Source organism: Myotis myotis, unplaced genomic scaffold (assembly GCF_014108235.1).
Source record: "Myotis myotis isolate mMyoMyo1 unplaced genomic scaffold, mMyoMyo1.p scaffold_m19_p_45, whole genome shotgun sequence".
Taxonomy (NCBI): Eukaryota; Metazoa; Chordata; class Mammalia; order Chiroptera; family Vespertilionidae; genus Myotis; species Myotis myotis.
In genome coordinates, this window is record NW_023416352.1 from 713,723 (window position 1) to 845,694 (window position 131,972).

General features: G+C 54.6%; 11 protein-coding genes, 1 long non-coding RNA gene, 5 other non-coding genes and 1 pseudogene across 21 annotated transcripts in view; 5 read left to right on the forward strand and 13 right to left on the reverse strand.

Moving 5' to 3' along the window:
* Positions 1-2,317: 2,317 nt before the first annotated feature.
* RPS11 (ribosomal protein S11) lies at positions 2,318-4,622 on the reverse strand. Its single transcript, XM_036307110.1, has 5 exons — positions 4,465-4,622; positions 3,827-3,958; positions 3,271-3,346; positions 2,869-2,998; positions 2,318-2,492 (listed from the first exon to the last, which is right to left on the reverse strand). The coding sequence occupies exons 1-5, from the start codon at positions 4,477-4,479 to the stop codon at positions 2,369-2,371; spliced, it is 477 nt and encodes a 158-aa protein (XP_036163003.1). The 5' UTR covers positions 4,480-4,622; the 3' UTR covers positions 2,318-2,368.
* Positions 3,097-3,184, reverse strand: LOC118655452. The gene has a single exon (XR_004967269.1). It is a non-coding gene; the product is annotated as a small nucleolar RNA SNORD35 (small nucleolar RNA).
* Positions 4,623-8,163: 3,541 nt separating the features above from the next.
* Positions 8,164-11,536, reverse strand: RPL13A (ribosomal protein L13a). The gene is made up of 8 exons (XM_036307085.1): positions 11,406-11,536; positions 10,053-10,125; positions 9,605-9,670; positions 9,299-9,400; positions 9,016-9,101; positions 8,778-8,837; positions 8,379-8,501; positions 8,164-8,278 (listed from the first exon to the last, which is right to left on the reverse strand). Exons 1-8 carry the CDS (start codon positions 11,418-11,420, stop codon positions 8,192-8,194), a joined length of 612 nt encoding a protein of 203 aa, XP_036162978.1. The 5' UTR covers positions 11,421-11,536; the 3' UTR covers positions 8,164-8,191.
* Positions 8,630-8,715, reverse strand: LOC118655456. Its single transcript, XR_004967273.1, has one exon. It is a non-coding gene; the product is annotated as a small nucleolar RNA SNORD35 (small nucleolar RNA).
* LOC118655455 lies at positions 8,908-8,975 on the reverse strand. The gene has a single exon (XR_004967272.1). It is a non-coding gene; the product is annotated as a small nucleolar RNA SNORD34 (small nucleolar RNA).
* Positions 9,171-9,255, reverse strand: LOC118655453. The gene has a single exon (XR_004967270.1). It is a non-coding gene; the product is annotated as a small nucleolar RNA Z195/SNORD33/SNORD32 family (small nucleolar RNA).
* On the reverse strand, positions 9,923-10,006 carry LOC118655454. The gene has a single exon (XR_004967271.1). It is a non-coding gene; the product is annotated as a small nucleolar RNA Z195/SNORD33/SNORD32 family (small nucleolar RNA).
* On the reverse strand, positions 10,382-21,182 carry FLT3LG (fms related receptor tyrosine kinase 3 ligand). Of its 2 annotated transcripts, XM_036307083.1 has the most exons (9): positions 20,503-21,182; positions 20,133-20,199; positions 18,494-18,607; positions 18,298-18,351; positions 17,983-18,126; positions 17,355-17,493; positions 14,157-14,335; positions 11,406-12,268; positions 10,382-10,529 (listed from the first exon to the last, which is right to left on the reverse strand). In XM_036307083.1, exons 2-8 carry the CDS (start codon positions 20,163-20,165, stop codon positions 12,059-12,061), a joined length of 873 nt encoding a protein of 290 aa, XP_036162976.1. In that variant the 5' UTR covers positions 20,166-20,199; positions 20,503-21,182; the 3' UTR covers positions 10,382-10,529; positions 11,406-12,058. The 2 variants fall into 2 exon arrangements, with proteins under 2 accessions (XP_036162976.1, XP_036162975.1); XM_036307082.1 differs by lacking the exons at positions 10,382-10,529; positions 20,503-21,182 and having other exon boundaries at positions 12,042-12,268; positions 20,133-20,426.
* Positions 12,265-12,891, forward strand: LOC118655370. Its single transcript, XR_004967259.1, has 2 exons — positions 12,265-12,505; positions 12,644-12,891. It is a non-coding gene; the product is annotated as an uncharacterized LOC118655370 (long non-coding RNA).
* Positions 21,183-26,534: 5,352 nt separating the features above from the next.
* Positions 26,535-49,209, reverse strand: ALDH16A1 (aldehyde dehydrogenase 16 family member A1). 3 transcript variants are annotated; one of them, XM_036307080.1, is made up of 17 exons: positions 49,077-49,209; positions 43,669-43,771; positions 43,051-43,177; positions 42,354-42,532; positions 42,190-42,267; positions 41,840-42,021; positions 41,597-41,749; positions 40,971-41,156; positions 40,729-40,824; positions 40,401-40,537; positions 40,164-40,269; positions 39,945-40,075; positions 39,439-39,606; positions 38,994-39,195; positions 28,301-28,486; positions 27,856-27,978; positions 26,535-26,805 (listed from the first exon to the last, which is right to left on the reverse strand). In XM_036307080.1, the coding sequence occupies exons 1-17, from the start codon at positions 49,164-49,166 to the stop codon at positions 26,755-26,757; spliced, it is 2,298 nt and encodes a 765-aa protein (XP_036162973.1). In that variant the 5' UTR covers positions 49,167-49,209; the 3' UTR covers positions 26,535-26,754. The 3 variants fall into 3 exon arrangements, with proteins under 3 accessions (XP_036162973.1, XP_036162972.1, XP_036162974.1); XM_036307079.1 differs by lacking the exon at positions 26,535-26,805 and adding an exon at positions 27,075-27,354; XM_036307081.1 differs by lacking the exons at positions 26,535-26,805; positions 28,301-28,486 and adding an exon at positions 27,075-27,354.
* On the reverse strand, positions 43,309-43,460 carry LOC118655451 (annotated as a pseudogene).
* Positions 49,085-54,041, forward strand: PIH1D1 (PIH1 domain containing 1). The gene is made up of 10 exons (XM_036307084.1): positions 49,085-49,224; positions 49,805-50,148; positions 50,488-50,554; positions 50,933-51,112; positions 52,277-52,338; positions 52,430-52,511; positions 52,945-53,074; positions 53,284-53,359; positions 53,688-53,831; positions 53,920-54,041. Exons 2-10 carry the CDS (start codon positions 50,059-50,061, stop codon positions 53,959-53,961), a joined length of 873 nt encoding a protein of 290 aa, XP_036162977.1. The 5' UTR covers positions 49,085-49,224; positions 49,805-50,058; the 3' UTR covers positions 53,962-54,041.
* A 3,274-nt stretch (positions 54,042-57,315) lies between these two features.
* Positions 57,316-68,448, forward strand: SLC17A7 (solute carrier family 17 member 7). Its single transcript, XM_036307263.1, has 12 exons — positions 57,316-57,514; positions 61,170-61,422; positions 62,727-62,845; positions 63,064-63,178; positions 63,684-63,771; positions 63,985-64,071; positions 64,164-64,306; positions 65,140-65,289; positions 65,485-65,617; positions 66,194-66,304; positions 66,495-66,622; positions 67,053-68,448. Exons 1-12 carry the CDS (start codon positions 57,453-57,455, stop codon positions 67,344-67,346), a joined length of 1,683 nt encoding a protein of 560 aa, XP_036163156.1. The 5' UTR covers positions 57,316-57,452; the 3' UTR covers positions 67,347-68,448.
* Positions 68,449-68,564: 116 nt separating this feature from the next.
* On the reverse strand, positions 68,565-71,673 carry GFY (golgi associated olfactory signaling regulator). The gene is made up of 3 exons (XM_036307262.1): positions 70,344-71,673; positions 69,385-69,558; positions 68,565-68,909 (listed from the first exon to the last, which is right to left on the reverse strand). The coding sequence occupies exons 1-3, from the start codon at positions 71,653-71,655 to the stop codon at positions 68,710-68,712; spliced, it is 1,686 nt and encodes a 561-aa protein (XP_036163155.1). The 5' UTR covers positions 71,656-71,673; the 3' UTR covers positions 68,565-68,709.
* Positions 71,674-73,430: 1,757 nt separating this feature from the next.
* PTH2 (parathyroid hormone 2) lies at positions 73,431-74,995 on the forward strand. The gene is made up of 2 exons (XM_036307274.1): positions 73,431-74,293; positions 74,791-74,995. Exons 1-2 carry the CDS (start codon positions 74,172-74,174, stop codon positions 74,963-74,965), a joined length of 297 nt encoding a protein of 98 aa, XP_036163167.1. The 5' UTR covers positions 73,431-74,171; the 3' UTR covers positions 74,966-74,995.
* A 2,668-nt stretch (positions 74,996-77,663) lies between these two features.
* On the reverse strand, positions 77,664-99,999 carry KASH5 (KASH domain containing 5). The gene is made up of 19 exons (XM_036307179.1): positions 99,876-99,999; positions 96,727-96,831; positions 96,063-96,249; positions 95,542-95,606; positions 94,443-94,509; positions 94,026-94,187; positions 93,419-93,536; positions 93,078-93,128; positions 87,534-87,611; positions 87,230-87,286; positions 86,668-86,727; positions 85,933-85,997; positions 85,687-85,774; positions 85,269-85,391; positions 82,311-82,369; positions 80,664-80,709; positions 79,374-79,438; positions 79,170-79,292; positions 77,664-79,069 (listed from the first exon to the last, which is right to left on the reverse strand). Exons 1-19 carry the CDS (start codon positions 99,916-99,918, stop codon positions 78,928-78,930), a joined length of 1,704 nt encoding a protein of 567 aa, XP_036163072.1. The 5' UTR covers positions 99,919-99,999; the 3' UTR covers positions 77,664-78,927.
* An 8,170-nt stretch (positions 100,000-108,169) lies between these two features.
* DKKL1 (dickkopf like acrosomal protein 1) lies at positions 108,170-114,077 on the reverse strand. Its single transcript, XM_036307181.1, has 5 exons — positions 113,903-114,077; positions 113,463-113,620; positions 112,881-113,021; positions 112,646-112,738; positions 108,170-108,629 (listed from the first exon to the last, which is right to left on the reverse strand). Exons 2-5 carry the CDS (start codon positions 113,616-113,618, stop codon positions 108,318-108,320), a joined length of 702 nt encoding a protein of 233 aa, XP_036163074.1. The 5' UTR covers positions 113,619-113,620; positions 113,903-114,077; the 3' UTR covers positions 108,170-108,317.
* A 1,456-nt stretch (positions 114,078-115,533) lies between these two features.
* The window catches only part of TEAD2 (TEA domain transcription factor 2), an 18,979-nt gene continuing 2,540 nt past the window's right edge, over positions 115,534-131,972 (forward strand). The window contains exons 1-11 of one of the 2 annotated variants that reach the window (XM_036307186.1): positions 115,534-115,599; positions 117,182-117,419; positions 117,943-118,007; positions 118,455-118,517; positions 119,970-119,981; positions 120,213-120,320; positions 120,421-120,479; positions 124,914-124,978; positions 126,268-126,416; positions 129,485-129,658; position 131,972. The exon at position 131,972 is cut by the window's right edge and continues 161 nt beyond it. In XM_036307186.1, the coding sequence (XP_036163079.1) occupies positions 117,188-117,419; positions 117,943-118,007; positions 118,455-118,517; positions 119,970-119,981; positions 120,213-120,320; positions 120,421-120,479; positions 124,914-124,978; positions 126,268-126,416; positions 129,485-129,658; position 131,972 (928 nt within the window). In that variant the 5' untranslated portion in view covers positions 115,534-115,599; positions 117,182-117,187. Of the gene's footprint in view, positions 115,640-117,181; positions 117,420-117,942; positions 118,008-118,454; positions 118,518-119,969; positions 119,982-120,212; positions 120,321-120,420; positions 120,480-124,913; positions 124,979-126,267; positions 126,417-129,484; positions 129,659-131,971 lie in introns of both variants that reach the window. The other variant, XM_036307187.1, reaches the window with a different exon arrangement.

The window sequence follows — 131,972 nt, forward strand, 5'->3', positions numbered from 1 at the left end:
AACACACGTGACCACAGTTCGTCCTCCCCGTGGGGGCAGGGTGGATGAACCCATTTTACAGGTTAGGCAACTGAGGCTCTGTGGTTGGGGGGGGGTCACCTGCGCAAGGTCACGCAGCCGATGAGCAGCAGGGCCAGACTTGAGAGCAGGGCCTGTGGTCTTAATGTTTGTTTGGAGGTTTCTGCCCCAGTTCACTGCTTCCTGTTATTCTCTGTCTTGTTCAAACCCACCCTATGAGAAGGTGGGGACTTAAGTTCAAAATTCACTCATTCACGCACCTAAACGTGTATGGAGCCATCGCAACTTACTCCACGCCCTGGGGATGCAGGCATTCCTGCCCTCTCGGAGCTTGGATTCCGGTGCTCAACAGATAAACAGGCAACACAGTATAGAACTCGTACAATACACCCACGAATAGATCAGAAATAGGACTCACCTGTCCACGTAGACAAAGCAGGGAAGGGTGATTGGAGGGTCGGAGGTTTGGCCAAGTGGAAAGAGGTTAGTGAGCTTTAGAGACTACGGAGTCGGAGTCGGGGCGGAGTGGGGGCAGGAGGCAGGGGGAACCTGGGGTAGTGCTCCAGGTGCAGGACACAGCCAGGGCACAGGCTCAGAGGAGGGGCCGGGCTGGTGGGCACAGGCAGGCAGAGGGAGGGAGGGGAGGGCGGTGGGCAGAGGGCAGAAGCACCCAAGTTGTGATCCAAGGTAGGAATTGCATCTCCAGCTGCCCCAGGGCGGTCCCACTCCTCACGCAAGAGAACTGTCGCGCCCAGAGTTCTCTTCTGGGTCTTTGTGACCCACAGGCCCACCAGAGGCGTCCCCCAGTGCACACCAGGCGCCCGCCCCACCCGTGACTAGGCAGCCTGACATGGTGGGGTGCCAGGAGACGCCCCAACGACCGCTGGGAGGAAACAGGGGAGCCGGGCTGTTGTTGTTGTAAACATGGAAGCCCCACCCTGAACGGAAGCACCTGCAGGGGGAGGGGGCTCCCCGGCAGCCTCAGCCCCTCAGGGTCCCCAGCCCTCCAGCAGGGGCGGGGCGGGCTTGCAGGCTGAAATGCGGGCGGTGCCCCTTGTGACCTGTCCCTGCCCCTTCCTGCCCTCTTTGATGTGGCCCCACTTCCTCTGGCAGGAATCCACGCCCTCGCCGGGTAAAAGCCAGAGCCGGGCTGATCCCAGGCGGCTTCCCTGGACGAGTGGGCTCCTCTCCTCAGGGCCCCGTCTCCCAACCCTGTACCATGGTGTGCCAGTCCCTGGTACAGGCATGGGGGGCAGGGACCTGGGGACCCCAGCAGCGCCGGCCCCGAGGGGCGAAGCCAGTCTCCAGCCGTGCCTTCTACTCCAGGCCTCCACGTCTGCTTGGGTGAGGGTCCCCCCCCCCCCCCCCCCCCCGCTGGTCCTCTCTCCTCTGAACTCAGCCCCCACCCCCCGCCCCCCTGGTCTGGCCTGTTGTGTCCAGCTGAACCCTCTGTGGTGTCTCCTTGTTTCTGTGTGACACTCAAGGTCCCTTTTCCCGTTTTGTTTTTGCTTCTAACAGATCTCGTTCTGCTGTTACCAACAGCCAACCCCTCCCACCTCCCGTTCTCTGGCCATCAGCAATCTCTCCCCGAGTTTGCATGACTGCCCGTCTCTCCCCAGTTTCTCCCCAGCTCCCGGTTCTCCTCTCCCAGCCCCACCTCCAGGGGCTCTCTAACCAGCCTGAGGCCCAGCCCAGCCTTGCTATGCAACTTGCCCTCAAGACCAACGTCCTTAATTGGATTTTCAGGCAAAGAAGTTTCCAGAATCTGAGACCTGGGGCTCAGGCACTGGGATGCCAAAGAACCTGCCCCTCAGAGGAGCTTGCTCATCTGCAAAGGGGCATGGTGCCCACTTGGGGAAGGGGACTCCCAGCCTCGCTCCCCCACTCAGGAGTCAGAAGAGAAAGGCCAGGTTGAGGTCAAGGCCCAGATTGCGGCTGCTTCTTCATCCCTCTCCCCAAGGAGGCCAGAAAGGGCCCAGGAGCCCCTGCCCTCCCTCACTTCCTCCCCAGGGACACGGGGTGGGGGTGGGGGTGGGGAGGCGTAGGGGAAAGACAGGGGTGCGGGGTGAGACAGCAGCTCAACAACAGGTAGAAGGTGACAAGGACCAAAGGAGACGGAGAAGTGCAGCATCTTTAATACAGGCCGTCTTCACCCAGAGACAGGACAGGAGGCGGGATCTGGTCCCCATTCCCACCCTCACGCCCCAGAGGGTAAATAAGAACCCATCCGTCTCGTCAACCTGCTCCATCCCCAGGGACATACCTCCCTCTGGAGAGGCCACAGACACCAGAGCCTGGCTGTGACTGAGAAAATAACTTTATTTGGTTGGGGTGGGGGCAGGTAGCCAGCTCAGAACTTCTGGAACTGCTTCTTGGTGCCGGCGGCCTTGGTGACCTTGAGCACGTTGAAGCGCACAGTCTTGCTCAGGGGCCGGCACTCACCCACGGTGACGATGTCGCCGATCTGCACATCTCTACGGGGGGGGGGGGGGGGGGGGGGGCAGCGTGTATGTTACGTGGGGACAGGGGGCGTGAGGCTGCCCCTCGAGAGCCTCCTTTGTGGTCACCAGGCTGAGGCCACAGCTGAGCTTCAGTTTCCAGTTGCAGCCGCCCCTTTGTCATTACTGACTGAGCACAAGCTCTGAGCGAGGCACCAGGCCCGATACTGTACAGATGCTCCAAACACACCTCCACTTTTATGGAAACCTGGAGGCTCACTTGCAGCAGCCTCCCCACTCCCCCGGCCTGTTTACTGCCTCCACAGGCACCTAGGGTGACCCATGTCATTCAGACCTGAGTGCAGCCCACCCCTCCTCTCCGCCAGGCAGGGTGGCTGCCCAGAGTGCTCACCTGAAGCAAGGGGACAGGTGCACTGACATGTTCTTGTGGCGCTTCTCGAAGCGGTTGTACTTCCGGATGTAGTGGAGGTAGTCTCGGCGGATGACAATGGTCCTCTGCATCTTCATCTTGGTCACCACGCCTGGGGGAGGGGAGGCTGTGGGTCAGGCTCCTTGGGAAAGGGAGCCTCAGGCAGCCCAGGGCATGCTGGGAGCTGCCAAGCAGCATTAAGAAACCTTGGTTCTGGCATCAGTTCTGCCAACTGGCTTTCTCAGCAGCGCCTGTCACAGGCATCTGAAGACCATCGTGAAAACAGACATCACCTGCCAGGGCCCAGGAACCAGGAGTGTCCCCAGCCCCTCCTCCCTCAGACCCAGAAATCTGAACCCAAGCCCCCCCAACTGCCCCACTCACCGGACAAGATGCGCCCTCGGATGGAGACATTACCGGTAAAGGGGCATTTCTTGTCAATGTAGGTGCCCTCAATGGCCTGGAGGGATAAGGAAAAGAAGTAAGGCTTGGGGGTAAAAAAATGGAAGGGGAGGGTATGTGTCTATAATACTCTCAACAATAAAGATTAAAAATAAAAATAAAGGCCCTAGCGGGCTTGGCTCAGTGGATAGAGCACCGGCCTGCAGACTAAAGGGTCCCAGGTTCGATTCCAGCACATGCCCGGGTTGCGGGCTCGATCCCCGCCCCCCCCCCCCAGTAGGGGGCGTGCAGGAGGCAGCCGATCAATGATTCTCATCAGTGATGTTTCTCTCTCCCTTCATCTCTGAAATCGATAAAAATATATATTAAAAAAAAAAGTAAGGCTTGAGTAGCTAGTTCCTGGAAAGAACAGCGGGGTGCGGCCTCAGAGACAAACTACAATTCCCAGCAGCCCTCGGGGGACACGCGGATGTGGGCGGGGCAGCCGGGCCGGCACATGTGCGGAGCCGGGTCCCCTTCTTCCTCCCCGGGGTCCTACCTCCTTGGGCGTCTTGAACCCCAGGCCGATGTTCTTGTAGTATCGCGGGAGCTTCTCTTTGCCGGTCTCTCCCAACAGGACCCTCTTCTTGTTTTGGAAGATGGTGGGCTGCTTCTGGTAGGCTCGCTCCGTCTGCGGGGACGAGGGGGCGGGTGAGGCCGGGGCGGGTGAGGCCGGAGCGGGCCGCAGACCTTCCCGGAACCCCCAGGACCCCCCCGCCCCCCAAGGTCTCCTGCCCCAGAATCGCCTCCGAGAACTCTGACCCCAGGTGTCCCTCTAAACCGAAATCTAACCCGGGGTCACTTCAGCGTTTACGCTCCCAGACACTTCCCGCCGCCTGCAGAATTCACTGCTTAGAACCCGGAGGCAGAATGGCACCTCGGGCACCTTTCAGGAAGGATTACTGTCCAAGACACAAAGACATCCACCCGGACCCACTGCTCATCTAACGTACACGACTTCCCAGAGCGGAGCCCCCGGGACTGAGGAGGCGCTAACGCAGATAACGCAGACACGCGCCCTCTGCCCGAATTAGCCCCCGGGAGATCGGGGGCGCCCGGAATTAACTCCCCAACTGGGGCGCGGGGTCCCGCTCTCCCGGACACGCCCCTGAGGCCCGGGAGGGCCCGAGCTCGCACCTGAATGTCCGCCATCTTCCCGGCCGCTTGAAAAAAAGAAAGCCACAGCGGCGTCCGGGTTTCCTTATCGACTGCGCAGGGACTGGAGAGGAAGTGACGAATAGGGGACCGAGTAGCACGATTTGGGGCGGTGCCTTGGGCGCGTCTCTGATTGAGCGACGTCTCTCAGCAAGCAGGTGATTGGGAGACTGCACCGACGCCGCCATGATGGAGCAGGGCGGAGAGGCGGGGCGGGTACAATCTCGCGATAGTTCAGCCATCCATTGTCTGGACGCGCTAGTTCGCATTGGGAAGGCGCGGCCAGCTTTGAGCCCGCCTACGTTATCGCGAGAGTTACAGGGAGGCGGTCGGGTGTCTGCGCGCCGTGGGATCACGTGGGCTTTGGGGGCCGCGTGGCGGTGTCCGTACAGGGCTCGAGCGGGAGGAGGTGGCTGCCATCTTTCTGCGGGGAGGGAGGCCGTGAAGTGTTGGGCCCTGCGCGGCGGCGCCGCCAACTTTGTGCGGGGCGGTGCTGCTCCTGCGCTTTTTCAGTGAAAGTCGTCCTCTTGTGTCCCGTTTCACCCCCAGACCCTTCTGCTGATTTTCTGTCCGTAACGGCGCGGTTTCTGCGACAATGGAAATGTCTGCGCTTTCCAACACCATAGCCACCGAGGACCTGAACTTTTACCTTTAATTTCATTAGATTTAAAATTACACGGTGCCAGCCTCCACCACGTTGGGCAGTACACAGTACAGGATATATGAAATAGTAATGCTATAAACTTACGATGTCATTTGAAAGCTTATTTAAGTTTGTTTTACACTTGATAGCTTTGTGAATTTTCAATGGTACATTTTTGATGGGTGGTGGTTGTCCTTTTGGGGGTAGCATTAACGGGGGCTTTCTGTTTTAGAGCTCCTGTGTTATCTTTATAATTTTTCTTTGTAAAAAAAAAAAACCACGTAGTTCCTGGAACTTTTGAACGACTTGGAAAGTATTTATGATATTAGTTTTGTTTTTTTTTAAAAGGCAGGGCCCACCGTTGTTATCAACAATGCGCGTTAACCTGATTAAACGTTACTTAGAAAAAAGCTAACAACGCGTGCCCAGCGGTTTACATCGCCAGGCGGTGCGATTAGGTGCGATTTCCTCTCTGGTGTGTAAAATGCTCAATATTTTGCAAGGTGTTCAGGGTGGCTGGGGAGATCTTGGTGATAAGGGAAAAGCAGAAGAAATACCGCTTCACTCTGCAAGGGCGCTGGGTCCTTAGCTTTTCAGCGTTTTGAGCACAACCCACAATAGGAAACAGCATGTACAGTCTCATCAAACAGCTTCTCTCCTTGCCCGTCTAACTTTTAACTCTTTCCTTTCCTTCCTGCAGTACATTGATCCCCACACCCCCCCACCCCGTTTTCATTTGTATTTCACTTATCTATTTTATGGCTGGGTTGATTTTTCACCTGCATTGTAAACAGCTTTGGTGTCCAATAATAAACTTCAGCCAACGCTGTCAGACTTCACAGACGCTGTTTCCCAGCATTTCCTAACAAAAATGCAAATACTATTTGATCTGGAGCCGTCCCCACTGAGCACAGAAATGCCTATTAAAACAAGACCCTCCTGCCCTAGTGGGTTTGGCTCCGTGGATAGTGCATCAGCCTGTGGACTGAAGGGTCTGGGTTCGATTCTGGTCGTGGGCGTATGCCCGGGTTGCGGGCTCAATCCCTGGTGGTGGTGGTGGTGGTGGGGGGGGGTGTGCAGGAGACATTGATGTTTCTCTCTCCCCCTTTCTGAAATCATTATTTAAAAAAAACAAAAAACCCCAAGACCCTCCCTATGGCACCCCGGTGGACTGGAGAGGTGTGCCCACATGCTTTGGTGGTGGGTAGTTGGGCAAGATGGAACTGGAGCTTTGATTCCTCAAATTTGTGCTACATGATTGTCCACCCAGAGATTTTATTTTCATTCTCTAATGTTGAATGTTAAGTCTATTCTCAGGTGCTTATTGGCCATTTGTATATATATATCTTCTTTGGTGAAATGTCCATTCAAAGCTTTGCCTAATTCTCATTTGGTTTGTCTCATTATAAGAGGTTTTTAATATATATACTTGGAATGTAAGTCCTTCAAAGAGATTTGCAAGTATTTTCTGTTGTTTGTCATCTTATCTGTGTCTTCTGAAGTGGAAAGTGGTTTTTTTTTAAAATATATTTTATTGATTTTTCACAGAGAGGAAGGGAGAGAGATAGTTAGAAACACCGATGAGAAACATCGACCAGCTGCCTCCTGCACATCTCCCACTGGGGATGTGCCGGCAACCCAGGTACATGCCCTTGACCGGAATCAAACCTGGGACCTTGCAGTCCACAGGCCGACGCTCTATCCACTGAGCCAGACTGGTTTTGGCGAAAGTGGTGTTTTTAATGGATAGTGATTTCAGTGGGATTGTGTTGTTGTAACAGTTTTGTCAGATTTTAGAATTAAGCTTGTCTTCAGTTGCTTTTGGAGGCAGATCCCAGGAACCAAGGAGGGGAGGTGTCACCACCCATGGTAGATCTTGGCTGCTTTGGAGATGGTGCAGGATAGAACGGCAGGTGTGCCAGCTGTGATTTGCCTGGGAACTCTCCTCCACTAGCTCCCTTTGTGCCGAGGTTGGGCATTTGAATGCTGAATTGAATTAGGAAATTATTTCTAAATATTGCACACCAATCCCAGGGGCTGCATGAATTCAGCTTCTTTTCCAGGACAGATTTTTCCTTCATCAAACCCGAGGGCTTGTGTGGAATTCTGGGTTTGGCTCTGGATCAGGTGACTCCTCCTAAACCTCATCAGTGAAAGGGAGACAGGCCTGATGGAGGTGATCAAAGGTGACCCAAGGGCTTCCACCTGTGTATCTACCCTTTCAGGTATGCACCCAGGCAGATCTAACATGCCCACTTCCATCGTAAACATCCCACACAAGCAAATGTTTCTCGCCCATTTCTTCCCCCAAAGCAAGTGTGGCCGATGACCCGAGTGAAGTGAAGTAGCCCTCGTCCCACAAAGGGGGTGGCTCTAAAACGGGGCAGTTCCACACCCTGCAGCTGGAGTGTAGACGGCTGTCAATTGGGGCACCAGACAATGGTTTGAGTAAATTGTTGGCAGGTCGATCTCTAAAGGTGAATTCTCCCACGCATTAACAGGTTAGGAATTTAGCCATTTATCTGTGGACAGCCCCCAAGGGCCTGCCTCCGTTGCAGACACACACGGCAAAGACGCCAAATTTCTTTAAAAATAATTTATTCATTTTCTGGTCACAAGGTACAGGAACGTGCAAGTGCGATGCCTGAGACTGGCTGCCGTCCTGTCTGTGCATCTGTAAATCCCTCTGTACAATACCAGGTCCATCCTGCCCCCAAGCATTTGCTACATCCTAACAGCTGCGGTCTAGTATCATGTGGGAAGTTTAGAGAGTTTTCCAGCTTATAAATCCTGAAAGGGAACTAGCTGTTCCAGCTGCTCATTTCCTAAAACTCTGAGTAGGTCACAGGCAAGTTATGCCCAACTGACAGGGCCAGGTAAAGCTTCTAAAAGGCCTTTCTTAAATAGCAGTGACTAAGGTCCCTTCTGTGTCCCCAGCCTTCTAAGGCCCAAGGTAAGGTGCCTGTGGCCCCGGAACAGCCCCTGGGGTTCCCCACATCCTAGGGCGGCGATGGAGGAAGGGCAGGCCAGGCCAAGCATGAGGAATAACAGTCAATTTTATTGGGCTCAGACCAGGAGTCCATGGGTCTTGAGGACCTCTGTGAATTTGTTAATTTTCTTCTCCACGTTCTTTTCGGCCTGTTTCCGTAGCCTCTGTGGGGTTAGAACAGGCTGTGGTCAGTGGCTGCTGCCTGTGACCCCTTCCCAGGGGCCCAGGTCCCACTGCCCAGGCGTGTGGTGCCCCTGCACTCACCATGAGCTGCTTTTTCTTGCGGTAATGCATCTTGGCCTTCTCCTTCCTCTTCTCCTCCAGGGTGGCTGTGACGGCCTGGTACTTCCAGCCAACCTCATGAGCCAGGCGCCCAAGGTAAGCAAACTGGGGTGGGGGGAAATGAAATTGTAAATAAATGGGAGCCTAGATTGGGGAGGGGCTGAAGACTTCTCAAAGGATCCAAGTTTAAATCAGAAGACACACCCACCCCCTGTGTAAGGGGCTCCCTGCTCCTCCTGGCATCAGCTAAGCCATTGGCATTTTCGGCAGTGCCCAGGTGGCATCCGCAGACCATCGTGAGAAAAAACCATCATCTGCCAGTCTCGGGGACCCCGCCTTCAGCCCCCCACGTCCGTCTGCTCCATGAAGCCCGGAACTCACCTTCCGGGTGGGCTTCAGGCGCACAACCTTGAGGGCGGCGGGAACCACCATCCGCTTTTTCTGTTGGAGAAGGAGAGGGGCTTAGGGACCTGGAGTGGGGGGCAGACAGGGAAGAAGGCTGGCTGGGGCAGGTGTCTCAGCCAGTGCTGTTCTCATGAGGCTCAAACAATGTAGGTAATCGTGGGTCATCACGGACACGCCAGACACCGGGGTGCTGGGCCGGGCCGGTCTCGCTTACCTTGTCGTAGGGCGGTGGGATCCCGTCAAACACCTTGAGGCGGTCCAAGGCGGCCTGGCCTCGCTTGGTCTTGTGGGGCAGCATGCCTGTGGGCAGAGGACAGCAACCCTGCTCAGAGGGGCTCGCCGAGACCCCATCACCAGGCAGGCGGAGCGGTGGCCTCAGATGGTAGTGCATGTGGAGTCATCTCATGGTTGGGAAACTCGAACTTGAGTGGGAGAAGTCCTCATCACGGGCCACCCGCCCGCCCCATCCCCACCCGCGGGCCTCAGGCCCCGCTCACCTCGCACCGTCCGCCAAAAGATGCGGCTGGGGGCTCGGAAGTGGTAAGGGCCGCGGGACGGGTTGGTGTTCATCCGTTTGCGCAGGAAGGCCAGGTACTTCACTGACGAGAGGGGAGAGCGTGAGGCTGTATACTCCCCAGGGAAACACCAGCTTCTCTTCTTCCCACACCCACTTCCAAGGGCCTATTCTGAATCTCCAACTAGCCCCCCGCCCCAACCACTGGGGGGATGGCTTTCAGGGTCTATGGAGCCTGAGCACCTCACCCATCAACCCTCCCTAGTCCTTCTCCCATGCCATAACTTACACTTGTTTCTGTAGAAATTGCCAGAAATGTTGATGCCCTCACAGCGCACAACCACCACCTTGCGGCCTAGAGAGGAGGACAGTGAGGCACTCGAGGGGGGCTCAGGCCAAGCAGCACCCCCGCCCAGTTACTGCTGAGGCACCAAAGGGCGATCCTCCCAGGTCAGGACCCGACCACAAGGGCAAGACAGCAAAGGGCCCAGCAGGGGAACCCCTGGCCCCCGTCACAGAGCTACATTCACGCTTAAGTGAATTCGCCCAACAGAACATGTGAACCCCACAGCTCCCACCTCCGGGGCGGGGGGTGGGGAGTGGCTGGCAGGTCTCAGAGCGGTGCATGGGGTTGATCTCACGGTCGTGAGACTCAAACGAAAGATGGTGATTGCTGCTCATCACGGACCGCAGGTCGGACCTCACGCTGGAGGGCTGTAGGCGCGGGGCAGACTTACCCAGCAGTACCTGCTTGGCCACGATGGCCGCCAGGCGGCCCAGGAGATGGCCTCGGCCATCAAGCACCAGGACCTGTGAAGACAGACGAGGGCTCGGTCACCCAGAACTTCCATCTCCCCACCCCAAGCAACCAGTTAATTGTTTGTTACACCTTATCCCCCAGGTGCCGCCTATCCAGGCACCAGACCTAGGAACTGGGACCCAAGGCTCACTTCACAGACGAGGCCAAAATAGCAAATGGTGATTTCAATGAGCGGGATAAGAACTCCTCTCACATCTCGGCCGCTTGAAGGGCAGGGGTTTTTATGCCCAGGTTATAGCTTCTTCATCAAGGGTCAAAGTCCCCACTCTATGGGGTGCTGGTTATATGCGTGGTGACTGTTGGAAGGCGGAGAGGCACAGAACCTAAAGCCAGACTTCCTGACACTGTGACTCGGGGCAAAGATCTGCAGCTCGCCACGCCTCCACCTCCTCACCTGGAAGATGAGGACAACACCTGCCTCAGAAACATTGTTACGGAAAGCACAAGGCAAACCGGGCCGGCACACAGCACACGCGGGGGCACGCTCAGGGGACCCCGTCTTGTCTGGCTCCCAGCGTGGTTCTCCGTAACCACAGGCCCGTGGCATGAAGCCCACCAGGGCCCCCTAATCCCCGAGCCCCCCCTTTCATGTTACACAGGGGCCAGGGCGTTCGGGGCGAAGCTTCCGCTGCCTTCCCTGGAGGCCAAGTGCTTAAGGACAAAGGAGCATTTAATCACAGTCTTCTGCTTTAACAGCATTTCAAAGCACCCATCAAACCCAAACGCAAAAGGGGAAAAAACCACAATTTGTTCTTGAAAGCCCCGCAGGCAAGAGCTCTTGGACCCACTGTTAAAGGTTTCGGGCCAAAACACCCCGAGATGCGGGGGAAGCCCGACTGGCACTCCCACGGGAGAGCGGACAGGGCCGTCTGGGAGGAATGAAAGGCGCCTCCATTTTGGCCGGTCCTTGGTTTCTCAGCCGCCTCCCACGTGCTTCCCGGGTCGCTAGAAAAACACGGGTCCAACTCCCCCAAGGACCGGCCCAGAGCAAGGTAAAAACAGCTTTAAAAATAGCTCTTCCTGCGCTGAACGTCTCCGCCGCCGCCCCTCGGGGAGAAACGATGCCGCATTTACCCAGCTTGGGCACAAAGACAGTCCCAGTATCTCCGTTTCCCCGTTACGGAACCTCCTCACCCCTTTTGCCCTTCGTTTTGCTCACTTATCGAGCTAAAGCGTCACTACACACGTACGAAGGGGCAGAGGATGCGACCCCGTTCCCGCCTGGACCCCACCCGGCCCCGAGCCGCCCCGGCCCGCGCGGAGCCCGCACCTGCCCCTCCGCCATCTTCGGCAGCCGCCTGGGAAAGAAGGAAGCCTTGGCGCAGGGTTTCTTATCCCTTGCAACAGGGGCGGAGGAAATGACGCCACAGGCCTACGCGAGCAGTTTTCTGGCGTCTCATTGGCCACGGTCGTGCGCATGCGTGTTGAGGTCCCATTAGAAGGCGGGCCGTCTTCGGATCGTCCAATCCGGGAATGGTTCCCAAAGGACCTCGGCGGCCATGATTGTGCGGGGCGGGAGGTCACGTGGGGCGGGCCCGGGGCGGGCCGTCCCGCCTCGGCCGCCATGTTTTTGAGGGACTGTGCCTCTCCCTCGCGCAAACTGCCCGGCGCGGTAGGGAAGCGCGGTCAATCCCTCAAGCGACAGTAGGCTGCAGGGCATGTGGTGGCTCGCCGGCTGCGCCAGGTGCCTCCTCGGGTTCCCACTGCTGCCCCATCAGAGCGCATAGCACCCTGTACCGAGGCGGCCCGTGCCCCACGTCTCCCCCCCATGGACCGGGAGCCCCGAGAGGGCTGGGCTGGCACCCAGGAAGCCTCAGAAAACAGGCCCTGGATGCACAATCGCATCATCTGGAAGCCCAAGGCTCCAACCCAAGTCGACCCACCAACAGACAGGCCTGAGCAGAGCTGGTAGAAAAGGATGATTTATGTACAAGTTCCTGGGGACGAGGGCTTTGTACAGAGCGGGGCAGGCGGGGCGGGGGCCGGCGCCGGCAGCTGGCGTGGCCTCCGTCCCGGGGACACAGTGGCGGGGGCCGTGCCGCCGAGGCAGGGCCGGCTCTCTGGCTGACGTCCTCCGGGTCCCGGCTCTGTGTCCTCGGGCGGCTGGCTCCTCGCGCTGGGCCTCGGGGTCCCCTGTAAAAGGGGAGGGTAGACGCGTCTGCCTCCCGGGGCCGCGGGAGGGGGGGGGGGGGGCGGCGGCGCGCACGGCGCAGGCGCAGACCTCAGCGCCGACGGCTCCGGCCCGGCCCGCGCCCACGTGCTGGGGCCTCGCGCCGCGGGGTGCTCCGCGCCTGCGCCCTCGGGACCGCCGGTCCCCCACGCGGTCCGCGCACCTGAGTTCCACTTGTTACCTCGTTTGATCTCAACAGTGTGGGTAACGGGAGCGTGAGAACGGGTGGACAGGGGCAAACCAGGCGGGAGACTTCTCCAAGCGCGTGACTTTTCACGGAAAACGGTAACGAGGAACCGTTCCGAAGCCAGCGCTGACACGAAAATCATTACATTTAGGAACTGACCCTCGAATCCAGTTGTTGGGAAACTGGACGTTGCAAACAGCGCGAGCGAGCGGATCTGCTTTTGCTGCTGCACCTTTCATGAGACCTGAGGCCGGATCAAGGATTTCCCCGCGCACACACCGGAAGACTCGGTATGAAAAAAGGGTGTAAAACATACCATCAGTCGTTTTTTTAAAAATGTTGATGCCGTCTTGAAAGCACATTTTGGATACACAGGGTGGAATGAAATTTTAAAAGTAACCCGCGTCTTCTTTTCTTTAATGCCTTTTGGAAAACGCTAAACCCTGTGTGTGGCTTGTGTTCTGTTTCCGTTGGGCTCTGCGTGTGTCACCCTTTACCTCTGGACGACTCTGGGGGGGGACTATTCTTGGTGTTTTGTACAGATAAGGAAACTGAGGCCAAAGAGTGAAAGGCACAAGGGCCGGAGTCACATCTCGACTCTGCCACGCACGAGCTGTGTGACTTCTGGCAGACGCTGTACCTCTCTGTGCCTGCGCTCAGCCTCTGCGAAACGGGGATGACGCACCAGCGTCTCCATTACGGGAGTGAGTTTGTGGAAAACCCCGGCACGAGGCCCACGTCACCGAGGCACTGTGTGTGCCCGTGATGACAGACACGTGTTTCTAGTCCGATCCCTCTGGGCCTGTCCGGAACCCGCGGGAGCCTCCCTCTTTCCTCTGTCCTGACCCGCCGACCTCTTGCCCCACACCCGTTCGCAGCCCCACACCCGTTCGCAGGTTCTTGGCTCTGTCACACCCTCGCAGAGCTCGCTGCTGCCCTGGGCAGGAAGCCTCAGCTTCCTTGCCAGGCACCGGGGGCCTGGATTTTCCTGTGGCATTTTTCAAACCCCACCCACACCTGCCCAGGCTAGCCAAAGTCACCGGGACACCCCGAGCTTTTTCAGCTTTTTCACAGCGGCAGGGATTTGCAAAGGGGGCCCCCTCCCTACGCTCCAGGCAGCCGCTCTCCATGTAGATTCCTGCGTCCAAATTTCTGCCACAGATTCCCGCTGAGCTCACTGTCTCCCGGAGCTCCCACTTTCCCCAGGCTCCCACTGTCCACCAGTCGCTGGGCCAGACCCACCAGGTGCCTGTGCCACCCCCAAGCCTGTCTGTGTGCAGCCTGATCCCTGACTCTGCCCCTGCCTTTTCTCCATCCCCCTGGTCCCAGCCTGGCTCGGCCCTTGTCCTCTCTCGCTGGACCCTCCCCAGCCTCCTTGGCCTCCAGGCTCTCTCTTCCAGTCTGTCCCCTTATGGCCCCAGCAGGGGCTTCCTGCATCCAACCTGACCCACGCTCCACTGCTCCCAGCCCTCCACGCACACAAAGTCCAGGGTCCTCGGTTTGGTGAAGACTCACCCAGAGGAGCAGTGCTCCTGGGGACTGGAGGCGGGGCCACCTTGGCCCCCACAGGGTCAACCACAGCAGGGCAACTGGGCCTCCAGACACTCCCCCCCCACCCCCCCACCCCCGCCCTCCCAGCCCCCCTGCCCACCCTGCTGGCTCACCTGCTCCCCAGGGCAGGGCCTCCGCCTCCTCCTTCGCCAGCCCAGGCACCAGGCAGCGACCAGCAGCGCAAGGGCCGCTGGCGGCAGCAGCAGCAGGAGCAGCAAAGAAGCCTGTGGGGCTGGCAGGGCTGTGGCCGCCAAGGCCAGGGGGCTCTCTGAGGGCAGCAGAGTGGAGGAGTCTGAGGGGAGAGAGGAGCCGCAGTGACCAAGGAGAAGGGTCAGGCCAGGCACAGGCCTTCCTGGTGCTGCTGTGTGACCTCGGGTGGGCTGCTGGCCTCTCTGTGCCTGCCTCCTGATCTGTAAACCGGGATAATCATTACACCTACGTCCTAAGGTTGCCACAAAAACTAAGCGAGTGCAGGAGAAAGAGCTTGGCTCAGTGTCGGGCACACAGGAAGGTCGCATGTTTTAGAACAAATGCTTCCGGTGCTTCTGTGTGGATTTGTTTCTTCCTCTTTCCCCGACAGTCTGTGAGCTGCATGTGGTGCGAGGACTCTTATCTGTGTTATTTATTCCTAGAACCTCCTACTTAGTGCTCACTAAATATTATCCAATATAATAAACAGCTAATATGCTAATTAGACTGGATGGCAGAAAGACCTTCCAGAACGACCAGTGGGCGGGGCCACAGAGCCAAGGGGCTTCCAGGGACCAGCCCCTTGCATGAATTTTGTGCATCGGGCCTCTAGTAAAAATATAATTTATAGCCCTAGCCAGTTTGGCTCAGTGGGTAGAGCATCAACCTGTGGACTGAAGGGTCCCGGGTTCAATTCCGGTCAAGGGCACGTACCTTGGTTGTAGGCTCCTCCCCAGCCCGGGCCCCAGTTGGGGCTTGTGCAGGAGGCAACCAGTCAATGTGTCTCTCTCACATGGATTTTTTTTCTGTCTTTCCCTCTCTCTTCCACTCTTTCTAAAAAATCAATGAAAAATATCTTCAGGTGAGGATTAAAAATACACATATATGTATAATTTGCAGCCCGGCTGGGATGGCTCAGTGGTTGAGCATCGACCCATGCACCAACAGGTCACCAGTTCGATTCCAGTCAGGGTGCATGCCTGGAGTTGCAGGCTGATCCCCAGTAGGGGGCGTGCAGGAGGCAGCCCATCGATGTTGATGTTTCTCTCTATTGATGTTTCTATCTCTCTCTTTCTTCCTCTCTAAAATCAATAAAAACGTATTTTAAAAATGTTGTAAGCCATAGGTTGCATTCTATTAAGTAACAGTTTTTCCTTATAAAAACAATGAATTTGCACCCTAGCAGGTTTGACTCAGTGGAGAGAGCATTGGCCTGTGGACTGAAGGGTCAGGTCACAGGTTGGATTCCAGTCAAGGGCATGTACCTCGGTTGCAGGCTCAATCCCTGGCCCTGGGGGGGGGGTGGGGGGGGGGCAACTGATTGATGTGTCTCTCTCCCCCTCCCTTCCACTCTCTAAAAATCAATGGAAAAGTATCCCGGGTGAACATGAACAACAAAAACGATAACAAAAAGAATTTCCCTGGTCAGGGCACATGCCTGGACTGCGGGCTTGATTCCCAGTACAGTAGAGGGCGTGCGGGAGGCAGCCGATCTGTTTCTATCCGTCCCCCTCCCTTCCACTCGCTCTAAAATCAATGGAAAAATACCCTCGGGTGAGGATTACCAAAAGCAAAAGGGGAAAAAAAAAAAAAAAAAAAAAGAAGAAGAAAAAAAAAACCTGGTTGAGCAATTGAATACAGTAGTCATAAATGTAAATACAAATGACAAACAAAGCTCAATAGGTGTGAGAAAGATTGGCAATCTGGGGAAGAATTGAGAAAAATCAACCTAGAGTGAGAATTTTAAAAAATATCCCTCTCAAAAAGAAAACAAACAGCCGAACTGGTTTGGCTCAGTGGATAGAGCGTCGGCCTGCGGACTCAAGGGTCCTGGGTTCGATTCCGGTCAAGGGCATGTACCGTGGTTGCGGGCACGTCCCCACTGGGGGGCGTGCAGGAGGCAGCTGATCGATCTCTCTCATCGATGTTTCTGACTTTCTATCCCTCTCCCTTCTTCTCTGTAAAAAATCAATAAAATATATTTAAAAAAAACAAACAAACAAACAAACAAAATATCCCTCTCAGAACTTGACAGATTTAGTAGACAAACTTTACAAGGACGGAAAGACTGAATAAAACCATGATAAGGTGGCAGAATATAAATATCCTGAACAAGAATGAATTTACCTTTTTTTAACTTAAAAATATTTTAAAAAGTCGATTTTAGAGGAAGGGAGAGAGAGGGAGAAACATCAATGTGAGAGAGAAACATTGATTGGCTGCTCTGCACACCCATTATGGGGGATCCAGCACCCCAACCCGGGCATGTGCCCTGACCCCTGACCGGGAATCAAATCTGTGACCTCTCAGTGCATGAGGCGACGCCCAACCTACTGAGTCACAGGGGCCAGGGCTGTTGTTGTTAATCCTCACCCAAGGATATTTTCCACTGATTTTTAGAGAGAGTGGAAGGGAGGGGGAGAGACGGGAGGGAGAAACATCAATGTAAGAGAGACACATTGATTGGTTGCCTCCTGAAACCAAGGTACAGTGGGGCCTTGACTTCAGAGTTTAATTCGTTCTGTGACGGAGCTCGTAACTCAAATTACTCGTATGTCAAATCATAAAGTGAACGAGTGAGACAGGTGATGCTGGGCTGATGTGGCGTTCGCTGCGCCAGCTAGCGGTGGGGTATCTGAAGCTGGCTCGTAACCCAAATTTTAGCTCGCAACTCAAAGCCAAAAATCGGCCAAGAGACGGCTCGTATCTTGAAAAACTCGTTAGTCGGGACACTCGTACGTCAAGGCCCCACTCTACATGCCCATGTCTGGAGTTGAACCCGGGACCCTCCGGTCTGTGGGCAGACACTCCATAGCTCCACCCACTGAGCCAAACCGGCCAGGGCTTTAATTTTTTTCAACTTTTAAAAAATGGTTACTAGAAAGTATACACTTCAACAAGCGGCTCTCCCCACACTCTTTCCATGGCATGGGGCTGCCTTGGAGAAACAGGCAGGGATTGCCTTCCCTTCTCTGGGATGGGTAAACTGAGGCCCAGAGAGGGGAATGAACTTGGGGGAACATGCCCCAAGTCACGCAGCCCATGGGAGCAGCTGGGGTCTGAGGGGCTCTGAGGGTGGGGGCGCGGGGGCTGGGGGGGCTGGGAGGGCTGGGAGCCTTTACCCGGCTGACACTGCAGCTCCAGGCACCCAGAGAAATTCCAGCGGGTGATCCAGGGCTTCAAGGCCACCAGCTGCTCGGAGGTGTCCTGCAGGAGGTGGGAGATGTTGGTCTGGACGAAGCGAAGACAGCTAGGGAGGGGCTGGGGGCAGGGGAGGGAGACGTCACCACCGAATCAGCCCCTGCAACTCCTCAGGCCCGGCGCCTTCCCTGCCCAGCAACACCCGGCAGCCCCAGCAACCTGGCCCAGGGAGGCCTGGGTCTCGGAGGGAGCTTTTGGGCCCCTGCTCTCTCTGGTTGCTAGGGGGAAGCATCCTTAGCAACGCCCAGCGACAGGGCCCAGGGAGGTCTAGTCCAGGGGCATTTAGGTCCCCTCCTTCTCCTGGTTGCTAGGGGCGAGAACCCCTTAGCACCGCCCTGCAGCGGGGCCTGAGAAGGAAGCAGCATGTGCCCTGGCCCAGCTCCCTCGCCATCCTGGGGGCTCAGAGGAATGCAATTCCCCGGCAACGGGCTCCACGGCCTTGAGTTGCTCCGGACCAAAGAAATCTCCGTCAGGCCGGGCTGAGCTGCGTTCCCCATTCCCTAGGAAGGCGTCCCGCCCCCTCACCCGCACCCCAAGTTCAGGGCTGACCTGGAGGGCGCATAAGGTGACAAAGTGTATCTCGGTGTTGACGGCCTCCAGCAGCTTTTCCATCTGGGACCCCGCCACGGTCTTGAGCTGTCCCATCCAGCGCTGGGCCAGCACGAGGCGCCAGAAGGCCCCGCAGAGCTTGTCCTGGGGAGACAGCCAAGCTCTGGGGCCCGTGGGCAGAGGGGGAGGTGTCTGAGCGGGGAGGGGCTGGGCGCCGGGACTCCGGGTCTGCGGGATGGCAAACCAGCCCCGTCCCCCGGGTGCATCCAGAGCCGCTTTCCCACCTCCATCCGGCCCCTCCCCTCGGTGACTCACGTCCTGCAGGTTGGAGGCGACCGTGACCGGGTAATCCTGGAGCAGGTAGTCTGACTGCGGGAGAAAACGGGTTCAGCTGGGCTGCACGATGGAGGGGGTCTGGGAGAGGGGCACAGGGCGCCGCCAAGGCCAAGACCGAGGCCGGGACAGGGGGACTCCGCTCAGCGACAGCAGCAGGGGCGGCGCGGGCGCTCACCAGCTTGCGGATGGTGTCCGCGAAGGTGGAGGAGATGGGGCTGTGGCGGAAGGAGCAGTCGGGGGTCCCGCCGAGGCCGGGGCGCAGCAGCAGCAGCAGCAGCAGCAGGGAGGTCTGCGGGGAGGGGGCCCCGTTGGCTCCGCACCCCTCCCCCCTCCCCAGCCTCTTCCCCTTCCTCGGCTCCCCGCTCAGGCCATTCGGTTCCGGCCCCTCCTCCACCTGCCTCAGGTCTGCCCACCTCTGACCCTCTGCTTCTGCCCGATACCGTCCAGCGTTTAGTCTCCTTGGCCCCCACCTTGGCCCAGCGACAGGTCTCTCTCGCTCTGCCCACCCCGCTGCCCTTATCTGCTCATCTCTCCCACTTCTCCTTTCTTCTGGGCCCCCTCTGCCCATTTTACCCACCTCCCGCCGTGTCTTCCCCCACGCCTGCCCCTCTCCCCAACGGCTCATTTCCCCACTTCTGTCCATTTCCCCCACCCCTGCCCATCTCCTCCACCCCTGCCCATTTCCCTCCACCCCTACCCATGCCTCCACCCCTGCCCATCACCTCCACCCCTGCCCATCTCCTCCACCCCTGCCCATTTCCCTCCACCCCTACCCATCCCTCCACCCCTGCCCATCACCTCCACCCCTGCCCATCTCCTCCACCCCTGCCCATTTCCCTCCACCCCTACCCATCCCTCCACCCCTACCCATCACCTCCACCCCTGCCCATCTCCTCCACCCCTGCCCATCTCCCTCCACCCCTGCCCATCTCCTCCACCCCTACCCATCTCCTCCACCCCTACCCATCACCTCCACCCCCTACCCATCACCTCCACCCCTACCCATCACCTCCACCCCTGCCCATCTCCTCCACCCCTGCCCATCTCCCTCCACCCCTGCCCATCTCCCTCCACCCCTGTCCATCTCCTCCACCCCTGCCCATCTCCCTCCACCCCTGCCCATCTCCCTCCACCCCTGTCCATCTCCTCCACCCCTGCCCATCTCCCTCCACCCCTGCCCATCTCCCTCCACCCCTGCCCATCTCCTCCGCCCCTACCCATCTCTCCACCCCTGCCCATCACCTCCACCCCTACCCATCTCTCCACCCCTGCCCATCACCTCCACCCCTACCCATCTCCTCCACCCCGTCCATCTCCTCCACCCCTGCCCATCTCCTCCACCCCTGCCCATCTCCCTCACCCCTACCCATCTCCTCCACCCCTGCCCATCTCCCTCTATCCCTGCCCATCTCCTCCACCCCTACCCATCTCCCTCCACCCCTGCCCATCACCTCCACCTGTCCATCTCCTCCACCCCTGCCCATCACCTCCACCCCTGCCCATCTCCCTCCATCCCTGCCCATCTCCTCCACCCCTGCCCATCTCCCTCCACCCCTGCCCATCTCCCTCCACCCCTGTCCATCTCCTCCACCCCTACCCTCTCCTCCACCCCTGCCCATCTCCCTCACCCCTACCCATCTCCTCCACCCCTGCCCATCTCCTCCACCCCTGCCCATCACCTCCACCCCTGCCCATCTCCCTCACCCCTACCCATCTCCTCCACCCCTGCCCATCTCCCTCCACCTCTCTGCATCTCCTCACCTATCTGCCCATCATGACACTGCCTGTCCCCCACCTTGCCCAGGTATACGCACAGTTTGGCTCCAGGCTGGTGCCAACACTATCATCTCCGCCGGAGGCCCCTCATGCCTGTGGCCAGATCTTGGAAAGGACAGAAGAGCAGGTTTGGGGCTGACACACCCCAGCCCTTTCCTCACCCGCCCCTTCACCTCCCTGCCCCTCCCCTGCCCCTTGATGTGGCCAAGTTTCCGCCTCCTTCTCCCACGGGTTTCCTGCATGCGCCCTAGTTACGGTGAAAACTCCGCGTCTCCCCTTTCTAAGAACCCCGACAGACGATCCGGAACCCTCCCCAGGAACCCGACCCCCCACTCCTCCTCCCTCAGCCCCAGCAGAGGCGCCCCGCCCCGCCCCTCGGGGACCCAGAGCCCCTTTCTCCTCCGGCACCAAGTCATTCCCAGCTGCATGTGGAAGGGGCCAGGCCGGTGACAGCCTGAGATCGAAAGTGAAAGAAAATTTTGGAGGGGGACAGTGCGCTGGGGTGGATCTGGCTGAGGCCAGCGGCGCCACCTGGCGGCAGCCCCGGAGGGCGCCTGGCCGGGGAAGGCTGCGGTGGGTCAGTTCTCACAGGTAGGGAAGCCGGACTGAGGAGCTGGGGCTGGAACGCGGTCCAAGCAGAACCAATGCACGCAGGCCGAGGAGGTCACTCCGAGCTCTTCATTTTCTCCTTGGACGCCCCCGCCCCGAGTCATGTGACCTTGGCCTTTCACTGCCCACAGGCCAGTCCCAGCAAATGTGTGGCTGTCAAAATGTCTGCGGAGTCCCTGCAAGCACTTCTCAGCACCCCAGCTGCCATCACCCAGGGTCTGCTACCATCTCCCCCCTGAACACCAGTGCGGCCTTCCCTCCTGGCCTTGACCCTCACTGCACCTGCCCCAGCCTCGCCCCGCTCCCCGCCTCTGTTCCCCATATGTACCAGAGCTGCTTCCTGCCCCTCAGATGGAAAGACCAGGCCCTCACTGTGGCCCACACAGGCCTGCAAGACCCAGCCCGATTCCCCCTCTGCCTTGGCCTCCTCCCTATGCCCGGGACAAGCACACTCCTGCCCCAGGGCCTTTGCACTGGCAGATCCCTCAGCCTGAATACCTGAATACCCCCCCCCCCCATACCCACATGGCTCATGCCCCACCTCACTCAGGCCTTTGCTCACACTCCCAGGCAAAGCCTTCCCCACCGCGTCCCACGTTGTAAGCCTGCTTTGCCCTTTCCCTTGTCACATGTCACCGGACACACCCTGCACTCATCTTCTTTGCCCCCATTGGGACGTCAGCCCCAGGACCGTGGTGGGTAGGTCTGTTTGAATCAGAGCAGGTGCTCAATCAGTATTTGTTAAATAAATGCACAAGAACCAAGGGATCTGTTAGGGGCAGAAATAGAATAGTGGGGACTAGCTACAGTTATAAGAAAAATCATGCTATGTTAACTGTGATTGTTCTGTTCTGATTAAAGAAAGCATATTGTGACCTGGCTGGGAGTTGTAACACCACCAGCCTCCCCCCGCCCCCCCCCACACACACACTCCCCCACATACACCTGGTAGTTAACTTCAGAATGCGGTCCATTTCCTTATTCAAGAACTGCCGATCATCATGGAAAGATTATAACAACTGTGTTGCCGAAACAATGGAATCCTGGATGGTAACCACCTGGAGGTACCCACCCTGTCCAACCCCCGGCCCACGTCACCTGTAACCTGTAGCCATTATACCTTGCCTACCTCCCCAGACCTGTAATTCCTACTTCCCCGTGCAATCTTCGTCCTTCTACCCAATATAAGCAGCTGGCTTACGGGGCGGTGGGGGTGTGTAGAGCAGATTTTCATGAATGACCTGCTAATCTCCACATGATTCAACCCTGTCTCTGCTTAACTGGCTCAAGTAGTGACAGGCAGCCCAGGCCCATTCATTGTCCAGTTTCAGATCCTGGCCCTGGCCTGGTAGCTGGAGAGCATCGTCCCAATGTAACAAGGTGGCAGGTTCGATCCCCGGTCAGGGCATATACAAGAATCAACCAATGAGTGCATCGGTAAGTGGAACAACAAATTGATGTTTCTCTCGTTCCCTCCCTTTCTCTCTAAAATAAATAAATAAGCCCTAACCGGTTTGGCTCAGTGGATAGAGTGTCGACCTGCGGACTGAAGGGTCCTGAGTTCTATTCCGGTCAAGGGCATGTACCTTGGTTGCGGGCACATCCCCAGTAGGAGGTGTGCAGGAGGCAGCTGATTGATGTTTCTCTCTCATGGATGTTTCTAACTCTCTATCCCTCTCCCTTCCTCTCTGTAAAAAATCAAAATATATTTAAAAAATAAGTAAAATAAAATAAAAAGAGAAGGCATCTGGTCTGTTCCCCGGGAGCCAACATATAAACCCTCAGGAATTTCCCTGATAAGTGATAGGGGTCTTTGTTATTCATGAGCCCCAGCCTCCAGCCCCCACCCAAGACTTCACACCAATGAGATGACTTGAGATGGGAGGCTGGTCAGTCCCCAGAGACCAATCACATGATGAGAAGGTTGGGGCTCTGAGACCGAATATCAGCCTAACTTGCCAACCTCCCACCTCCAACCTGGGAAGGGATGCGGATGTGGGGGAGAGGAGGGTGCTAGACACCGAGTTCCACCTCTGCCCCCATCTTGACGGGGCTTTGTCCTCTTCTGTCTCCTGTATGGACACTTGTCATTAGATTTAGGGTCCACCTGATAGCCCAGAATGATCTTATCTGCAAAGACTGTTTTTTCCAAATAAGATCACACGCATAGGTTCCAGGGGTGAGGATGTGGACGTATCTTTTTGGGGATCACTATTCAGCCCACGACAGTTCCCCCAAAGCTATTGTCCACCTGTGGGCCTTTGCACCTGCTGTCCCATTGGCCTAGGATGCTCTCTGCCACATTCCCTTTTGAATTAAAAAAAAAAAATGTTTTGCCCTAGCCACTCACTGGATAGAGCATTGGTCTGCGGACTGAAGGGTCCCAGGTTCAATTCTGGTCAAGGGCACATGCCCGGGTTGCGGGCTCGGTCCCCAGTAGGGGGCATGCAGGAGGCAGCTGATCAATGATTCTCTCTCATCATTGATGTTTCTATCTCTCTCCCTCTCTGAAATCAATAAAAAGATATATATTTAAATTTCTTTAAAATTTATTTATTTAAAAATATTTTTATTGAGTTCAGAAAGGGAGAGATAGAAACATCAATGATAAAGGAGAATCATTGATCGGCTGCTTCCTGCTTGCCCCACACTGGGGATCAAGTCCACAACCTGGGCATGTGCCCTGACTGGGAATGACACCTTGACCTCCCGGTTCATAAGTGGACGCTCGACCACTGAGCCATGCCAGCCGGGCTTAAGTGATTGATTTGAGAGAGGAGAGATTTATACATTCGTTGGTTGATTCTTATATGTGCCCTGACCAGGAATCAAAGCCAGAATCTTAGCATATGGGACAATGCTATAACCAACTGAGCTGCCCAGCCAGGGCAAGGGTTTTTTTTAAAAATTGTGGTTTCCTTTATTTTTAAAAAAGTTTTTTATTAATTTGAGAGAGAGAGAGCAAGGAAGGAGAGAAACATTGATGTGAGAAACATAGATCGGTTGCCTTGCATGCACCCCAACCAGGGATCAAACCCAAAACCTGGGTATATGCCTTGATTGGGAATTGAACTGGCAACCCTTTGGTGCACGCGACAATGCTCAATCAACTGAACCAGTCAGGGCATTTTGTGAAATTTTATAAGAACTTATTTGAGCCTAAACGGATGACAATTGCTAAGAGGCAAGATCTCAAATGCTCCTCGGCCACTTTTCTGGCCTAATTAGATCTTCATCATACTTCCAGGCTCAAGGCAATCACTAGACATCAGGGAAACGCAGGTCCAACCATGAGTCACCTCGCACCTGTCAGAATGGCCACTATCCAAAGAACTAAAGCCCTAACCAGTTTGGCTCAGTGGATAGAGTGTCAGCCTGCGGACTCAAGGGTCCCAGGATCAATTCCGGTCAAGGGCATGTACCTTGGTTGCGGGCACATCCCCAGTGGGAGGTGTGCAGGAGGCAGCTGATGGATGTTTCTAACTCTCTATCCCTCTCCCTTCCTCTCTGTAAAAAATCAATAAAATATATTTTTTTAAAAAAGAACGAGAGGTATGTGTTGGTGAGGATGGGGAGAAAAGGAACCTCGTGCATGATGGTGGGAATGCAAGCTGGTGCAGCCACTATGGAAAACAATATGGCGGTTCCTCAAGAAATTAAAAATAGAACTGACACATGATCCATTGATTCCACTCTGGGGTACATATCCAAAGGAAAGGAAATTAGTTTCTTAGGGATACCTGTGCTCCCATGTTCACTGGCAGCATTATTCACAAGAGACGTGGAGACAGCCTAAGTGTCCATGGGGAATGAATGGGTAAAGACGGGAAATATAAGCCTCCCACAGTGGCAGTATCGCAGCCAGAGGTTTATCTGAGGTGTGATGATTGCTAATGGAACAAAAGAAGATGTGAAATATATGTATAAAAATAAATAATGGAATACTAGCCCGGTTGGCGTGGCTCAGTGGTTGAGTGTTGACCTATGAACCAGGAGGTCAAGGCTCAATTCCTGGTCAGGGCACATGCTCAGATTGTGGTCTCGATCCCCAGTGGGGGGCGTGCCGGAGGCAGCCAATCAATTCTTCTCTCTCATCATTGATGTTTCTCTCTCTCTCCCTTCCTCTCTGAAATCAATAAAAAATATGTATTTAAAAAAACGGAATACTATTCAGCCATGAAAAGAAAACACTGCCATTTGCAAGGACATGGATGAACCTGGAGGGCACTCTGCTAGGTGAATGAACCAGAGAAAGACAATATTGTTTGATCTCATACACAGAATCTAAAGAAGCCAAACTCATAAAACCAGAGTAGGAAGGTGATTGCCAGGGGGTGCAGGGGTGGGGGCAATGGGGAGACGTTGGTCAAAGGATACATACTTCCGTTTCGAAGACCAGTGAGCTCTGGGATGCAATGTACAGCGTGGTGGCTACAGTTAATGATATTCTGTATTGTTGAAACACACTTGAACAGCTCACACACAAAGGCAGGTGTGTTAGTAACCTGACTGTGGCAACCACTTCATAATATATGTATAATAAATCATTTTGCATACCTTAAAAAATCATGTTGTACAACTGAAATATATGCTATTTTATCTGCCCATCATACCTCAATTAAGCTGGAAAAAAACACCTCAATGAATATGGCACCTCCTTGGGAAGTTCCTGACACCTTCCGCCTCCCCCCCTTCTCTCTCTCTCACACACACACACTTAGGCTGGGTAGGGTGCCTTCTCTGGGCCCCCAGAGTGCCCTGAGCTTCGTCTGTTTTTATTAATTTTTAAAAAATATTTTTATTGATTTCAGAGAGGAAGGGAGACACACCAATGATGAGAGAGAATCATTGATCAGCTGCCTCCTGCACGCCCCCCACTGGGGACCAGACTGGCAACACGAGCATGTGCCCTGACGAGGAATCAAACTGTGACCTCCTGGTTCATAGGTCAACGCTCAACCACTGAGCCACACAGGCCGGGCTTCATCTGTTATTATAGTACATGACACCTTAGCTTATATCTGTGTCTTTCAACCAGAGCTGAGCCTACCTGTCCTCTGCTTACGGACCCTCTATGGTTCAGCCCCTGGGCTGGATATGATTGGCCCAGAAGTGGACATCTGACCCAGGCTGGCCAATCAGATTTCCTTTTCCCCCTGGGGCTGTGGTGCTGAGTATCGCTGGTGGTCTGGTGGTATATATCGACCTGCTGCACTTGGCTTTGGCTGATTAAAGCATCAGAGTTGACAGGAAGGACACTGAGGCAGCCCATGGAATCTGGGAGGGAGCTGTCACGCCACAGATGGGAACTGGAGCCTTCCGGGGACTTTCCTCCAGCGCTCGCACTCCTGGGTCTCTCCTGTCATCTCCTTGGCGCGGCCCTCGTGACAGACTGACAGGTGTCCTTTCTCATTTGCTCCAAGGCCAAGATCAACCCCTAACTAAGAGCTAGCACTCATTACACACATCCTGTGTACTCATCACAGAGTCAACCCAACAGACTGTAACTATTAGCCCTTTTTACAGATAAGGAACCAGGCTCAGAGCGGCCACAAAGCTTTCCTAAAGTCACATGGCTACAAAGATCTGAACAAGCCCTAGCCGGTTTGGCTCAGTGGATAGAGCGTCGGCCTGCGGACTGAAGGGGCCCAGGTTCGATTCCAGTCAAGGGCGTGTACCTTGGCTGCGGGCACGTCCCCAGTAGGGAGTGTGCAGGAGGCAGCTGATTGATGTTTCTCTCTCATCGATGTTTCTAACTATCTCTCCCTTCCTCTCTGTAAAAAATCAATAAAATATATTTAAAAAATATATATATATATATTTTTAAAAAATTTGAACAAAGCAGATAGGCAGATACAAGTCCTGAGAGATCAGGTGGCTCACAAAAGCACCTGCATTCAGGTTCCCAGGACCTGGGGCCTCGGGTGTGTGTCGTCCTGTCTTCCCTAAGATGCCTCTGTGGCCTTCCAGAAAATTCCCTCTCATCCTGAGCTAGTGTGAGTGGGTCCTTTGCATCAAAAAGAATTCCACACAGCGGTAGGCTCGAGCTGCTCATGGGCGCTGGTAAAATTCAGGAATCCTGTCAGCCGGCTGTTCCATCACCTGGAGGTGGGTGGGAGCATTTACACCAAGGAAATTGGCACAAGCGCTCACCTGGGCGCTCTATTCCCCAGAGCTACTCTGCTTGATGGACAAGACCAGGAGGAACAAGAGCCCCCGCGGTCCTGTCCCGGGCTTCTCAGAGGCCCCTTTATCTGTTTCACAAACACTATGCTGTACCGGAGCCAGATCGCTAGGCTGCTGAGTCACAGAACGAAAGTAACCCCAACAGACCCAGAGCTACTGCCCGCTCTCTCCCTCAGAAGCACAGCCAGGGTTGGTCAGAATTTATTTGAGGGCACGGACATCAAAGGAAGTGGAAAGGTCCAGGCATCTGGAGCCTGTTGGTGGTCCAACTCTTCTTCGTCCAAGATGGAGTGGACTCAGGTGTCAGTCGCCCATGGGCAGCCACAGGGCCTTGGTCCGTGCTGCCCGAAGCTCTAGCTCTGGGCCTGCTCCTTCGGCCTCCTGATCCCAGGCCCGGGGGCAGCCCCTGTCCACCCACACGGGCTTCAGGTTTCCTGCCGAGGCCCATTCCACAAACTGGGAGCCCTGGCATGGAGACAGGGGGATCAGCGTGTCCTCCGGCTTGTTTGATAAGCAGCTGCTTCCTTGGCAGCACGGATACTACTGAGGGGGGGCGTGGAGGCTTGACCTACGCCCTGTTGCTATAAGCTCAGCTTCTGGCAAGCAAGCCTTGCGGATGCTGGGGAAACGGGGCTGACCTTTGTGGCTGGGGAACTTCCTCCCCGTCAGCAGCCCACGTTCAAATGGGGCCTGAGGTTTCTGTTGACAAGGTTTAAAGAGGGTGGGCTATGGCTTATCACTCTGTTGCTAGGGTATGGTCTTTAGAAAGGGGCTGTCCAGTAAGATTAGGTCTTTGGGCCGGGCAAGATCTCAGGCCCTTGTTGCTAAGCAATCCTCTTCCTTAGCAACCAGGGCTCTGAAGGGGAAAGCCTGCAGAACATGGTTGCCAAGGTGTTTCTTCCCCTTAGCAACAGGAGTTTTAAGGGGGCAGAGCCAGGCTCCCAGGAGATGTAAAACAAAGGGTACCTGGGCAGATCCGAAGTACCACAGGGCCTGGACGTCCTGGTGCAAAGCCAGGCAGCGGGTGAGGTGGTCCCGATCTCCTGTCACCACGTTCACCAGGCCGGCTGGCAACAAGGTGGCCATATCCTAGGGGAGGGAGAGAGTGGCCACCCGGGGTTGGGAGGGAAGGATGTGAGACCCCGGAGGCCGTGGGGGCAGGGAGTGAGCATCTGGGGGAATGGCATGGGGCTCCCAGAAGGACTGGGCCAGGGCACGACTGGTGAAGGCTTGTGGTCTGAAGAACATGGTCCCTGGATCTAGAGGAGTGAAGGCTTGGATTCCTGGACAGGGGTTACCATGGTTACCAAGGGGTGAGGGTGGGAACGGAACTCCTGTAGGCCTTGGGGTGCCTTTCATCTGTCTGGAGCCCCAGGGGCTGCTGGGAACAGCAGCAGGCAGGCGACTGTACCTGGCAGACCTCCAAGGCGGGGATGGGACAGGTCTCGCTGGGCACCAAAACCACGGTGTTGCCATGGGCCAAGGCAGGGGCCAGCAGGGACACAAAGGCAAGCAGGGGCCACTTGTCCGGACACACAATAGCCAGGACCCCCAGTGGCTCCCGGAGTCGGAGCACAGGGCCTCTCAGCTCAGCTACCTGCAGGGACAGGTGGGAGGTCAAAGGCGGGGCGGGGGTACCTGACTACCTCCCAGGCCATCTCCATCACCTGCCCCTTTCTTCCCTCCTCACATCCCCATCTCTGCTGCTTCATAACAACTCCAACAATAATAGAACCAAGTGATGGTTCAGAGCCAGATGGCCTGGGTTCAAGTCCCAGCTCCACCACTCATCAGCTGTGTGACCTCAAGTGAGTTGCTTCACCTCTCTGGGCCTTAGTTTCCCAGCTTTCAAATGAGGATGGTAATAGAACCGACCTCAGAGACTTGTTGTTAAAATGAAATGAGCTGCCGAAACCGGTTTGGCTCAGTGGATAGAGCGTCGGTCTGCGGACTGAAGGGTCCCAGGTTCGATTCCGGTCAAGGGCGTGTACCTGGGTTGCGGGCATATCCCCAGTAGGAGATGTGCAGGAGGCAGCTGATCGATGTTTCTCTCTCATCGATGTTTCTAACTCTCTATCTCTCTCCCTTTCTCTCTGTAAAAAATCAATAAAATATATTTAAAAAAAAAAAAAATGAAATGAGCTTCTGTGTAGATGAGGACCACCAAGGGTTGTTGAAACCTAATTGTATTAAATATCTTTTGATAAGCCTTCTGCTCACATTTTTCTGAATGTCTGAAGTATACAGTTTGTGTACATTGACAGAGCTCTTTTATCACTAAAGCAAATTTAATTTTTTTGTACTAGAAAAATGTGAACATTTTAGTTCTTGGTTATTCAAATATGTTAATTCAAAATTAGTTTAATGTGTCAATTAAACTAATTAATAGCTTTGGACACTTAAAAGAGCTCTAAATTTGCTTGTACTTAAAGGCTTAATTTGAGTTTTCCCAGTTAGGGTCACGGGTGTCCTTCCACCCACCCTTTAACAGCTGCCTGGCAAAGACTAACAAGCAGCTGTTAGTTATTGGAAAAAAAAAAAATTAAAAAAAAAAAAGAAATGAGCTAATGTGTGTAGAGGGATCAGAACTTGGCCCATGGGTTTGTCTGTGTGTGTGTTTGTACATTAAAAAAAACCCTTCATAATTGATATTCATTACCCTGCACACATTTTAAAGGATACAATTTGATTTTGTTTTTAATCCACACCTGAAGATATATTTTTATTGGTTTTTAGAGAGAAGAAGGGAGAGAGAGAGAAACATTGATCAGTTACTTCCCATAAGTGCCCTAACCGGGGATTGAACCCACAACCTTTTTGGTATAGGGGACAATGCTCAAATCAACGGAGTCACATGGCCAGGGTTTTGATAAGTTTCAACATAAAAATACACCCATGAAACCATCACCACAATCATGATCATGGACTTCGCCCTGGCTGGGTGGCTAAGTTGGTTCACCCCTACACCAAAAGATTTCTGGATTAATCCCCGCTTTGGGGCACATACCTAGGTTGCTGGTTCAATCCCCGGTCACCTTGTGTGAGACTGATGTTTCTCTCTCCCTGTCTCTAAAGTCAATAACCATATCCTCAGGCCCTAACTGGTGTGGCTCAGTGGATAGAGCGTCAGCCTGCAGACTGAAGGGTCCCAGGTTCGATTCCGGTCAAGGGCATGTACCTTGGTTTCTGGCACATCCCCAGTAGGGGGTGTGCAGGAGGCAGCTGATCGATGCTTCTCTAATTGATGTTTCTAACTCTCTATCCCTCTCCCTTCCTCGCTGTAAAAAATCAATAAAATATATTTTTAAATAAAAAACAAAACAAAACATATCCTTAGGTGAAGATTAAAAGAAAAGATCATGAACTTCACCCCCCAAATTTCCTTGTGTTTCTTCTCTCCAATCCCTACTCTCTGTCCTCAGACAACCACTGACCTGCTTTCTCTCACTATAGATGAACTGGTATTTTCTAGATACGGAATTACAGTCTACTCTCTTTTTTTGTTTTGTTAATCCTCACCCAAGGATATTTTGTCCACTGATTTTTACAGAGTGTGGAAGGGGGGTGAGGTAGAGAGAGAAACACCGATGTGAGAGACACATCAATTGGTTGCCTCCTACACAGACCTTGACTGGACTGGGGGTCAAACCTGCAACTCAGGCACATGCCCTTGACTAAGAATCGATCCCTCAACCCTTTGGTGTGTGGGTGATGCTCTAACCATTTAGAAACACGGGCCAGGGCTCTATACTTTTTTTTTTTCTTTCACTATATTTTATTGATTTCAGAGAGGAAGAGGGAGAGAGAGAGAGAAACATCAATGATGAGAGAGAATCGCTGATCGGCTGCCTCCTGCACGCCCTCTACTGGGGATGGAGCCCGCAACCCAGGCATGTGCCCTTTTACTGGAATCGGATCTGGGGCCATTCAGTCCGCAGGCCGACGCTCTATCCACCGAGCCAAACTGGCTAGGGCTATAGTATCTTTTTTTTTAAAATATACTTTTATTGATTTCAGAGAGAAAAGGAGAGGGGAAGAGAGATAGAAAGATCAATGATGACAGAATCATTGATCGGCTGAGTCCTGCACGCCCCACACGGGGATCAAGCCCGCAACCTGGCATGTGCCCTGACCGGAATGTAACCTTAACCTCCTGGTTCATAGGTCAATGCTCAACCACTGAGGCATACCGGCCAGCTACACTTTTTAAAAAATATATATTTTTATTGATTTCAGAGAGGAAGGGAGAGGGAGAGAGAGATGGAAACATCAATGATGAGAGAAACTCATTGACTGGCTGCCTCCTGCATGCCCTAATGGGGATTGAGCCCACAACCCAGGCATGTGCCCTTGACCAGAATCGAACCCAGGACTTTCAGTCCACGGGCCGACGCTCTTTCTACTGAGCCAAACCGGCTAGGGCTCTTTTTTAATCTGACTTCCTCACTCAGCAGTCAGTTGGAGGTTCATTCATGCTGTGGCATGTTCATTTCCTCTGATTACCAAGTAGGAGTCCGTTGAAAGGATGTATCATATTTTGTTTATCTACCAACCTACTGAGGGATATCTGGGTTGTTTGGAGTTTTTGGCTACTACGAATGCTGCTGCTATGAACATTTGTGTGTAAGTCATGGTGTGGATATACGCTTTCACTTTCTCTAAAAATCTAGAAATTAGCCCTTGCTGGGTTGCTCAGTGGTTAGAGCATCATCCTGATAGGTCAAGGTTTCGGGTTCAATCCCCAGTCAGGGCACATACAAGTAATCACCCAATGAATGCATCAATAAGTGCAACAAGGAGAAGCCAAGATGGTGGCATAGGTGTAAACACCTAAAATTGCTGCCTCGCACAACCACTTCAAAGTACAACTAAAAGACAAAGCGGACACCATCCAGAACCACAGGAAGGCTGGCTGAGTGGAAATTCTACAACTAGAAGGAAAGAGAAAAGCACACTGAGACTCAGGAGGTGCGGAAGTACAGTGCAGAGGTACGGAGGTGCACACACGTGGAAAGGGCTGGCAACAGAGGACGCCAGTGTCTTTTTCAATCGGGAGGGAGTCTCAAGCTCCTGATGGCTCTGAACTCCAGTTCCAGGCGAGTCTCTGGGGACCCAGACTCATACGGGGAGAAACTGGACTGTCTGGCATCGGTTGGAACTCGAGGGCGGCTTTCTCTCAGAGGTGCTTGCAGCGATTACCCGGACACCGAGACGCGGGGCCTCTTAGGGCAGAGCTAAGGACCAGCCATAGCTGTTGCTCAGCCCTGTTGATTCCCTGAGACCCCGCCCCACCCCAGCTTGCACAGAGGCTTTTGTGTGTGAATGACTTGGCCATGTACAATATAAAATTACCTAATTGCAGCTGGGTCAGAGAGACCCAGAACATTCAAAAGAAGGCCCAAGGCCCCACAGCAGCTTGCATTGCTTCACAGCTGGCCTCATCTGGTCACCTCCAAACCCCCAAAAAAGAAGAGGAATCTCTCCATAGCTCCTGCTGGGTAGCCTCAGGCAGAGGCTAAATTAGCACCTCCTTAGAGATCCAAGAGCCAGTGTACCCAGTGGTCAGAGTGGGACCATCCAGATTACAACTCCTCAGATCCATAAGGGACACACTCAGGGGGCAGACTCAGAGAGCACCAAAGCCCCACTGAAGCAAGTCTTGCCCCATAAGGGTGTCTCCAGCACAGAAGTTCTCCCACCATAGACACAGCTGATTAGCCAATTGGCCTGGAGGTCAATTCCTCCCAGTGATACCAACAACAATCAAGGCTTAACTACAACAAGACTGTGCACAAAGCCCACAAAGGGGTGCACCAAGAGTGTCCACCTCAGGTAATTGGGGAGGCTGAGCCACTGGGCCCTATAGGACACCTAGCACACAAAGCCACTCTATCAACACAGGGAAGCAGCCAAAATGCGGAGACAAAGAAACAGATCACAAATGACAGAAATGGAGGAAAGCAAACTACTGGATATAGAGTTCAAAACCATGGTTATAAGGTTTTTCAAGCCAAAACCGGTTTGGCTCAGTGGATAGAGCGTCGGCCTGTGGACTGAAGGGTCCCAGGTTTGATTCCGGTCAAGGGCATGTACCTGGGTTGCGGGCGCGTCCCCAGTGGGGGATGTGCAGGAGGCAGCTGATCAGTGTTTCTAACTCTCTATCTCTCTCCCTTCCTCTCTGTAAAAAATCAATAAAATATATTTTTAAAAAAATAAATAAGGTTTTTCAAGAATTTTCTAGAAACCGCCGATAAATTTAGTGAGACCCTCCATAAATCTAGTGAGACCCTCAAGGATATGAAAAAGGACCAACTAGAAATTAAACATACACTGACTGAAATAAAGAATATTATACAGAGATCCAACAGCAGACTAGAGGATCGCAAGAATCAAGTCTAAGATCTGAAATACGAAGAAGCAAAAAACACCCAACCGGAAAAACAAAAAGAAAAAAGAATCCAAAAATATGAAGATAGTGTAAGGAGCCTCTGGGACAACTTCAAGCGTACCAACATCCAAATTATGGGGTGCCAGAAGAAGAGAGAGAGCAAGATATTGAAAACCTATTTGAAGAAATAATGACAGAAAACTTCCCCTACCTGGTGAAAGAAATAGACTTACAAATCCAGGAAGCGCAGAGAACCCCAAACAAAAGGAATCCAAAGAGGACCACACCAAGACACATCATAATTAAAATGCCAAGAGCAAAAGACAAAGAGAGAATCTTAAAAGCAGCAAGAGAAAAAAAGTCAGTTACCTAAAAGGGAGTACCCATACAGTCAGCTGATTTCTCAACAGAAACTTTGCAGGCCAGAAGAGACTGGCAAGAAATATTCAAAGTGATGAATAGCAAGAACCTACAACCAAGATTACTTTATCCAGCAAAGCTATCATTCAAAATTGAAGGTCAGATAAAGAGCTTCACAGATAAGGAAAAGCTGAAGGAGTTCATCACCACCAAACCAGTATTATATGAAATGCTGAAAGGTGTCCTTTAAGAAGAAGAAAAAGGTGACGATAAAAATTATGAACAACAACAACAAAAATTATGAACAACAAATACATATCTATCAACAAGTGAATCTAAAAATCAAGTGAATAAATAATCTGATAAACAGAATAAACTGGTGAATATAATAGAATCAGGGGCATAGAAAGGGAGTGGACTGACTATTCTTCGGGGGGGAAAGGGGTGTGGGGGATGCGGGAAGAGACTGGACAAAAATCATACACCTATGGATGAGGACAGTGGAGGGGGGGGAGTGAGGGCAGAGGGGGGGGTAGGAACCGGGTGGAGGGGAGCTATGGGGGGAAAAAAGAGAAACAATTGTAATAATCTGAACAATAAAGATTTAATAATAAAAAAAAAGAAATACAAATTTCCAGTTATAAATTAAGTCACAGGGATGTGATGTACAGTATAGGGAACAGAAGTTTTTAGAAATTTAGAATATCCTGGCCCGCCTAGCCACGAGGTCATAATATTATTGTAATACCTATGTATGGTGACAGATGGTTACTAGATTTATTGCAGTGATCACTTTGTAAGGTATATAAATGCTGAATCACTATGTTGTAGAGCTGAAACTAATATAGAGCTGTGTGTAAACTACTAGTATAATTAAGAATAAATGTTTAATTGGAAAAAAGTGTACTCAACCTTAAAGCGTAGTGTTATAATTCTAAATTATTATCACAATGGAAATAAAATTTAATAGCCTCACCGCCCCCCCGCCCCCCAAAAATAAGTGCAACAACAAAGTGATATTTCTCTAAAAAAAACCCCAAAACCAAAAATCTGCCCAGGCCCATGTGTCTTAGTTGGTTGGGCGTCACCCGTCTGTGCACTGAAAGGTTGCTGGTTCAATTCCCGGTCGGGATACATGCCTGGGTTGTTGGCTTCATTCCTGTTAGGGGGCGTGCAGGAGGCAGCCAATCGATGTTTCAAACTCACATCAATGTTTCACCTCTCCCCTCCCTTCCTCTAAAATATTTTTTAAAAAAACTAGAAATTAAATTTATTGAGGTAAATACCTAGGAATCATGGCTGGGTTATATGTAAGAGAAAGAGATAGAGAAACACGGATTGGCTGCCTCCCAGACGTGGCCCAGCCGGGGATTGAACCTGCACCCTGACTGGAAACCAAGCTGCCACCGTCTGGTTTATGGGTGGACTCTCCAACCCACCGAGCCACACTGGCCAGGGCTGAAATTTTAGCCAGTTTCCTAGGTATGTGGTTACGCCTCATTGTGGCTCCATTTTGCATTTTTTAACTGATTTGAGAGAGAGAGAGAAAAAGGGAGAGAAACATCAATTCGTTGTTCTACTTATGCATTCACTGTTGCTTCTTTTTTTTTAATATATATATATTTTATTGATTTTTTACAGAGAGGAAGGGAGAGAGATAGAGAGTCAGAAACATTGATGAGAGAGAAACATCGATCAGCTGCCTCCTGCACATCTCCCACTGGGGATGTGCCCGCAACCCAGGTACATGCCCTTGACCGGAATCGAACCCGGGACCTCTCAGTCCGCAGGCCGACGCTCTATCCACTGAGCCAAACAGGTTTCGGCCACTGTTGCTTCTTATATGTGCCCTGATCAAGATCGAACCCGAAACCCTGGGGCACTGGATGGTGCTCTAACTAACCGGGCGACCCGGCCAGGGTGCAGTTTGCATTTCACTTATGATTACTCTTTAGTGACGCTGAACAGCTTTTCATGGCTCGTCTGCCATTCATAGCTCTTTGAAGGAACTGGTAACATCCTCAGCTTTTAGAATTAGTTTTATTGTTTTTTTGTTTGTTTTAAAGAATTTGTTTTGTCGGGGTCAGGGTGCATGTGGGAGGCGACGGATCTGTTTCTCTCTCACATTGATGTTTCTCTCCCTCTCCCTCTTCTTTCCTCTCTCTCTCAAAATTATGTTTTTACGGATTTTTTACAGAGAGAGGAAAGGAGAGGGATAGAGAGATAGAAATATCGATGAGAGAGAAGCATCACTGATTGGCTGCCACCTGCATGCCACCTATTGGGGACTGAGCCTGCAACCTGGGCATGTGCCCTGGCTGGGAATCACACCAGTCACCTCCTGGTTCATGAGTCGATGCTCAACCACTGAGCCACACCGGCTGGGCTCAACAAAAGCATATATTTTTTTAAATGGCTAAATCTTTTTAAAAATATATATTTTTTTATTTCAGAGGAAGGGAGATGGAGAGAGAGATAGAAACATCAATGATGAGAGAGCATCATCGATCGGCTGCCTACTGCACATCCCCCACTGGGGATGGAGCCCACAACCTGGGCATGTGCCCAGACTAGGAATCAAACCGTGACCTCCTGGTTCATAGGTCGACATTCAACCACTGAGCCATGCTGGCCAGGTAAAATGGCTAAATTTTTAAGTAAAGATTGATATCTAAAATGTTGGCGAGGAGGTAGAGAAACTGAAACACATACTGCCGGTGGGATAGCGAAATGGTACTTTGAAAACCTGTTTGGCAGTTTCTTGTGAAATTGAGTATGCACTTATCGCACCATCTGGCAATCTGATTTCTAGGTATTTACCCAAGAGCCATAAAAACATGTTCACACAAAGGCATGTATGCAAACTACTTACTCAACAGCTAAAGCCTAGAAAAGCCCAGCTTCCTAGCCACTGGTAAATGCAGGAACAGATAGGGCATGCACGTAAGATACCGCTACTCAGCAATAAAAAGGAATGTATTGATAGATGCAATAAGGATACATCTTAAAAGCAATGAAAGAAGCCAGACATCAAACACTACACCAAGCATGTCAAACTCGAGGCCCGTGGGCCGCATGTAAGAAACGTTTTAATAAAAATTTCATAACTTAGTTTTTACAATATCCTGTTGTACATAATCTACATATATAAGAGGCTGATATGCAAAGCGTCCCCTCAGGAGTTCGACTGGGAGACGGGGAGTTTGATCGCTCACTACGATGTGCGCTGACCACCAAGGAGGGGCTGGCACGGAATGAAGGAAGGCCCTGGCTGGCAGCCAGCAAGGCCTAGGAACCCTACCCATGCACACATCCCGTGCACCGGGCCTCTAGTTACGAATAACGCCCTACAATGGTCGCTAATGACTGATGACTATGATCGTGTTGCATTCGTTTCCCTTACGCGCCTTAGATGCAGGTGCACCATTTCTCTCCACTAGTACTACCAGGGAATATCTTAGCAGCCAATTGCCGTCATTACTCTTGGACTGACTTGTTTGGTTTGCGCAACAGGAAATATTTCGCTTTTGGAGAACAAGAAAAATAGGTTTATTTGCGTCACGCTTATTAATTCATGCAGTTCTGCAATGTCTGGTGAGTTAATGTTCAAGAAAAACTATTAATTTTTAATAAAATGTTATTTTATGTTAACGATGACTCATTTATTTCAGCCCTTTCTATTCAGCATGTCTACCGAAATAAACCTACGTTTCTGTGAAAAGTGAAGCTTTTGGCCCTGACCGGTTTGGCTCAGTGGCTAGAAAGAGTGTCGGCCTGGGGACTGAAGGGTCCCAGGTTCGATTCCGGTCAAGGGCATGTACCTTGGTTGAGGCACGTCCCTAGTGGGGGGCGTGCAGGAGGCAGCTGATCAATGTTTCTCTCTCATCGATGTTTCTAACTCTCTATCCCTCTCCCTTCCTCTTTGTAAAAAAATCAATAAAATATATATTTTTTTAAAAAGTGAAGCTTTTGTTTTTTTGCGGCCCACAGACACTTACACCTTGCTTATTTGGCCCGTGTTAGCTCTGAGTTTGACACACCTGCAATACACAGTATGACTGCATTTGCGCTCTTGAAGAAAACGGAAAGGACAGAAAGTGTAGTGGTTGCCAAGCACTTGCAGTGGGGGAAGGGGACGAGGAGGGAGAAGCCCTTTGGGGAGGTGAACATCTGTCCTGATCGTGATGATGCAACTGTACGTATTTGTCAAACTTCACCAAAACGCAGGCCTGAGAAGGCACAGTTTGCTATCTGTATTCTGTACCCCAACTAAAGCCACACTTTAAAAACCCTCAAAGACTGCGGAGCACAGACAGACCTGAGAGTGTTATGCTGAGTGAAATAAGCCAGTCAGAGAGAGACAAATACCATATGACTTCACCCTAATGGAATCTAATGAAATAAATGAACAAGCAAAATAGAGACAGACTCATGGCTAGAGCCAGGCTGACAGCTGTCCGGGTCGGGGAGCTGAGTGAGAGGAAGGAGGGATTGAGAGAAAAAAAAAAAAAAGAGAAAGAACTCATGGACATGGAAAACAGCGTGGGGAGTGCTGGGGGAGGGGCGGTGCACAGATGACGTGTAGTGGAACTGGGCACCTGAAACCTGTATCATTTTGTTAACCACCCCAATAAATTCAATAAAAGTTCAAAAACAAAAATAAAAACTACCAAATAAAAAAGAAAATCAGCCGAAACTGGTTTGGCTCAGTGGATAGAGCGTCGGCCTGCGGACTGAAAGGTCCTGGGTTCGATTCCGGTCAAGGGCACATGCCCAGGTTGTGGGCACATCCCCAGTGGGAGATGTGCAGGAGGCAGCTGATAGATGTTTCTAACTCTCTATTTCTCTCCCTTCCTCTCTGTAAAAAATCAATGAAATATATTTAAAAAAAGAAAGAAAATCAGCCCTAACCAGTTTGGCTCAGGAGATAGAGCTTCGGCCTGCGGACTGAAGGGTCCCGGGTTCGATTCCCGTCAAGGGCATGTACCTGGGTTGCGGGTACATCCCCAGTAGGAGGTGTGCAGGAGGCAGCTGATCATGTTTTTCTTTTATCGATGTTTCTGGCTCTCTATCCCTCTCCCTTCCTCCCTTTGAAAAATTAATAAAATATATTTTTTTAAAAAAAGAAAATCATGGTTACAACCCACTCAATTGACTTTATGGGTTACTAACAATTTGAAACACTAATCTGAGGTAGGCCCCATGCCCATTATACGGATGAGAAAATTGAGGTACGGAGGCCAAGGTACTTGCTGGTGATCACAGCTTGGGCCCCAGGTGTGGCTCACTCCAGAGCCTTTGTTCCGACCCCGCTCCACACCGCCCGCTCTGTCTGCCCTCCCACAGGCCCGCTCACCTGCAGGCTGTGGCTCTGGGCCTGGGCGCGGGCCCCCCAGGCCCGGAGCCGCGTCACGCTCAGCTCCACCTCCGCCTGGGCGGCCTTGAGCTCCACTCCGTGCCTCTCCAGCCTCAAGGACAGGGTGGGCTCCCGGCGCTCCAGGGCGGCTGCCAGTGCCAACAGCAGGGCTGCCCGGGCCCCCGGGGACTGGCCCATCCAGCTGCGGGCGGACAGTGAACATCGGGGGCTGGTCTCCTGGCCCTGGCTCTTCCCAGATGCCCCTCCTCTGTCCACGGCCCTTACCCTGGGGGTCCAGGCCCGATAGCTCAGCCGCCCCCAGGAAGAGAGGGGCCAACCACACCCCTATTCCGTCAGCCGTGGGAGCTAACCCCACAGCCCCTCAGCCCTGGGGGTCCCCCTTTGATGCCTCACAGGGCCTGGGTGTTGCCGAGACCCCACTTACCCAGGGGCAGCCTGGTGGGCGGCCTCCACAGCCACCCGGATGTCCTTGGCTCCGCCCTCGGCCACGTAGCCATGGAGATTGCCCTGCGAGTCGTGGATGGGCCTGGAGCTCCGGGCCCCAGGCGCCTGGAAACGGCCCCCCACGAAGAGCCCGTAGGGGGGTGCTGGGCTGCAGTAGGGTGAGGTGTGAGGGTGGGTCTTGGGGCCAAGGTGTTAATCAGAGCCCCTGCGCCAGCCCCCTGAATGGACCACTCCAGCTCCCATGAGCTTCTGGGTAACCCCCAATTCTTGGCCCCACAAGACACTGGGGGACCCCAGACCTCCGTTCAGCAGGGCTGAGGCTCTCCTCAGGCCTGGACGGTGGGTGTGAGGCCGTAAGACCTAGAATGCAGATCTGGGTGGGGCCTGGGACCCTTCCAGGGCTCTAGCTCACCCGCTTCAGTCCAAGGGAGCCTGCCCCTCCTCCCCCACAGGATTCTGGGAGTCGTGGGCCCTGGAACAGCTCACCTGGGACCTGTTTCAGGCCCAGCCGGGAGGGCTGAGGGCACGGTAAGGCCAAAGGTGTCATAGTTCAGATTCTCAGAAAGGTAGGGCAGCCGGGCAGGGGTCCCCGCGGGCCGCAGGTACTCATACAGGCCCTGTGAGAGGGACAGTGCTGGGAGGGTGCAAGGCGGGCACAAGGCTGAGAGAGGGTGCCGATGGTGGCGGGCGGGAGGGGACACTCACATCTAGGCCCCCGTGCCAGGAAGACCCACTCTCCTTGCAGCCACCCGTGGGCACCGCAGGGTCTCTGAGGCCGTGGGCGTTGATCCAGACTGTGCCCACCCGGAGCCTGTGGGGAGACGGGGCATCAGAGAGCAAAGCAGGGAGTTGGGGGGGTGGAGAGTCAGAAACAGAGGCGTGAAGATGGAAGCGCGGGCCCTCCCCACAGGCCGCTGCCTGTGCCCGGTGGGTGCCACTGACCCGTAGCCCAGCTCCAGGGCCTGCCCCAGCCTCTCACTCCACACACTGGCACTGCCTCCTCGGGGCGTCCCGTTGGCCACGGCCAGTGCCTCCTTGGCCGTGCGGAATGGGGAGGCCACGACCAGAGGCCACGGTACCTGGAAGGTGACAGTGAGTTCAAGCAGCCTGCCAACCCCGCCCCCCTATGCCCGCCCCCACTAGGGGACCAGCGTCCAGTAGTCAGCAGCCCCAGACCCAGGCCAAGGGGCCACCAGGGCCTCTGCTGTGGCCCATGTCTGGGGGCAGATGGGTGGGTGGAGTAGGATCTCTTGGACACGAAGGGGCTTACCTCTGCCCGGGCACACGGGGAGGAGGGGGGCAGGTCAGAGACCAAGGTTGGGGGGAAGAACGGGCTGTCTAGGGGCACATCGCCAGCCTGGAACACCTGGGAGAACGAAACAGATCTACTAGTAGAAGTCCACTCCCAGGTCCCTCCTCCCCCGGAACCCAGAAGCCCAGGCCCCCAGCACCTCCTCCCTCAGACCCGGGTCCCTCCTCCCCCAGCACCCTGCAGCCTGCACCCCGGCTCACCTGTGCGCCCTGGCTCTGGGCCTCACGCACAAACCGCTGGGCCAGCTCATGTGCAGCAGCCCCTCGGGCCCCCATGTCCACGGCCCCGTCGAGCCCTCGGCCTCCCCGGAGCCGCGCCATCCGCACCCGGAGCCGCCTCATTGCCTCGTCCCACACGGACTCCTGGACGAGAAGCCTGAGGCCCCCCTGTTAGGGAAAGGGATGTCAGGGGCCATGTGGGGGGACAGGCCCCCACAGAGGGCTGAGACTCAGGGACACACATGCAGAGATCGAAGGAGGGTCAGGGAGAAGTGGCCAAGGACCCTGGAGGCTGTCCGAGGCCCCGGACCCCAGGCAGAAGGTGGAGTTCCAGAAAGCTGGTCATTTCAGAGTAAAGACAGAGGTTGGGAAACCAGGGGCACGAACACTCAGAACAGTGAGGGGTCCTAGGGAGCAAGAGACAGGCCGGGCCCTGACAGACCAGGAGAGCCGGGCAGGGAGATCCGGAAATCGGAGGTGATGATTCCCACACGCGCTGGTGTGAAGACACCAAGGACTGAAAACTGAACAGACACGGGGCCCCAAGGTCTGGAGACAGACAGGCACAGCCCTCAGGACATCAGGGGACACTGGCGCGAGGGGCTCACCGGGCTGCGGTCCGACCAGGCTGCGTCCACGACGCCCTCCACGGCCGAGTCCACATCTGCCGCCTCCGTCAGCAGCAGCAGCGATTCGGTCCCCAGCGCCAGGCCCAGCTCTGGACCCACGCCCGCCAGGGTGCGCCGAAGGACACGTCCTTCCTGGGGGAACCCCACACCCCACGGGGTTCAGAGGGGGAAAACCTTCTGGACCCCAGCCCTGCCCTGTCGCCCTCCTCGCCCTGAAGGTACCTCGATGGCTCCGCAGAAGGCCACCTTCTGGACCCCGGGCTGGGAGGCCAGGACAGGCCCCAGGGAGGCAGGGCCACTGATCACGTTGAGGATTCCTGGGAAGTGGCCCAGTTCCCCTGCCAGCTGGGCCAGGAGGAGGGGTGTTGGGGAGGCCGGGGGCACGAGGACCACCACAGTGCAGCCTAGGGAAGGCGGGCAACTCAAAGACTCAAGAGTCCAGGCCCCAGCCCCTCCTCCCTCAGACCCAGGGGTCCAGGCCCCCAGCCCCTCCTCCCTCAGACCCAGGGGTCCAGGCCCCCAGCCCCTCCTCCCTCAGACCCAGGGGTCCAGGCACCCAGCCCATCACTTACCCACAGCCAGGGCGGGGCAAATCCTCCACATCATCTCCAGGAAGGAGAATGTGGGTGGCAAGATGAGACCAATTACTCCTGCGAGAACAAATGAGGTGACTGGGACAGGCACTGGTGGGCCCTGATGGAAGAGGGGGCTGGGGGCCCGGACTCATGCTTCTCACCCATGGGCTCCCAGCCTGCCAGCGCCTCCTCCTGGATGTGTGCCTGAATTGCATGGTACTGGAGCAGCTGCTGGGCCAGCGGGACATCCCTGTCTCGAACCTCTCGAACAGCCCGCCCAGTAACCAGGGACTCCAGGGTCCACAGCAGCCGCTGGTGCTTCTGGATCATCTTGGCCAGCCTGTGCAGAAAGCAAGGGGGCCGGTCATTCCCAGTGCCCCTCAACCTGAAAGGGTCTTGAAACACACCCCATTTACCTGAACTACAATATTCCCCACGAACCCTGGGACATCCCCCTTTACCAGGGGTAAGAACACTAGAGACTGATGGGAAACGTAGTCCAGGAAACAAATCCCGAGGCTGCTGTGCAAAGATTTTGGCCACCTGTAGCCCTGGAGATGCTGGGCTTACCTCTAACCTCACACATTTTGGGAAATGGAATCTCTGTCTCTAGCTGCCCCAGGAGGATGCTGGGAAATGCACTTTGGGGCCCCACCAGTCCCGATGAGCCCCAAGGATATTCTTTCGGGGGGAAATAGAGGTTTTGTCATTATAGTCCCCATAGATGGGACTAAAGGCCAAAAGGCATGCTGGGAACATGAACCTTAGCGGCCAATGAATTCCGTGGGATGTTGGGAACCAGGGTCTTTGTTCTCAGTCCTTCCCCCGCTCCCTGGGTCCACACCTCAACTGCATCACCTGGTCAGGTGCTTGGCCCGAGCGGCTCCGGGGAGTCCAATCCAGTTCTCCAACGCGGCCCTGGCTGCCTCTGCGGCTGCAGCCACATCCTCAGCCTGTGCCTGGAGGCAAGTGGCCAAGTTCTCTCCTGGGGAGACAAGGGGGGGGACCCAGATTGAAGAGGGGGTAAACTGTGTCAGAACCGCGGGGGGCTAAGATTTCCGGGGACTGGGAGCGGGCAGTAAAGCTGGTCCCCGGCCCTGCTGCGGGTCTCAGGTCTGTCATCTGACAAATGGGGATAAATCCATTGGTCCTTGCTCCGAGGACCTCCGCATTCAAGGAAGGGATTTTATTTTATTTTAATTTTTTTTTAGCAATAATCGCGCCTCAGATAAACCTCATTGGCTACGATACTGCCACTGCGCAAAGCTAAGGGAGGGATCTTTAGTAGATGGTGACTCAGAAAAGTGTCCACGGGGACTTGAGACCATATTAGAAAAACCAGGATCAGGAGGAGCCCAAACTCTCAGCCTCCTCCCCCCATCAGGCCCTGAGCAAAGACATTAGGGTGTCTGTGTTGGGTATGGCCGGGGGCATGGGTGCCTCTCCCTCCCCTAATGACCAGGGGACGCCTCCTACCTGTGATGGGATCCTGGCAAGGCACTGACTTCCTGTTTTCCGGCTTTAACCATTTTCCACTTACATAGTGGCCCAAGCACCGATCCTGGGTGTCCAGCCAGGCCTGGGAAGGGGGAGAGTTTGGAAAGGGGTCTGGGAGGCAGCTCAAGGAGCGCGACCCCTGCCCAGTGTGCTCTGGGAGGGGGACACCTCCCCCCTTCGCCCCACCAGCTAATTCTTTTCCTGTGTAGGTGGAAAATAGACATAAACATAACAGACACATAACACACTCAACATTTGAACCATTTTAAAGCGTACAGTTCAGCGGCATTTAGTAAATTCACAGTATTGTGCAACTATTACCACTTTCTAATTCCTGAACATTTCATCACCCCCAAAAGACAGCTCCGCAGCCATTAAGCCAGCGGTTCTCAACCTGTGGGCCGCGACCCCTTTGGGGGTCGAACGACCCTTTCACAGGGGTCGCCTAAGACCATCGGAAAGCACATATATAATTACATGCTGTTTTTGTGATGAATCACTATGCTTTATGTTCAATTTGTAACAATGACATTGGGGGTCACCACAACATGAGGAACTGTATTAAGGGGTCGCGGCATTAGGAAGGTTGAGAACCACTGCTAAGCAGTCGCTCTCCCTTCCCCATTGCGCCCAAACCTTGGTAACGGCTAATCAGCCCTCTGTCTCAATGGATTTGCTATTCTGGGCAGTTCACGTCCATGGAATCCTACACTAAACGGCTTTTTGTGGCTGGCTTCTTTCACTTGGCATGGTTTTTTCTTTTCTTCTTTTTAATGTTATGATTGGCATGGCGTGTTCAAGACCCGTCCATGCCATATCCTGTGTGAGCACCTCATTTCTTTTTATGGCTGTAAGGTACTCATTATCGGGACAGACCACATTTTGTTTAGCTGGTCCTCGGGTGCTGGGCATGCGGGCCGTTTCCGCTCTCTGGCTATTGTGAATGGTGCTGGTGGAGATGTCCCTGTGCACGTTTTGTTTGTACACCTGGAAGCGATGCCCATGGGACCATGTGACTTCTAAGCCAGGTGGTTCCTGTGTTCCCTCCATCTCAGCTGTCAGCGTTTGGGGGGTGAGTGTGGGACCCCGAATCCCGAAGACAGACTGGATGCTGCCCTGCCAGGCGCGGTTTATTTGGCCGTGGCACGTCTAACTGAGCCCAAGGCGTAGCATATGGGCTTTGCAGAGGGGCAGCCCAGGGTGGGGTCCCTGGAGCGAGGGCCACGGCCAGGTTTGAATCCTGGCTCCGGTGCCAGGTGCAGGCATGGCCAGCCTTACTCATGGTGCAGCCTTGGCCAGATCCGGCCGTGGCCTCCGCTCAGTGAGCATCTGGAAGGTGGCGGCAAGGACAACTCCCCACCTCAGAAGCATGTGAGGATGAATCATCCGTGTCAGATACCAAAGCAGCAGTACTTGTACCTTCCTATTATTTTTATTTATTATTATTATTTTTAAAAAATATTTTTTTTTCAGTTTTGGAATTCTTTTTTTTTTAATTACAGTTTACTTTTATCTTAAAGATTAAATATATTTTATTGATTTTTTACAGAGAGGTAGGGAGAGGGATAGAGAGCTAGAAACATCGACGAGAGAGAAACATCGCAGCCACCTCCTGCACGCCCCCTACTGGGGATGTGCCCGCAACCAAGGTACATGCCCTTGACCAGAATCGAAGCCCTGACTCATCAGTCCGCAGGCCGACGCTCTATCCACTGAGCCAAACCGGTTAGGGCTCTATTAATTTTATTGCAGCTCCATAGCAGCTTCACGTTTCTCTCTGTCCCTGGTCCCGTCTTCCCCAAATCCTTGCTAAATCCATGACACGCTTCCCACTTTTCCCTTCTACAAACTTCTCTCTTATCACCCCCAGTGCCTCAGTCTCCTGACTTGTCTCTTCCCCTGCCCACTGGCCCTTCTCCTTTTTCTTTAAAGTCAAATGGTCAACAGGAAGTTCCTAATTCAAATCCCTCCAGAGGCTGGGGAAGGGCGGGGGGGGGGAGGGAGAAAGACACTTTTGACATAGTTGAGGGTATCTGAGCACGAGCTGGGCATCAGATGATATTAAAGTAGGACTGTTAATGCTGAGTGTGCAGATGGCAGGGTGGTTATGGTACAGGAGTCCTTATGTGTTAGAAATGAGGACTCAAATATTTATGGGAAAGTAATATGACATCTGGGATTTAATTTTTTGTTGTTAATGCTCACTGGAGGGTATTTTTTCCATTGATTCTTAGAGAGAGTGGAAGGGGCGGGAGGGGGGAGGGGAGAGAGAGAGAAAGAGAGAGAGACATCCATGCGAGAGAGACACATTGACTGGTTGCCTCCTACACGGGCTCGGAAGGAGGGCGGGGGCTGAACCGGAAACCCAGGTACGTGCCCTTGACCGGAATTGAACCCGAGACCCTCCCGTGGGCGGGCTGACTCTCTAACCATTGAACCACACCGGCTAGGCCATGGGATTGGAATCACTCCAGAAAAAGAGAACACACAGGGAGACAACAACTGGACCAAATGCTAATCATTGTTGAAGCGCAGTGAGGGATGCATGAGAGTTCACAATATTAAGTACCCTGGAATTTTGCAAAATTTCCCCCCAAAGAAAAACAAAATCCTAAAAGAATGTCCATAGGGTCCCCGCAGACCTCGATAGTGTGAGAAGAGGGCCTGGGGGAGACTGGGAACTCGCCACTTGTCTAACAAGACAAACTGTCGCTAACGGAGCCAGATGATTTTTGTCAGGAAACGTGAGCCAAAGGTTGCCAAATTGGGGGATTTTATTTTCAAGAGAAGCTGGAATCCCGGATGTTTACATGGAGTTAGTTGTCAACAAATTCACATTTTTTACCAATAAACATCGGCCAAAGAAAACATGTTTATTGGCCGAGTCTGGCCAACAGACCCTAAGGCTGAGACCTTGGTCTGGGGCAAGGTGGGGGCACCACAGGCGCTGGAATCTGAGGGCTCGGGTTCAAATCTCAGCTTCCTCCTTTTCTCTTGTATTTAATTTAAATTCTTGATTGGTTGAAAGTTCAGCTTCCCCTTTTCAGCTGTGCTGACCACGGGCAAAAATGACTTACTTCTCCAAGCCTCTCTGCGCTCTCACTAAGATAATAACCACAATGACCCCTCCCACGGTGGTCCTGGGAGAGTCCACGCAAGTATGCTGAGCACAGAGGGTCACAGAGAAAGCATCCAATAAATAGGATAACTAGGAGCTTTTAGCACATTGCTATTTCGCGACATTCCACTCCCACCCTCCAAGTGTGGGGGTTCTCTGCACACTGTCACAGCTCCTTTTATTTATTTTTTAAATGTATTTTTATTGATTTCAGAGAGGAAGGGAGAGAGGGAAAGAAACATCAATGATGAGAGAGAATCATTGATTGGCTGCCTCCCGCACGCCCCCTACTGGGGATCAGCCCACAAGCCAGGCATGTGCCCTTGACCGGAATCGAACCTGGGACCCTTCAGTCCGCAGGCCGTCGCTCCATCCACTGAGCCAAACCAGGGCCACAGGTCCTTTTATCTGCGCCTACACTATATATCTAGATCTTGTCTCTCCCAGGGTTCCGTTATCTTTTTTTCTATACATTTATGTTGATTTTTAAATATATATATATTTTTATTGATTTCAGAGAGGAAAGGAGAGGGAGAGAGATAGAAACATCCATGATGAGAGAGAATCATGGATCGGCTGCCTCCTGCAAGTCCCCCACTAGGGATCGAGTCCACAACCCCGGCATGTGCCCTTGACCAGAATCGAACCTGGGACCTTTCAGTTCACAGGCCCACCCTCTATCCACTGAACCAAACTGGCTAGGGTTCGGTTCTTTTTGACATTGATGCCTCCCAGGTCCCTGCCTCTAGACCTGAGGCTCAAAGTGGTATTTTTCAAAAATATACATATTCTTATTGATTTCAGAGAGGAAGGGAGAGGGAGAGATAGAAGCATCAATGATGAGAGAGAATCACTGATCGGCTGCCTCCTGCACGCCCCCTGCTGGGGATCAGGCCCGCAACCCGGGCATGTGCCCTTGAGTGGGAAACACTCAATCAGAGCCACACCAGCCCGGCCCAAAGTGGCCTTTGACTCGTGCACACGTTGGACAACAGGTGACAACTCAGCTCAGCATCTTTCCCCGGAAGCTTGCTCCTCCAGGGTTCACCATGGGGTGGGGGACAGTCCACCTCGCCACAGGGCCAGACCCCAAGTGCTGTCCTCGCCCCTCAGTTCCCCGAAGCCTGCTGCTCCTGCACCGCGGCCTCATCCCCTCCTGTCCCTCCACAGCCTGCGCAGGCGCAGCGCGCATCCTGGACGTGGGTTCTTCGTCCACCCTCCTCCCCTCCCCCTGCAGAAGCCCAAGCTCCTCGACTGGGTGCGAGAGGGCCCTTGGGGGTGACCTGGCTCCATGGGGGGGGATTCTGAGGGGCCTGGGCCATTACGGAAAATTCGAGGCCCCTTACTTATCTGCGAGAACCTCCAAAACGTTATGGGAGGCTCAGAGGCAGCGGTTCTCAACCTGTGGGTCGCGACCCCTGAAAAGACATCCTGCATACCAGATATTTACATGACGATTCATAACAGTAGCAAAATTACAGTGATGAAGTAGCAACGAAAATAATTTTCTGGTCGGGGGTCACCACCACATGAGGAACTGTAGTAAAGGGTCGCGGCATCAGGAAGGTTGAGAACCACAGAGCCTGAGGGATCACAGGAGTCCCAGGGAATTTGAGGGTCATGGAGCACCATCAGCATTTTCAGCGGCCCCGAGGACTCACGGGGGGCCCACGCGACACCCCCAGAGGTGGCGAGGGACCACGGGGGGGCCATGAGGGCACGCTGAGGGGCTGTAGGTAACGAGGAGTTCTGATGGATTCCGGGGTTCCGAGAGCCCCCCGAGATCACCGAAGCCACACAAGTACAGAGGAGCCTGAGGACTCACGGGGACTCCACGGAGGGTCCGAGTGATTAGGGGAGCCCCATGAGAACTCTCGGGGTGCCCTGGAGGACCATGGAGGCACAGGATGTTCTCAGGAACCCTGGGAAGTCTACGGGGTTCAGAGGTTCCCTGGAGGTTCTGATGTGGCTCCGAAGAACCAGTCGCACCCCTCCGGGTGGGGCGGGTCTGAGGAAGCGGGAAAACACCGCCTCGAGCTCGGGCCGTGAGGCACGAGGACCCGCTAAAGGGCTGAGAGGCACAACCGCAAAAGCTCCCGGGAAGCTGGTCCAGGGGCGCCGGGAATCACAGAAGCAAAGAGGTGCGGAGTCGCGGAGCTGCCGCGGAGGATCACGGGAGTCAGCGCGCAGAACCCGCGCGGGTGGAGGGGGGAGAGAGGGAGGGAGGAAGGGAGGAAGGGAGGGGCAGCGCCGGCCCGCAGGCCCTCACCAGCGCGCATGCGTGGCTCTCCGGCGCGGGTCCGTACTCCAGCGTGGCGAAGATCTCTCGGGTGCGGGACCCCGCGCGCGTGGCAGCCATCACCCGTCCAGACCGCTTTCCACCAACTGCCGGGCGCTCTACCCGAGGGAACTTCGAGGTCCGAAGGGCGGGGCCGCCGCCTCCAGGGCAAAGGGCGGGCCGCAGGAGATGATAGAACGTGACCCAACCTTAGGACCCGGCGACCCCGCCCACGTAGTTCGGAGCATGCGCAGTCCTCACAGTGGGGGGGACGGAAGAGAAATTGTGTGCGCCTTGCAAAAAACGGAGAGTTCCAGATTTAGAAGGGTGGCCGTGTTGGCGTGTCTTTCCACCACCCTGTTCACAAAACTGCAGCTTTCGGCCCGAAATACATTTGCTAGAGAATCGAGTCTAGCTGTGGGGCGAAGCCATAGTTCGGAGATCAGAAGGGAATCTTAGGATGGACACTGAAATGAGGGTTTGACTGCCCGTAACCTGGCCTGAGGAAGCTGTCGGGAAGGAAGGGGAAGTTTGCCTTTAAACGACAGCGGAAGTGTGGCATTAAGGGAATCAGCCTCAGAATCTAGTTTTGATTGGTTGAGGTGAGAGGAGGCGTGGCCTCGTACTTAGACTCTGATTGGTCAGTAGCGCGGTTGCTGGTTTAGGTACGAGCGCTGAGGGAGTCGGAAGTGTGGCGAACTCAAATTTCTGTTGCACAGAGACCGGAAGAGTGGCTGTCATTTAAACATACGGCGTGTTGGAGCATCGAGAGATACTGTCCCCCAACAGATTTGACGACGGTACCTGATCTGAATGGAACTGTAGCCTCCGGCCAGATTCCTCGATTCTCATATACAACAGTGGGTGTCGGAGTCTGTTGAGGGCCCGGGAAGCCGGCCCCAGAGTTCCGATCCCAGCAAAGGCTCCCCTACGTCGGCGTTGCTGGGGACGCCTAGGTCTCTTCTCCGGGGCCATGGCGGACTTGAAGCTGCTGGTGCCGGAGCTGAACGAGGCGGAGGCCATGGGCGCCGAGACTGCGCGTTTCCAGGAGCTGCTGCTGCAGGTGCGCACTGACCAAGGACTCCTGTGTCCCTGGTTATTTGGGGGATTCTTTTTTTTTTTTTTTTTCCCCTGAGATGGGATTGCGGTTCCCAGAATGCACTAGAGAGGCAACAGGGCTTCTGGGAATTGTAGTTGGTTAACTCCAAGTTTGCTAGGCTCTGGAATAAATGGGAGTAAAACTGGGGTTGTTCTTTGGGTTCCTCAGAGGAGGACAGGGACATAATATGTCTTATTCCCTGCTTGGCTCATATCCCTAAACATTGCTCAGTAAACATTTGAGCAACAAATGCGGGTCTGATAGCACAGACGCCAAGCCTGGAAGTCATGTTCCTTCACCCAGGCCTCCAAGGAGCTCCAGCAGGCCCAGACGAGCAGACCAGAATCAACACAGATCCAACCGCAACCAGGTGAGGAAGGCAGAAACCCAAAGAGAGTGAGCGGTTCCCAGGGAGAAGTGGAGAGACACTGGGGTCAAAGGACACAGAGGAGGGAGGAAAGGGACATCATAAGAGGGTTTAGAAGCCTCGGTGGGGAAGTGAACAGAGATCCAGAGGGAGAGCCAAAGAGAGGAGGGGGGGGGGGGGATGGGAGTGACTAGGGGGACAGAGACTCCAAGATGGAAAGAGAGTCAGAGGTCCCAGGCGTGGGGAGGGGGACAGAACCAGAAAGTGGAGGACTGAGACTCAAGGAAGGGGACCGATGGAAAGAAGGACAGACTGGGGAGAGGACGGATGGAAATCAAGACCCACATGGAGACATGGTCAGGACCAACCCATTCCCACCAGGCTTCTGCGTAAAGACCAATTCATCCGAAGGGAAGGTTTTCATCAACATCTGCCACTCTCCCTCCATCCCTCCCCCGGCTGACATGACCGAGGACCAGCTGCTTCAAATGCTGGAGGAGGACCAAGCCGGGTTTCGCATCCCCATGAGTCTGGGAGAGCCTCATGCCGAACTCGATGCAAGTCAGTACCCTTGGGGGACCCAGGACCCCGGCCCCCTAGGTCCTTCCTTCCCCAGGACCCCAGAATCCAGGGCCCAAAACTCTCCTCCTGCAGGACCTAGAAACCCCCTGATCTGATCCCTTCCCCCAGGCATACCCCTAGCCTCCTGGGCCTGCTGCAGCGGCCGCCTGGGGCAGTCCTGGTTCTGCCCACCTGGCCAGGCTGGCACTTCTCTTTGCCTCCCTCCAGGGCGAGGGCGGGCAGGCAGGTGCTTTATTAGCCCATCTTCTGGATCGAGGCCCAGGCCAGCTCTCACCCTCATCTCTGTTTTCTCCTTCATCCTGTCCCCTGTCTCTGTCCCTCTGCCCCTCTCACCTCTGTCTCTGTGGCATTTCTGTCTCTATGTCCTTGCTTGTTCAATTCACATATGTCCCCTGAAGCCTCCTGGGACCACGTTTTGGGTGGTGCCCCAGGGAGTAGGGACTTATCAAACCCAGAACTTGGGGTTTCAATACTGTGTGATTCTTGCTGCGCCGGAGGGGGCGGTTGGCCCACATCGAAGGGTCAGGGTCAGGGTCGGTCATGGAGGGCTTCCTGGAGGAGGAAATGTCCAACTTAAGATGAGAAGGAACCGGAGGGGTTCATCGGGTCAAGACAGAGAAGATTCCCCGGATATCACAGCCCCACAGCCTTTCGCCCCCGACAAAGCCTGATATTAGCCCCATGTTCCCTCCCCTGGGGCCAGGCCAGGGGCAGCCAGCACGGAGCTGCTTCCTTTTTTTCTTTAATGGTCCCAACTCAGCGGTTCTCAACCTTCCTGATGCCGCGACCCTTTAATACAGCTCCCCATGTGGTGGTGACCCCCAACCATAAATTATGTTCGTTGCTACTTCATCACTGTAATGTTGCTACTGTTATGAATCGTCATGTAAATATCTGATCTGCAGGATGTATTTTCATTGTTACAAATGGAACATAAAGCATAGTGATTCATCACAAAAACAGTATGTAATTACTTATGTGTTTTCCGATGGTCCTAGGCGACCCCTGTGAAAGGGTCGTTCGACCGCCAAAGGGGTCGCGACCCACAGGTTGAGAACCGCTGCTTTAGTGCTTTCTCCTTGCCTGTCTGAGCCGTGGGGCTGCCCCGAGGGCGGGGGGCCTCACCCCTTTCTCTCCCCGCAGAAGGCCAGGGTTGCACCGCCTACGACGTGGCTGTCAACAGCGACTTCTACCGGAGGATGCAGGTTGGGGGCGTGGCTGCGGGTGAGGCCTGGGCAGGGGCCGCTCCCTTTACCCTCGAGCCCTCCCGCAGCCCTGCTCCCCGCTCTGTCCTAGAACAGCGATTTCCTGCGCGAGCTGGTGATCACCATCGCCAGGGAGGGCCTGGAGGACAAATACAGCCTGCAGCTGAGTCCAGGTGAGGGGGCCCGGGCAGCGTGGGGGCCGCCCTTGGGAGAGGCGGGCGAGTGTGGCTAATGGCTTAGCCTCTAGGCTGCGATCCTGGGGACAGTGCGAGGCTCCCCGGGGTGTGTGGGGTGTGTGTTAGTGCCTGTGGACCGGGCCCTGGCCCGTAATCTAGGTAAAGGGCGGGGTCTGGACAGCGTGGGAGCCTGGAGTCTGAAGCATCTCTGAGGATCAGATTTTATTGGCTAATACTCCGGGAAGGTGGGGACAAGGTGGGCGCGCTTCCTGAAGCTAAGCCTGGGGGTGTGGTCAGGTCCCTGGCCACCTCCACCATTCTCCCCTCCCGGGAAGCTCTCCCGGTGCTAGCCGCCCCCCCTGGCGCTTCGAGGAGGGAAGGGAACCCTTACCCTGTGACCTTGACCCGCCCTCCCTCCCTCTCCCCGCAGAGTGGCGCCTGTTGAAGAACCGGCCTTTTATGGGCTCCATCTCCCAACAAAATATCCGCTCCCGCCAGCGTCCTCCGATCCAGGAGCTGGGGAACGTGTTTACCGCTGACTCCTTGAGGCCCGCGGAAAGGTGGGCTGTCCTGGGTCCCTCTCTCCTGTCCCCCACTGCTCTTTGCCATCCCTCCCTCCCCAACGGGGCGGTGTCCTGGGGCTCTGGGAACCCCCAGACCACCCCGAGGCCGCATGCTGGCGAGAAAGGAGGGAGCCACATGCCAGGCAGGGGCAGCAGCCCCCGAGGACCTGGGGCTCTCCTCAGTTCTGGCTCTTGTTCGTCCTCAGCCCTGAGAAGCCTCACCTGAACCTCTGGCTGGAAGCCCCTGACCTCCTTTTGGCGGAAATTGACCTCCCCAAGCTGGTGGGTGTACCCTCGACCTGAGCTGGAGAATGAGGTTGGGGTGTGGGAGGGAGAGTGGCCTGGGCTGGTTGCCAGCCCGTTAGTGCTGCCGTCTGAGTTTAGGGCCCTCGGGCCCACTTCCGGTGCTGTCCCAAGGGTACCCAGGGCATCGTAAGTGACCCAGCGTGGAGAACTGTAATTACCGTGCCCCCCGCCCCTTTTCCCTGGAAGGTTAGACCCTTTAAATATGGTCTCCCAGCACGTGAGCCTGCTCTCTCGGCCCATGTTTTCATCATCCTGTGTCCTGTTGCCAGAAGGGAAGGGGGGGCTGATTGCAGTCTATCCCCAGGATGGAGCTCTAGGGCTGTCGCTGGAGATTGGGGAGAACCGCCTGGTGATGGGGGGCCCCCAGCAGCTGTACCATCTGGATGCCTACATCCCCCTGCGGATCAACTCTGCTGAGAGCAAGGCGGCCTTCCACCGGAAGAGAAGGGTACCTGGGGTGGGGGGTGGTTCGGGGAAGCGGAGACGTGGGGGCCAGGACTCCTGGGTCCTGAACCCTCTCCCTTTCCTCTCCTCAGCAATTGATGGTGGCGATGCCCCTTCTGTCCGCGCCTTCTTGACCCGGCGTCGCCCTGGGCTTCCAAGTGGGGAGAAGAAGGTGATTGCTTCTCTAAAACAGAAATAAAAGAGTTTGCCTTTACTCTGTGTCCGGCTGGGAATACATGGGGAGTGGGCGGGGAGGGACATTGGGCTGTAGCCCTGGCGTCCCGGAGGGGTCACTGCTGCAGCTCAGGCCTCATCCTCTCCCTGAATCCTCTCCCTGGCTCCTGGCCTCCAGTTTCTCCCCTCGTCAGTCTCCCAGGGGTCCCAGAGCGGTCTCTGCCCCTCTCCTGTTCACAACCCCTCCCTGGCTCCCCATCCCCCCTGGGAGAAGGTCAAACCCTCAGCCTGGCACTCCGAGCTCGTGTGGCCTGACGGGAGGATATGCCTATTGATTTCAGAGAGAGGGGAAGGAGGGAGAGAAACATCGATGTGAGAGAACATCCATTGGTTGCCTTCCATACGCGTCCCAACCAGGGATGGAACCTGCAACCTAGGTATGTGCCCTGAGCAGGAGTCAAACCTGCCACCTTTCACTGTGCAGGACAGTGCTCCAGCAGCTGAGCCACACCAGCCAGCGCACGGTCTGGCCTTCAGGCCTCATTTGGACCTCTTCCTCCCTCTCGCTGCCTAGTCCAGTGGTCGGCAAACTCATTAGTCCACAGAGCCAAATATCAACAGTACAACGATTGAAATTTCTTTTGAGAGTCAAATTTTTTAAACTTAAACTATATAGGTAGGTACATTGTTATTAACTTAATTAAGGTCCTCCTAAGGCTTAGGAAGAGCCACACTCAAGGGGCCAAAGAGCCGCATGTGGCTCGCAACCCACAGTTTGCTGACCACGGGCCTAGTCACACTGGAGAGTGTCTTGACCACACCATTTTTGGAAACTTTTTCTTAGTTTCTACTGTCCCTTCTACTTAGTACCGCCTCTCTAGTACACCTGGGAAGTTTCTAATTGTCTCCCCCTCACAGGGGTTGTTCCAGAGCCCTTTGGTGATCTGACCCATACCATCATCTCTACCCTCTCCTACCCCTGTCCTGACAAGCTGCCCATTCCTGGAATTGTACTTCAAGTCACAGTCACACCAACATTTCTCACTTCCCCGCTCTGCAAGTGCTGATTCCCCTGAGGTGGCTACACTCCCTCCGGCCATCCTTAGCCGCCTCCCCACCCAGCCAGCCCTTTTCTGAGCTTTCCCTAGAAAGCTTTTCAACCTTCAGGTTTTCTCTGATCTACCCTGGCGGAGTTAGAATCCCCCTCTGGGAGTCCCCAATGCCCAGTGTTACTCTTACAGCTATATCTCCTATGTGTGACAATGCCTACCACCTAGTCGGGACTCAAATATTTGTTGAATAAATGATGGCCAACCCCTCTCCTTTTTCTATAGTCCTAGGTGCATAAGTAAATGGAGGAATGTCAGTGGTAAATTGGAAGAGCAGTAAAGAGTCCAGTGTGGCCCTCGCCGGTTTGGTTCAGTGGATGGAGCGTCAGCCTGTGGACTGAAGGGTCCCAGGTTTGATTCTGGCCAAGGGCACATGCCTGGGTTGCGGACTGGATCCCCAGTGGGGGGGCGTGCAGGAGGCAGCCTATCAATGATTCTCATCATTGATGTTTCTCTCTCTCTATCCCTCCCCCTTCCTCTCTAAAATCAACAAAAATATATATTTTTTAAAAAAGTCCAGTGTGACTGGAACGGAGTTGAGTTGGGTGGGTAGAAGGAGACTGTGAGAAAAGGTAAAGGTGGGATAGGGTCTATGAGCAGCTGAAGGAGCTAATGTAGGCGCCGTGTCCACTAGATGGCGCAAGGCATCCTCAGAACTACAACTCCCAGCGACCCTCGAAGTAAGCGGCCCTTCCGAAGCAAACAGTGAGGTCCAGCGGCCGCTGGGACTCGTAGTTCTCATGGGGACTCTCCGTTGGACAGAAGAACACATTCTTAAATCCTAAGAAGTGTGGGGCTGGGTCCTTTCTGCCGTCCCCTGTCTCCATGGTGATAGTTCCGGCGAATGCACGGGATTTGGCAGCGGCTGGGCCCTCTTCCCACTCCCTCCTCCTCACCATCTGCTCCACCTTCGCACCTGGCCCGGAGCCCCGGCCGCCGCCTCCGCACCCGGGCCGAGGATCCTGCTGCCACAGGGTGGCGCGTGTGGACGGCTCCGCGGGCTACTGACTCCTCCCTGGCCCAGGAGTCCAGCCCCCAGCCCCCTCCTCCACGGGGGTCCGGGGGTTTTCAAACACAGGCAACACTGTGCGACCCAGACCCCCATGGAGAGGCCGCGGCGGGCAGTGGCTGCGGGACACTGGGTCCGTGGCGCCGTCCGCCACGCCGGCTGCTCCCCCACCCCGCGGCGGGCCTGCGCCACATCATGAAAATTTAATCCCGAATGCATTTGCGGCCCGAGGCAGAGAAGCGGTGGTGAAGGAAGCACCCTCCTGGGGCCTGGATCTGGAGATGGCCTCAGCGTCGGGGAGAGGGGCCGCGCGCACAGACCCAAAGTCCGGGTTCAACCCTACGGGGCGGGGCTGGATGCAGGGGGTGGAGTCAGAATAGAGGGGGCGGGGCAGATCCCAGGGGGCAGGGCCTGAACTCAGGGGGCGGAGGCAGAGCTGAGAGAGTTGGACAGATTCCGAAGTGGGGACTAAATTACTGGGGGCGAAACTGGCGACGGCCGGAGGGGGGCAGTATCACAGTCGGGGATGGGACTCAGAGGGGAAGGAAACTGGCGGTCAAGGACCTGGGAGCCGGGTGCGTGCAAAGGAAAAGCAACAGGAGGGGAATGGAATTCCAAAGAGGGATGATGGGAACATGTGGATGGACGTCAAAGGGGAAGAAACAGGATGGGGAGAATAGAGGGGACAGGCGTGAATGAAGATGGGGGTGGGAATTCCGGGGAAAGAATTCCCTGCAGGAGAAGAGAACCTTTTAATGAGGGTGTTGGAACCGGGGGTGATGATACAGGATGGGGATGGAATCCGGGGGGCGAGATGTGCAACTGGAGGGTGCAGAATCTAGGAGGGGGAAGACTGAGGATGAAACGCGGAAGGAGACTCCAGCAAGATGGCCCTGCAGGGGAGGAAAATGCGGGGATGAGATGAAAGGAAGGGGAGTGGGGCGGGGGGACAGGTCTCAGGGAAGCGCTAGAAGGAGCCAGGGGCGGGGATGGGATGGGGGAGAGTAACTCTGAGAAGGGACCCAGCTGGGGCAATGCAACTCGAGTGTGTTCCAACCCAGGGGTGTGGTCCAGGAGTGGAAGGGAGGGGCCGGGCCGGCTTATAAAGCCAGGGGAGGGTCTAGCGGGGATGGGTGGGCGGGGCCTCCCCTCGCCCCGCCCCCGAGGCTGAGTTCAGTGACAGCCCCTCGGCCGCCGCACTCGCAGCCTCCTTCCCCCCCGAGCGGAGCTGCGGGGCCGGCCGGGCCGGGGCGGACCCCGGGAACCCGGACGCGGCCGCCCGGGCCCGCGGGCGGGGGGATCGGCGGGGGGACCCGCCGCAGGGGCAGCCACCATGCAGTTCCACAAGGAGGAGTTTCGGAAGCTGGCGGGTCGCGCCCTCGGGCGGCTGCACCGGTGAGCCGGGTGCGGGTCCTGGGCGGGGAAGAGGGCAAGGTCCGCAGAGGACGCTCATGCCCACCCGGGCGCAGACCCAGAGATGGACGGGCGATACGCGGATGCTGGGGGAGAGGGTGTCCATCCATCTGTCCAGTTTTCTCCCTCGGCCTCCGACGGCGCCGCTGTCCCTGGTTCTGTCTTGCTCATCACCTGGTTTATTCTTTTGGCCCCACCCCACTCCATTCTCGACCCTTTTCTCTGGGTCTGTCCGTTCCCCTCTGTCTGGGTCCCTGAACCCCTGTCCCACGTCTGGGGCTCTGTTCACCCCTCTGCTCTCCGCGTCCCTTCCCTGGGCCTCTGGGCCCCTCTTTCTGGGTCTCTAGTCCCCTTTATCCCCGAGTCTCTGTCCTCTCTGTGACTCTGGCTCTCACTAGATCTCTCTCAACTCCCCTCTCAGGGTCTCTGCCCCCCTCTCGGAGTCTCCGTCTCTCTTTCTTGGGGGTCTCTGTCCTCTCCCTGGGTGTTCATCCCGCTACCCTGGGTCTCTCCATCACTCTGTGGATCTCCGTCTCCGTCACTCAGAGCGTTTAATCTGAAGTTAAAGCGGATTGGGGCCCAGGGGTTCTCGTCCTTGGGGGCGAGTTAAGCTGGGAGGGAGAAGCCGGGGTGTCCGGGGCCTCTGGGGGGAAGGTAGCTGCAGGCCCCACATGAGACCTCCCCAAGGATGTAGGCTAGAGCTAAGGGGGACTCCTACCGGCCAGGGCGATGACCCCAGTGACCTGGGTGTCCCCAGGGCAGGCCGAGCGCCTCCCTCCAGTCCTTCACCCCCAACCCCAGCCTTGGCTCCAAGTCAGAGAAATTACTCATCTGCGGTGAGACCTAAAAATACCCGGCCCGGGCGGGAGGAGCGAGCCCCAGCATCTCCGCTGCCCTTCCCTGGGGCCCGGCCGTGCCCACAGCCCTGACCCCGGGGTTAGTGGCCCGTCCATCTCACTAGGCCGCGCAAGTCCTTCTCTAGGTCTAATGCTAGTCCTGCTTGCTGTAGATCACCTCTGGGCTCCAGGGCCCCTCACCCTCTAGTAACAGGGGAGATGGGAAGGAGGCTGGACAGAAGGGAGGGGGCCGGAGGATGGCACGAGGCGGGGAGGCGGTGGGAAGCTGAGATAACCGCACCCCTGCTTTTCCCAATCTCCCAGCCCCTCCCCACCCTTTTTCTCGCCTCCTTTCACGAGTTTCTCAAAATACATCTGTGAGAAGTCAGGAGAGAGAGGGAGAGACGTGCTGATGGAGGCTGGGCTGGGGGTGCTGCAGGGGAGAGGTGTGTCCCTCAGGCCCCCTCCCTCCGTTTCAGCCCCTCAGCCTCTCATCTGGGTCTGGCTTTCTCTTGCTTGGGCCCTGCCTTACTCTCACCCCCGCCCTGAGCTGCCTCCCAGGCCCACGGGCACCCCAAGCCCAGTGCTCATGCCAGGACAGTCACGGAGGAGCCTGGGCGGAGATGAGCATCCGAATCCTGGGGTTCACTGTGAGGGTTGGAGACAAGGGTGATGCTCTGTGTTGGACACAACCCCCATTCGGTCCTCTAGACAAAGCTGGGGAAACTGAGGCTCAGCTGGAGAAGAGGGAGGCGTTGGTGGCTGAGCCATCATTCAACCCAGGCCAGCTCCTCCCCACCTGCGCTGGAGGCTGCGGGTTTTCCTAGAGATGCATGAAGCTCCAGCTCAGTGGGTGGGGACGCTCCCCCAGACCAGGAAACAGATGTAAACTAGGCGACTAGGGACAAGAAAGGGGGGGGGGGGCAGAGGGATAGAGGCGAGACCAGGAGCCACAGGGCCTTCTCTGTGTGCCGGGCCCTGGGCTGGTGATGCCGGGGGCCAGGACGCGAGCAGGCCCCATCCCTCTTCTCGCGGGTGACCTTGGATGTGCTGCTTTCACTCTCTGTGCCTCAGTTTCCTTAGTTGTACGTTGGGAAGAGGAGAGAGAAGCTAAGAGACAAAGGGGACAGAGGTCTGGGGGAGCGGACTGGGAGCTGAGAGGAGCAGACACAGGCCCCGAGGCGGGACCGCTTTGATGTTGGTTTTAGCTGCGGCCGCAATCACTTCTTGAGTTTCAGGGTCAAATAGCATCTGATACCCACCTGGGTCAAAGTCTAATCTCATTGGCTGACAGGTTCTGACGGGAGTGGGCAGCCCCTACCACCCTGTACGAGTCATTCCGGGGGCTCCCTCCCCCCTCTCTCCAGCTCTCTCAGGTGCTCATTCCTCACCCTCTGGGGTTGGTCCACTCCCCCACTCCCCCCCACCCCCATCCGTTTCTTACGGTTCCTCCTCCCTTCTCCTTAAGTTCTAGGATCGGGAGGGTGGCTGTGTTCTCGCATTTCTTCCACCGCCTCCCCCCAGGCCGTCTGGCTGTTCTCTCCTCCCCCGTCCCAGTCTCCCTCGCCTCCATCTGCTCTGGCCCCTTCCTGGGATCCAGCCGGATCCTCTGGCTGCTTCCGCGCCTCGGAGAGGAGCCGCACCTCACCAATCACAGCCCCAGCCCGTCTCCTCAGCATCCTAATCCCTTCATTGTTCAACGCTCGGTTTTCTGTATCTACATCTTCTCCCCTGGATTCCTGTCCCCTGCCTCTGGTCTCTGCCCCCTCCCTTCTGGGCCACTGTTCTGTCCTCCCTTCTCCTGGGGTGGGTCCCCCTATCTTATTCTCTGCTTGTCTCTCTGGGTCTCTGACCCCTTTTCTCTGGGTCTCTCGCTTCCTTCTGTGTCTCTGACCTTCTTCCTTAGCCTCCCTGTGCGTCTGTCCACACCTCTGGACACCTCTTTCTGCAGCCTCTCTGTGGCTTGGAGGTGGCTCTCCAACTATTCTACCCGTCTCCGTCATCACAGCCTCAATCCCTGATCCAGAACGGGCGGGGGCGACAGGCTCGCTGGGGACCGAGCCAAGTCCCCCACCAGGGCCATCTGTCCCTTGCCAGGACACCACCCCCCACCCCCCTCCCCATCCCCTAGGCTGACAGCCTGAACTCAAGGCTCCCCAGGGATGCCCGGCTGCACTGCTGGAGTCCAGGGTCCCGGAAGTCTCCCCACCCCCGAGGCCCTAGGAATGGGCTGCTGGTGGCTGAACGGAGTCAGCTGGCTGTCAGCCCCACACCTGGGGCCCCGGGGCAGGAGGGCAGCCATAGAGGCAGGGGGAGGGGCGTCGGCATACAAGCAGACGTGGCTGAGAAGCATCTGTTCTGCTGACACCTTTGCTGAAGCATCTCCTTAGCGCCTTTTGCTTCCTCAAATAGACTCCTATCTGGGGGAGGGGGCTAGAGAGAGCCTGGGCCTTGGGGTGGGGGGTGGGGCACAGGCTGTTGGACCGCAAAGGGTAGTGAGGGTGTAAAACTGCTGAGTCGAGAGATGGCAGGGCTGGGAGAGAAGGGACCTGAGGACTTGGACACCTGAGTCTGGGGAGGAGGGGCTGGGGGCGTGGAATTCCTGGTCTGAGGAGGGCGGGGGGCTCCTGAATCCTGGGTCCTGGGGAGAGAAGCTGGGCTCCTGGGAAGGAAGACGGGGAGCACGGGCTCAGTGAGAATCCCGGGTCTTTTTCAAGCAGGAGGTTTGGCCCTGAACTCCCGTGGTGCAGGGAGGAGGGGGCGGGGGCCCTGGGCCGAGTCTGACTCTTGCCGCCCCGCAGGCTTCTGGAGAAGCGGCAGGAAGGCGCGGAGACGCTGGAGCTGAGTGCCGACGGCCGCCCGGTCACGACGCAGACGCGGGACCCGCCGGTGGTGGACTGCACCTGCTTCGGCCTCCCGCGCCGCTACATTATCGCCATCATGAGCGGCCTGGGCTTCTGCATCAGCTTTGGCATCCGCTGCAACCTGGGCGTGGCCATCGTCTCCATGGTCAACAACAGTACGACCCATCGCAACGGCCACCTGGTGGTGCAGGTAGCGCAGGGCGGGAGCCGCGGTGCCGCCTACGCCCTGATGACGTCATGCTCATCCGGCGCAGCCCAGGCCACGCCCCTCCACGCCACAGCCCGAGTAGCCCCGCCCATCTGTGCTGCCCCCTCTCCTCTGACTCGTCTCCGAGATCTTCTTTCCTAAGCCCCGCCCAGATCTACATGAAACTCCGCCCCTATTGAGATCCGGTCCCTAAAACCAAAATGTGGACTGGGCCCCAGCTTTAGGTTCCCTATGTGTTGCCCCTTGTTCATTTTGGGCCTCCTAGCAACTTTTGCTCCACCCCCATCCCACACCTGTCCCAGGGTCACATCTTCATCCCAGTCCTATCACAAGCTCCCCACTGAATTTTAAAAAATATATTTTTATTGATTTCGGAGAGGGAGAGAGAGATAGAAACATCAATGAGAGAGAATCATCAATCGGTTGCCTCCTGCACGCCCCCTACTGGGGATCGATCGGGCAACCCAGGCATGTGCTCTGAACAGGAATCAAACCGTGACCTCCTGGTGCATGGGTTAACGCTCAATCACTGAGCCATAGCAGTTGGGCATCCCCACCGAGTTTTAATCCTGACTTTTCTGAAGGGCTACCCCTGCTAAATCCCGCTTCCTCTGCTCTGGCCATTACCTAAATCCCGCCTCACATCAGACTTTTTTCCTATTTTTTTAAAAAATGTGTTTTTATTGATTTTTAGATAGAGAGGAAGGAAGAGGGAGAGATAGAAACATTGCAACCTGGGCATGTGCCCTGACTGGGAATCGAACCTGGGACCTCTTGGGTCCATGGGACAACGCTCAATCCACTGAGCCACACCCGCTGGGCTTTCTCCCTATTTTAATTTCAGGGTAGGCCATGCCTCTGTCTCAGAAAACAAAGTTCTGATTATGGCTCTGGTCTACCCCGCCTCTAGCTCCCTTCCAATCAGGCCGACCCCATTGGCTACTTCTTGTCCTTGACTAGAACTCGTCCAGGTTACTGGGCAAGCAGTTCCTAAGTTGGTCAGAGTAGAGAAAGAATCGCCACCCCGGATATGGGTCCCTAGACATTCAGAGCAGGGACACTGAGGCAGGGCCACAGGCAGACCGAGGCGTCTAGGCAGCACAGGCCCTAACAACGGGGAGAAGCCTAGTTCGGTCTGGACCGAGGGAAGACTTGAGCTCTGATGGGCGGGGCGAGAGAGGGATCCTTGTTGCGGATTGGCCAAGGGACTAAGTCTGTGGGTGCTGATTGGTGGTGGTGGTGGGGCAAACTCCGGCGACTGGGTTGATGTGCTTTTCCGCCCACAGAAAGCTCAGTTCAACTGGGATCCAGAGACTGTTGGCCTCATACACGGCTCCTTTTTCTGGGGCTACATTGTCACCCAGATTCCCGGGGGATTTATCTGCCAAAAATTCGCAGCCAACAGGTACGGGTCGGGGTGGGGTTTCTCAAGTTGGGCGGGAACTACAGTTGCGTGGGTGGAGTTAGAGAGTGTGACCTGGCATTTGGGGGCTGACTTTGGACAATGGGAGGGGCCTGGGGGCGGGGTCTTAGAGGAAGGCGGGGCTTGTGGTTGTGAAAGGTGGGGGGCAGAGAGAGCAGAATCCTATGCATGGTGAGATAGCCACGGACTCTTCCCATCAGGGTTTTCGGCTTTGCTATTGTTGCTACATCCACTCTGAACATGCTGATCCCCTCGGCTGCCCGCGTCCACTATGGCTGTGTCATCTTCGTGCGGATCCTGCAGGGATTGGTGGAGGTAAAGTCCCGCTATATGTGACCCGCCGCCTTCTGACCACCTCTTCGCCTTTAAAAAGATTATATAGCCCTGACCGGTTTGGCTCAGTGGATAGAGCGTCAGCCTGCAGACTCAAGGGTCCCAGGTTCGATTCCGGTCAGGGGCATGTACCTTGGTTGCGGGCACATCCCCAGTAGGGGGTGTGCAAGAGGCAGCTGATTGATGTTTCTAACTCTCTATCCCTCTCCCTTCCTCTCTGTAAAAAATCAATAAAATATATTTTTTAAAAAGATTATATATATATATATTGATTTCAGAGAGGAAGGGAGAGGAAGAGAGAAATAGAAACATCAATGATGAGAGAATCATTGATCGGCTGCCTCTTGCACGCCCCCTACTGGGAATCGATAACGCAACCCCGCATGTGCCCTTGCCGGACTCGAACCCGGGACCTTTCAGTCCGCAGGCTGAGCCAAACCAGCTAGGGCCAACCTCTTCTCCTTGACTTTGGCTTTCTTCTCCCCAGGGGGTCACTTACCCCGCCTGCCACGGGATCTGGAGCAAATGGGCCCCTCCCTTAGAGCGGAGCCGCCTGGCGACCACAGCCTTTTGCGGTGAGAGGAAGGTGCTGGGATTTAGATTTGTGGGTCTGAAAGAGGAGGGGGTTTGGGGAAGGAAGGGGTTGGGCACTGGCCGGATATCTGTGGAAAGAGGGGCTGTGGCTTGCACTTTTGTGTCCTGGAAAGACGAGGCTGGGGGTCCGAACCCCTGGATCCGGGGGGCTAGCTAGGTCTGCTCTCTCTCCCGCACCCCCCCACCCCCATCAGGTTCCTACGCCGGGGCGGTGGTGGCCATGCCTCTCGCCGGGGTCCTGGTGCAGTACTCAGGCTGGAGCTCTGTGTTCTACGTCTACGGTGAGGGGCCCGGGCGCCGGGGTTCGGGGGGTGCTGGGCCAGAGCGAGGCCGGTCGTCACCTCGCTTCCATCCCCCTCCTGACCCCCTCCAGGCAGCTTCGGGATCTTCTGGTACCTGTTCTGGCTGCTCGTCTCTTATGAGTCCCCGGCGCTGCACCCCAGCATTTCAGAAGAGGAGCGCAAGTACATCGAAGAAGCCATCGGCGAGAGCGCCAAACTCATGAACCCCCTCATGGTCCGAGCCAAGCCTGCGGGGTGGGGGCGCGGTGGGGCGGGGAGAGAGATCCAAGCAGGGAGGCAGGAGAAAGGGGGCTTAGAACCCGCACAGCGAGTAGGTCGTGGTGCGTTCCCCTACTCGGGAGACCTGATGGGAACGCCCAGTGGGCGGGGCCAGAACCTGGGAGGCGGGGTTAACGCCGGGGGCGGGCCCGATTAGCAGGTGCTGGGGGCGGGGCTAGGTCGCCACTGGGGCGGGGCCACTGGTGGGCGTGGTTAAACCAGCAGAGGCGGGACTAGAATGTGGGGTTTTGCTTAGACCTGGTGGTGGGTGAGGCTAGATTTAGGAGTCGATATTGAATGGGAAGATTCCTGGGCCCACCCTTAAGGGTCCCTGAGGGTCACCGAGGCCCGACACATGCGAACCGGAGGGGCCACTGTAAATCAGGAGCCTGCATTCCTGAAGTGTCACTCGCAGTGGTTCTCAACCTTCTGGCCCTTTCAATACACTTCCTCATGCTGTGACCCAACCATAAAATTATTTCCGTTGCTACTTCATAACTGTCATGTTGCTACTGTTATGAATCGTAAAGTAACTATCTGATATGCAGGATGGTCTTAGGCGACCCCTGTGAAAGGGTTGTTCGAACGCCGAAGGGTCGCGACCCACAGGTTGAGAACCGCTGCCTAGAGGCTAGGGTGCAGGGCCCCCGCAGGGACATGGGCTGGAGCCCCTGGGGCTTTTAATGAAGTGGGGAAACCGGGGTCTCTGCGGGGCTGTAGTGAGGCTCCGGAAGGGACACGGAGAGCCCCCGGGTCCTGTCTCAGCGGCCCCTGCTCTCGCCCCCACAGAAGTTTAAAGCACCCTGGCGGCGCTTCTTCACCTCCATGCCCGTCTACGCCATCATCGTGGCCAACTTCTGCCGCAGCTGGACGTTCTACCTGCTCCTCATCTCCCAGCCCGCCTATTTCGAGGAAGTGTTCGGCTTCGAGATCAGCAAGGTTGGACCCTAGGAGGGGGCGGGGAGAGCAGGGGGCGCGGCGGGGCTGAGACAGAAGGAGCCGAGCGTTGGTCCCAAGGGGGTGGAATGAGGGACAGGGAGGAGCCGGTGCGCAGGAACCGGGTGGAGACGCCCGGCGGGCGGCCCTGAGCGCCGGCCCTGTCCTCCCCACCCCCACCCCCCACCCTTCGCGCAGGTGGGCCTGGTGTCGGCGTTGCCCCACCTGGTCATGACCATCATCGTGCCCATCGGTGGCCAGATCGCCGACTTCCTGAGGACCCGCCGTATCATGTCCACCACCAACGTGCGCAAACTGATGAACTGCGGGGGTGAGTGGGGCTGGGTCTAGACCGGTCGGGGGCCGCCTGGGCCGGGGCAGAGCGCCGTGGGGCACAGCCGGGGGCGGGTCCGCGAAGGGGTAGGTGGGGGCGAGGGCCGAACAGGGGTGTGTCCAAAAAGGCGGAGTCAAGATGAAGCTGGGACAGAAGTCCCGGGCCTCGGGGGGCAGCGTGGATGGCTGTGCAGGTGGAGCAGAGGCGAGACCTAGTTGGGCTGGAAGCGCGGGGAAGAGGGGCTGTGAGTGGGGGACCTGGAGAGACGCGGTGTAGCCGGCTACTGCCCTGGGGGTGTGGACAGAGAGGGAAGGGGTGAAGGTGCGGGGGTGGGTGGGCGGGGCTGGGACCCTGCATCTTGGGGGCGTGGCCTGGTCAGGGGGTGGGGCCACGGAGGGCCGGGCGGAGGCCTGGAGCTCGTGCGCTTGGGTGTCCGGGGCCAGGCTTCGGGCTGGCGCTGGTGGGAGGGGCAAAGCCAGGGACGGGCGGGGCGGGCAGAGGAGGGGGGGACCGGCGGGCTTAGGCCTGGAGAGCTGGCGCGGGCACCGGGACTCAGATGAGGGCCCTCCGCAGGCTTCGGCATGGAAGCCACGCTGCTGCTGGTGGTGGGCTACTCGCACTCCAAGGGCGTGGCCATCTCCTTCCTGGTCCTCGCCGTGGGCTTCAGCGGCTTCGCCATCTCTGGTGAGAACCGCGGGTCGGCAGCACCGGGGGAGTCTGGACGGCGCCGTGGGGAGCTTTCTGGCTCAGGAAGGGGGCCTCCCAGCCACGCAAAAGGCGGACTAGGAGGCGCAGCGGGGAGCGGGGAGGGACGGCTCAGAGGGAGTCACTGGAGGGAGACTCAGGCGTGCCGCCTCCTGGCTCATCTTCTCAGGGTTCAATGTGAACCACCTGGACATCGCCCCGCGCTATGCCAGCATCCTCATGGGCATCTCCAACGGCGTGGGCACGCTGTCAGGCATGGTGTGCCCCATCATCGTGGGCGCCATGACCAAGCACAAGGTGGGTGCCTTCGCCCTGACCCATTGGCCCTCCACCTCTGTGCTCGGTGCCTCCCTGATGAGGGCGGCCTCCCTGGGCTCCACCCCTGCCTCCTGCAGGTGTCTTTCAGCTTCTCTCTGGATCTGTCTCCCTTTCTCTGGGCCTCCCCTATCCCTCTAGGGCTCTCTCTCTTAAATATATTTTTATTTATTTTTAAATATATTTTTATTGATTTCAGAGAGGAAGGGAGAGGGAGAGATAGAGACATCAATGATGAGAGAGAATTATTGATTGGCTGCCTCCTGCACGCCCCCTACTGGGGATCGAGCCCACAACCCAGGCATGTACCCTTGGCCAGAATCGAACCTGGGACGCTTCAGTCCGCAGGCCGAAGTTCTATCCACTGAGCTAAAACTCCCTCTTCACTTCCTGTTCCTCTGGCCTCCAACAGACTCGGGAGGAGTGGCAGTACGTGTTCCTAATCGCCTCGCTGGTGCACTATGGAGGGGTCATCTTCTATGGGATCTTCGCTTCCGGAGAGAAGCAGCCATGGGCGGAGCCTGAGGAGATGAGCGAGGAGAAGTGTGGCTTTGTTGGCCACGACCAGCTGGCCGGCAGTGATGAAAGCGAAATGGAGGATGAGGCTGAGCCCCCTGGGGCGCCCCCTGCTCCCCCTCCCTCCTATGGGGCCATACACAGCACAGTGCTGCCCCCAAGACCCCCACCCCCTGTCCGGGGCTACTGACCATGTGCCTCCCACTGGATGGCAGTTTCCAGAACCTCCATTCCACACATCTCTGGCCTGAGTGACAGTGTCAAGGAACCCCAGTCCTCACTGTCCTGCCTCAGGCCTAGGAAGCACTCTCCCTTGCTCCCAGTGCTGTCGAATCCTCTTCCTTTCCCAATTGCCTCTCAGGGTAGTGAAGCTGCAAATGGCAGTTTCAAGGATACCCAGATTCCCCTAAGGGTTCCCTTCTCTACTTGTTTTGCCTCAGTGGTTCCAAACCTCTCCTTTCAGGGCTTTATTTCCATGGACAGTTCGGTCTCTCACTCTCTCTTGTGGTTTTGAGGCAACTTCTCCCCTTCCTTTAACCCCAGGGATCCTGAGTTACTCGGCCCCCCCTCTTCTCTCAGAAAAATTCAAGGTCTTCCTCTAGAGGTTTCAAATCTCTCCTAAATCTATTCTGCATTTTTTTTTCAGGTTGGTTTAGCCAATCACCCATCCCCACTATTTTAGAGATCGATTCTCACCAGCGTTTCTGAGGGAAAATGGTGGTTTCAAGACCCCCTCCAACCTCTTCACCCCTCCTCCCCTCCACCAGCAGATTCTGCTGAACACACCAAATCCCCAAGACCTTCTCCCTAGCTTAGTGCAATGTCTAGGGACACCACCCAGACAGCAGGTTTATCAGTACGCCTCACTCCACCCCTATGCACTTTTTCGGACAGTTTTCAGGGTTAAATAGTGGCTGCTCAAGTTCATCAGTGGTTTGAAGCCACCACCATTGAACTTCCCCACGGTGGTTTCAACATGTCCCCTTCCCCCCCAGCTCCTTGCACTTTATTCTCCTGGGTGGTTTCAAACCACCCTCATTTTCTCAGTGGCCATTTTTCGTGTCCCTCAGGGGCTAAATGACTCAAATTCGGGGATGCTACCCTCTCACACACCTTTCTTTTGGCTTAGAATTTGGGGAACAAGTATAAGAGAAGTCACAGAATCCCCGGAAAGGGAAGGGGGCTGGGGCGAGAGGTGTTTTCCCCGGGGCAGGGTACCTCTGTGTGTGTCTGTCTCTGTGACTGTAAGCCCTGCCCTGCCCCACTCCCAATAAAGTGCTTTGGTGGACACACCCAGGCCTCCTCATTGGGCCAGTGGCCGTGGGAGTCCCAGCCCCAGGCCCTCCCCTCCTGCAGACCCGGAGTTCGAGGGCCCTCCTCCCCCAGGAATCAGGCCAGAGCAGGTGGCTAGGAGGGAGGGATCTCGTGATTTATTGGGCCTCAGCGAGGGCACCTCTGCGGTGGGCTCTATCTGAGGGCACCGCTACTAGCAAAGCATGCCGGGAGGGTAGGATGCCTGAGGATGGCGCACGCCTGGAGGGGCCGGGAGGGGCTCACACGAAGTTGTCGGGGAGCGTGGCCGGGGAGAGCGGCTCCAGGCGCTGGGAGCGGCCCCCGCGGGGCGGCGGGGGCAGCTTGGGCGGCAGCGGAGGAGTGGGCGGCGGCTGCTTGGTGGCGATGTGTGAAGGGATCCAGGCATCCGGCGCGTAAAAGTAGAGATCGTACGGCTCCTTGGGAGTGTCCAGGTGCAGGACTGTGGGAGCAGAGGGCGCGGTCATCCCAGGGCTGGCCAGGAGCCTGCCCCCGCCGCTGGGCCGCTGGCCAGAGAGGCTGCTGACCGTCCTTAGCAGCTGGGTTTTCAAATCAGAGGGCGAGGGGAGGGCCCTTGTGTAGACGAGGGGGCGTGGTGTCCGCGCGGCAGGGGCGGGGCTTGATGCCAAGAGGGCGGGGCTTACAGGGCTCCTGGCGGGGCGGGGGCGGGGTTTGCAGGGACCTGTAGCTGCGAGCCTGCAGCCCGTCCCAGCTGGTCTGGGGGAAGCACTGGGCTTGTGTGTGTGAAATTTCATAGAGAACTGGGTGGGGGAGGGGGGCGACTGACCATGGAGGGGTCAGGGCTTCTGTTGGCCTTGGATGGGGGACCTGTACTTGTTGGCGGGGCGCCCTATGCAGGTGAAACCAGGTGAAGGAAACGGCTGGGACTCCGGGCGGGCGCTGTCAGGGCCGCTCACCCGACTCGTCTCCGTCGTTCGGAAGCCGGTGGTGTGCGAAGGGCCGGTGCCGAGCCGCCCGGCGGTAGAGACACCACAGCAGCAGGAAAATGCCGATCAGCAGCCCGGTCCCGGCGAAGAAGAGGCACAGGGCCCCTCCCGCCCCGCCCCGGGGGCGTCCCACCAGGGTCACGCCTGAAGGAAGGAGCCCGGTTATAAGTAATCTAAGCTCCCAGCCCCTCCTCCCTCTGACCCGGGGGTCCAGGCCCCCAGTCCCTTCTCCCTCAGACCCAGGAGCCCAGGCCCCCAGCCCCTCCTCCCTCTGACCCGGGGGTCCAGGCCCCCAGTCCCTTCTCCCTCAGACCCAGGAGCCCAGGCCCCCAGCCCCTCCTCCCTCAGACCCAGGTGTCCAGGCCCCCAGCCCCTCCTCCCTCAGACCCAGGAGCCCAGGCCCCCAGCCCCTCCTCCCTCAGACCCAGGGGTCCAGGCCCCCAGCCCCTCCTCCCTCAGACCCAGGGGTCCAGGCCCCCAGCCCCTCCTCCCTCAGACCCAGGGGTCCAGGCCCCGGCCCCTCCTCCCTCAGACCCAGGGGTCCAGGCCCCCAGCCCCTCCTCCCTCAGACCCAGGAGCCCAGGCCCCCAGCCCCTCCTCCCTCAGACCCAGGGGTCCAGGCCCCAGCCCCTCCTCCCTCAGACCCAGGAGTCCAGGCCCCCAGCCCCTCCTCCCTCAGACCCAGGGGTCCAGGCCCCCAGCCCCTCCTCCCTCAGACCCAGGGGTCCAGGCCCCCAGCCCCTCCTCCCTCAGACCCAGGGGTCCAGGCCCCCAGCCCCTCCTCCCTCAGACCCAGGGGTCCAGGCCCCCAGCCCCTCCTCCCTCAGACCCAGGGGTCCAGGCCCCCAGCCCCTCCTCCCTCAGACCCAGGGGTCCAGGCCCCCAGCCCTCCTCCCTCAGACCCAGGGGTCCGGGTCCCAGCCCCTCACCGGTCTCCTTCACTCGTTCCACCAGGATGATAGTGTTGACTCTCTCACCTCGGCTGCGTCGCTGGGGGGCCCGCTGAGTGGCAGGGGCCGGCTGATTGGGGGACCCTGAAGGAGCAGGGGGGTCCGCGATCCGGGAGGAGGAAAGAGCGACATCTGGCCCTTTAGGGCTAGAGCTCTGGGAGGCCTTGGGCTCAACAGTCCCAGGAAAATCAGAGGCGGGCAGTTTAAGGGAGTTGGGCTGGGTGGCCGCAGGGGTTTCTGGCTCTTGGTTCAGGGGCAGGTCGTGCAGGGCAGTAGCCTGGTCCCTGGGGGGTGCGGGCGTGTCTGGGTGAGGACTGGTGGAGGTTTCAGGGGCAGAGTCCCTGGCGATCTCTGTGGCACCTTGGTGGAGGGTTGTGGGGAGTTTTGATTGGGGGATTTCAGTGGGGCCAGGGTGGTGGGTTACGTGGGATTCTGGGTGGGGGGTATCAGTAGAGTTGGGGTGGAGGGGCTGAAGGAATTCAGTGCTTGGGGTCTCAGCGGTGTTGGGGTCATGGATTTTTGGAGTTTCGGGGTGAAGGGTTTTGGTGGGGTCAGGATCAGGGACCTCTGCCTGTGGGATTTCACTGGAATTAAGTTTGGGGATCCCTGGGAATTCCTGGTGTGCAGTTTGGGGAGGGTCAGGACCCAGGGTCCCAGGAAATTCTGACTGTAAAGTTTTGGAGGAATTAGGTTGGGGGGCCTCAGGGTATTTGGGGTGTGGAATTTCAGGCAGGTCAGTGGTGGGGGTCTCAGAAGGTTCTGGATGTGTCATCTGGGAGGGGTTAATTTGGGGGGTCTCCAAAGCTTCTGATGTTGAGGTGTTGAGTGAGTTAGGTTTGGGGGTCTCAGGAGACTCTGGGTGTGGAATTTCAGGCAGGTCAGGCGTGGGGGTCTCAGAAGGTTCTGGATGTGTCATCTGGGAGGGGTTAATTTGAGGGGTCTCCAGGGCTTCTGATGTTGAGGTGTTGAGTGAGTTAGGTTTGGGGGTCTCAGGAGACTCTGGGTGTGGGGGTTCTTGGAGGTCAGCGTTGGGGGTGTCAGTGACGTTATGGGGAGAGGACTCAGGGAAACCCGGATGAGGCGCCTTGGAGGGCTCCGGAGAAGCCATCCCAGGGGGTTCCGGGTGCGGCTGGTGGAGAGTGGCATTTTCAGGAGCAGGAAGAAGGGGTTCCGAGGGGAGGCCCATCCTTGGGAAGTCCGAGCCCGCAGCTGGTGAGGCCGAAGGCGCGGCCTCGGAACCCCGCCCAGCGAGGAGGAAGACGAGGAAGAGGATGGGGCCGAAGGCTCTCATGGCTCTGGAAGACGCCTGTCGCTGCCGGGGAGCGGGAAGGAAGGGGCTCAGTCAGGAGGCTGCCCCGAGTCCCTGCCCACGCCCGGAGGCCACGCCCACTGGTCCCCAGACGGACCGCTGCCCCTGCCCAGCTGGTCCCAGGGAAAGCAGAACCTTACTGCATGTCCCTGAAGGTTGGGGCGTTGGCTGCCGTAGCTAAGAGACACGGCCGCGGGGCTTCTTGGGAGTCGTAGTTAATTTCCTTATCTGTTTCCCCAAGGGGGTCCCAGAAAAATTGGGGGGAAATGACACCTCTCCAAGTCCTTAGACCTCCTCAACTTCGACTTCAGAGGATGTCGATCTCTGAATGGACTGGGGGTACCTTCCTCTCCGAGGGCCCCAGGGACACCTGGACTCCATAGTTGTTTACACCAGGAGGCTCAGAAGGAAGGACTGGTGCTGGGGGCTGAACCCCTGGATCTGAGGGAGGAGGGAGACTCTTGGGTCCAGGGCAAGAAGGCTGCTGGGGGTTCAGACCAATTCCCAGAGGGTGGAGGGCCCTGTGGGTCAAATTCCTGCTTCTTTAGAGAGAAGCCTGCAGGTTCGGATGTTGAGGGTTTTGAGGGAGCCAGGCTTGGGGGCTGGGTTATCGGCAGAAGGACATGGGAGTCTTGAACTCGTGGATCCTGAGTGAGAAGGAGGTTAGGAACTCTGAGTCTCGGGTCTTGCAGAGATAGGGGTGTAGGGGTTTGAACTCCTCAGCCTGCAGGAGGAGGGAGTTGTGGGGGACTCAGGCCTCTGTTTACTGAGGATGAAGCTTAGGATTCAGGGTCTCAGGGGCTGGTCTGTGGTCAGGTGGAGGTAGGCTTGGAGGACACCTGGATGCGACAGGGTCACTCGGGGCCCTGGGTTTCCTACCTGTTCAGGGGGGTCCGAGATAACAGCAGGTAAGCAGAGCTGGGCGCAGAGACCAGTGAATGCTGCAGAATGGCTCTGGGCGGGGCAGCAGGAGGTAGGGTCCCAGGGCGCAGGTGACGCACCTGACTCCCTCCCTGGGGATCCTGGGAGCCTAGCGACAAGCTTGGGATCTTAAAGGGACAGAGCTAAAGTACATTGTCTCCAGTCCTGACCGGTTTCTCAGTGGTTAGGGTGTTGCCCTGCAGACCCAAGGGTTGTGGGTTAGATTCCTGGCCAAGGGCACATACCTCCTCTGCGGGTTCCCCGGCCCCAGTTGGGGCACGTGCAGGAGGCAACCAATCGATATGTCTCACATCTACGTTCCTCTCTCCCTCCCCCTCTCCTTCCACTCTCTTTAGAAATCAATGGGAAAAAAGCACATTGTCTCTCGAGCAGGGAAGGGAGTTAGGGACTGGCTTATCTGGTGGAGGGATGTGGCCCAACCGAGTGGAAGTCCCTGGTGCCAAACTACGCCAAGACCCAGGAGCCAGGAATAGACATCCCCAGGCCCCTCCTCCACCAGAATCCAGGAATCTAAACCCAGGAGCCTGAGCCCAGGCCCTGTCCCCCTCTTTTCTGGGGAAATACGAGTCCAGCTCCCCACATCTTGCCAGATTGCTACTGCCTTTGGGACTTCCCAACCTTTGCCCACCTTCCCACTGTGTGGAATGCACCTTCTTAATAGCGTGGGTGTGGATTGGGGTTTATCTTCACAACACCCCACACTCCGCCCCGGGAAGGGTTAGGCACATCCACGGGGCAGCTCCCGGCCCTGTCCCTGTCCCTGTCCCCGCTCCCCGAGCTCTGTAAGACTTTCCTGTCGTTTTCCCTGCCTTCACACCCCACCACACAAGCCTTTGTCTCTCTCCCCTCTCCCCTTCCCTATCTCACACTCTCTGATTCTCTGCCTGCCGGGGCTTATCTCTGGGCATTTCTGTCCAGCTGGCTGTCCTTCCATTTCCTTCTGTCTTTCCCAGAGCCTTTCCCTCCTCTCTAGCTGGCCCTCTTTGTCAATTTCCTTTTCTCTCTTCCTCTTTTTTTTTTCCTTCTGTCACAGTCTCTGTCCTTCTCATGGTTACTTCACCTCTTTGTGTCTCTGCTTCTCCCCATCAGTTCCTCCGTGTGGCTTTTCCAGTGTCTCTCTCTCTCTCTGTGTGTCTCTGGCTTCTGCTCTGATGGTCCCTCTGCCCGTCTCTATTTTTATCCCTCTGACACACCCCCTGCGTCCACCTCTCTGTCTGTCCGTCTCTCCCCCTCCCGCGTCTGCTCAGGACCCAGCTCCTGGTCCCAATTAGTTGATCGCCGCCAAGGCAGCGGCGGGCCCCCCACCCCCAGCTCCTCATTACAGCCGGCGGCTCCTAATGAGCCTGGGGGGAGGCTGACCCCACGCCCCCGGCCCCTGGTCTGCGTCACTGCCCGCTGCGGGGGCTGCGGGAGGGATATAAGGGGGCTGCCTGCTCGCTGCCCAAGTCCACTGCGCGGTAGGGGCCCTGGGACCTGGCTGCTGGGGGTGGGTAAACTCTGGGGCTCGGGGCCAGGCCACCGGCCTCACGGAGCCCTTCCCTGTCTCTCCGCAGGTGATGGAGCCTCGCCAGGTGCCCCGGAGCTCCCGGGCGCGGCTCCTGCTGCTGCTCCTGCTGCTGGTCCCCTGGGGCGTGCGCACTGCCGCAGGCGTCGCCCTGCCCCCCGCCGGGGTCTTCAGGTACGTGCGACGCCCAGAATTCCCAGGGAGGGGGTGCGGGAAGAGAACCACAGAGAAAGGAATCGGAGACTCAGAGAGGCTCTGCGCAGAGAGCAAGAAAGAGGACAGAGACTAGGGTGAGAGAGATGCGGGTGGGCAGGGAAGCAGCAAGAGATACAAAAGGATACAAGCTGGGGAAGGACGGGAGGGACTTAAAAGGAGTCAGAGCAGAACCGGGTTCGTTCCTCGAACGCCGACTGTTGGGTGCATGGGGCGTGCCCGGCCCTGCGCTGGGCGGAGGCAGGCCAGGGCATCAGACTTGTCTCTGTGCTCGGGGAGCTCCGAAGCTGGGGAACAGAGACAGCGACCCGCGCAGAGCAACAGAGGCAGAGAACGGAGACCGGGCCACTCCCCGGACGGTGCAGTAACGGGGCCTCGAGTTAGACCACGGGGAGGACAGGGGGTGGCGGGCGGAGGGCCCGGGCACGCGGTGACCGCGTCTCTCCGTCTCCCCGCAGCCTCCGCACCCCGGGCGGAACCTGGGCGGCCCGGGCCAGCCCCCCGTCGCGGCGGAGCCTGGCCCTGGCAGACGACGCGGCCTTCCGGGAGCGCGCGCGGATGCTGGCCGCCCTGGAGCGCCGCCGCTGGCTGAACTCGTACATGCACAAGCTGCTGGTGCTGGACGCGCGCTGAGCGCCCGCGGGCGTGTTAATAAAGACCCTGCCGTGCGCCAGGACTCCGCCTCCTTCCTGCGCCCGTGTGTGTGTGTGTGTGTGTGTGTGTGTGTGTGTGTGTGTGTGTGTAAGGTAGGGGTGGGGGGTGGGGGGTGGGAGCGGGCCCAGCACCGCTTACACTGGCATCTCACCCCTCAGCCCCCTCCATTCATGCACAGCCCCACCTCTCCATCTCTGCGCTACCCTCTCATTCCGAGCCTCTGTTCCTCCCACCCCTGAGGCTCTGTTCTCTCTGGGTCTCTGTCGCTCTCTAGGTGTCTGTCCTCCCTTCTCTGAGTCTTCGTACTTCTTTTTCGCCCTGGGAATCTCTCTCTCCTCTCTCTTCTTGCTGCCCCTAAAACTCTTCCTTCCATTCTTCACTTTTCTCTCTCTGCCTAACTCCTTCGTGTCTTCCTACTTTTCTTCCTTTGGGTCCCCGTCTCTTTCTTCCAGCTCTCACTAGTCTTAAATTTTGCTGTTTCCGCTGTCTTATCCCGACTTCTTTGGGCGCAGTGGTGCGATCAGGGACTCTGATGTGAGCTGCACCTGCCGTTGAAGACCAGGCTCCCGCAAACGTGTGGTATTGGAAAGGGCTTAACCTCTGAGTATCCTTTTCCTCATCTGAGGATTAATCGGATACACTGTGAGGACTTCAGAACTGCGCCCCGCACGAAGCGAACGTTATCAGAAGAGTTTCCCCGCCCTGACCGGTTTGGCTCAGTGGATAGAGCGTCGGCCTGCGGACTCAAGGGTCCCAGGTTTGATTCCGGTCAAGGGCATGTGCCTTGGTTGCGGGCACATCCCCAGTAGGGGGTGTGCAGGAGGCAGCTGATCGATGTTTCTCTCTCATTGATGTTTCTGACTATCCCTCTCCCTTCTTCTCTGTAAAAAAATCAATAAAATATATTTAAAAAAAGAAAAAAGTTTCCCCCTCTCTCGAAGCATCTCCAGCAGCTTCTCCAGGGTTTCCTGTGTCCCGGGGAGACCGACAGAGGGACAGGTTGGGGCGGGAAAAGAGGAGAGAGAACCAGTCATCAGGCTCCCGGAGTCAGGGGCGGGGGCGGGGAGACACCTGGGCTGCCAGGGAAGCGAGGCAGCGGCCAATCAGAACCTGCCATCCTGGAGTCTCCGCCAGCCCTCCAGCCCCGCCCCTCAAGGTGACTGACAACCTCCTACTTCTCAGACGCCGAGGGCTTGGAACTGCGTGCCCTGGGCGCAGCTCGCGCGGACCGCGCTGTGATTGGTCTACTAGCGAAGGGGTGAGGCTGGGCGTGGCCGCTAACCGAAGGGGGCGGGGCGGACTCTTGGTGATTGGCAAGCTCTCCCATAATTTGCACCGCGCCATAATTGCCCTTTGGGCCATGAGGTGGGTCTGTTTCTGCGTAGTTGAAATACTGAGTAACTGTAATCTTCAAAATCATCCAGAGTTGGCCAATTTTTACAAATAAGACTCTGAAAGTCAGGACTAATTTCCCCAAGTTGCCAGCGCTAACAAAGCACAGGATAGCTGGAACCCAAACCTGTGCAACTTCAAAGTCTAAACCTTTCCACTCTGCTGATGGAGAAATGGAGTTACAACCTTACAAGCAGTTACCATATGCCGGGCCCTCTTCTAGACACTGAGTAGCCTCATTCTGCCCTTCACACACTACTTCCTGCCTAGATCTCCACAGCGGGTAACACCCAGACCTCCATTTCCAGACGGAGAGCTCAGGGCTCCAGCCACCTCTGGGAACCCTGACCCCCACCCCATTCCATATGAGCTCCTTCTCATGGGCTCTCCATCTTGGGAATGGCTTTATAGTCTACCAGTGGCCCGGTGCACATTTGTGCAGGGGGGCGGGGGAGAATGTCCCTCAGCCCAGCTTGCACCCTCTCCAATCTGGGACCCCTCAGGAGATGTCTGACATCCCTCTCGCAATCTGGGACTGCTAGCTCCTAACCGCTCACCTGCCTGATCACCCCTAACCACTCTGCATGCCAACCTTCTCGCCCCCTACTGCCCCCCATTGCCAGCCTGCTCACCCCAACTGCCCTCCCCTCCTGGCCTGATCGCCCCTAACCACCTCTGCCTCGGCCCCGCCACCATGGCTTTGTCTGGAAGGGCATCCGGAAGGTCTCCCGGTCTAATTAGCATATTACCCTTTTATTAGTATAGATTAGCCACTGGGTGGGTACTGTCCTTGTCCTTCCCTCTTCCTTCACAGCCTGTCAGTCCCTGACTCCGTCCTTCCTGCCCTGCCTCTCTCCACCTTTCTTTCCACCCAGACATCAGGTCCAGCTCAGACCTCTCCCACCTGGGCCCTAGCCCCAGCCTTCTCCCCACCTCCTGCCTCAGCCTCACTTCATTACTCATCCCCTATGCAGGCTCGGGTCTCTTTCCCACTCCGAGTTAATTTTGTCCCTTCCCTGCTCAAGCCCTTTCTTGGGCACTTAGGAGTAAAGTTCATGGTGGTGTCTAAAACCCTTCATGGGCTCTTGCCCACCTATCTTAATTTCACCACTCTGTAGCCTTCAATTCTTCCTGGCTTCACATCATTTTCTTTAAAGAATTTTAAAAAATATTTTTATTGATTTCAAAGAGGAAGGGCGAGGGAGAGGGAGAAAAACATTAGTACTGAGAGAGCATCATTGATTGGCTACCTCCTGCACACCCCACTGTGGATCGAGCCCTCAACCCCGGCACGTGCCCAGACCGGGCATTGAATCGTGACCTCCTGGTTCACAGGTTGACGCTCAACCACTGAGCCACGCTGGCCGGGCTCTTTTAGTTTTAATCCCAGCAGCACGGTGCTGCCAATGGCTCTCCACACAGGGAGGGGATCTTTCCCACCCCGTTTTCACACATATTTACTTCCTCTGCCTGCAGCATCCTCCTCAGCCCCTGCTCATTGTAGCCAACTTCACCCACCTTTCAAACTGAACAGATGTCATGGATCTGGGGAGAAACCTCTAGCCTCCAGGCTGAGCCAGGTGCCTTTCTGGGGTGTGAGTCTGTCCCACCCTTGCTCAAAACTCTCCCATGGAAGCCTCTGTGGTGCTGAGACTGGTCTGTATCTTGACCCAGGTCGGGTTTTAGTTTGGAATGCTTACATATGCAAAAACTCACCCAGCTGATACTTAAGATTTGTCCATTTATCTGTATGTAAGTCACACCTCTATTAAGACATCAATAACCAAAACAAGCAACAAACCTCTCAAGCCTCCCATCATCCCTGGGGAAAATGAACGCTCCCAGCCTGACAGTGGAGGGCCCGTTTCTCTAAGCTTCATCTTTTAAGGTCTAGTTGTGGCAACTAGACGATCACTGTGTTTGTGGAGTGAACAAATGACGCCTGGCCCCCTTCCTGGCCGTTTGCATGTAGCGGACGGACATCTGTGGTGTGTGCCTGGCCCACATCTCCCTCTTTCTGCCAGGAGAGGTGCTTGGTCTCCTTGCAGCCCGGGGTGATGATGCCAAACAGTCTGGCCAACAGGATATAAACACAGGTCTGCTGCTGGCTCTGGGAAGGCTACTGCTTTTCTTTATAAAAAAGAAGGGCCACATCGCCTTCTCTGCAGAGACGATGTATGAAGCCACAGTGTCCACCATCCCCTGAGCACGAGAGGGGCCAGGAGGGTCACAGACTCAGCGCCCTAGCCGGAGGCTGTGGAGACGGAGCTGTGGGCCTCGTGCTGTTCTCCAGGCTTGTTTTGTGAGGACAAGAAACCCCTAGCACTTACTCCATTATTGGGCGCGTTTTGCCATTATCAAGAAATGTAGTAAAAACCATCACAAAACCAAGAGACTTCACATAAAGACCCCATTCCGGGGCGTGGATCCTGGAGTACTGAGCTGCATCTGGGGTCTTGATAACAGTGGCACAACAACAGGAACAACAGTAAAAAGAGTCCGAGGAATTCACCGAACTAGACGTTGCTCTGAGGGGCGGGGAGCATGGCTCACACTGGGGGAGGGCCCAGGTGGCAGAGCTGGAGGTGGGGCCAGGTGGGGGGCGGGGGCTGGCCCAGCAGCAGGACGGAGAGCAGCAGCAGCAGCAGGAGACCCAGGACAGGCGCGGGAATCAGCGGATGCCGCCTGACCCTGGTGGGGTGGCAGGACAGTGCTTAGGGCAGGGCCCGGAGGAGCCTATGTGCCCCGATGACTGACCACCATTTCCTTTTGGTGATACCTTGGGGCTCACCTGAGCTGCTGGGGTTGGGGGTGCAGGGGGCACAGGCAGAAGTGGCTCCAGACTGGCCTCCTAACCGGAACCAGCTTCCTCTCCACAGGCACCAGCGCGTGCTGTAGGTCTGGTTGGGAGGGGCTGCTGGAGAGAGAGGAAGGCAGGGCAGTCACACTGGACATTGTCCCCAAGTTCCCTCCCAGTCCCTGGGGGTCCCAGTACCTCTCAGGAGGGCTGCTTGGAATGTCTCCAGGGTGAGGGTCTCCCAGAAGGATGGAGAGATCAGCCTGGAAGGACAAAGGAGATGACAAACTTGGGACATGGGGTCCTGGGCAGAAGTGACCCCATGGAAGGGGGTGGAACAGAGTGAATGAATGGCTCCGTGCGTGAACACTGAAATACACTGCCGGATTGGGGTCCGAGCTCTGCCAGCTCCTGGCCGTGTGTCCTTTGGCACATCACCTGACCTCTCCACACCCCACTTTCCCCACCTGCTGGACAGGGATGACGACAGTGCCCACCTCACAGGCCTAAAGTGGAGACTGACTGAGTGAATTCAGGTTTAAAAAAAAGTGAGCACGGGGCTCAGAACAGTGCCTGGCACACAGTGAGTGCTCCATAACTGTGTGAGCTACCCAACTTGATTATTTCCACTTCCACTGGATTCTGAAGTATCCAATGGCCATAGAAATACAGTAATAAATAACGAATAACAGAACACCAGTGCCAGCTACCACCTTCACCACGGCCACCTACTGTGTGCCTGCTCCGTGTCAGGCCTGGAGCCAGGCCCTTTCCGACATGATCCTTAACCCTCATCCCACCGAGAGCCGAGAGGCCGGTGAGGATCCTCACACCAGCTTGAGGAAGTGGAGGTGGGACCAGGCTCCACAGAGGGTGTGGCAGGAAGGAGGTGGGCTTTGCGGTCAGGCTGCTCAGAGAGACCATGTGGGACGGTTGGACCCTGCAGGGTCCAGGTGCCTGGCACACTTGGGCTCTCACACCCTCAGCCGAGGACTGCAGGCTCCTCACTCACGTCACCACATTGCCTTCCCTCCCTTTCCCTGTCTGAGAATGGGGATGGTCACCTGCTGCTTGGAAAAGCAAAGGACCCGGTGTGTGTGGTGCTGGGCAGGGGGGTGCTGAGGCCCGCTGCGGAGGGCCCAGCCCCTTCCTGTGTGTGGGCGCATGTGCGTATGCATTTTCGCAATCCGGGGGTGTAGCCACGTCTGTGAGGCCGGTGGTGTGACGGCTGCAGCCCTGTGTGTGCTTGTGGGGGGGTCCCCTGGGAACATTCTGGCCGCCCACTGGCCTGTAGGCCACCACCCACAGCACCATCCGCTCTCATTAGCTACAGCGAGGGCCTTGTTATCTCTTGGCCAAATGATTTTTCTGTCTGCTCAGGGGAAGTGAGGTGCAGGCGGGAGCTGGGAGGAGCTGTGATGACATCAGTCCCCTCCAAGGGCCCGAACGGAGTGGATGGGCACTGGGGAGGGTGCGGGGACTGCCTACCGTGCCGTGGATCTCTGCTTCCTCCTCTTCCTCTCTTCTGGGCAACCTGGGGCAACAACAATGTCACTGCAAGCTTCTTCCCTCTGCCTGGATCCCGTTTGCCCGTGAGGGGCTCAGGGGAACCTTTAAAGTTGGGGCCTTAAGGAGGATGGACCTGGATCTGTGACCTCAAAAAGGGTGCGAGGGTCTCTTCATCTCACTGGCTTTCTCAGGGGCTACTTTTCTAGGTGATGCGCCAGCGAGGAGCTGAGGCTTCCAGCTCTCACTCCCCAAAGCACCAGAGGCTCAGACCAGGGCCTGAGGAGACCCCGCCCCTGCTTCCTGCTGGGTTGCACCATTTTCACTAAGCCTCAGTCTCACTGGCTTTTTTTTTCAGGACCCGAACTCCAGAATCCGACTGTGTAGGGCCCACTCCCATCCTAGGCCGTTTCTCTTAGGGGGTATGGGCCCAGCCTCTGCTCACCGAGGCTCACAGGTGCCTGAAATGCCTCTTTAGAGACTCGGGTCTCAAGCTGCCAGCCTGGATAGCCCCTGAGACCCAGATGTCCACATTCCTAGCCATCACCTTCGCTGGGAACAAGGGATTTGGCCCTCCAGTTTCAGACCCGACACCCTCAGGATACAGTCAGCGCCCCAAAAAGCATCTAGCCCCTCTCAAGGTTCAGGCCCTTAACCCTAGCCACTTCCAGGGCCACCGATTTCACTACCTCCCTCACTCCCATCTTCCTGATCTGTGCATCACACCACCCCTGCCCCCCAGCTGAGATGTCCAGCCCCTCCCCTTCTCCCTTCCATTTCTCGGTGACTGAGGGGAGGTCACATCTCTGGAGCCCCCATCCCTCCCAACCTCAGCTTTCCCAGAGAGTCCAATTAGAGCCCATGGCAGGCAGCCTCATTAGTTGCTACAGCCAGGAGCTGAAAGAGGGGTGGGGAAGAGGGTGGCACCACAGGAAACCACAGGCCCCCAGGAAAGGGCCCCAAGGAGGGTTCCTGCAGGCATCTAGTGCTGTTTCTATCCTCAAAGGCCTGCACACAAGCCTCATAACAACCACAGGTCCACGGCACCATGCCAAAGGCACCAACACATCCTCTATCACAAAAGGACTGAGCTGGGATTTGAACCCCAGGTGTCTGACCCCAGAGCCCTCATGATTGCCTGACTGCCTGGGTGCTCCCCAGGGGCCCAATCTGGGTCTCATTTATCCCAGGTTCCCTAGAGGCCTTGGAGAGGTGTGTTCAGTGAGAGTGACTAGGTGACTGAGCTGCCCATCTTCCTGACAATGATCTTCTTTTACTAAGAGTCTCCTATATGAATACCACTCTTACAAGACCCCATTCAGGCATCGCCTCCCTCTCCCCCGGGTGGGGTCAGGTGCCAGATGTCCTCCGGGGACTCTGTGGGCCAGGGCTATTTCTCCCAGGCCGGGAGTCACTGAGGCAGGGCTGGATCTGACTCATGCTGGTCCACAGGCCCAGGGTCGCCTCAGCATGTGAGTGAGTGAGTGAGTGAATGAATGAATGAATGAATGAATGAGTGAGTGATGAGGCTCCAGCAGGGCTCTTAGAGTTCTTCTATTCCCTCTGTCTGAGAATCAGGAGGTGTCACCCCGAGGCAGAGGATGGGTTTGGGAGGAGCAGGCTTCTTACCACATTGACCGCTCCTTCCTTCCTTCATGCGGGTATGCTGGCTCTCCCTGGAAGTTCCTCTGGGGGGGGGGGGGGAGAAGGTTAGATCTCCGGGCTACCACCATCTTCTTAAAAAACCTGCCTTCCTCCTGGGCCTCCTCGAGGACAGCTCTACCCCCCTCACTGACCCCCGCCCCAGGAGCAGAAACTGGAGCAGTTCTAGACCACATCAAGTCCATTTCTTCTTCAGGACCCAGGAGTCCAGGTCCCCCAAACTTCTCACCTGGGCCCCAAAGGGGCTCAGTGGTCCCCTTTCAAACTCCATTCTCCTCCCAGGGTCCCAGTCTTGGGTCATTTGTTCTCCCTCAGGACCAAGGTCTCTCTCTGTTTTTTCCAGACACATCTTATCCTACGACTTCAACCAACTTGACACTGTTTTCTAAATGCATCCCTGAGCCAGGCCGGTGTGGCTCAGTGGTTGAGTGTTGGCCTATGAACCAGGAAGTCATAGTTTGATTCCCAGTCAGGGCACATACCTGGGTTGTGGGCTGGATCCCCAGTAGGGGGCCTGCAGGAGGCAGCCAATCAATGATTCTCTCATCATTGATGTTCCTATCTCTCCCTCTCTCTCCTCCTTCCTCTCTGAAATCAATAAAAATATATTTTAAAAAATTACTATAGCCCTAGCTAGTTTTGCTCAGTGGATAGAGCACTGGCTGATAGACCAAAGGGTCCTGAATTTGATTCTGGTCAAGGGCATGTACCTTGGTTGCAGGCTCTTCCCCAGTCCAGGCCCTGTTCAGGGATCATGCAACCAATCAATGTGTTTCTCTCACATCAATGTTTCTCTCACGTCTTTCCCTCTCTCTTCCACTCTCCCTAAAAATCAATGGAAAAATATCCTTGGGTGAGGATTAACCAAAAAAAAAAAAAATTAAAAACATTTTTTTTTTTCCTGGTTGCCCTGGCCAGGTAGCTCAGTTGCTTAGAGTGTTGTTCTGCTATACCAAGGTTGCGAGTTCAAGCCCTGGTCAGGGCATATATAAGAAGCAGCAACCAATAAATGCATAAATAAATGGAACAACAAATCTATGTTTCTCTAAAATAAATAAATAAATTTCTTCTGGCACTAATAGATTAAAATCTCACTTCTTAGTGTGGACATTAAAGATGAGTTCTCTCGCCCTAGTCAGTTTGGCTCAATGGATAGAGCAATGGCCTGTGGACTGAATGGTCCCAGGTTAGATTCTGGTCAGGGGCATGTCTCAGCTGCAGGCTCAATCCCTGGCCCTGGTCGGGGTGTGTGCAGGAGGCAGCCGGTTGATGTGTCTCTCTCACATTGATGTTTCTCTCTTTCTCTGTCCCTTCCCCTCCCTTCTACTCTCTCTAAAAGTCAATGGAGCTCTAGCCAGTTTGGCTCAGTGGATAGAGCATTGGCCTGCAGACTGAAGGGTCACAGGTTCGATTCCTGCCAAGGGCACATGCCCGTGTTGTAGGCTGGATCCCCATTAGGGGGCGTGCAGGAGGCAGCCCATCAATGATCCTCTCTCATCATTGATGTTTCTGGCCCCTTATGGATCTGTCTCTCTCTTCCTCTTCCTTCCTCTCTGAAATCAATAAGGAAATATATTTTTTAAAAAATCAATGGAAAAATATCCTTGGGTGAGGATTAAAAAGAAAAGATGAGTTGCCTCAGTTATTTAAAGTTATGTAATATTATTGTTCAGGTTATTACAAAATTCATACAACAATGGCTCCTTTTTTTATTTGTTAATCCTCATCTGAGGATATTTTTTTCTATTGATTTTTAGAGAGAGTGGAAGAGAGGGAGGGGAGAGGGACAGAGAGAGAGAGAGAGAGAGAGAGAGAGAGAGAGAGAAATATCCATGTGAGGGAGACACATCGACTGGTTGCCTCCTGCAGGCACCCCAAATGGGGCTGGGGATAAAGCCTGAAGATATGTGTCCTTGATGGGGAAGTGAACCCAGGACCCTTTGGTCTGTGGGCCAACACTCTAACCACTGAACGCCACCAGCCAGGGCAATAATGGCTATTGCTGAGTTCAAGATTTCACAGTGGATTTGCTAAGGTAAATGCTTAATGTACCTTTACAGTGTCAGGAGGAACGGTTCACTTCCCACTGTAGTACCGTTCTATTTCTTATTTTTTAAGGATTTAGTAACTTAATTAAAAAATTTTTTTCAATTACAGTTTATTTTCAATTAAAGTTTACTTTCAATATTATTTTGTATTGGTTTCAGGGGTACAGCATAGTGGTTAGACACTCATGTACTTTACAGAGTGTCCCCCCTATATTTCCAATACCCACCTGGCCCCATACAGTTTTTACAATATTATTGACTATATTCCCTATGCTGTACTTTATATCCCTTTGACTGTTCTGTAAATGTATGTAGTACCATTTTTTTAATTTTTAAAATTTTTAAAGTTTTTTGTTTTAATCCTTACCTGAAGATATGTTTTTTATTGATTTGAGAGAGGAAGGGAGAGGGAGGGAGGCAGAGGTAGGAGGAAGGGAGGAAGGGAGGAAGGGAGGGAGGGAGAGAGAGAACATTGATGTGAGAAACACTGATTGGTTGCCTCTCATATGCACCTGCAACCTGTGTATGTGCCCTGACCGGGAATTGAACCTGAGACCCTTCAGTGTATCAGATGACGTTCCTAACAAGTGAGCCACACCGGCCAGGGTGTAGGACCACTTCAAATAAGGTGATTTCTGACAGTGTTTTCTAAACAACAACCATCACATCACAAAGGAATTTGTGATGGCTTTCTTATTTTTGCCTGCCGCACTAGCAGGCCAGTCCCTAAGGGGCAGGAATGGTGTCCTGTCTGGCTTGGGTTCCGTGTCCCTCAGGAACAACTGCCCACTGAATGGGAACAGAGCAGGTACATGGGGTCCCAGGCCCTTTTCCCAGTTCTGGACTCCACTGGTCTCAGGGCCCCTCCCGTGCTCACCTGTCCCTCAGCTGGGGCTTCAGGCAGAAACTCAGCTTCCTCCTCGCTCTCACTGGCGCCCTCCTCCCACTGGCACACCCCGCACAGAGGGCTGGAGAGATGGGTGGCCGCCTCTTCTTGTTTCTGGGAAAGTTGTTTCTGAGGTCAGAGAGGGCCAAGTAAAGGCACCATGCAGGTCAGAGATGGGGATGGAGATGGGCTGAGGTGTGTGTGTGTGTGTGCGGGTAGTGGGGGTGGAAGAAGCTGATATGAGGCTGGGCTGGGGAGGGTGGAAGCAGGACCCAGGATGAGTTTGGTGCCAGAACTAAGAATTGTATAAGGAGAGGTTAGGACAGATGGTCCTGAGGAGAAACGGGTTAGGGTGAGTCAGAGTTTCAGCTCAAGGTGGGTTGGGTCTTCCCAGGGGTGCCAGACCCACCTGCTGAATAGCCTGGATCTCCACGCCCAGTGATGGGGGCAGCAGCTTGGTCCAGTCCGCTCTTCTCGCCTGAGCCCCTTTGGGTAGCCTGGCCACACAGTCAGGAGGGGGGCAGCCTCTGTGCCTGCCCACCACCTGTCAGTCGCCTGTGCTGGGGTTGCCACCCTGCCCACCGTGGGGCTGGAGGCTGAGGTCCCTGCCCTTGGGCTCTCCTCCTGCCTCCTCCACCCGTCATGTTCCACTCACTCATCCGGCCCCTTATGGATCTGACTCAGCTGCTCCTCCAGGTGTGAGATTTCCAACCTCAGTTCCTGCGAAGGAGGGAGTGAGGGACACCTGGTTTTCCATTCTTCCCCACCCCCACCCCTAGGCTCCTCTTCCAAGGTCAAGTCTACTCCCCTGACTTCTTTGGGTTCCTCAAGACACATATTGCCAAGGGACACGGGGAAGAAAGCAGTGACAAACTGAGGAGGCTGAGGAGAGACAGAGAGCAGCAGGAACCCAGAAGGTAACCTGCCAGCCAGGAAAACCAAGCAAAGGAAGGCGGAGACAGAGACACGTGGAAACAGCTTCGAAGAGAGGCAGAGACACAGGAGGTGCAAGAGTCTCATAAAGACCAGGGACAGAGAGAGGAGTCACCCTGGGAGGCAGACAGTCTTAGATCCAGAGAGGGGCTGCGCAAGGACCTAAATACGCCAGGCAGACACACAGAGAGATAAGGAGGGGGGATGTGGTGAGAAGACACCCACAGAGAATAAAAGTGAACGGAAAACAGAGATACACAGAGAGAAATGAAAGAGAAAAAGTGAAAAGGCAGAGAGAGGGACACACATCAGACGGTGGAGATGGAAGTGAGAGGAGAAGACTTGAGACAGAGGGACAGAAACAGAAAGAGGCAGTAAATCTCGGAGACGGCGGGAGAACCGGGGAGAGCCAGGCCGAGCAGGGGGCCGCCAAGGGCGGCGAGGGGGCCTGGGTTACCTGGGTTGTTGTCCTGTACTCCTCCAAGGTCTTGGCCAGACTCTCCGCGTGGCACGTGCGCTGGGAAAGCCCAAAGCCGATGAGACTGGGCCCAACCTCATTAAGACACTGAGGCTGGGGGGGGGGGGGGGGCGGCGAGCATGGGGGCGGGCAGGGTGAGCTTGGGGGAAGGGCTAGGGCCCGAGGGACAGCACTGGGTTTGGAAAACAATAGAAAACTTTAGATTTAAACGTAAAAGCCATATGCAGATGTAGGATAAAGATTTGGGGGGCTCGTGCGGAGATCCTTAGGGCTGGGGGAGGGTAGAACTGAAGAAGAAAGCAATAAAGAGAACACAGGCCCTGAGGCAGGCAAGAATGGATACACTTGGACCACAGAACCCCTGGGACATCTGGGAATCTGAGAGGCATTTCCCAGCTCAGCCGCAGAACCACAAGGCGTGATCCCGCAGGGTCGTGCTTGTGACCTCAGTGGAACCCTGTGGCCTCTCTGGGTCATTTGCTTATCCCAGGATTAGAGCCAGGCAGGTGCACGTGGAAGCAAATGTCACCCAGCCCCTTACCTCGGAGAGGTCGGTGTCCCGCTGGCAAATGAGGCGTTCACACTCATAGAGCTGCCGCTGCCAAGGAAGGAGTCTGTCCATCTGTCCTGCCCACTCCCGAACCCCTCTCCTCCACCTCCCTCCAGGGCTCTGGACATCAGCTACATGGACAGGGATTTCAGCCAAGTTGCCTGGCAGCCCTGGGAACCTGACGGCTTGATGGAAGTTCCCAGCTGTCACCAGGCCTCGGTGGCTGAGACCGGAGATGGTAAATATGGCCCTGGGGGTGATGGGAAGTTGTCAAGGTACTAGGGAGGGGCAGCACCTTCAAAGCATCCTTCTCCATGGCCAGCTCCTCAGTCCTCCTCTTCACTCCATCCCGCTCTGCCAGTAGCCTTCCATTCTGGAAGGAGAAATGGCTGGTTCTGTTCACGTCAGCAAATGGCGATGCTAATACCCACAGGTGACATTTGCTGACACGTGATGTGCATCAGCCTTCAGGCTAAGCACTTTATGTTTTAGCCCATGAAACCCCTCCGACCAGCATATGGAATTTCAGCTTTGATTTCTCTGTGCATCAGTCCATCCCCCATCCATAAAAATGAAGATTAGAGCCTACTTCATGGGGCTGCTGTGAGGACTAAATCAGATACTTGGTAACATTTACTGAGCACCTTGCAGTAAATGAGTAAAAAACCTCATTTCTTATCCCCTATGTTAAAGATAAAAGCAACTCAGCTCTGGTGGGGTAGCTTAGTTTGTTAGAGTGTCATCCCCATATGCTGAGATTGTGGGTTCCATTCCTGGTCAGGGCACATCAAGAAGCAACCACTGAAATGAATGCGCAAGTAAGTGGAATAACAAACCGATGTTTCTCTCTCTCTAAAAATCAATTAAAAAAAAACACAAAAAAGCAACTCGGACACATAAAGGTTGAGTGACTTCCCCAGGTCTACAGATGGTAATTAATGCAAATACATGTTAATAGCACAAAGCATTTAGAACAATGCCTGACATATATCAAGTGTTTGGTAAATGTTATATTCAGAATAGTTTTATGTGGAATCTGCCGAAACCGGTTTGGCTCAGTGGATAGAGCGTCAGCCTGTGGACTGAAAGGTCCCAGGTTCGATTCCGGTCAAGGGCATGTACCTGGGTTGCGGGCACATCCCCAGTAGGAGATGTGCAGGAGGCAGCTGATCGATGTTTCTTTCTCATCGATGTTTCTAACTCTCTATCTCTCTCCCTTCCTCTCTGTAAAAAATCAATAAAATATATTAAAAAAAAAAATAGTTTTATGTGGAATCTAAATTAAACAATGTAAGTGAACAAACAAAACAGAAACAGATTTATAGTTACAGAGAACAGACTGATGGCTGCCAGAAGAGAGGGGGGTTTAGGGAACTGGGTGAAAAAGGTGAAGGGATTAGGTACAGATCGGTAGTTACAAAATAGTTATGGGAATGTAAGGTACGGCATAGGAAATATAGTCAATAATATTGTGATAATTATAAACGGTGCCAAGTAGGTACTGGAAATATCAGGGGACCACTTTTTAAAGCATATGATTGTCTAACCACTATGTATATACCTGAAATTAATACAAAATAATATTGAATGTAAACTGTAATTGAAAAAATGTTTACAAATATTTTTTAAACTTTGGATTATGAATTTTTAACACATACAAAAGTAAAAATAACAGTGTAATGAAACCCTTTACCAATCACCCAGCTTCAATAATTATATTGTTTCCCAGTTTGCTTCTTCTCTATCATGCAGGTTGTTTGTTTTGTTTGGGGTTTAACCAGATTATTTTAAAGCAAATCCCAGGCATCATAATATTTCACATTTAACTACTCCAGCATTTTAATCTCCTTCTTAAGGACCCTACCTTTAGCAAAACTACAATACCTACCATTATCACCTTTAACAAAATTAATAATTCCTTACTACCATCTCACACCCAAGTTGTGCTCTTTTTAATTTTTTTTTTCTCAAATGTTTTAATTTATTTTGTTTGAATGAGGATCCACAGGCTTTTGGTTGAAATGTCTCAATTCTTTTTAACTGCGTGATCCCCCACTTTCCAATCCTGGCATTTTTTGGGGTCCTTCTTTGGTGGAAGAAACCAGGTTATTTGTCTTGTGGGAAACTGTGCACTTGGTTTATTGTGTTCTCCTTCTCCATGTCCCCGCATCTTCATTATTTCCTGTAAACTGATGGGTAGGTCCAGACTTTGTTCGACTTCTTGGCAGGCAGATTTCATGGTTGTTGTGATGCAGGTCATGTGCCTTTCAGGCAGAATGTAATGTCTGGCTGTCCTAACATAGTTTTAACTGCCATCATCCCCAATTTTAGAGAGGACATTGAGGATCGGAGAGGTTAAAAAACTTGGCCAAGGTCACATGTTAAGTGGACTCAAACTCAAATCTGACTCCAAATTCTGTGCTTATAACCTGTCTCTCCTCTGAGCCAGATGAAGCCTTGGGTGACAATGGGGAGCCAGCTGCATCTCTTGTCCCAAGTTCATTACTATAGGTGGAGACCAGCACAGAAGCTGATGATAACGTGAGGTGGACTCTGATGAGGACTAGGGCCTGGGCCTGCTGGGAGCCCTGATGAGGAGCTTCCTGAGGAGGCAGTGCTGGGGCAGAATCCTCAAGGGTGAAGAGAGTTATGGGGGGTGGAGGACAAGTGGGCCAGGAGAGGGCAGTGGGCAGGGCTAGCTATGAAATAGGACTGAGAATAAAATGCCCCAAATTCCATTCTAGAGTTTCTGGGCACCAAAAACCTAGGAAGTTGCACTGAGTTTTGATGAGGCATCATGGGAGAGCATTTCTGGGCATGGAGGCAGCTGATTTCCCTTGCCACATCCCTCATCCTGGTGCCCCTGAGGATACCAAGGCCAGTTCCTCCTCCTCTCCAGCCTGGCTTCCCTACAAGTCCTCCATCAGCTGCCCTCCTCCCTCTCAGTCCCAGCTAGCCTGGATGCCAGGTGAAGGGCGGAGGAAGGACGGAGGGGCCAGGAATGCTGTGTCAACATCTGTTCACCTGGTCGGGATTTGCAGGCTGGATCCTGGGCGACTCGGCAGGGAACCTGGTTACTCAGCCGCTCCTGCCTTCTTCTGCAGTAACCTGAGCCTGCGCCATAGGTTCTCCTAGGGAAAGCTGAGTGTCCCTTACTCCAGCATTGTTCTACTGTAACTTGAGAACTCGATCTATAGATGCTCTGTAGGCAGCAGCCAGTGGGGAGAAAGGTGGAGGGGAGGGATCCAAGAATAGCTCCAGTTATCGAGCGCCTAGGATGTCCCAGGCGCAGCTCAAGGCACTTGATCTGGCAACAGGCCTCTGGGCTGGGAGGAGCAGAGACTGCTGGCTGCCATTCACCCTGCTTATTCCTTCTGCTTTCATTGAGGTCCTCTCTCCATGTGGGCAGGTGGGTCCCCAGCCTTAGCCCTGGAGGTGAATCAAGATGGAAATCTTGGCAGATTCAGGAGTTGGGAAGGTTAGCTGACCCAGCAGCCATTCTCCCCCTCCAGAGGCTGAAGATATTCTCCCGGCCTCCCTGGCAGCTGGTGGTGGTGGTGGTGGGGTCACTCCTGGAAAAGCTTTCCCTTCTGATGAAAAGAGAGCCCTGCGAGGAGCATTTGCTGAGCCCCCTGGCCCTCCTTGTCCCGCTTTGAATGAGAACATGAAGTTGGGAGCTGTTACAGCCCCCTGTGATCACAAGGCCACAGACAGAAAAACAAGCCAAAGAGCTGCCAAAGCAACCCAGACATCTTCCAAACCGCTTGTTAATCAGGATTCCCGGCCCCTCAGGGGCTGTGCTGTACCAGGAGTGGCTGGGCTATGATCACTTGCCACTTTGCTCAAAGACGGAGGTTCTGCCAGAGGCTTTAGGGAAAGCCCCTGGTTTTTAAAAAGAGAATTTCTAGAAGAAACAATTACATCCTCTCTGTATCCCCATGCCTCACACTGTGGCAGCCATTTTGCAGCGACTTCCCATAGCCTCAAAGGAGGGAATTTTCATGGAAGAGCCAGAAAACAATAGTAGAAACATTTTTAGATTTAAATGTAACAGCCATATGTAGACATAGGACAAAGATTTTGGGGGAAGGGGTCAGGCAGAGTAGGGCTGGGGGAGGGGTGCAGGAGAGTTGAAGAGAGCAACAGAGAGAAAATAGGCCATGAGACATCAAAGCTCAGGGTTAGCTCTGAGGGGGGCAAGAATGGATGCACTTGCCCTACCCGGTGTGGCTCAGTGGGTAGAGCGCTGGCCTGCGAACTGAAGGGTCCCTGGTTGGATTCCAGCCAAGGGCACATGCCCGGGTTGCGGGCTCCATCCCTAGTGTGGGGTGTGCAGGAGGAAGCCAATTAATGATTCTCTCTCATCATTGATGTTTCTATTTCTCTCTCCCTCTCCCTTCCTCTCTGAAATCAATAAAAATATATTAAAAAGAAAAGAATGGATGCACTTGAACTACAGAACCCCTGGGACATGTGGGAATCTGAGAGAGGCGTTTCCCAGCTCAGTCGCAGAAGCAACAAGGCATATGAATAATGGAATAGAAACAACTGTGCGAGTTGTTGAGGCAGAGAGGGACCAGGGAGCCCCAATGGCCACAGTCACAGGAAAACAGCCACACCTTCACTGTGCCCCTAGACGGGTACAGAAGTGGCTGAGCGAGAGCCCCAGTGGCCTTTACGGGGGCCACCACCAGCAGATGCAGCAAAGACTATATGTCCAGGGATGAGAAGGCAATGCCAGCCTCCCAGTGGATGCCAGCATGCAGTGGTGAGTAAGGCCAAGGACCAGATGGGACTATGAACATCAATCCTGCCCAGCAGAGAGCACAGATGTTGCGTGAGGACCGCCACCTCCTGGAGCACAAAGGTTCTGCCTGAGTCTCCAGCAACTTAGATGCCACCTTGTGGGGGGACAGTGACGAGATTCATCATCAAGGGATGAGTTTCAGTTTCCACCTAAAAGGACTAGGTAGACTCAAAAGGATCTCAGATGATGTTTTCTGTCTCAGATGGAACGTGGCTCGAACCAGACGTGAGGGTGAACTGGGACTGTTCATATTACGTGCTGGGCCCTGGGCTAAAAGCATGTATTTAATTCCCACAATAACCCTGTTGAACAGATGCCCTTCTCCTCCATTCTTAGAAAATACTGCAGAACTAAGGGCCCGGCTGGGTGGCTCCGTTGGTTGGAATGTTGTCCCATACACCAAAAGGTTGCAGCTTTGATCCCCGGTTGGGCGTGTATGGGAGGCAACGGATTGATGTTTCTCTCCCCCCCACCCCCCTATACCCTTCCTCTTGCTCGCAAATCACTAAAAACATATCCTCAAGTGAGGATTAAAAAATATATAAGAAAGCTAAGCTTAGGAAGGGGTAGTCACATGCCTAAGGTTGCCTGTCATGTAAGTGGCAGAGATGTGATTTGAACTTGGCTGACTTCAAGGCCTGTGTTCTTTCCACCATAAAAAAACAACTAATATATGAACAACACTAACTTTTACTGAGCACTTTCCACGCTGTGTCCAAGGCTTTACAAGCATCCCTTGTTTAAATCTTACACAACTCCCTGAGGGAGATTCTATTATTTTGCCCATTTTTACAGGTGAGGACACTGAGGCACAGAGAGGGGACCCAGGCAGTCCACCACGTACCCCGCACTTGGACCAACTGTGCCAGTTCTCACATGCAGTGATGCGACCTTCAGGGACATTCACATCTTGGGACCCTGGGGTCTCCCGCACCAGACTGAAGGGTGTCTGGTCTGCAGGCTGCTGGGGTGTCTGAGGCACCGGGGGGAGGACTGGGAAGAGGCGGGGCTGGGCCCTGGGCCTTGGCTCACCTCCTCCTGCAGAGTCTCCATTTCAGCCACCAGATGCTGCTGTTCCTTTTCCTGAGAGGACAAAGGCTTCTGTTGGGGCTTCCTTACCCCCATAGTGCCCTTCCCCCTCCCCTGGGATCACAATCAGGCCTGGGTCACTGAGGAGCAGGGCTGGGGAGCCCTGATGGCTCCTGCTGCCTCTGTGTCTTTAGAGGAATGGCAAAGCCTGAAGCAGGACATGGCGGGATGGAGGAAGCCTGGGTGACCTCTGCCTCTTCCCCTCCATCGTCAGGCTCTGATGCTCAGACTCCAAGAAAGAGGGAAGGGAGAGGACACCTCTGTGCCCCTTGCCCAGAACCTACTGTCTGCCGGGCCTGGGCCAGAAGACTGCGATTCTGTTCCTCCAGGCTCTTGGCCAGACTCTTCAGGTCCTCCAGCTCCTCATCCACAGCCTTGGCAAGCTGCAGGGCCTGCTGGGTGCTGTATGGGGGCAGGGACATGTGAGCCGTGAGAGAGGAAGACAGACCACAGGAGATCCACTCAGAGACAGAAGCAACAGAGAAACCCCAGACAGAGATAGAGGGGGATGGGGACCCAGAGAGAAGGGAACAGAGACTCAGAGGGAAAAAAGGGGGGTGGGGAGGGGCTGAGCCTGGAGAACAGGACAATTTTTACCTAAAAAACTAAGGGGGTAGGTCCTCGAGAGTGGGAGACTGAAATAGGGGGACAGGACAGACACAAGGAAGACAGACCGCAGGGAGAGAAATAGGCTGCTAAGATGGAGATCAGAGAGGGAAGAAGAGAGAGAATCTGAACTTGAGATGCTGAGAGACAAGAACCAGGGAGACAAGGGAGAAAGATAAAAGACAGAAGAAAAGAAGAACGGGACGTGCGGGGTCACAGACACGGAGAGAGAGGGAGTGGAGAGCGAGGCTGGGGCACAGGATGGTGGACGTGGGCCCGGCCCACCTGCGGAGCTGCTTGCGCAGGGCCACGATCTCCTCCCCTAGGCGCGCAGACCCCTCCTCAGCGGTCTCCACGCTGCGCTGCAGTTTGGCGTTCTCCCCAGCCAGCCTGCGGTTACTGAGCTCCAGGTCCTCCAGGCTGCTCAGCAAGTCAGCTGTGCCCAGCCTGGGGGCAGGAAGGGCCAGGGTCACCACCACCCACAGCCCCGGCCACCTTTCCCAGGTGACGGTAGGTGGTGAGGGTGGTGGGGAGACAAGCTCTTCTGGAGAAAGAGCAGGAGGAAGACTGCCGGGCTCTCCCTGAGCTGTTAGCACAGCCCCTATCCCTCACCCACTCCCAAAGGACCCCAGGCCCTAGCCCGGCCCTGGGCAGGCTGGAGGGCATGGGAGGGGAGGGGAGAGGGGGCCTGAGGATAGGTACAGCTCAGGTCTGGGGTCTTCGCCTCCGAAGCTCTCCAGGTTGGCTGGCTCCTCCGTGTCTGGGCCTCCTGGAGGGAGATAGACAGAGGGTGGTGGGCTCCCCAGTGACTTTAGATATCGGGGCTCCCCAGGACTCTGGGCTTGTTCCTTGTCTGGCTTCCACCCTCAGAGCATTTGCTCTGGGTGATCCCATCTGCTCCCAGGGCTGTAACTACACCCCAACATCAGAAAAGCCTCTTGTTCATCCGTGAGCTCAGGCTGGATCTTCCAGATAGCCCTGTAATTTCCATGCCCAACACTGGCCCCAAACCTGTTCCTCCTCCCACTCCCCCGCCCCACACTGCCACCTGGATCCCTTGCTCCTGCTCACCTCCTCAGTCCACTAGGACCTAGGCACTGTCCCACTCCTCCCCAACTGTGTTCCACCCTCCTCTCTATCCCCACCCCCCACCCTGGCGCAGGCCCTCACCACAACCTCCTCCCCAGCCTCCTCACCTCCAGCTTCCCCTTCTGTCCTTCCCCGACCCAGAGCTGACCCACCCCTCCCCTGCTCACAGCCCTCCCTTGGCCCCTAAGCCCAAAGGGAGGAGGTTCAAGGAATGCCAAGTAAATTCTATTTCATTTGCTTTTGTGTTCGTAAGGCTGGAGGAATATAACACAAACACATGTTTACGGAGCACCTCCTGTGTGCGAGGTCCTAGGGATACAATGGTAAGCAAATCAACTAACCAAACAGCAGGGCAAGTAACTAATCAGATTATCAGATTTCTGCAGGAAAGGCATGCAGGTCTGTGAGTGTGTGACTGCAAGAGCAAGGGACTGTAGCCTGGGGCACCCCGGCTGGATGAGAGGAGAGGTGGGCGGGGCCTGGTGGGGCTCTATAACAGAGCTGGTGTTAGAAGGCTTTGGAAACAACTCACAAAGCTCAAGGAGGGTGGGGAGGCAGTAATGGAGGCTCCTAGAAGGCCAAACTCACAGCTCCAGGCTAGAGCAAAGGTCCCTGGGGTCCCACTCTATCTCCTGCTCTGTAGCCAAGTGGGAAGTCCCCCCACTGTCTGACCCTGGGCCAGCCTGCTTCATTCTATATAAAGCATTCTCACCAGATGGCAGCTGCTGGGAGGTCAGGGCTCCCTCGAAGGTAGTCTCCTCTTCCAGTTCTAATCCTCTGTATCAAAGGGATGAGGCTTAGAGCCCCCTGCAGCCATCCTCAAACCCAGCAGGGGTTTTTGGGCGGCTGGAGGAGGGGCCAGGTTAGGTGAGTAAGCTCCATAGGGAGGGAGGTGGGGCCAGATGGCTAGCGCCTGGGGCCAGATGGCAAAGCAGGAGGGCAAGGACTGAGATTGGAGAAGGGATGGTGAGGGGCATCTGTTAACCCATCGCCCCCTGTTTCCTCCTTCCAGCCCCTTTTATGTCTGTTTCCCAGACCCCCTCACATCCCCTTCCCAGGCACTTTGTCCTCAGACACTCTGCGCCCCTACCCATCTCTTTACTTTGTCTCTTCTCAGCCTCCTTCCAACCACAGGAGAGCCCTATGCCCAGAGGGTGCTGGCCGCAGTAAGGAGGGATGAGGTTAGAGCTTAGGAAGGACTTCCCAGGTGAGGGTGGAGGTACAGGTACCCACCCATCCAGCTGACAGGCAGTGATCCAGTCTCGCATGACGACCAGGAAGGTGTCCAAGTCCACAGTGGCCTGAGGGCCCTCCCCATTGGGGTCCAGGCTGCAGGCCAGTGTTTGGAGGCGTGTATCTTGGGGGCCCTGTCCTGTCACGGCCTCCAGATAGGCTAGTACTCGGGTCACAGCCACAGAGCCTGGAGACAGAGCATGCCATGAGGGAACGGGGGCAGGTGGGGAGGCGTGGGAGTTGGGGACATTAGGCCATCACTGGCTGGCTGGTGGCACCCCTGCACCACAGCCCGGCTGGGACAACTTGGGCAAGTCCTTTCCCTCCTCTAAGTCCACGTTTTCACAAGTCATCAGCTCCACCTCAGAGGGTGGACCAAAGAGAATTGGCTCTTCCCCCAGTGGCTCCCCTCTTTCCTCCCCCAAGCACTGAAGCCCCACCCTCTTCTCTTAATATCCCCCAAGTTTTCTTCCCCTCACTGTCCTTGCCTGAAAGGCCTCCATGCCCTTATCCACTCATTCCTGAAGCTTCCCATAATCACCGTCCTACAAGACCCCCATCCCTCTCTCTAAGGCTCCCCAGTTCCAAGCCCCCCATCTCTGTTCCTTATTATTGCTTATCTCCCCCACACCCAGTGCTCCCAGGCCCACCCTGCCCCTCCCACCTGTCCTCTGGGGGTCACAAGCTTCGAACACAGAGTTCAGTATTTGATCCTCTAAGCTGAGCGGTGTCTCTAGGCGCCCCTCGTCCGGCTGTTCCCAGAGGTACACTGAGGAGACAAGAGGGCCAGTCCACCCGTGAGGAGAGGAGTGGCCTGGCTCCTGCAGAGGGGAGAAGTTCATTCCCAGCAGCCTGGAGTTTCCGCTGGTGGGGAACAGCAGGAAGCTTTAGGCGGGGGCAGCAATGTGAGGGTCTTTGAGTCACCTCCTCACCCCTCCACCCTGGGGATGTGGGCCCCATCTTTCAGGCCAGGAAGTCCCCCCTGCTGTTTGTTCCTTTGTGTCCAACCCATTCAGAAGCCAGATAAGAATGAGCAATCACCCTTTCCTCCTCTCCTCCCCTGCCTCCCAGGCTGTATTCAGAGGGGCTGCAGGAAGGGGAGGGCAAAGAAGAGAGGATTCTGGGAGGAGCTGAGGGTGAAGGAGGGCCCAGAAGCCAGGAACAATCCGATAACATTCTGGCAACCTGGATCGATTCTGCCTGCTGCATCTCCGGTCCCCTAGCCTGCCTGGTGGGCCGGGTCTCTCTCCTCTCACCATGCCCAGTTGAAGCTGGCCGCAGGGGAGCCCAGGGCCAGGAGCTCAGAGCCCAGCTGCACTATTGTAGGCAAGTTGCTTCTCTTTTTGGAGCTGTGGTTTCCCAACCAATAAAATGGCAGGGAGGTGGGGTAGAGTGATCCTGCTCCCCAGGACTGGGAGGGTTAGGGGTGTGTGTGTGTTGTGTGTGTGTGAACAGCATGTGTGTGCGCACACACACAAAATGCACATCCCAGGGTCTGTTTGTCCACTGCTGTATCCAGTGTTTGCAGAGTAGGCACTCAATAAATATGCCAAGATATGGGAGGAGATCCTTTACCTCAGGAACCACTGGGACAGCCCAGCCTCTTTCTGAGGGCTGGAAGTGACCTTCAGACCCCTGGACTGCTGGGTACAGCACTGGGCTGAGCGCAGGCTACAGGGTCTGGCAGACACATGGACAACCCAGGCCAGGGGCCCAGCTTCTCTGAGCCTCAGTTTCTTCGTCTGGAACATGGGGGTGGTGTTCCTTCCCTCTTAGAAAATGGCTGAGATAAAATCTGGAAAAGCCCTGGCAGAGGGCCTGGCATGTCCTGGAAGCTTAGTATACAAGGTTTTGCATGGGCCCCACTTTATAGCTGAGGAGACTTAGGCATAAAAAAGTTCAACGTGAGTGCCCTTTCTCATTCCACTCTTCACAGGTTCTTTGTAGTGAGCTCCAATTCCGCCCCCGCGGGGTGGAGCCCATGCTCCTTGGGAAGGGGAGTAGGAACCCAGTTAGGGGAGACGCCAGGGCCCGTGCCCAGGGCTTTCCCTGCACTCTCGTTTCTTCCTCTTGCACTGAACCCATGTTATGGAGGAGGACCCTGAGGCCCAGCAAAGTCACTTGCCCAGGGCCACTTAGCCAGGAGAGCAACCCAGAGTCAACCCAGGACTGTCTGGTTACAGATCACGTGGGGTCTGATGATCCGCATGTGTCTACAGTCTCTTCCCAGGGCCCCGCAGGAAGATGTCATTGTGCTTCTGTCCTGTTTTCTTTCATCTCCTTCCTCAGTGTCTCTACCTCTCTCTGTGTCTCTGTGTCTGCCCTTCTCTAGTTTTCTCTCTTGCTCTTTCTCTCCATCTTCCTTCCCATCTCTCTCCCCATGTCCCTTGCCTCTATTTTCTTCCTTGTGTCTCTGTGCCTCTCTTCCCATATCTCTGAGACTCTCCATTCATTCCCCAGCCTTCTCTCTTCTTCCTATGCTGTCTCTCCTTCCTATGCTGTCTCTCCGTGTCTTTTTCCCCAGAGTCTTCCTCTGTCTCCATCTCCCCTGGGTGTTCCCTCCCTTTCCTTCAGGAGCCTTTCCAAGCTGGCTCAGCACTGGCCACGGATTCCTCAGTGGCTGCACGCCCTCTGCTGGTGCCAGAGAAGTTTAGATGGTGGTCACTCCATCAGTAGGCACTGGGGTCTCCCCACCCAGGTGTCTGCTTCCTACCTTCCTACCCAGAAAACCTCCCGAGGAGGCTGCAGTTCAAGCCTGGGGCCCTGAGAAAACACCCAGGTTCTGCTGCTGCTGGACGCTAGGAGCCTCTGAGAAAGGGGCCCTGCCTCTCCCCGAGGGTGGGAGCCTCATCCCCCATCACTCTGGGCTCCCCACTTAGCCAATGAGTTCCAGAGAGGGCAACCACCGGGCGAGCATCTTGCTCCAGAAGTGGCTTTCCCATGCATGTGGTTTGCATCCAGCCAATTCTAGGACAGTAACCGCGTTCCTACTATGCGTCAGGCATCATTCTAGCGTAGCACCCACCGCACGTTGTTTGTAAGCACTTGAACTGTGGCCAGCATAAAAAGAGCACGTTAGGCATAAAAAGTTGCTCTAATAGAGCAACTGAGGTGCTCTATTAGCATAAAGCACACACCAGACCTTGAAGACTTAGCATGGGGGAAAAAAGTTATCTCCAATCCATTTTATATTGATTATATGATACTACAATACTATTGTGGATATATAAAGTTAAATAACATCTATTATTGCCATTCATTTGGCCTGTTTCTTTTTTTCTTTCTTTTGAATATGGCTACTAATAAATTTTAAAATTACATATATGCTGCTGGACAATGCTGCTCTAGGAACTGGAAATACCAGAGAGAATAAAACAGAGTCGGCCTGGCAGAGCTCATGCTCTAGTAGGGGTGTGTGTGTGTGTGGGGGGGGGCAGAGAGTAGACAGACAGTGCTATGTCAGTGCTATGAGGAGAGGCAGAGCAGCAAAGAGGAGCGAGTGTGACAGGGCAGGTGCCTTACAGAAAGCAGAGATCTGAATGAAGCGAGGGGGAGCCTGCAGTCCCTGGTAAAGGGTGCTCCAGGCAGGGGGCACCGCACACCACACGCAAAGGCTTCTGCTCTGGCCTCTAGGAGCAAAGGGGACGAGGGGTCCAGACAGGTGGGCACAGGGCAGGTTCCCTCCTTCACACCTTGCACCAAGGTGGAGCCTCAAGCCACCTCCCCCAAGACCCCGAGTCACAGTCTGGTGCCCATTCATCCACTTCTCCCTCCTCATCCTCCCGCAGGGTCAGGAGGGACCCAGCCACCTACTTTGAGTAGCGGGGCCACCCGTTGGGCTCTCTGGCAGGTCCATGGGCCACCCTCGTTGCTCCTCAGCTGCTGGCGAAGCTAACAGCCCCCCTCCATCACAGGGACCAGCTGCTCTGAGAGCTCCTGGAAGGACAAGCAGGGGAATGGCCTCCTCAGACCAGACACCTGAGGGGTGGGGACCTGACCTGCCTCACCTGCTCTCCGGGCCGTTCTGGGTTCTCAGAACCTGTTTGCCCACCCCTGCCTCCATCACAGCGGCTCCCGGCTCCCGCTCAGACCTGTTTTATGGATTGGAGGTGTGGGTTGGGCAAAGGGGGACCTGAAGAGTGGGTGGCAGAGATCAAAGTGGGGCCAGTGGGTGGGGGTCATTGCCTCTTCACCAGCCCTCCTCCGACAGCTTGTCAAGTCCCAGCCTTGTCTTCCTGCCCAATGACTCTACCTGTCCCCTTCTCACCTTCCCTATGGCCCAGGCTTCGGCCTTGTCTTCTCCCCATGGGCCCTCCCTGCAGCCTCTCCCCTGGCCTCAGCCTCCGGTCTCCCCACACCAGTCCACTCCCACAGGGCTCCCGATCTGACCTGCCCCTCCCCTGCTCACTGCTCTCCCATGGCTCCCGAGCACCCCCTGGACAGAGCCTAGACCAGTGATGGTGAACCTATGACACGCGAACTCATTTTTTTGGTTGATTTTTCTTTGGTAAATGGCATTTAAATATATAAAATAAATATCAAAAATATAAGTCTTTGTTTTACTATGGTTGCAAGTATCAAAAAATTTCTGTATGTGACACGGCACCAGAGTTAAGTTAGGGTTTTTCAAAATGCTGACATGCCGAGCTCAAAAGGTTCGCCATCACTGGCCTAGACCCTGGATTTGGCATCGAAGGCCCTCCATGGCCTGGCCCCAAATCACACTTGCTGCTCCAGCAACTCTGAACTGAGTGCTGTTCCCCAAACCGGGTTTGCTGTTCCCACCTCTGGGACACCCTCCTAGCCAGCCCTCCCAGTCTCAGCTCACACGTCCCCTCCTCCTGACCACCTTGGGCTACCGACATCCTCGCCAGATCAGCCTATGTCTGGCGTTCCACTCGTTTGGCCCCATCTCCCCTGCTCAGTCCTCCCTGGCTCCCTGATGCCCTCAGGACCAAGTCCTAGCCCCTCTGGCTGCTATGGCAGGGTGGCCCCTGTAACTCCTGCCTCTTTTTGTTACTCTTCTCCCCACTGGCCCTCCTCCAGGACCCTCCCCCTCATCACACCCATGGGAGCTTCGCATCTTCCCAGGCCGAGGCCACACTGAGCACTACTCCCACCTGTGGCCCTGCCCTGGCCCACAGCTCCTGGGGGAGCCTTCCTGAGTCCCTAGAGCAGCCGGGACCCCCTCTCCTGTCCTGCCTACATTAATTATAACCAGCTTGACCCTATGACTTCTTATCCCAACTCCAGGACACTGTCAAGAGCGAAAGGGGCCCGGCCAGTGTGGCTCAGTGGTTGAGCGTCAACCTATGAACCAGGTTACGGTTCGATTCCCAGTCACAGCACATGCCGGGTTGTAGGCTCGATCCCCAGTGTGGGGCGTGCAGGAGGCAGCCAATCGATGATTCTCTCTCATCCTGGATGTTTCTATCTCTCTCCTTCTCCCTTCCTCTCTGAAATCAATAAAAAAATATATTTAAAAAATAATAATTATTACACTGGATGCCCTGGCAGGTGGCTCAATGGTTAGAGCACTGGCCCACTGAAGGGTCGCTGGTTGGATTCCTGGTCAAGGGACTCTCTCTCCTCCTTCCTCCCTCCCTTCGGCTCTAAAACGATGGAGAAACGTCCTCGGGTGAGTAACAGCAGCAGCAAGTTACACTGGGCAATGGTGCCCACCACACTGAACTGGCACACGGGGGCAGATACATGGTCAAAGCAGGGTCCCCTCTCCTCCCCACGTGCTCCCCACACCCCGCTTTCCTGGCCCCAGGGGGTGCCACAGCCGTGCGGGCACACTTCTTGGGGCTTTAGAATTCCTAGAAAACGCGGCTGAGACCCTTCTAGGGTTTGGGCGACGCTGGAGGGTCTGCAGGGGGGCAATGGCCCTGCAACCTGAGTGGGAAAGGGGTGCAAGGTGCTGACAGGGTTGGGGGGACAAGCTCCTGGCGAGGGACTGAGGGAGGCTACGTTCAATCTCGGGCCGTTGGAGGGGAGGCTAGAGGATCCCCAGGAAGGAGGCTCAGGCAGGACTTCTGGGAATTTTAAGGTCTCGATTTCAGGGTGTCTCTGACTGGAACTCTGGGGGGTCTCTGGATTTCTGGGGTATCTGACTGGATTCCTAGGGTGTCTCTGACTAGATTTCTGGGGTTTCTCTGGCTGAATTCCTGGGGTTTCTCTGACTAGGTTTCTGGGGTTTCTTTGACTGAATTCCTGGGGTTTCTCTGACTAAATTTCTGGGGTGTCTCTGACTAGATTTCTGGGGTTTCTCTGACTAGGTTTCTGGGGTGTCTCTGACTAGATTTCTGGGGTTTCTCTGACTGGATTCCTGGGGTTTCTCTGACTGAATTCCTGGGGTTTCTCTGACTGGGTTTCTTTGACTGAATTCCTGGGGTTTCTCTAACTAGATTCCTGGGGTGTCTCTGACTGAATTCCTGGGGTTTCTCTGACTGAATTCCTGCGATTTCTCTGACTAGATTTCTGGGGTTTCTCTGACTGGATTCCTGGGGAGTCTCTGACTGAATTCCTGGGGTGTCTCTGACTGGGTTTCTGGGGTTTCTCTGACTGAATTCCTGGGGTATCTCTGACTGGGTTTCTGGGGTTTCTCTGACTAGATTTCTGGGGTCTCTCTGACTGGGTTTCTGGGGTCTCTCGGACTAGGTTTCTGGCGTGTTTCTGACTGGATTCCTGGGGTGTCTCTGACTGAATTCCTGGGGTGTCTCTGACTGGGTTTCTGGGGTTTCTCTGACTAGATTTCTGGGGTCTGACTGGGTTTCTGGGGTCTCTCGGACTAGGTTTCTGGCGTGTTTCTGACTGGATTCCTGGGGTGTCTCTGACTGAATTCCTGGGGTCTCTCTGACTGGGTTTCTGGGGTTTCTCTGACTGGATTCCTGGGGAGTCTCTGACTGAATTCCTGGGGTTTCTCTGACTGGGTTTCTGGGGTTTCTTTGACTGAATTCCTGGGGTTTCTCTAACTAGATTCCAGGGGTGTCTCTGACTGGGTTTCTGGGGTTTCTCTGACTAGATTTCTGGGGTTTCTCTGACTGGATTCCTGGGGTTTCTCTGACTGGGTTTCTGGGGTTTCTCTGACTAGATTTCTGGGGTCTCTCTGACTGGGTTTCTGGGGTTTCTCGGACTAGGTTTCTGGGGTTTCTCTGACTGGATTCCTGGGGTGTCTCCGACTGAATTCCTGGGGTTTCTCTGACTAGATTTCTGGGGTCTCTCTGACTGGGTTTCTGGGGTTTCTCGGACTAGGTTTCTGGGGTGTCTCTGACTGAATTCCTGGGGTTTCTCTGACTAAGTTTCTGGGAGTTCTCTACTAGATTTCTGGGGTTTCTCTGACTAGGTTTCTGGGGTTTCTCTGACTGGATTCCTGGGGTGTCTCTGACTAAATTCCTGGGGTTTCTTTGACTGAATTCCTGGGGTTTGTCTAACTAGATTCCTGGGGTGTCTCTGACTGAATTCCTGGGGTTTCTCTGACTAGATTTCTGGGGTGTCTCTGACTAGATTTCTGGGGTGTCTCTGACTAGATTACTGGGGTTTTTCGAACTAGATTCCTGGGGTGTCTCTGACTGAATTCCTGGCGTTTCTCTGACTAGATTTCTGGGGTCTCTCTGACTGGGTTTCTGGGGTTTCTCTGACTGGATTCCTGGGGTGTCTCTGACTGTATTCCTGGGGTGTCTCTGACTAAATCCTGTGGTGTCTCTTACTAGATTTCTGGGGTTTCTCTGACTGGATTCCTGGGGGTGTCTCTGAATTCCTGGGGTTTCACTGACTGAATTCCTGGGGTTTCTCTGACTAGATTTCTGGGGTTTCTCTGACTGAATTCCTGGGGTTTCTCTGACTGAATTCCTGGAGTTTCTCTGACTAGATTTCTGGGGTCTCTCTGACTAGATTTCTGGGGTTTCTCTGACTGGGTTTCTGGGGTTTCTCTGACTAGGTTTCTGGGGTGTCTCTTACTGGATTCCTGGGGTGTCTCTGACTGAATTCCTGGGGTGTCTCTGACTTAAATCCTGGGGTTTCTCTGACTGGGTTTCTGGGGTTTCTTTGACTAGGTTTCTGGGGTTTCTCTGACTGGATTCCTGGGGTGTCTCTGACTGGGTTTCTGGGGTGTGTCTGACTATATTTCTGGGGTTTCTCTGACTATATTTCTGGGGTTTCTCTGACTAGATTTCTGGGGTTTCTCTGACTGGATTCCTGGGGGTGTCTCTGACTGAATTCCTGGGGTTTCTTTGACTGAATTCCTGGGGTTTCTCTGACTGGGTTTCTGGGGTCTCTCTGACTGGGTTTCTGGGGTCTCTCTGACTAGGTTTCTGGGGTTTCTCTGACTAGGTTTCTGGGGTTTCTCTGACTAGATTTCTGGGGTTTCTCTGACTGGATTCCTGGGGTGTCTCTGACTTAATTCCTGGGGTTTCTCTGACTGGGTTTCTGGGGTTTCTTTGACTAGGTTTCTGGGGTTTCTCTGACTGGGTTTCTGGGGTTTCTCTGACTAGATTTCTGGGGTCTCTCTGACTGGAGTTCTAGGGTTTCTCTGACTGGTTTCTCTCACTGGGTTTCTGTGGTGTCTGGATTTCGGGGGATCTTTGGCTGTGTTTCTGGGATATCTCTACATTTCTACCGGGTCTGGACTTCTGGGATATCTTACTGGGTTTCTGTGGGGGTCTCTTACAAGATTTCTGGGGGGCGTCTCTGACTGGATGTCAGAGCTCTCTTATATTTGGGAGAGGAAACTGACAGGATTTTGACAAGATTTCTGGGGTATCTGACAGGATTCGGAGGGTCTCTGGTAGGATTTGGGGAGGCAGAGGAACGGGACTTCGGGGGTCTCTGGCAGGGTCTGAAGAAGTCTGACAGAATTTCTAAAATATTCTGACAAGATTTCAGGGTCATCTGTAAGGTTTCCTGGTAGGTTCCTTTCAGTATTTCTGAGGGGATTTGGTCAGGATTTCAGGAAGGCCTTTAACAAGACATGCAAGAGGCCCCGATATTGGGGGCGCTCCCCAAGGATTTGTGGGTTTTGCGAGGATTTCGAGGGGGGCTCTAACAGGGCTACCTCGCACAGCCAGGGCGCACCTGGGGTCACGTCCCACTCCCGGGACACAGGCGAGGGCCACGAACGACGGACGACGGACGACGGACGACGGACGACGGACGACGACCAGCAGTTGCCCGCGTGGAAGTGCATGTACGCAACTCCCGCCGGAAAACTAAAAGCTGGCGGGGGGGCGGGGCGGAGCGGAGCGCGCATGCGCAGCGTCTATATCCCGCCACGCTGCGCTCCTCCCCCGACGCAGGCGCATATCAAGGGAAGGCGCATGCTGGTCGGTTACCTGCTGCCGCGGGGCTGCGCATGCGTAGGGCTGCTCGGGCGCGCGCCCAGCCCACTGTGGGGGGATTATCGATTGCCCTTAGGCGAAGGGGCAGGAAGCTGCGTCCACTGCGCTGACGTCTTCTCAGCGTCCCCGGGCTTCGGCGAAACAGACCCAAGCAAGGAACCGGGAGTTGGGCTGAGAGTCTCCTTGTTTATCCCCACTTTTAGGTACCAAGCCGTGGCCTTTCTGCCCTCCCTCCCCCGACGGGCAGCTCGTCGCCATCACAATAACGTCTCAACTCCTCCTGCGCCTGCGCCCTTTTGTGACTCCAGCCCCAACGTATGGACAGACCCCGAAGGTCTTTCCCAAACGGTTCCATTCACTCCTTTTAGGAGAAAATCGGACAAAATAGTCTCAGCTTTTCCGGCTCGAGAGAGTCGATCCAAGATTGGCTCCCAAGCAGGGGGATTTGGGACAAAAAATGTCCCAGCCACTCAAACTCTCTGCTAGCTCATGGTATCCACTTTAAAAAAAATAAATTTTATTGATTTTTTACAGAGAGGAAGGGAGAGGGATAGAGAGTTAGAAACATCGATGAGAGAGAAACATCGATCAGCTGCCTCCTGCACACCTCCACTGGGGATGTGGCCGCAACCAAGGTACATGCCCTTGACCGGAACCGAACCTGGGACCCTTCAGTCCGCAGGCCGACGCTCTAGCCACTGAGGCAAACCGGTTAGGGCAGTATCCACTTTTTAGTGGTCCTCGCAGCACGTCCTAAAACGGGACACATTCTGTATGTGCGATCTGTCATCCACGCGGGAATGTGAGCTATGCGCAGGAGACTGCTTGGGGGCTAGAACATGCCGGGCCCAGTGTGGGCACTTAAAGTTGAAAGAGAGAGTGGATGGAGTTCATGCCTGCAAGTGCGGGGCCGTGTAGAATGATGATGAGGTTGGGGGCCTGGAGCGAGACATGCTTAGTTTTCAGGTTTGGTTCCATCACTTGCCAGCTGTGACCCTGGCACAATGGCTACTCTCTCTGAGCCTCTGTTTTCCTCCCAGAAATACAGATAATTGCTTCTTAGGTTACCTCAGACTTAAGGTGGTCATCCTCATTTAATATTACTTTTTCTGGCTATTAGTTGGTGGCTTGTTGTAAGGCCGGGGAAAGAACCTGCTTGGCAGGTGGTGGGGTGTGTGGTTAAGAGAGATATGGAACCGGGCAAACCTAGTGCCATTGCTGCTAGACTGGTGACGTCATCCCCCTAAAGGCAGCCTTTTCTCTGAAATGGGGACAAATACCACCTATGTGGGGTCTTACAAGAATGTTTGCCATGTGCTTTGTTAGCATAGGCTGGCAAGTGGTAGACCCCATTAATTTTTTTTTTTAAAATATATTTTATTGATTTTTCACAGAGAGGAAGGGAGAGAGATAGAGTTAGAAACATCGATGAGAGAGAAACATCGATCAGCTGCCTCCTGCACATCCCCCACCAGGGATGTGCCCGCAACCCAGGTACATGCCCTTGACCGGAATCGAACCCAGGACCTCTCAGTCCGCAGGCTGACGCTCTATCCACTGAGCCAAACCGGTTTCGGCCCCCATTAATTTTATATTTCATTTTTTCAGTTTATATTTCTTCAGTATTTTTTTCTGTGTGTGTGTGTGTGTGTGTGTGTGTGCCCCCTTGCCAGAGTCCACTGGCAACCTTTCGGTGCATGGAATGACACACAGCCCACTGAGCCACACAGGCCAGTGCCCTTTAGTATTTCTTGTTCCTTTCTTTTTTGAGGTCTAGGTAATTTTGTAACCTGAAAATTTAATTTTTTTATAGTATAGTGATTACATATAGTGCTAAATCTTAAGTTATAGCTCAATTAAATTTTTATAGTTTTTCAAGATGAGTGCTTAGATATTTTTCATTTAACCTCTTTTCTAATATATGCACTTAAGGCTATAATTTGCTTTGAGAACTTTTTTTAAAAAAGTATTGAGAGAGAGAGGAAGGGAGAGGGAGGGATAGAAATATCAATGAGATGCCCTGCTGGGTATGGCTCAGTGGTTGAGCACTAACCTATGAACCATAAGGTCCCGGTTCGATTCCCGGTCAGTGAATGTGCCTGGGTTGCAGACTCAATCCCCAGTGTGAAGCACGCAGGAGGCAGCGAATCAATGATTTCTTCTCATCATTGATGTTTCCCTCTCTCCCTCTCCCTTCCTCTCTGAAATAAAAATATATGTAAAAAACAACAAAACTTCAATGAGAAACATCAAACTTGATCAACTGTCTCCTACATTCCCCCCACCCCCACCCCGGCCTGGGATTGAGCCCCTAGCTTGAGCATGCGCCCTGAACAAATAAACCAGTGACCTCTTGGTGCATGGGTTGACTCGCAGCCACTGAGCCGCACCGGCTGGACCAGAGAACCTCTTGAGCTACACTCAAGTTTATGTCACATTCCCATTATCATTGTTTAAAATATTTACTAATTTGCTCTAGCTGGTTTGGCTCAGTGGATAGAGCAATGGCCTGTGGACTGAAGGGGCCCAGGTTCGATTCCAGTCAAGGGCACATCCCTGGGTTTCAGGCTCATCCCCAGTAGGGGGCGTGCAGGAGGTAGCCAATCAAAGATTCCCATCATTGAAGTTTCTCTCTCTCCTCCCTTCCTCTCTGAAATCAATAAAAATATATTTTAAGAAATAAAATATTTACTAATTTGACCTGTGCATTATTTTAGTGGTGTAATGCTTCATTTTCAAATATTCTATGACTGCCTAGTTATCTTATTGTTGGGACTTGCCATGGCCTGATTAGCTGAGGCTTGGGGGACATATCCTTAAAAGGAGGTCGTGCTTTTCGATGTAAGAACTTTATTTCCACATGGAGCTTGGGGTGGGGTCTGGTTGTGGGTACATGCAGGCGTTCCCATCCCCACACCTATAGCTGCTGAGACGGCCTGAGAATGTACAGGAAGTGCGTCTTGCGGGCAGGCGGCTTGAAGTGGGGGGCGGCCTGGGTCCCTTTCTGCAGGGCTTCCTCTCGGGTCCCCTCGAGGAGCCCGTCCCGAATGGCCTGCAGGCGGTGCTCCTTCTCGCTGATAGCGCGGTTGCCCTCCGGGGCACTCTGGTGAGACCTTCGCCGCGGTAGCTTCATAATCCAGAAGGCCACTCGGGGGTGGGGTTCTGGGTGGAAGCTGTCCATGGCCTTGGGGAGGGGCACCAGGGCCGCCTTCTCCTCTATCTTGGGTACCTGGGGAGGAGGAACAAGGAGATCGTCTCAAACCGCATGACAACCCCCGGGCTCTCAGACCCACTGGCATATTTAACTCAGTTTGCCACCTACAGGCCGCTTTGGGAGTTAAAAACTCTCCTAGCTGTTTACAAAGCACTGGGGTTTACAAACACTTTTGGATTCAAAAGACTTGGGAGGTTTATAGACTACTTTGGGGTTGAAAACACACTTTGGAGGTTTCAAAAGCACTTTGGGGTTTAAAATGTCTGTTGGGATTACAGAACACTTTAGGATTAAACGTACTGTGAGGTTTGGAAAGCAGTTTGAAATGTGCAAAGCACTTTGGTATTAAAAGCTCTTGGCGTTACTCAAGAATCAGGGCCGTAATTGCAATGCGTATGGGGAGTGTTGTTTTTTTTATATTATTAGCCAAGACTTTGACCGGAATGTCATGGTTGAGAGGGACACATGTAGACTCTGGTTGCTATCAGAAAAGCTTTAAGGAGTTAGGATTGACTTTGGAAGCTGATAAAAGCCCCATAAAAAAAAAAAAATAACCCAGCCTGGTACCTTGCTCATTTTATTTATATGGTTCATGCCCCATCTTTCCAGATAAGGAATGAAGGTCGCTTTCCTGGGAGATGGGAAATAAAGAACCTTAAGACATTTTGGGGGACCTCAAGTATTGAGGAATTCACACAAACATGCCGGCAAAGACTGATGGGACTGTATGGTTTGGTTTCTTCACCCCGAGAGGCTAATGGAAGCTCAATCTGGAGATTCCTTATGAACTTCCAGCAAAGCAGTTTTTTAAAAGCCTATGCGATCAATTACTATTCTTGTTGTGTTTATGCAAATAATCAGGTCAAATTGAAACTGGACTTAATACAGTAAATAAATTGGTCTGAATTTGGTTCTTTGATAAAAATGAGGGTAATTTTAGGAAGAGAACTTGTGTGTCCATCAAATCCACAATATACTGTCGTAGATATTAGACTCTAATTCAGTTGTCTTCAAAGTTTTATTTTTCCGCCTGTAAACCTAACTGGATCCTGACTTTTTCTAGTTTTCTTAGATATCTGGCTACGAGCCTCCAAAACAATGTTTCACATTTCTCCCATCCTTTGACAAGGCAAACATCTGAAATCTAGGCCAGGCAGCCAGGTGTCCTTGCCTGAATGCTCCCTTTCAGCAGACGATTTGTTGTGATTCATGTCATTTTAGCTTTTGCCTCAATAATATTACGATTTATAATGCAATTTGTCTCCACCGGGTTACAAGTCCTACTTGCACTCTGGGAATATTGTCCCTTGCTGACTCTAGACACCATCAAAACCTCCTTCTGTGCCCAGGCCTCCTTGTCCCTGATAGAGAGCAAGGGCCACTTGGCTCTGAAGGAAAACTCCAGCCTTCTTCAGCATGAAGCAGCTGCAGAAGAGACCCTATTCCCCTTTCCCTTAAAGCAGCGGTTCTCAACCTGTGGGTCGTGACCCCTTTGGCGGTCGAAAGACCCTTTCACAGGGGTCCCCTAAGACCATCCTGCATATCAGATATTTACATTACGATTCATCACAGTAGCAACATTACAGTTATGAAGTAGCAACGAAAATAATTTTATGGTTGAGTCACAACATGAGGAACTGTATTTAAAGGGCCAGAAGGCTGAGAACCACTGCAAAGAATTCAGAGTCAAGAATCATTGAGGGGGAATGTAGTAGGCAGTTAGGTAGGTGTGTGCAAGTAGGAATGATAAGCCAGGTACAGGTCACCAGGCAGAAAGCCCCGGTGTGCCTAGCAATGGACAAAACTGGGGAAACGAATATTGCAGAGTGGGACCTCACCCCAAGGTGACGTCTCCTCCCTTGAATATTGCTGGTCGTGTAGTTTGGACCCTCCCCTGACCTTTATTTCTCTGGCAGGTCACTAGTCACGTGGTGGACTCCCTTAAAAGAACAAGGGTGCTGGAGAATGGCCTCATATGACTGCCATACAAGCCCTTGCATGACCACTCCCTTAAGCATGAAGCCCTCAGGACAACGAGGTTCTGGCCAGCATCAAATAATCTTCAGAACAAAGCCTCCGGTCTATTGGCCACAGAGATAGAGTTTGGTCAAAGTGTGGGTTGTGGACCAGCGTCGTCGTGGTCAGCACCTTCTGGGAGCTTGTTAGACATGCAAATTAGTGGGATCCACCCCACCCATCTAGACCTACTGAATTGGTCTGCATTTTAGTAAGTTGAAGTCTGAGGCTGGCCAGTGTGGTTTAGTGGTTGAGCACCGACCTATGAACCAGGAGGTCATGGTTTGATTCCTGGCCAGGGCACATGTCTGGTCTGGGTTGCAGGCTCAATCCCCATTGCCGGGGGGAGGGTCGTGCAGGAGGCAGCTGATCGACAATTCTCTCATCATTAATGTTTTTCTCTCTCTTCCTTCCTCTCTGAAATCAATAAAAGTATATTTAAAAAATAACTTAAGAGGTCTGAGAAGCCCTATAGGAGATTGTTATGGGTTGAATTGTGCCCCTCCCAATTTCTATGTCAAAGTCCATACCCCCAGGACCTCAGAACATGATCTTGTTTGAAAATAGAGTTATTGCAGGTTTAGTCAGTTAGGATGAAGTCATCATGGCGGGCCCTAATCCAATACGGCTGGTGTTCTTATGCAAAGGGGGAACTTATACATAGAAATGCAAACCGGGAGAACGTCCTATGGAAATGAAGCAGAGATAAGGGTGATGCATCTACACACCAAGGATTGCCAAAGACTGTCATCAAGCCACCAGAGGCAGGAGAGGGGCATGGAAGGGACTGTCCCTCACAGCCCTCAGAAGGAACCAGCCTTGGTCTTGGACACCTAGCCTCCAGAACCCTGGGACAACCAGTTTTTGTTATTTTGGTACTTTGTGATGGCAGCCCTCGCAAATTAATATGGAGACAATTTGACATCAACATTAAGTATCTTGGGTGCTAAAGTGGTACTGTGGTCATGTGGAAGAATGCATTATTCTTCGATCTGCTGAAGGACTTAGGGGTGAAGTGCCATGATGTCAATCATGTTTGGGCCCTAGCCGGTTTGGCTCAGTGGATAGAGCGTTGGCCTGCAGACTGAAGGGTGCCGGGTTCGATTCCCCTCAAGGGCACATGCCCGGGTTGAGGGCTTGAGCCGCAGTAGGGGGCATGCAGGAGGCAGCCGATCAAAGATTCTCTCTCATCATTGGTGTTTCTATCTCTCTCTCCCTCTCCCTACCTCTCTGAGATCAATAAAAAAATATGTTAAAAAATAATAATCCATTGTCTTATGGTTCCAAAATACAAAAGTGAAAATAGAGTAAAAGTGGTAAAATGTTAACAAGTGGTGAATCTAGGCCATTGGTTCTCAACTAAAGTCTGGAGACATTTTTGGTCATCACAGCTGGTGTGGTGGGCGTGGTGCTTCGGTCTGGGTTGTAGTACACAGGATGGTGTTAAGGCTGAGAAACCCTGCTCTATGCTAAAAGGAGTGCAGATAGAATCATTGCACCACTTCCCCCTAACTTTTCTGTAGACTTGAACAATTTCAAAATAAAAACCTCTGTGTGTGTGTGAGAGAGAACTGCATGGGTTTGCCAAGCACTTGGAGGTCCTTAAAACATGTTAGGATTAAAAAAAAAAGTCTTTTGGGGTTAGAATCACTCAAAGGTTCACAAAGGTGATAGACACAAAGCATTTCGGGTTCATAAAGAACTTTGGAATGAAAAAATCACATTTTGGCGTTTACGAGGGACAGATTTACCACTTTGGGATACATTGAGAAAATATGGAAAAGGTTTGCAGAGTGCTTTGAGATAAAGCCACACTTTGAGGTTTAGGAGGGTGAAGCTTACCAGGCATCTGGAATGAAAAGCACTTCCGGTTTACAAAACCCTCTAGAATTTACTAAGTGAGTGGGGATGTGCCCTGAGGTTGTATATATCTCATTACTGAGAGCTGGTTAGTCCCTTTCAACCGATGACAAAACTTTTCGGGGGGTGGGGGTGCGGTGGGGGTCTCTCCTAACCTTCCAGTCACTCTCCACGCTCCCATCTCCTGCCTCAATGGATGCCACCACCTTCTCGGAGATCAGCACCTCTCCTGTCTTGTTGTCGGTCACCTGTGAGGGTGGGAGGGGAGAGAGAGAGAGAGAGAGAGAGAGAGCGAGCAAAACTGCTTTCCGCCTCCGCCCTCCGCCCAGCAGATACGACAGCATGAGGGACCCAAGGCAGCCTCCAGGAGGGACTTCCCGGCCTAGGCACCTTGTCGATCTGGTGGTGGCTGGAGAGAGTGCTGTTCCCCAGCTGGCGCTCCTGGTTCTCTTCTTGGTGGTAGTTCGTAGGGAGGCCCCGCAAGTCCAAGGGGGCGGAGAAGAAGCTGTCCATGCCCCGCAGCAGGTCATCCTGGGACCAGAGGAGGGACAGGCGAGCTGTTGGGCCTCAGGACGCCCCAGTCCATCTGCAGCCCTGCCAGGATGCCCTCCAGGCCTGGCCATGTCCCTTTCACCCCCTTCCCTCTCCGTCTTCTGACCCTTAGGGGCTACCTAGTCACCTCCTGCCCCCATTCTCATTCTCTGCCCCATTGCCTTCCTATCTTTGCCCCTCATGCCCTACTGTCTCTGTTCTAGCCCACCCTTCAGTATCTTTTCTGTCTCCCTCCCTCTTTCTATTTCTTGGCCTTCCTGTTGCTCTCTGTCCCTTTGACGCCCTCCCTTCCTTCTGCCTGGCCCTGACCTGTCTCCCATTGTCCCCCCCACCCCCCGAGCCCCTTCCACCTCTCAGTCTCCATCTATCCCGGTCCCTCTTCTCTGGGACCCCTTCTCCCCACCCGCTGCCATCACTCACTTTCAGGAAAAGCCGGGTGAAGCCTTGTAGCAGTCTCTGGAGGCCTAGGAAACCCGAGGAGCTTTCCTGGGCCTCGGCGTCACGGATCGGGGCTGCAGTGGAGGGGGGCACCAAGGCAGAGGGGAGCAGCAGCAGCAGGACCAGCGTGTGCCACATGGCTGGGCGGGGCGGGGTGGGAGGCTGTGGCATCGGTAGGGGTCAGAGCCCCCACCCAAGACAATCATGCCTTTCCTATCCCTTGCCCAGGTTTTACCCCTTGTCCAAGCAACTCCCCCACACCCCCAAACCCACTTCCCCTCTCCCTTTTTCTTCTGCTCCCACCCCCTCCATCGTGTTAGATCCCGCGCATCCTCCCAGGCCCGGCTCTTCTGGGCTTGGCTTCATACCCGGATCGCATCCCTCTCCTTCCCCCACATTCATACCCAGATCTCAGGTCTCACCTTCTCCTTCTCACCCTCTGGGCCTCGCCTTTACACTAGATCACGGTCCGGTCACTGGACTCTCAGACTCGGGCCGTCCACGGACTGTTAAATCCAAACAGTTCTGGTCTCGAGCCAATCGGGACACCTGGAGCGTTGAATGAGCTCCGCGAGCCCTAGCCGCGCCCCTACGGCCTGGCCACGCCCCCACATGTGACCTCACCCACTAGCCGGGCCCCCTATTGGTTAACCACGCCTCTATTCGTTGTTAACCACGCCCCTCGAGCCAGTCGGCCGTTCGTTTCACGGTCACGCTCCGTCAGACCACGCCCCTTTCGGTTGACCTCGCCGTTGGCGACCGAGTCTGGCCAGTCCCGCTCCAACCGCAGGTGGCCACGCCCCTCTCCCTAGAGCCCCGCCCCCGCGCCTAGGCCCCGCCCCCGCCCTGGGCCCCGCCTCTGTGTTGGATCCAGCTCTTGCTCCCAGCGCCCTCAATTTCTTTCCTAGGGGCTCCCTCCGCCACGAGCCGTCCTCCTGGTTAGCCACCTCCCGTTTTTGCACCTCCCTGAGCGTTTCTCCGTGTCGCTTCTTGTCTTCTCCAGCATTTGAAACGATGAATGCACTCCAACCCCTCTTCGGTCCCACTAAACCCTCTCCGGAAACCCGAAATCCAGCCTTCTGTTCCAGTTTCCAAGAAACTCGGACTTTTTTCAAGAAACACATTTACGTTGCTGCTCAGATTGTGAAATTTACTATAATCGTCAGTTTAAAGAAAAGAAAAGGAAAAAAAAAAAAAGGACTCGGAATCCGGGCTCCCTTCTCCCTCAGGTCCCCAGAGTCCGGACACCAGCCTTTTCTGGTCCCATGAGTGTGAACACTCAGGTGCCGAGTTTCTCTCCGGTCCTGGGACAGCGCCGCCTCTAGTCCATGAGTGCGTGTGGGTGCGGGAGTCTTCACCTCCATGGATCTCGCCTTGCCCAGGACTCTTAACTCTGGTGCGGTCCCAAGGAAACCGTGTTATTATAGAAATCAATCAAAACACACCCCTAGCCTTCACCGGTTTGGCTCAGCGGATAGAGCATCGGCCTGCGGACTCAAGGGTCCCAGGTTCGATTCCGGTCAAGGGCATGTACCTTGGTTGCGGGCACATCCCCAGTGGGGAGTGTGCAGGAGGCAGCTGATCGATGTTTCTCTCTCATCGATGTTTCTGGCTCTCTATCCCTCTCCCTTCCTCTCTGTAAAAAATCAATAAAATATATTAAAAACCCTATATGTCACACACACACCCCTACACGTCAATCCTCAAAAAAGATATGCTTGAGGCTGAACAGGAAAGAGCCTTTTGTGCTGGTATCACTGCCACATCCCCAATACACAAACACACTGGCGGGACAGAGTCCAGGCCCCAGCCCCCGCCTCCCGCAGACCCAGGAGCCCCGACCCTCCACACCCCTCCTGTCTCAGGAATCTAGGCATACGAATCCCGAAGGTGCTACCAGACTCCAGCTAGACTTCACCTTTCCTTTGCCAAAGCAAAAAAAAAAAAAAAAAAAAAAAATCCTCCCTCCAACTGTCACCATCGGATCCCCCTTCCCGCTGTCCGGTGTCCGGGCCCGCCCCCCCTCCGGTCCCTCCCACTTTTCCCAAACAAAGCTCCCGGGCAACTTTCTCCTGCGCAGCGCCCCGCCCGCCGCGGCTCCCCAGCCCCAGGCCGGGAGGTAGGAAGGCGCCGGCGGGAGTCGGGGATCCTGCTTTGGGGTGTGTGAGTTGGGGTGGAAAGTTACGTGCTAGGAGTTTTAGGGGTGTGTGGGGGGGACCCCCTCTGAATTGCATGCCGCCTTCTTGTTATGGGGGGCGGGTGGGAGGGTGGGAGCTCGAGATTTCGCTTCGGACCGAGTCTGTGTGCGGGGTTGGAACTTTTGCCCGAGTTGGGGTGTCTGCTGGGCGCCTAAGTGCGGGAGTGTGGGCCTGGGCGTGGGCGAGGGCAGGGAACTTCGGCGGGGTGTCCGCGGGGCGTGCGTGTCTGCGCGGTGTGGGTTGGAAGCCAGAAAGGACCCTGTGCGTGTTTCTGGACCGAACTGGTCCGTGTGTGTCATCTGTGGGCGCCTGGCCCTCCTCGTGGAGAAAGGGGCCTCCCGGGTGGCGGAGGGCCGGCTACGGAGCCTTCTAGAGCTCCAGTCTTGTCTCTTGGGAAGTTTGGGGCCTGGGGCGGGAAATTCGGGGGGACCTTTCTTAGCCGGCTCCTCCGTCCCTTTGTCTGGCCGCATGGGGGAGAGCTGGGCTGGGATTCTGGCCTATGGGGGTCCTGACCGCCGCAGCGCCATTGGGCTCGGCCTGGGGTCTTTGTCTGCCGGGGCCGGGACTCGGGGTCCTGGGCAGGAGGGGGATGGGAGCCTGGACGCTGGGGTCCTGGGAAAGCTGTGGGAGACGTGGGGCCGCCAGGGAGGCGGGATCTGACTGTATTGGAAAAAGTTTCCCCCTGTTCCCGGCCTCCGGAAAGTCACTGGGAAGTAGCAGAGTTGGACCCGAGCCCACAGCGCAGGGGCTGGGGAGGGCAGGGGCGGGGCCGGGGGCTGGAGGGGAGGGGCCCTGGCTGGCCAGCCCCGCCCCTTATGGGGGTTGTGGGAAACTGGGGGAGGGGATGCCTGGGCCCTTTGTTCTGGCTCTCCTGATGGCAGGGCGCCCCTGACCCCCCCCAACTCTGTGGTTCTGCGGGTCTTTCCTGGTCTCCACTTGAGTTTCTGCGCTGAATCTCTGTCCCTTTTCCCCTGGTTCTCTGTCCCCCTCTCTCTCTGAGCCCCTGTGCACCACCCTCTGTGTCTCTGGCCCCCTCTTTCTGGCTCTCTGCGCCCCTCCCTCTGGGTCTCTGTCCCCCTCTCTCTGGATCTCCCTTTAGCCTTACTAGGGCCTGTGCCCCGTCTTTTCCAGCAGCTGCTGCTCACGTCCTAGCACCTGTTCTTGGGGTGGGAGTAAGATCTCACTCACAACCCTCCTCCCGCAGCTAGGCCCTGACTCCTGTCTTCTTTCAACTAGTAATCCATGCCCACATGACTGGCCCTCATGGGCCCTGTGCATGACTATGGGGTCTTCACGACTTCATCCCAACCCAGGCTCCCCTGGAAATCCAGAGGAGAACACTTCTTGCCCTAAGCTTCCCCAGAAATCCAGCCCCCTTCTCCAGAACCTAGGACTCCCAGCCTCAGCCTCCTCCCCCAGACCCCCGGGGTCTGGACTCCCAGCTCTCCAAGCCCTGAGAGAGGGTGGGTCGGGGGAGCCTTGCTGAGCTCTGTGTTCTTCCAGGCCCAGATGGGGGAACCCCGGGCTGGGGCCCCCCTGGACGATGGCAGCGCCTGGACAGGAAGTGAGGAAGGAAGTGAGGAAGGCACCGGAGGCAGCGAGGGGGCTGGGGGAGACGGGGGTCCGGATGCTGAGGGTGTCTGGAGTCCAGACATCGAGCAGAGCTTCCAGGAGGCCCTGGCCATCTACCCACCCTGTGGCCGGCGGAAAATCATCCTGTCCGATGAAGGCAAGATGTATGGTGAGTCACCCCCTCCTTTGCCCTGGCCCTCATTGATTAATAAAAGACAACAAGCAACATTTATGGCTCCCGCATCCCCTCCCTCTGGCTGGCCTGGCCTGATTGGCTGATCAGACTGGGCCCGTTGTACCTGACTTGTGCACAAATTCGTGCACCAGGCCTCTAGTTGATTAATAAAAGACAACAAGCAACACTTATGGCACTTTAAACATTGTTCACATAAAAGTACGTCGTAGCCTCCCGATGGCTCAGGTAGGAGCTAGCATCCCCTTTGCACAGATGAGGAAACTGAGTCCCAGAAAGGCTACATGATTTGCCTGAGGCCACAAAGCTAGTGTGTGGCGGAGCTGGGATTTGAACCCAGGCAGTGTGGCTCCAAAACCTGCAGTTGTAACTCATCTTCCATGTAGCAACCAGCTTGCTGGGGCCTCTGGGAACTATGGCGTCTCTCTCCTTCCCTGGTGTCCTCTCTGTTGGGAAGTTCCGCTGAGGGGCTAACTCTGTTCCATCTTTGGCCCCGCAGGTCGGAATGAACTGATTGCCCGTTACATCAAGCTGAGAACAGGGAAGACGCGAACTCGCAAACAGGTCTCAGGACGGACTCAGGGGCTTGTGTGTGGGACGGGCTGGTCTTCTCAGGGCCGTACTGGTATGGGCAGGTTCAGGTTCGAGGACGGTGTGGTTCAGGTGCATTTGTCTGTCTTCTCAGCTCAGTACACTCTGTGCCTGTTTGGTATAGTTCTCTTAGCAGTTGTGTTGGAACCAGAGTAAGAGAGACTAAAGGAGCCAAAGAGAAGGGCAGGGAAGGGGAGGGAGAGGGAGGGCTGGGTTTGCAGGGTCTGGGGAAGAAGTCTTAGAGAGAAGAGTGGCCTTTATGGTCGCATCTGTGTGCCTGCTCCTGAGACAGCCGGCATATTCTGCGTGTCATCTCCTAGGTCCCAGCAGCTCGTGGGGCACCTGGAGGGAGGCAAGGGGTAGGGGGCACAAGGGGCAAGTGATTCTCGCCTGAGTCTACTTCTTTGTCACTCCCTCCAGGTCTCTAGTCACATCCAGGTCTTGGCCCGAAGGAAATCGAGGGAAATCCAGTCCAAGCTCAAGGTAGAGACCAAAGCAGACATCCTGGGGGGGGCGGGGGCGGGGGCAGAGAGAGGGGGACAGGGACCCAGAAAGAGGGGACAAGAACTCAGAGAGGGTAACAGATCCAGAGAAGGAGGGACAGTAATGCGGGGTGGGGGACAGAGACCAAGGCATGGGAATAGATTCACACAGAAAGGTGAACAGAATGGGAGGGGCAGAAACCCAAGGTGGGGGTTAATGGCGCAGCAGGGAGCGGGCGGATGGAGACCATGGGAAAGATCCATAGAGAGAGGGGCACAGAGATCTCGCTTGGGGCAGGCAAGAAGACTCGGGTGTCCGGCCTCTCCTCCGGCTACTGCTGCCTCCCGCCTCCCTCCTCTCCCCTCCTGTCCTTCCTGTGCTCTTCCTGGCACCCTTGTCGCTCTCCCCTCTTGTGCTGCGAAGGTCTCCTCTTGGTCTCCTCCTGATCCGTCTTCCCACTTCCGGCCCCTGTGCGGCCTGCCTGTTCTTCCTGTGCCCAGATATCGTCATGTCCTTTTGGAGCTTTTCACATCCCTTTTCTTTTCTCCATCCTCTGGATTTCCGGTTGGTTCCCTCTTGGCCACAGACCCTCATTTTCTACTCCTCCGAGAAGGGCGTCTCTTCTGCCTCTTTCTTTGGTTTTGGGGACCATCACTTCCTATTCCTTTTTTTTTTTATAATATATTTTATTGATTTTTTACAGAGAGGAAGGGAGAGAGACAGAGAGCCAGAAACATCGATGAGAGAGAAATATCAATCAGCTGCCTCCTGCACATCTCCCACTGGGGATGTGCCCGCAACCCAGGTACATGCCCTTGACCGGAATCGAACCTGGGACCTTTCAGTCCGCAGGCCGACCCTCTATCCACTGAGCCAAACCAGCCAGGGCTTTTCTTTCTTTCTTAAACACTTTTTTTTTTTTTTTTACTGATTTGAGGGGGCGGGGGAGGGGGGCAGAGAGAGAAACATCCATCAATAGCCTCCCAGGGTATGTGCCCTGACTGAGAATTGAACCGGCGACCTTCTGGTGCACGGGACGATACTCAACCAACTGAGCCACACTGGCCAGGGCTCTCTGGTCTTTTCTGGAGTTCACTGCTCCCCTCTGTCCTGTCTCAGCAAGGAAATGCTCAGTGCCTATTCCCTCTGGGTTCAAAATTCTCATTTCCTGCTGCCTGCATATCCGGAAACCTTCACTTCCGGCTCTTTATTGACGTAGAAATCCTCATGACTGTCTTTTATTCTGGACATTGGGAACTTCTTTCCCCTTCCAGGCCTGCCCCCCGCTCCCCCCTCCCCCGTTCCATAGTCACCCTTCATTTTGCTTTCCTCTCATTGCTCTGCTCAGGGTGGTGGGCTACAGGGGTTGGCAGGGAGGCAAGGTGGGGTGCCCAGGCCTCACTTCCTAAATCCTGTTTTCTTTCCTTCTTTGGCTCCCTCCCCCATGGGCAGGCCCTGAATGTGGTAAGTCCCTCTGTGCATCCTCCCACCCACTCCCTTACCCCAGACATTCTTGAGGGAGGGCAGGAGGGCTAAGGGGCTGTAGTGAGAGGGATTTGGACCCTCCCAAGCCCGTTACCATGACCTCCCATCTCCGAGCCTCCCCATGCTTACCCTGCCCACCCTGTCACTGTCCCCACCCTTGCTGTGTCCACTGGAACCCCCATTAACATGGACCCTCAACGCTTCCTCCAGGACCAGGTTTCCAAGGATAAGGCTTTCCAGACAATGGCCACCATGTCCTCGGCCCAGCTCATCTCAGCACCTTCCCTGCAGGCCAAACTGGGTCCCGCTGGTCCTCAGGTGGCCTGGGTTGGGGACTGTGGGGTTCAAGGCTGGAGGGTTGGGGGGGGGTGGTTTCAACCGGGTACTAACTGGCTGTCCCCCTTTGTCTCGTCTCCAGGCCTCTGAGCTTTTCCAGTTTTGGTCAGGGGGCTCTGGGACCCCCTGGAATGTTCCAGAGTGAGTACTTTTTGTCCTGCATCAGCACCTGTCCCCCTCCTCCACTCTCTCCCACAGGCCTTCCTCACCCCCCGACCCGGCTCCCAGCTCCCTTGTGCACATCCATTCTGGAGCCAGGCTGTCTGGATTTGAGTCCCAGGCAGGAGGGTGAGGTGATGGTCTGAGATGGGATAGTGAGGAGGGGGTGGGGCAGGAGAGTCAGGAGGAGGAGGGGTGGCGCTGGGGCCCGACTGGCTGAGAAGGAGGGAGGAGGCAGGGACAGCGCCTGGGCTCCAGCTGGTGACTGGGGTTGGTGGGAGTGTCCACAGATGTGCAACCTGTGGGAGGAATGGGTTTGGGGGAAAATAAGCTTAGCATGAGACTTGATGAGTGTGAGAGGCCTGTAAGATGTTCATGGGGCCCGGGTGGCGTGGCTCAGTGGTTGAGCATCAACCTATGAACCAGGAGGTCACGGTTTGATTCTGGGTCAGGGCATATGCCTGCCCGTGCTGGATCCCCAGTGGGGGGGGCATGCAGAAGGCAGCCAATCATTGATTCTCTCTCATCATTGATGTTTCTATCTTTTTCACTTCCTCTCTGAAATCAATAAAAGTTGTTTTTAAAACAGTTTAAAAAAATATTCATGGGAATAATGGCCTTCTGCTCAGATTGGCTGGGCCCCAGAGGCTCATGGGAAAGGCAGTTGTAGTTCTAGAAATTCCAGGGAGGGTTGAGTGAAGAAGCCCCAGAGGCTCATGGGAAGGCTGGTTCTCATCCCACAGAGATGGTTCTTGGGCCTGAACAGGGGTCCATCTCAGAATCAGAAGAAAGAAAATGGCTTCAGAGGTAAATTGGAGTGTCCGTGTTAGCTATGAGAGAGCCACGGGTGACAGGATATGTTTCTAGCTAGAAAGACAGAAATGGGCGCAGAGGCTCATGGGAAGTGTAGTTTTCAGCCCAGAAAGGAGCCGATGGTTCTAGGCTGGGTGGTGGTGGGGCAATGTGGCCTCAGGACGGTGAGGCGGGAGTGTTGAGAGTGTTGCCAAAGAGAGTCAAGTGACAGGCTGTGGGATCCAGGCTGGGACAGAAGAGTTCGCCGGGAGGTGCTGCTGGATGGGGACATAGGAAGGGTCAGGACCAGTCCCCAGAGCCGAAGGGGAGGAGGCTGATCTGGAAAGGGGGTGTTCTGCACTGGTCGCGAGGGTTCCTCTTTTTATGGAGCTGATAGTCGACTTGAGGAGACGAATGTTAATTAAATCATGTGCATAAACACACAACGGAAGAGTATATGCGATGTGGTGTGAAGAACTGCAACAGGGCCCGGCCGGTGTGGCTCAGTGGTTGAGCGTAGATCTATGAACCAAGAGGGTCACGGTTCGATTCCCGGGCAGGGCACATGCCTAGGTTGTAGGCTTAGTCCCCAGTGGGGGGCGTGCAGGAGGCAGTGATCAGTGATTCTCTTTCATCATTGATGTTTTGTTGTTTTTTGTTGTTGTTTTTTTTTTGTTTGTTTTTTTTAAATATATTTTATTGATTTTTTACAGAGAGGAAGGGAGAGAGATAGAGAGTTAGAAACATCGATGAGAGAGAAACATCGATCAGCTGCCTCCTGCACATCTCCCACTGGGGATATGCCCGCAACCCAGGCACATGCCCCCGACCGGAATCGAACCCGGGACCCTTCAGTCCGCAGGCCGACGCTCTATCCACTGAGCCAAACCGGTTTCGGCTTGTTGTTGTTTTTTTTAAATATATTTTATTTATTTTTTACAGAGAGGAAGGGAGAGAGATAGAGAGTCAGAAACATTGATGAGAGAGAAACATCGACCAGCCGCCTCCTGCACATCCCCCACCGGGGATGTGCCCGCAACCCAGGCACATGCCCTTGACCGGAATCGAACCTGGGACCTTTCAGTCCGCAGGCCGACGCTCTATCCACTGAGCCAAACCGGTTTCGGCCATCATTGATGTTTTTATCTCTCCCTCTCTTTTCCTCTCTGAAATCAATAATAATACTAAGAAAAAAATAGAAGTGCAGCAGGCTCTGGGGTGAGGGAGAGAGTTCCAGGGAGTTTCTCTGAGGAGGTAATGTGGAAGGCTGGGAAGGACTTTGTCAGGTGAAGAATGAAGGTGGGAATATTTTAGGCAGAGAAAACAGTATGTGTCAGGAACTGAGAGAAGGCCACGGGCCAGTCAGTCAAATGTTTACTGAGCAGCTATTCAGTGCCTGTTACTCTGGTTCAATTGGGGACACAGCATTGAACAAATTAGATAATTCCTGCCTTCATGGGGCTTATATAGTTGGAGAGGGGAGGAAACAGACAATAAGCATGTAACAACCAAATAAGCATTAATAAGAAAAGAATAAATGTGGGAAATAAAGCAGGGTATCCGTGCTCTATTTATTTATTTTTAATGTGCTCTATTTAGACAGAAGTCAGGAAGGCCTCGGAGGAGGTAATATTTGGGCAGTGGGCTGATGACAAGGAATTAAGTTGTTGGGTTGGGTACTGGAGTTCAGATTTCAGAATTGGGATGGCAAGTAAAGACCGTAGGGAGCCAAAGTCAAAAAGTCCCTGGAGTTTGTGTCTTTCTGATTTTTTGTTGTTGTTTGTTAATCCTCACCCGAGAATATTTTTCCATTGATTTCTAGAGAGAGTGGAAGAGAGAGGGAAAGACGTGAGAGAAACATGTCGATGGGTTGCCTCCTGCACCAGCCCTGACCAGGTCCCGGGTCGGGGAGGAGCCTGTAACCAAGGTACTTGCTCTTGACTGGAATCGAACCCGGGACCCTTTGGTTCACAGGCCGACGCTCTATCCACTGAGCCAAACCGGCTAGGGATTTTTAAAAATATATATTTTTATTGATTTCAGAGAGGAAGGAAGGAGAGAGAGATAGAAACATCAATGATGAGAGAGAATCATTCATGGGCTGCCTCCTGCACGCCCCCTACTTGGGATTGAACCCATAACCTGGGCATGTGCCTTGACTGGGAATCAAACCACAACCTCCTACTTCATAGGTTGATGCTCAACCACTGAGCCACACGAGCCAGGCTGTGTCTTTCTGATCTTGATCTTTGGACTCTTGACCTCCTACTGACCTCTGACTTCATCATGTCTCCTTGACCTCTGACCTCTCAGTCTCACCGCCATCTGGGATGCCCATATGTTATTGGTCTCTATGCGATCAGATAACTACCATCACTGGCCACGGGTGATTATTGAAATTGAAGTTAACGCAAATGCAATAAAATTAAAACTTCAATCCCTCAGACACCTGAGCCACATTCCTGCTCAGTAGTCACATGTCGCGTGGTCAGGAGGCACAGTGCTGGGCGGCACAGATAGGGGACACTTTCATTATCGCAGAAAGTTCTATTGGACACACTGCTTTGGATTTTGTGCTGCCGCCTCACCCCAAAGTTTGGTCTGATTTCTGGGCTCACCAGTCCCATTTCTGGGCTGCCGATCATTTTCTACCCCACCCTTGACCCTTTCCTCCTCTTTCTCCAGATTTCCTAGTCTCCTCACCCAAGAGACCCCATTTCTGTTCTCTTTCTGCCATTTTGTGAGAGGTACTAAACTATCACCAAGACCCCAGGCTTCATGGTTGGGACTGACCTGGTTTGAGCCCAGGCTCCACAGCTGTGTGACTGGGTGGGTCAGCTGACCCCTGTGCAACTGAGAAGAGCAGTAATCACACCTACCTCATAGGCTGTGAGGCTTCGATTAAAATGTGCACATAGCCCTGACCGGTTTGGCTCAGTGGATAGAGTGTTGGCCTGCAGACTGGAGGGTCCCAGGTTTGATTCCGGTCAAGGGCATGTACCTTGGTTGCGGGCACATCCACAGTGGGGAGTGTGCAGGAGGCGGCTGATCGATGTTTCTAACTCTCTATCTCTCTCCCTTCCTCTCTGTAAAAAATCAATAAAATATATATTTTTTAAAATAAAATAAAATGTGCACATAGCCCAGCCAGTGTGGCTCAGTGGTTGAGCATCAACCTATGAACCAGGAGGTCATGGTTCGATTCCTGGTCCAGGCACATTCCTGGGTTGTGGGCTGGATCCCCAGTGTGGGGCCTCCAGGAGGCAGCCGATGAATGATTCTCTCTCATCATTGATGTTTCTATCTCTCCCTTCCTCTCTGAAATCAAGAAAAATACATTAAAAACATAAAATAAAATGTGCACATAATGTGCTGAGCTGGTGTGGGTCATTGGTTGAGTCACCGGTTCGATGCAGGCTTGATCCCCAATAGGGGGTGTGCAAGAGGCAGCCGATCCCTAACCCAAACCCTAACCTTTCCCCACTCTATAAAGTAAAACATATTTTTAAAAAATGCACATCATGTGCTAGCACGGGGTCCAGCTTGTCCCGGTGCCTCAGTAAAGGTAGCTGGTACGATTAGAATCCTTCCACCTGCTCACCCTCTGCTTCCTTTCTCCCTCAGCGTGAAGCCATTCTCGCAGACGCCGTTCTCCTTGTCACTGACTCCCCCATCTACTGACCTCCCAGGTAAGAGTCCGCTTTCCACCCTCCCTCTTCTCCCATCTCTCTTGTCAACGCTTACTGCCTTTCCTTCAACCTCCCATGAATCAGGGTCCCATTCCTACTGAGGTCCAGCTCTGAGGCAGGGTGTGTGGAGGTATGGAAGGACCTGACAGAATTTGTCGTGGTTAAGAGCGTGGCCTCTGTAGCCACACACGCCGGGTTTGTGTTCTGCCACTTGCTAGCCTAAAGGACATGGGGAGATGTATTACTCAAGGTTCTTTCAGCTGCAAGTGACAGGAACCCAAGTGAAGCTAGATGACAAAAACAACAAGGACAACAACAAAATGGAGTTTACTGAGTTAGGTAACTGATATTTCAGGGATTATGGCTTCAGGTATGGCTGGAACTAGGGCAGTGATGGCGAACCTTTTGAGCTCGGCGTGTCAGCATTTTGAAAAACCCTAACTTAACTCTGGTGCCATGTCACATAGAGAAATTTTTTTATATTTGCAACCATAGTAAAACAAAGACTTATATTTTTGATATTTATTTTATATATTTAAATGCCATTTAACAAAGAAAAATCAACCAAAAAAATGAGTCCGCGTGTCACCTCTGACACGCGTGTCATAGGTTCGCCATCACTGATCTAGGGGCTCCAATAGTAGCATCAGGACTTGCTTGGTTCTACCTTCCTCTGGTGGCTTCATTTCCAGGCAGGCTCTGTCCCATCCATCTGATGGAAGCAAAGATGGCTTCCAGAGTCCAGGCTGATATGGTCCTCACACTGATGAAAAATTACACTTAGGTTCCACAGATTCATCAATTGGGAATGCTCTTGGCTGCAAGTAACAAGACCCAAATTAATAGTGCCAGAAATGAAAAGGCTTTAATGATTCCACATAACAAAAAGTCTGAAGGTGGGCTGCTAATGTGCTGGCTCAGCACCTCAGCGATATCAGGACTAGCATCTCTCTAGGTCCCTTGGCCTCTCTCTTCCTGTCCCAAGATGACTGTTGTGACTCCAGGCACCATGTCCCAAGCAGGACTTGACCAGAACCAAAAGCTTTCTCCTCCCAAAGTTCTGTCTTTTTCATTCAGGAAGAAACTCCTTCCCAGAAGCCCCCGAGCAGATTTCCCCTAACGCCTCATTGGCCAGGACTGTGTCACATGGCCACCTCTAGCTGCAAGGGAGGCTGGGAAAGTGAGTATTTAGCTTTTTCAGCTTCTAAGTGGAGGCAGGCAAGAGAGAACAGTGCTTGATATGTTCCATAAATGTTAGCAATTTTTATTATTTGTTCTTCTCTCTCTAGGGTACGAGCCCCCCCAAGCCCTCTCACCCCCTGCCCTGCCCCCACCTGCCCCGTCACCCCCAGCCTGGCAGGCTCGGGCCCTGGGCACTGCCCGGTTACAGCTGGTGGAATTCTCGGCCTTTGTGGAACCCCCGGATGCAGTTGACTCTGTAAGTCCAATTTTGGGATAGTTGCTGTGGGTGTTTTGGAATGCAGAGGGTTATAGGAAGGGAAAGCATAAAGTAGTGGTTCTCAAACTAGCATCTATCAGAATGACATGGAGGGCTTGTTAAAACAGATTGCTGCCCTAGCCGGTTTGCTCAGTGGATAGAGCGTTGGCCTGTAGACTGAAGGGTCCCAGGTTCGATTCTGGCCAAGGGCACTTGCCTGGGTTGTGGGATCAATCCCCAGTAGGAGGCGTACAGGAGGCAGCCAATCAATGATTCTCATCATTGATGTTTCTCTCTCTCCCTCTCCCTTCCTCTCTGAAATCAATAAAGAAATATTTAAATATATATTTAAAATAAGACAAAAACAACAACACACACACAGATTGCTGAGTCTCACCCTCAGAATATCTGATTCAGTAGGTTTAGTGTGGGGCCTGAGAATTTGAATTTTTTTAAAAAATATTATTTTATTGAGAGGAAGGGAGAAGGAGAGAGAGATGGAAATGTCAATGATGAGAGAGAATCATTGATTGGCTGCCTCCTGCAAACCTCACGTTGGGGATCCAGCCCGCAACCCAGGCATGTGCCCTGACCGGGAATCGAACTGTGATTTCCTGGTTCATAGGTCGACTCTCAACCACTGAGCCACGCCAGCTGGGCGAGAATTTGAGTTTCATAAGCTCCCAGGTGCTGTTGATGCTGCTGGGACCACATTTTGACGACTCTTAGCATAAAGGAATAGGAAGGCCATGAGGTTGTGGGTTGGGAAGGTCAGAGAAACTCTAAGACATCATTTATTCATTCATCAAATGCTTCTGAGTGTCTAGTGTGCACCAGGCTTTGTGGTGGATCCTGGGAACTTGGGGAAGCAGATCTTGTTTCTAGGCTTGAGCTTTTCCGGGCGAGGATGGAGACAGATGCCACATTAGCCTGGGCAACACCCAGAAACATCATAGAAGTTTCTCACTCATGTAACATTTCGGCGTGGGCGTTCAACAGCAGCCTCCCACCCAGTGATTCGGGGAATCCAGGCTTTTTGCATTTTGTGGCTCTGCCATTTTCTAGGGCTTCAGAATTTGCTGCTGGATTCTCTGCATCTGGCTGGCAGATGGTGGAAGGGAAAGGGTGAGGGGGCTGTATGGGTCTGGCTTGGAAGTGGCAACTAGCAGGTCTGCTCACATCCCATTGGCCGGAACTTAGTCATGTGATCACATGTAACTGCAGAGGCGTCTGGGAAATGTAGTTTAGCTGTGTGAAAAGTCACTAGTGTTTGTGTGAACACATTGTCTCTGTCACAGCCACATAAACACCAATTCCTGTATATAGTGGTTTTGCTAAAACCCAAGTCAAATCGGGTTAAAACCCTCCCATCTCACTTGGAGCAAAAGCTGAAGTCCTTTCAGTTGCCCACAAAGTTACGAGCCATCTGACCCTCAGTCCTGCTCTGCCCTTACCTCCTGCCCTCTCACCCTTGTTTGCTCAGCTCTGGCCACACTGGGCTCCATGCCCTTTCTCACACACGCCAGCCCACTCCTGCTTCAGGGCCTTTGCATCTGCTGTTCCTGCGGCCTGGAGTGTGCTTTCCCCAGATACCCCATTCCGTCCCTCCGTTCATTCAGGTTCCGGCTTGATTATCTTCTCAGGTTGGTTTTCCCAAACCACCCTATGGAAAATACTGGCTTCCATCACTCTCCACTCCCTTACTATGCTTTTTTTAAAAAATATATTTTATTTTTTTACAGAGAGGAAGGGAGAGAGATAGTTAGAAACATCGATGAGAGAGAAACATCCATCAGCTGCCTCCTGCACATCTCCTACCGGGGATGTGCCCGCAACCCAGGTACATGCCCTTGACCGGAATCGAACCTGGGACCTTTCAGTCCGCAGGCCGACGCTCTATCCACTGAGCCAAACCGGTTTTGGCCCTTACTATGCTTTATTAGGACTTTTCTCATAGTGTGCATGACTCTCCAAAATTGATATTATCCATAAGATGATTTGAAATTCTGTCTCTGCTAGGAGAATGAGCTCCATGAGGTCAGGGACTTTACCTGGTAGCCCTGGGACCAGGGTAGTACCTCTACACAACAGATTCTCAATCGATGTCTGAGTATGTGCTAGGATGGGGGAAGCTCAAGCTTTTGTGGGTGTACAGAGGAGTAATTCTGCCTGGAGAGTCAGTGAAGGCTTCCCTGAGATGACAACATGTGAGTTGGGCTTTGAGGGTTACATAGGAGTTTGCCATTTGCAGAACTGGGCGCTTCAGGTACAGAGGTAGAAACAACATTGAGGCTTTCAGAGAAACAAAATAATGAATATGGTGGGAAGCTGGGGAGGCTGTGGCTATTTGGGCAGGAGCTGGTTCTGGAGGAGCTGGCATTGCCAAGCTCAGGGACCCAGACTTTCTTCTGGTGATGGGGCACCTGGAGGTGGTAGAGAGAACCCATCTGTTTGTGATCAGTGGAGGCTTCCAGAAAGAGGCAGATTTGGATGACGTGGAAAGATGGAGGAGGATTTGTGTCAGAAGAAAAAATGGGGAAGATTTCAGGACATGGACAAGAAGTGATAAGAATGGGAACAGAGAGACAATCTTAATGTGGGCTATGTGGATTCCCATCCACCCATCCTTCCATTGATGGGACATTTATGAACAGCTATTCAAAATATGGCCAGGTTGAGGGGTATGGTCTTTGTCCTGGGGTGCTGGGGAGCCATGGGAAAATTATGAGCAGGGGAGGTCAAGGGTCAGCTCTGGAGCCATATGACTGATGAACTGGGGAGGAGAGATGGGAGGCTGGGCGGCCAGGCAGGAGGCTGGGTGACAGTGGGAGGGGACAGGCCTATGAGGATGGAGAGTAGGGGACAGGGCTTGGGGACTGAGGTGCTATGGGAATGGAGGGGCAGGAGAGAGTGGAGAGATGCCGGGAGTTGGGCCCAGGGTCCGGTGGGCAGGGCGGAACCGCCAGCAGGAGCTCTGGGGGTGGCGACAGGGGTGTGAGATTGGCTTCGGCAGTGCGGGCCGGGGGTCCGGCCCACCTCCCACTCCTCACCGACGGCTTTCTCCCCAGTACCAGAGGCACCTGTTCGTACACATCAGCCAGCACTGCCCGAGCCCTGGCGCTCCCCCGCTCGAGAGCGTGGACGTTCGGCAGATCTATGACAAATTCCCTGAGAAAAAGGGGGGTCTGCGGGAGCTGTACGATCGTGGGCCCCCTCACGCCTTCTTCCTGGTCAAGTTCTGGGTGAGTCCGGCCACCAAAACCAAAAGTGCTCATAAACCCCATGGCCGCCCAGCTCAGGCCTCTGGCTCTCCCAGGTCAGCCTGGGCCTTGCCACTCCTCATGGCTGAGTATCAGCCCCCTTTGCAACAGGAGCTCCAGGGAGTTTGGCCCCCAGGGCGGGGTGCATGGGACCCGTGCAGGTGTAGGAATAGGACTTGGACCCCCCCAGATCCCACTAGACCAGCCGTGGGCAAACTACGGCCCGCGGGCCGGATCCGGCCCGTTTGAAATGAATAAAACAAACAAAAAAAAAAAAGACCGTACCCTTTTATGTAATGATGTTTACTTTGAATTTATATTAGTTCACACAAACACTCCATCCATGCTTTTGTTCCGGCCCTCCGGTCCAGTTTAAGAACCCATTGTGGCCCTCGAGTCAAAAAGTTTGCCCACCCCTGCACTAGACGTTGCCACACCAAGTCGTGTGACTGATACAACCCTTGGGATTGGGTTGTGTCGTTTCAGACTTCCCTACATCCCACGTGCCCACACTATAGCCTTGTTGCTAGGGAATGTCCTCCTCCCCTTAGCAAATGAAGTTTGGGCGAATTTTGGCCTCTAAGAGGGGATGCTACTTTCCACCAGACCCTGTTGTTAGAGAATGTCTGGCCTTGCGGGTACCACTGAAGGAGCTGGGGGGTGGCTTTGTAAGGTCCCGTATTTACTGAACAATCATTTATTGAGCACTTACTATATACAAAGCCCTATGCCAGGTTCCATAAAATAATTGTGGGTCCATTTGAGTCTTTCTTAGGCCTATTTGGTTTGGTGTCCAGTCCAGTGGCTGATGCTATAGGGGTTCAATTTAGGTGAATGTTTGCGGGGTGTTACCTCTTGTGGTAACCAGGGCAGTGGAGGGATCTAATCTCTGAGAAGGAAGCGTGCAGAGGGCCTGAAGTTTGCTGGCCTTGCTGGACCCGTAGCTACTGCGGTTACCAAGGGTTCTAGCGTGTGAAGTGGAGGCCCCAGACAGCTCTGGGGATGTGTTGCTGAGGCTGTAGGCATTGCTAGGGCTTAAGACGGGCTGCACCAGGTGCCAGGAGTGGAGAGCGGCCCATAGAAGCCCTGCATCTGAAGGGACGCAGGGAGTGGCTGGAGAGGCCTTCAGTATTTGTCTGGCTTCACAAGGCCCTGGTGCTGGAGGGATGGATGGAGTCAGGCCTCAAAGGACCTGGTCAAGCTGATAACTCAAGTTAGGGAGAGGAAGAGGTCTGCCTCCCAGGAAGGTAGGGTGACCAAGGGGCTCAGGCCAAAGGTGCTATGAGGTCTCAGACCCCCACCTGGCATAACGATTGTCTGCTCACTTGGCCACTGGGACATGAGGGGTCTGACCTCTGAGAATCAGCTGCAAGGGCCCCAGAGGGTGTTCTGAAGAGGAGCCAGGCTCCGTTGCTAGGAAATAGCCCCTTGTCTTAGCAACCAGGGTTGCTAAGGGCTCTGGGGGAGAGCCTCCGGTTGCTAGGCAATAACTCCCTCCTTAGTAACCAGGCCCTTGGAAGAGGCTGAACTCTTGAGTTGGGGGCTTCAGGAGCAAAACTGTTGAATAGCAGGGCTCCTTGGGCGGGGGGCTCACTGGGCAGAGAGGGTCAGGATCATTCTGGGGACTCAGACTTGTGAAGCCGGCACTTGGAGAGGTGGGGACTTTGAACACGGAGGAAGTGAGGTGGGCAGCTAGGGGGCAAATGGGAGAAACCAGGCCATGAGCTCCTTCTAACAGAGTTCCTATGTTATAAGAGTTTCCACTGTTTATTTATTTAAAAAAATTTTTTTTTTATTGATTTCAGAAAGGAAGGGAGAGGGAGCTAGAAACATCAGTGATGAGCCCTATCTGGTTTGGCTCAGTGGCTAGAGCGTCGGCCTGCGGACTAAAGGGTCCCAGGTTCGATTCCAGTCAAGGCCACATGCCCGGGTTGTAGGCTCGGTCCCCACTGGGGAGCGTGCAGGAGGTGACCCATGAATGATCATTAATGTTTCTATCTCTCTCTCCCTCTCCCTTCCGTTCTGAAATTAATAAAAAGAAAAAGAGAAAAGAACAAAAGAAACATCAATGATGAGAGAGAATCATTGATCGGCTGCCTCCTGCCTGCCCCACACTGGGGATCGAGCCCACAACCCAGACATGTGCCCTGACCAGGAATCGAACTGTGGCCTCCTGGTTCATAAGTCAATACACAACCACTGAGCCACACCGGCCAGGCCGAGTCTCCACCATTTATAAGGGATGTCTATAAGGAATGTCTCCTCCAACTTAATCTGTGTCTCCCCATCCCCCAGG

What these genes read in the sequence shown, in the direction of transcription:
- RPS11 (XM_036307110.1), bottom strand. An exon ending in GGTTCAAGACGCCCAAGGAG is followed by an intron (nt 3,347 to 3,826) that starts GTAGGACCCCGG and finishes TTATCCCTCCAG; the next exon opens with GCCATTGAGGGCACCTACAT. An exon ending in CACCTGTCCCCTTGCTTCAG is followed by an intron (nt 2,493 to 2,868) that starts GTGAGCACTCTG and finishes CCCCCCCCGTAG; the next exon opens with AGATGTGCAGATCGGCGACA.
- RPL13A (XM_036307085.1), bottom strand. An exon ending in GGCCAAGCAGGTACTGCTGG is followed by an intron (nt 9,671 to 10,052) that starts GTAAGTCTGCCC and finishes CCTCCTCTCTAG; the next exon opens with GCCGCAAGGTGGTGGTTGTG. An exon ending in TCCCACCGCCCTACGACAAG is followed by an intron (nt 8,838 to 9,015) that starts GTAAGCGAGACC and finishes CTTCTCCAACAG; the next exon opens with AAAAAGCGGATGGTGGTTCC.
- FLT3LG (XM_036307082.1), bottom strand. Translation starts at nt 20,336, where the DNA reads ATGCAGGAAACCCGTGGGAGAAGGAGGCGGAAACTTGGCCACATCAAG. An exon ending in TCGCCTCCAACCTGCAGGAC is followed by an intron (nt 18,127 to 18,297) that starts GTGAGTCACCGA and finishes CTGTCTCCCCAG; the next exon opens with GACAAGCTCTGCGGGGCCTT. An exon ending in TCACCTTATGCGCCCTCCAG is followed by an intron (nt 17,494 to 17,982) that starts GTCAGCCCTGAA and finishes CCCTGCCCCCAG; the next exon opens with CCCCTCCCTAGCTGTCTTCG.
- ALDH16A1 (XM_036307079.1), bottom strand. Translation starts at nt 49,166, where the DNA reads ATGGCTGCCACGCGCGCGGGGTCCCGCACCCGAGAGATCTTCGCCACG. An exon ending in GGCAGGCTGGGAGCCCATGG is followed by an intron (nt 42,268 to 42,353) that starts GTGAGAAGCATG and finishes TTGTTCTCGCAG; the next exon opens with GAGTAATTGGTCTCATCTTG. An exon ending in CCCCGTGTGCCCGGGCAGAG is followed by an intron (nt 40,538 to 40,728) that starts GTAAGCCCCTTC and finishes GTCACCTTCCAG; the next exon opens with GTACCGTGGCCTCTGGTCGT.
- PIH1D1 (XM_036307084.1), top strand. Translation starts at nt 50,059, where the DNA reads ATGGCGGACTTGAAGCTGCTGGTGCCGGAGCTGAACGAGGCGGAGGCC. An exon ending in TCATGCCGAACTCGATGCAA is followed by an intron (nt 51,113 to 52,276) that starts GTCAGTACCCTT and finishes CTCTCCCCGCAG; the next exon opens with AAGGCCAGGGTTGCACCGCC. An exon ending in TCCTTGAGGCCCGCGGAAAG is followed by an intron (nt 53,075 to 53,283) that starts GTGGGCTGTCCT and finishes GTTCGTCCTCAG; the next exon opens with CCCTGAGAAGCCTCACCTGA.
- SLC17A7 (XM_036307263.1), top strand. Translation starts at nt 57,453, where the DNA reads ATGCAGTTCCACAAGGAGGAGTTTCGGAAGCTGGCGGGTCGCGCCCTC. An exon ending in GGCGACCACAGCCTTTTGCG is followed by an intron (nt 63,772 to 63,984) that starts GTGAGAGGAAGG and finishes CACCCCCATCAG; the next exon opens with GTTCCTACGCCGGGGCGGTG. An exon ending in AACTCATGAACCCCCTCATG is followed by an intron (nt 64,307 to 65,139) that starts GTCCGAGCCAAG and finishes TCGCCCCCACAG; the next exon opens with AAGTTTAAAGCACCCTGGCG.
- GFY (XM_036307262.1), bottom strand. Translation starts at nt 71,655, where the DNA reads ATGAGAGCCTTCGGCCCCATCCTCTTCCTCGTCTTCCTCCTCGCTGGG. An exon ending in GGAACGAGTGAAGGAGACCG is followed by an intron (nt 69,559 to 70,343) that starts GTGAGGGGCTGG and finishes TCCTTCCTTCAG; the next exon opens with GCGTGACCCTGGTGGGACGC. An exon ending in GAACGACGGAGACGAGTCGG is followed by an intron (nt 68,910 to 69,384) that starts GTGAGCGGCCCT and finishes CTGCTCCCACAG; the next exon opens with TCCTGCACCTGGACACTCCC.
- PTH2 (XM_036307274.1), top strand. Translation starts at nt 74,172, where the DNA reads ATGGAGCCTCGCCAGGTGCCCCGGAGCTCCCGGGCGCGGCTCCTGCTG. An exon ending in CCCCCCGCCGGGGTCTTCAG is followed by an intron (nt 74,294 to 74,790) that starts GTACGTGCGACG and finishes GTCTCCCCGCAG; the next exon opens with CCTCCGCACCCCGGGCGGAA.
- KASH5 (XM_036307179.1), bottom strand. Translation starts at nt 99,918, where the DNA reads ATGGACCTGCCAGAGAGCCCAACGGGTGGCCCCGCTACTCAAA. An exon ending in ATCCATAAGGGGCCGGATGA is followed by an intron (nt 85,775 to 85,932) that starts GTGAGTGGAACA and finishes CTGTGTGGCCAG; the next exon opens with GCTACCCAAAGGGGCTCAGG. An exon ending in CCAAGCAGCCCTCCTGAGAG is followed by an intron (nt 79,293 to 79,373) that starts GTACTGGGACCC and finishes TCTCTCCAGCAG; the next exon opens with CCCCTCCCAACCAGACCTAC.
- DKKL1 (XM_036307181.1), bottom strand. Translation starts at nt 113,618, where the DNA reads ATGTGGCACACGCTGGTCCTGCTGCTGCTGCTCCCCTCTGCCTTGGTG. An exon ending in TCACCCGGCTTTTCCTGAAA is followed by an intron (nt 113,022 to 113,462) that starts GTGAGTGATGGC and finishes CTCTGGTCCCAG; the next exon opens with GATGACCTGCTGCGGGGCAT. An exon ending in GCCACCACCAGATCGACAAG is followed by an intron (nt 112,739 to 112,880) that starts GTGCCTAGGCCG and finishes CCACCCTCACAG; the next exon opens with GTGACCGACAACAAGACAGG.